General features: G+C 42.9%; 1 protein-coding gene and 1 long non-coding RNA gene across 2 annotated transcripts; both read right to left on the bottom strand.

Annotated features, from left to right (window-relative positions):
* Positions 1–24,285: 24,285 nt before the first annotated feature.
* Positions 24,286–77,777, bottom strand: TM9SF2 (transmembrane 9 superfamily member 2). Its single transcript, XM_055542937.1, has 17 exons — positions 77,470–77,777; positions 60,540–60,607; positions 58,730–58,823; positions 55,240–55,367; positions 50,018–50,147; positions 48,588–48,712; positions 47,592–47,703; positions 45,956–46,035; positions 45,070–45,178; positions 41,144–41,276; positions 38,722–38,841; positions 36,509–36,566; positions 35,783–35,942; positions 33,553–33,704; positions 31,055–31,166; positions 28,059–28,230; positions 24,286–24,985 (listed from the first exon to the last, which is right to left on the bottom strand). The coding sequence occupies exons 1-17, from the start codon at positions 77,632–77,634 to the stop codon at positions 24,918–24,920; spliced, it is 1,986 nt and encodes a 661-aa protein (XP_055398912.1). The 5' UTR covers positions 77,635–77,777; the 3' UTR covers positions 24,286–24,917.
* A 1,020-nt stretch (positions 77,778–78,797) lies between these two features.
* Positions 78,798–89,014, bottom strand: LOC129624712 (uncharacterized). The gene is made up of 4 exons (XR_008701111.1): positions 88,948–89,014; positions 81,980–82,024; positions 81,274–81,574; positions 78,798–79,389 (listed from the first exon to the last, which is right to left on the bottom strand). It is a non-coding gene; the product is annotated as an uncharacterized LOC129624712 (long non-coding RNA).
* Positions 89,015–144,179: the final 55,165 nt, after the last annotated feature.

The following is a 144,179-nucleotide window of genomic DNA, read 5'->3' as shown; positions in this document are numbered from 1 at the left end:
TTCACATTTTATTAATTTTTAAATTTGTTTTGTTTTTGGCTCTGCTGTGTCTTCGTTGCTATGTGAGGCCTTTCTCTTGTTGCAGCAGGTTGGGGCAACTCTGCAGCGTGCAGGCTTCTCATTGTGAGGGCTTCTCCTGGTGTAGAGCTTGAGCTGTATTTTTGTAAATGAAAAGCACTTGTAGACATTTAATCAATACTATACGTCTGTTTTGCAGAAATAAAATGCTGCTTAGAGATTCCCTTTAAATATTTCTTATTTTTGTGCTTAAACGTATTTTCTGTTGATCTATGGAATGTTCTGTACAGAGATGCATTGTTTTACTGTTGGGCTAGGCCGTTTTTTCAAAATCTGGAGTTATCCAAGTATCCTTGACCATGTTAAAAAAAAAATAGTATTTTTTGTTATTAAAATTTTGACTGCATGATTAAGAAAAAAAACTCTGAAAGGAAAAATGTGTGTGTGTGTGTTAGTTGCTCAGTTGTGTTTGACTCTCTGCAACCCCATGGACCGCAGCCTACCAGGCTCCTCTGTCCATGGGATTCTCCAGGCAAGAATACTGGAGTGGGTTGCCATGCCCTCCTCTAGGAGATCTTCCCAACCCAGGGATGGAACCTGGGTCTCCTGCATTGCAGACAGATTCTTTACCATCTGAGCCACCAGGGAAGCCCGAAAGGAAAAATAATGCTTCTAAATGATAGAGGTTACCTGTTGGAGGAAGCAGGGACAAGGCACAGGGAGATGAGGATAGGGAAGGTTTCCACTGTATCCCTTCGACAATTTTTAAACTTTTGAACCATTTACATGTATTATTTATTCAAAATGTTAAATTTAAATCATATGAACAATAAGTCTAAAAGAAGAGAAACCACAGTCTTACCCAACCGACCCAGGTCCCTAACTCAGCCTGACACAGAGACCCCTGTACCATAGTTGCATGTGGGCAGTGCAGTACCATATGCATGCTGGCGTCTCCGTGGCCACAGAGCTCTGGGTCTGTTTCGTATACCATACTGGAAACTGAAAACTGAAACTTTTATACCAAACTGAAAACTCCCGAAGTCCCAGCCTCTGATTCCCAGACTCAGGGCCCAGCGACTTGCACAGTTGAGAGAGTCTTCCCAGCCTCTGTGGACAGGAGACTTGATAAAATGTGTACCATTGAACCCTATGATGAAAGCTGGTTGGTTAAGACCCTCTGGCTTTTGTGGAATAATCTTTAATGCACCAGACAAGAAGACTGCTAACCAGCCTTATTACTGACAATTTCCTCACATCCCTGGTAGGGCAGGCAGACGATTTGAGGATTATCCAGGCTCTGACAAATCCCCTGGGCCCTGACAATCTCGTTTACAAAAGAATCAAATCTGTTTATTGCTGATAATAAATGGTATGCCCTAAGGTTTGCTTGTAAGTAACATGTGAGTCTCTTTTTTTTTTTCTTTTAGCAACAGGAACCAAACTTAGATTCATCCTGATAAACTGGGCATTTGGGACTTTATGTGATGTAATTTCTCTGAATGATTTCTTAATCCCCCTTTCCTAAACCTTTGCTCCCCAGCTCATGATGACATAAACAGCCTTCATCCAGAACAAAAATGGTCCATCTAACAAAAGAGCCTGTTCTTGTGGCTAACATTCACTGGTCATGGTTCTTCGTTTTTATTTGTTGCTCTAAGAATTATTTAAAACAAAAGGACAAAGCACATCTTGAACTTATATGTCTGATAAGCTGAGCCCTCTGAATGCAAAGACCATATCCTCATTTGTCTCTGTATTCCTTGCAATAGGTATAGTAGCTCACGCACTGTAGATTCTCAAAACCAGTTGTGAGATTGCCTTGTTCATAAACTACTATCATTTCTCCAGTGAAATGTTCTCTGACATCTAAATGTTAGCGAACGACATTTAGAAACCCAAATAATGAATAATTTACATTAGCTCTGTCCTTCCTCTTGATTTCTGAGAAGTAAAATGCCCTGCCAAATTCTAACCTATGCATATTATGAGTATTTAATCTTATTCATAACGTCTCATTGAACATGGCTATTTTTTCAAGTATTGCTGCATAAGGAAAATCTCCAAGCATAAGTTAATATCTCCCTTGGATATTAATTAATATCTAAGGGATATTAATATTAATATCCCTTAATACTGATCTGTGTGACTCTGGTCTTCTATTTTTTTCTAAGTTGTACCGGAAACCGATGCAGAAGCCTAGACTTGGAGGGAACTCTGGGCTCCCGTATTTCTTTTGTTGAGGGTGGGGGAAGGGGACACTTACTCTTTTGTATTTTGTACACTAGTCTAGGGATCAATGAGGACCTGTCTGGTGAAGAAACAATCACTGGTACCCAAATTCATCCTCTTCCATGTATAATATTCCTCATTCTAATTTTCTGCCTAATGAAGCAATACAGCTAGCCAGATGATTTCCAGCGTTCAAAACCAAGGCTTCTTCTGAAGGTTTTGTCATTAGTTTTCTCCAATTTAGAAGAGTTTTAGGATTCCAGAGGTTGAAAAGGCCCAATAGTTACATGTCTCTCTCTCTCTCTTAAAAATAATTTTATTTACCTATATTTGGCTGTGCTGGGTCTTCACTGCTGCATGGGCTTTTCTCTAGCTGTGATGAGCCGGGGCTGCTCTTCGCTGCAGTGCACAGGCTTCTCATTGCAGGGACTTCTCTTGTGGAGCAGGGCTCTGGGGCGTGCAGACTTCAGTGGTTCCAGCTCCCAGGCTCCAGGGCGCAGGCTCAACGCTTGTGGCACACGGGCTTAGCTGCTCCCTGGCACGTGGGATGGTCCCAGACCAGGGATCAAACCCATGTCTCCTGCATTGGCAGGCGGATTCTTTACCACTGAGCCACCAGGGAAGCCCATCTCTCTCTTTTAAAATCCCATTTAGTATTCAATATATGTTCATTATAGATTGATTGAAACATATGGAAATAAATCAACAGGGGCATGGGGAGAAAGTTAACATTCAAACCATTCTGATGGTTTCCTTATAGATAGATTCTTAAGCATTTTTCTATTGTGTGTGTGTATTTCTCTCTCTCTCTCTCCACAGATGGATAGATGATTCTCTCTCGCGCGCACACACACACACACACATATCCATGGGGTTGCCAAGGGTCGGACACGACTGAGCAACTGAACAGCAACACTCTTAACAAACACATCACATATACATAGTGCTTTAAAACTTGTTTTCTTTGCTCTCAATAAATTACTAAAACATATACTTAAGGTTATATTGTAACACTCCAACACACATGGAAATATTCATATATTTTCTTCTGTGGAAGTGAAAAGAAATAAAATGCATATATAAAAATACCGAAAACAAATCTAGTGAAGGGTCCTATGTAAGCTGTGAAAATGAGTTAGGGTTAGGGTTAGGGTCTGTAGCCTACCAGGCTCCTCTGTCCATGGGATTTTCCAGGCAATAGTACTGGAGTGGATTGCCATTTCCTTCTCCAGGGGATCTTCCCGACCCAGGGATCAAACCCTGGTCTCCCGCATTGTAGACAGATGCTTTACCGTCTGAGCCACCAGGGAAGTCAAACATATACTTAAGGTTATATTGTAACACTCCAACACACATGGAAATATTCATATATTTTCTTCTGTGGAAGTGAAAAGAAATAAAATACATATATAAAAATACTGAAAACAAATCTAGTGAAGGGTCCTATGTAAGCCATGAAAATGAGTTCAGAATATTAGGAAATTAGTTTCTACTAATTCAAATTTTTTTCTTTACTTTGGTTAACTTTGAAAAATATTTTTCGCAGCATAAACTTTTTGTAGGAACACAGGTAGGAGATTCTCAATTGTCATGTAATCCTAAGCTTAAAGTTTGCAAAGTCTAGTTTTTCTTCTTCTTTTTTTATTTTAAGCCTTTTAATTTAACTTATTGACCCCAGTATTTTTGCTACATCCATTGCTAGGATCAAATCGTTATACTTTTCAAAAGCATTCCTTTATCCTGAGGTCAAACAAATGTGAAATATGAGGAAGTTATAAATAGACTGAAATCTAGAACAACCATAACCCTGATATCTAAATTTTTATATCTTTGAAGTACACTGAATACAGAAAGAATGCAGACTTTTTCTTTTCCAACCAGAGAAACCACACACACAAAAAAAAGAATAAAAAAATGGTCTCTTTCTCATTTCTGTAGTCAATCTCTCAATCCAAAAAAAGAAAGTGGGGGAGGATTTAAGTCAAGCCAACAAAAATAAACTGTTGCCACTGTTTATTGAGAAAATAATTCCTTGAGATTTTGTTTTTCCCCAAAGAACTATCCCCCAAAAAAAATCATAAAGAAGATCTCTGGCTTAGTTTATTTCCTAGAGGAAAAAATTGTTAACATTTGTTTATTTTGTAAAGCCTACCAATAACGAGTGGACCCATAAAATTCCCCTCTTTTCTGTGTGTGGTGGGAAAGAAGCAGGGGGCAGGCTAGGCTTGGCCTGCAGTGTGAATATAGTTTGCTGTCTGGAATTGCCCAATCTTGTCTGGCTTCTATAAGATTCCCAAGGTCCATGAATCATGTCCCAGATGAAGAGCCCAAAGGGTATTGGATGGATGATTGGAGGGAGACCAGACGATGGAAGACTCTGAAATCCAGATGGTAGCGTCTAGAGTGGACTCTGCGGTAGATTGGGTTAATGACTCCAGGTCTCCCCTTTTCTCTGTGTCCACACCCTTCCATAGCTCAGCGGAGGTCGAGTATCTCTCCTGGTCCCTTGACTTTGAACTTGGTCAATGATGGTGTGTCAGTTTCCGACTCTAGGCCTTGGGAAGTCTCCCATGTTTCTGCATCACCATGAGAAGAGCACCCTCTGGCAAAGCCTACCCTCTGGACAGCAGGCGGTGGGGGGAGGAAGGTCCTGTGGAGCAGAGCTGCCCCCCCAGACCTGCAGGAGACATAAAGCTGCCCCAACGGGAAGCAGAGCCCCCAGCTCGGTCCAGACTGGCTGAGCCTCAGCAGACAGATAAACACTCGCCAGTAATAAATACCCATGTGGTAAGCCCCTGAGTTTTCGAGGGCTCTGCTGTGCTGCGTATGTATTACTATATTTGTATCACGGTTGTCATTGCAGTAATACAAACTGAGACACACTTTTAACCACCCTCCCCCCCCAAAAAAAAAAATCATTAAACATTTTTTTAAGAACCTAGGGACTTCCGTGGTGACCCAGAGTTAAGACTCCACGCTCCCAATGCAGGGGAACATGCAGGTTTGCTCCCTGGTCAGGGACCTAGGTACCACATGCTGAAACTAAGAACCTGCATGCCTCAACTAAGATCTGGTGCATCCAACTAAACATTTTAAAAGCATTTTTTAAAAAAAGAAACTATACTTTAGGGAGTTTAACATGTGGCTGTATGCAGGACGGACTGGGATGGGAAAGAGACAGGATGGTCATCTGGATGTCAGATGATGAGCCCAGAGCAAGCGTGGAGGTGGCAGGCACAGGGTGAGGGAAGAGACTGACGACTGGCCGTGAGGATGAAAGAAGAGTCTGACTCAAGGAAGGAGACAGCAGAATCTCACACCTGCAGACAGGAAACGGCAGTATCTATGGGGGACTTGGGATGTGATTTTGGGAAAAACAACGAGCTTACTTGGTGCCACGGTGGGTTTGAAGCAACAGCAGTATAATCACAAGGCCGTGTGGGGTAGAGGAGAGACGAACAGGGACAGACAGACCGGCTCGCTAGTCCTGGCTTGATTTCTTGCTGATCGTGGGGCTCTTCCAAGTGACACAAACTCTTTGAGCCTGAGTGTCCACCCCCGCGGCAGTCTTCAGTCTTCAGAGTTGTCAGGGTTGTGGAGACAGGGCAGGCTGAGAGGAGATGGGCATCCTGGTCTGCTCAGCTTCTCTGCTTTTGGGGACGCCCCTCCCTTGAAATCCAAGGGGCTGTCACGCATGTGACCACCTTCTCTGCCCCCATGATTCATCCAATCAGACAATGAGAGTCCACTTTGGTGGGGTGGATATGAATGTTTGATGAGAAAAGTGTCTCTTCTAATATTAGGAACAATAAAGACACTACAAGTCTCGAATATATTGAAGGTGGCTCAGATGGTAGAGAATCCGCCTGCAGTGCAGGAGACCTGGGCTGGGAAGATCCCCTGGAGAAGGGAGTGGCAACCCATTCCAGTATTCTTGCTTGGAGAATCCCATGGACAGGAGGGCATGATGGGCCCCAGTCCATGGTGTCCTGAACAGTTGGGCACAACTGAGTGAATGTTTAAGTTCAGTGAGGCTGCTTCAGGGAAAGAAATTGCCTGAGAATGCAGGCAATGTAGCCGAGATAAGAGGTGCAGATAGAAGGAGAGAGAGAGCCCCAGTGATACTGCTTGAACCCCTAGATCTAACAGAGCCATCTACTGGACTTTCCAGTTACATGAGCTGGTATTTGCATGTGTGTGTGTATAATACATTTATGTGTATAAATATATATATATATATATTTACTTTTTTTCTTTTGCTTGCACAGCTTACAGGATCTCAGTTTCCTGACCAGGAATTGAACCTGGGCCACAGCAGTGAAAGTGCCAAATTCTAACCACTAGACCAGGGAGGAGTAGGGGACGACAGAAGATGAGATGGTTGGATGGCATCACCAACGCGATGGACATGAGTTCGAGTAAGCTCTGGGAGTTGGTGATGGAGAAGCCTGGTGTGTTGCAGTCCATGGGGTCACAAGGAGTCGGACACGACTGAGTGACTGAACTGAACTGAACTGAGGCCAGGGAACTCCCTATATATATATATATTTTTTTTTTTTTTCCTGGTTAATGTATTTATTATGTAACAGTTAGTTCTGAGACGAAGTCAATTCCAAACATACTATTGAGGATTCTGTAACAGTTGACTTTAGAAATGGCTTATGCTTGTGCTCAGTTGCTTCAGTTGTGTCCGACTCTTTGCGACCCTACGAACTGTAGCCCACCAGGCTCCTCAGTCCATGGGATTCTGGCATAATCCAAACCTATTTTTCCAATGAATTTTAGTTCCCCAACCAGAGATCAAACCTGTGCTGTTAGCAGTGAAAGCATGGAATCCCAACCAATGGACCTCCAGGGAATCTCCTCCAATAAATTTTCTCATGTAACCTCCAAAGAATTTTTCACTGCCATCATTTGGCTCTGGAAAACCTTTACAGGCGATAGTATTTTTACATTAGAAAAAAAATTAAGTACTGGTGTTAGGCACAGGTTAAAAGGGTGATATGCGCAAAATATAATAATTACAGATCAATACTAATTTGAACACACATTTGTATTTAAACTGTTCAAATAATCATTGTTTTAGATAAATTTAAAGCATGCTTCAAGAATCGGTTTTAACATCTCTGTTCTAGTGCACTACAGAAAAAATTTTCTTTCTTATTTCTTCAGCAGTAAGAGCCTCAAAAGTGGTGTTAGAAATCCAGATTCTAACCTTGTCCTCTCAAGAAAGAAGTTGAAGAGGTTTTGGGTCTGATTAAAAACATTATTCTAAGGGAAATATCTGCAGAGAGAGAAACCCTGGGTCTACATTTTTAATTAATGTAGTTTGAGCTGGGATTGGGGCTCTTGAAACTGAGAGTCCTAAATCAGCAGGTATTCAAGAAATAGTAGCTGAACAGCATTCAATAGGGAATTGACTCTTAGAGCCTGCCTGACTTCATATTTCGTGCTTCTTCCTATAAAGGCCTTGAAGCCAAATGGCAGCAGAAAAGGCATAAAGTCTGCATTGTTGAAATAGACGTGGATTCACGGGCTTTTGAAAGGCAACACGACAAGAATCACACTGTGAGATATGAAGATCTACTACAAAGCCACAGTGAAAAAACAAAACAGGGCAAAGCCCGAAGAGCAGTGTGGTGTTGGCAGAGGAACAGATAAATAAGCTGGTGGGACAGAATGAAAGCAGATTCATTTACATATGGGAACTGAGGCATGATTCTCAACACCACAAATCCGTGGTGTTGGGAAACCAGTTTACTATATAGAGAAAAATAGACACCACACATGAGGGCCAATTTTGGATAGTCTAAAGTGTGAAAGATAAAAATATAAAGGGCTTCCATAGTGGCTCAGTGGTAAAGAATCCACATGCCAATGCAGGAGACGTGGGTTTGATCCCTGAGCTGGGAAGATCCCCTGGAGAATGAAACGGCAACCCACTCCCATATTCTTGCCTGGGAAATCTCACGGACAGAGGAGCCTGGCGGGCTACAGTCCATGGGATTGCAAAGAATCAGACATGATTTAGTGACTGAACGAATGAATGAAAAACAGAAAACCAAGAGAAAAAAAAAAATCAGATACATTTGTTATCTTGAGGTTGAGAAGAACTTCATAAATTCTAAACTGTGAGACAAAAACAGATGGATTTGAACCCATCAAAATGAAATAATCAACCAAGGACACCACAGACAGCAGGAGAAGAGAACTGTGATGTCAAAATCCAACAAGGAAGTCATATCTAGAACAGAGGTTGACAAAACAGTGGTTCAGAGGCCAAATTCAGCTTTGCCACCTGTTTTGTAGGTAACTCTTTACTGGAACACAGCCCCACTCATTCACCACGCACCATCTATGGCTGCTGCGTGCCACAGCGGCACAGCTGAACTGGTGCAGCAGAGAACAGATGGCCAGCAAAGCCTAAAATACTGTCTGGGCCTTTACAGTAAATTGTATTGACGTCTTATCTAGAATATACAAGGAAATGAACCAAAAAAGTCAGAAATCCAGTAGAACAATAGGCCAAGGATATAAAAGGGGAAATAAGAAGACAAGCTCAATCTCACTATTGTTTAGTCACTAAGTCATGTCCAACTCTTGCAACCCATGGGCTGTGGCCCAACAGGCTCCTACGTGCATGGGATTTCCCAGGCAAGAACATTGGAATGGGTTGCCATTTCCTACGCTAAGGGATCTTCCTGACCCAGGGATCGAACCTGTATCTCCTGCATTAGCGGGCAGGTTCTTTGCCACTGAGCCACCAGGGAAACCCAACCTCACTGTTAGAGAAATGCAAATTATGTAAAAGGAGATTTCTCCTGTACACCCACACCACAGGAAAAATTAGAAAGTCAGATGAAAGTAATTGTTGAGAAAGATCTAAGGAGGTGGAAATTAGCATGCAACGCAGATGGGCAGGTAGACTCCGCCATCTTCTGGAGAGCAGCTCAGCAAAGCTCAGCAAACCTCCTATGTGTATACCCCATGAGCCTGCAATCTCATGCCTGCACGCGACTCAGGAAGTTTACCCCGGTCTGTAAGAGAAGGTATACAAGGATGCATCCTAGCAGTTTGTGGGAGCAAGCTATTGGAGTCAGACCCAGTCATATCCAAGGGAAGGACAGAGCAACTGTGCTGGGTGCATGCCATAGGGGCTGCAAGAACGAGACGTTCATACAGCTGCATGAGTAGGTCATGCTGTGGAGGAGAGAAAAACCAAAACAGAAGGAGATCCAGAGCCCAAGACTGTATGTATGTACATATGTACGAATATGTATATATATGTATTGTTGTTTGTTGTTCACTTGCTAAGTCGACTCTTTGCCACCCTACGGCCGGTAGCACGCCAGGCTTCCCTGTCCTTCACTATCTCCTGGAGTTTGCTCAAACTCCTGTCCGTTGTTTTGATGATGCCATCCAACCATCTCATCCTCTGTCGCTCCCTTTTCCTCCTGCCCTCCATCTTTCCCATCATCAGGTTTTTTTCTCAGTGAGTCAATATGTACTGGGCTGGCCAAAAAATTCTTTGTGGCCTCTCTGTAAGATGTTACGGAAGTGAAGAAGCAGCTAGAAAGATTGGTAAGTCCCTTAAGACAAGGCTATAAGCAGATGGCAACAGATTCGACTCTGGTTTTCAGACAATCAGGGAGCTTCAGAGCCACCTCGATGGCTCATTTAACCTCAGCTTCCCGGGTGGCCCCCCACACCCTGCAGAGTTTCCAGCCCAGTGGGTCTGGGCCTGGGCCTGAAAGTGTGGGCTTCTAACAAGTTTTCAGATGCTGCTGCTGCTGGTGGTCTGAGGAACCACACAGAGCCATCAGAGCTTCAAGAAGAAGTGAGTGGCTAAGAAAATCAGCCACCACAGAGGCTTGGCAGGAAGTACTGGACAAACTGAGAAAACGTCTCTGCTGTCAGTCCAGACAGTAATTTCCAGAGAATAGTAGATTGGTGGCTTCCTGTCCCCTGAAAAAATACCCCCCAAAAGCTCTTCCTGTCCCCTGGGAATACCCCATGGTCAAAAGCTGCAGGCAGCACAGACAAGTCTTCTTCACTAAAACTGCCGTCAATCACGCTGGCCCAGCGCCCAGCCCTGACTAGGACGGTCGCAGTGGGTTAGCGGGTCAGTCAGCGTCTGTCGCCCTCAGAGTCCTGCCCTTTTAACCAAACACCTTGGGTCAAAAGCCTTCCATGCGATAAAGGCACTCGTGGTCTGAATCCATATTTCAATAGCAGAGAAACTGAAAATAAGCAAAATCATTTTGAAAGGTGATTAAGAGAGTCACCCCCAGAAAACAGCTATTATTCATCCCTCATCTAGGCTAGAGTCAAAATAGGAACGAGGGAGCAAAGGCTCTAGAGCTCCCTCAGGTGGAATATTAATTTCAATTCTGTCCCCACTTCATTTTTTTGTTTAATTTTTTAATAACTGAAAAAGAATCTTTTAGTGGATCTGCATGGCCTGTGGAATCTTAGTGCATTCTGCCTGGCCTGTGGAAGCTGAGTTCCCCAACCAGGGATTGAACCCACGCCTTCTGCCTTGGAAGCACAGAGTTGCATCCCCTGGAACACCAGAAAGCATGTTTCATTACCTGCTGAATATGGGAGATTACTGGTTGCCTGCTGTTTCAGTTTCCTAGAGCTGCAGGAGCAAGTCGCCACAAAATGGGCAGGGGGGTTGAAGGGAGGCTTAAAACAACAGAAACATGTTCTCTCAGAGTTTTGGAGGCTAGAAATCCAAACTCAGGGCGCCTCTGAAACCTGTGGAGATGGGTCCTTCCTCGCCTCTCCCAGCTTCTTGAGATTTACTGGCCGTCCTTGGCCAGCAGGGGCCTCACTCCAGATGCTCTTAGTCGTGACATGGCATCTCCCGTTTTGTCTCTGTCCTCACGTGGCTCTCTCCTCTTCTAATGAGGACACCAGTCATGTTGAAACAGGGTCCACCTAACACCAGTATGCCCTCAACTTAGCTAATTCCATCTGCAAGGACCCTATTTCCAAATAAGGTCACATTGTGAGGTGGGGCCAGGGAAGGGCGGGTGGCGGGGGTAGGATTTCAACACATCCTTTCTGGGAGGACACGATTAACCCATAATATCTCCCCAGGACCCTGTGCTCATTTTCTCTCCTAATCAAACCCAGGTTTCCCCCAAAGCACATTAACTGACACAACTATGACACCCAGAATTCCAGGCTGAGACTAGGGAGACCCTGCTCAGACAGCAATGGCCTGTCCCAACAAGTCATTACTGGGCACAGCACCAGGTACTTGGGTAACTCAGAGACTGTGCTCTTGCAGAGCTTCTAGCTAGGGGGCATCTGGGCCAAGGGACAAGCCTTTAAAAGACGGGGATATCAAAAGGCCATGTATGGCAGTTCAGTTCAGTTCAATTCAGTTGCTCAGTCGTGTCCGACTGTTTATGACCCTATGAATCGCAGCACGCCAGGCCTCTCTGTCCCTCACCAACTCCCAGAGTCCACCCAAACCCATGTCCATTGAGTCTGTGGTACCATCCAACTATCTCATCCTCTGTCATTCCCTTCTCCTCCAGCCTTCAATCTTTCCCAGCATCAGGGTCCTTTCAAGTGAGTCAGCGCTTCGCATCAGGTGGCCAAAGTATTGGAGTTTCAGCTTCAGCATCAGTCCTTCCAATGAATATTCAGGACTGATTTCCTTTAGGATGGACTGGTTGGATCTTCTTGCAGTCCAAGGGACTCACAAGAGTCTTCTCCAACACCACAGTTCAAAAGCATCAATTCTTTGGTGCTCAGCTTTCTTCACAGTCCAACTCTCACATCCATACATGACCACTGGAAAAAACATAGCCTTACTAGACGGACCTTTGTTGACAAAGTAATGTCTGCTTTTGAATATGCTATCTAGGTTGGTCATAACTTTCCTTCCAAGGAGTAAGTGTCTTTTAATTTCATGGCTGCAATCACCATCTGCAGTGATTTTGGAGCCCAGAAAAATAAAGTCTGACACTGTTTCCCATCTATTTGCCATGAAGTGATGGGACCGGATGCCATGATCTTTGTTTTCTGAATGTTGAGCTTTAAGCCAACTTTTTCACTCTCCTCTTTCACTTTCATCAAGAGGCTCTTTAGTTCTTCTTCACTTTCTGCCATAAGGATGGTGTCATCTGCATATCTGAGGTTATTGATATTTCTCCCGGAAATCTTGATTCCAGCTTGTGTTTCTTCCAGTCCAGAGTTTCTCATGATGTACTCTGCATAGAAGTTAAATAAGCAGGGTGATAATATACAGGCTTGACCTACTCCTTTTCCTATTTGGAACTAGTCTGTTGTTCCATGTCCAGTTCTAACTGTTGCTTCCTGACCTGTATACAGGTTTCTCAAGAGGCAGATCAGGTGGTCTGGTATTCCCATCTCTTTCAGAATTTTCCATAGTTTATTGTGATCCACACAGTCAAAGGCTTTGGCATAGTCGATAAAGCAGAAATAGATGTTTTTCTGGAACTCTCTTGCTTTTTCCATGATCCAGCGGATGTTGGCAATCTGATCTCTGGTTCCTCTGCCTTTTCTAAAACCAGCTTGAACATCAGGAAGTTCACGGTTCACGTATTGCTGAAGCCTGGCTTGGAGAATTTTAAGCATTACTTAACTAGCATGTGCTGCTGCTGCTAAGTCACTTCAGTCATGTCCAACTCTGTGCAACCCTATGGACTGCAGCCCACCAGGCTCCTCTGTCCTCTGTCCATGGGATTTTCCAGGCAAGAGTACTGGAGTGGGGTGCCATTGCCTTCTCCATACTAGCATATGAGATGAATGCCATTGTGCGGTAGTTTGAGCATTCTTTGGCATTGCCTTTCTTTGGGAATGTATGGCAGTGGCCCTTCTCAGATCATTAGTTTGCTAGTTGTCTGCTTTCCTGGCTATTATCCCCATTAGAATGGGAAGGTTGACCCTTTTAAAAAAATATATTTATTTGGCTATGCCGGGTCTTAGTTGCAGCATGAGGACTCTTAGTCATGCCATGTAGGATCTAGTTCCCTGGCCAGGGATTGAACCTGGGCCCCCTGCATTGGGAGTGCCGAGTCTTAGCCACTGGACCACCATGGAAGTCCCAGGTTGACTCTTAAAAAAAAGAAATCTATCTTAGCTCTTACTATAAAGCCGAACATATAAAAGGCACTCAAGTTGAATAAATGTTTCAAATATTATTAAATGCTTATTCTGCTAAATCCTCTTTCTGCCCCATTGTGAGCTGTTATCTGCCTATGTCATAGAATGAGGGAGGAAATATATTACTAAAGGAGCAGATATTAGTTTTCCCAGCTCAGAACCAAGGAAGCGGATGCAGAACTTGAGGGCTGGCTCTGGGTGATCAGTTACCACATTCAGCACTTTCACAAGTGCATTAAATAAGACAAAGTGGCGAACGCTGAGAAGGAGAATGCTGGAAAAATGGCAGAGGGTCTGTTCTTCCTCTCAGGCACCACGTAACTGTGGGTCTCCAGGGATATAGATGGCAGGCTTCCCAGGTGGAGCTAGTGGTAAAGAACCTGCCTGCCAGTGAAGGTAGACATGAGAGGTGTGGGTTCGATCCCTGGGTTGGGAAGATCCCCTGGAGGAGGGCATGGCAACCCACTCCAGTATTCTTGCCTGGAGAATCCCATGGGCAGAGGAGCCTGGCGGGCTCCAGTCCATGTGGTCGCACAGGGTTGGACACGACTGAAGCAACTTAGCGTGCACTTGGAACTCATGGAGGGACGTAGACGTGGCCCAAGTGGGGCTCAAGTGGCCTTGGAAGGAGGTCAACTGGTAGGATGACTTTAGCTTGGCCCATGACAGACAGGCTGGACCAGACCCCAGGTGAGGTCAGGACTGAGTGAGTTTCCTCCCCACCCACCCCCTGACCCACTGAGTTGGGTGTGAATCACTCTCAGGGACCCCCTTACACATTGCAAAATAAGTATGCTAGGAAAATCGCCAAAGGTTTGGAAATGGGCAAAAGAGATTATTAGTATCCTTCCAATAAAATTCCGGTCTGTTGTCCCCCAGATCGTTCAGGAGTACCAGATCCTATAAGGGTGTGTGCACCTCTGATTGCTTTTGATTGGACTAGTATTTAGTTATGTACAGATAGAAGTAAGCATGTAGAAAATGGATAGGCAGGCAACCATTCTCTGTCTCAAGCCATGCCAATGAATCCTGTTCATAGTAATGCAAAAGAATATTATCCAGTGGAGAATATAAATCCCTGCAAGTCTAAATCTCATTTGACCTGGTTTTAACCTCTTATTCATTCTCATTGATTAATAACTTAAATAAAATCATTAACAAGCAAGAAGTGTATGTCTGTCTGAGAGTCATGTTTTACCTTCCAGGATTTTATACTTTAACAGGTAAAGAAGTAAATAGAAGTGAAGTGGGGGACAGCGAGGATGCCTGGAGTCTCAAGGTTCAACACAGAGGTAGGTAACTATGGGGAAAATCAAGGCAGGGTTGGGACGGATGAGGAAGTAATCTGCTGCTGAAAGATGGCCGCCCTCCAGCACACCTGCCTGAAGGCTATGCCAAGGAATACTGCTACCTCCCCTCTCTCCCCTTCCTATTAGCCGGTACGTTAGTTTTTTTTTTTTTTTGTAGGGCTGCCATAACAGAGTATCATAAACTGGGTGGTTTACAAAACATAGATTAATTCCCTACGGTTTTGAGGCCATAAGCCCAAGCTCAAGGTATTGGCAGATTTGATCTCTCCAGAGTCCCCGCTCCTTGGCTTGTAAATGACCATCTTCCTCCTGTGTGTATCTGTGTTATCATCTCCTCTTCATAGGACACCAGTTATATTGGATTAGGGCCCACCCTAATGACCTCATTGAACTTGATTACCTCTTTAAAATACCTGTATCCAAATACAGTTGGACTCTGAGGCACTGGGCATTAGGGCTTCAACATATGAATTTGTGGGGCGGGAGTGGGGACAGGCACACAAGCCAGCCCTAAACACACCACTTTCACACACCCTGTAAGTTTGTAGCTTGCTATTTGATGAAATTCGGTTTATGGGATAGGTGCTCACTATGTATTGATATAGCCTGGAATCTGCTTTAGTGGACACGAAACCACTCAAGACCAGACCCAAGCTGCAGAAATCCCTGGGAGGAAACCAGTAACTCATTGACTCAAATGCATCCTAGGGCAGGGTTTTCTGGCCGCTTCCTGAGAAGAAGGTCATTCTCCCTGAGCAGGTGGTGGGGGGGCACAGGGGATGCTGCCACTGAAGGTGGCAATGGGACTGGGAAGAGAGCTGGTTGTGGACTTTGTGATTTGGGGTAAATTGTTTAACTTGCCTGGGCTTCGGTTTCCTCCTCTGTGAGAGGGAGGGGCTCTTTCGGCCCTTTCTGCTCAAACCTGTGCCAGGAACCAGGAGCATTGCACCTCCTGGAGCTAGCTGATGGGAAGGGCAGACTCTCCGGAACCCACCCCAGGCCAGGTGTGTCTGAATCTGATCTTATGATTTCCAGGTGACTGACAGGCACGTGGAAGTTTTGGAGGCACTGATCTAAGACTCGCTGGGCCTGGTGGTCACAGACGGAGATCATGGAGCCCATTATTATGAAACATGAAGCCCATCATTTCTCCCTTCCATCATTGCCCCTCCTCAGAGAGCAGGTTGGAGGAAAGATGCTCATCCCTGCTTTTAAGCTGCTGTGAATACACGTCCTGTCACCCCGCTGAGAGCAGAAAATAGGGATTCAAATGCAAATCCCTCACCCCACCCCCACCTTGCTAATAATCCTTGGCTAAGAGATCCTGGAATGTGAAGTCAAGTGGGCCTTAGAAAGCATCACTACGAACAAAGCTAGTGGAGGTGATGGAATTCCAGTTGAGCTCTTTCAAATCCTGAAAGATGATGCTGTGAAAGTGCTGCACTCAATATGCCAGCACATTTGGAAAACTCAGCAGTGGCCACAGGACTGGAAAAGGTCAGTTTTCATTCCAATCCCAAAGAAAGGCGATGCCAAAGAATGCTCAAACTACCGCAAATTGCACTCATCTCACACACTAGTAAAGTAATGCTCAAAATTCTCCAAGCCAGGCTTCAGCAATACGTGAACCGTGAACTTCCTGATGTTCAAGCTGGTTTTAGAAAAGGCAGAGGAACCAGAGATCAGATTGCCAACATCCGCTGGATCATGGAAAAAGCAAGCAGAAAAACATCTATTTCTGCTTTACTGACTATGCCAAAGCCTTTGATTGTCTGGATCACAATAAACTATGGAAAATTCTGAAAGAGATGGGAATACCAGACCACCTGATCTGCCTCTTGAGAAATCTGTATGCAGGTCAGGAAGCAACAGTTAGAACTGGACATGGAACAACAGACTAGTTCCAAATAGGAAAAGGAGTACGTCAAGGCTGTATATTGTCACCCTGCTTATTTAACTTATATGCAGAGCACATCATGAGAAACGCTGGACTGGAAGAAACACAAGCTGGAATCAAGATTGCCAGGAGAAATATCAATAACCTCAGATATGCAGATGACACCACCCTTATGGCAGAAAGTGAAGAGGAACTAAAAAGCCTCTTGATGAAAGTGAAAATGTAGAGTGAAAAAGTTGGCTTAAAGCTCAACATTCAGAAAACTAAGATTGTGGCATCCGGTCCCATCACTTCATGGGAAATAGATGGGGAAACAGTGGAAACTGTGTCAGACTTTATTTTTTGGGGCTCCAAAATCACTGCAGATGGTGATTACAGCCATGACATTAAAAGACACTTACTCCTTGGAAGGAAAGTTATGACCAACCTAGATAGCATATTCAAAAGCAGAGACATTACTTTGCCAACAAAAGTCCATCTAGTCAAGGCTGTGGTTTTTCCTGTGGTCATGTATAGATGTGAGAGTTGGACTGTGAAGAAGGCTGAGCGCCGAAGAATTGATGCTTTTGAACTGTGGTGTTGGAGAAGACTCTTGAGAGTCCCTTGGACTGCAAGGAGATCCAACCAGTCCATTCTGAAGGAGATCAGCCCTGGGATTTCTTTGGAAGGAATGATGCTGAAGCTGAAACTCCAGTACTTTGGCCACCTCATGCAAAGAGTTGACTCATTGGAAAAGACTCTGATGTTGGGAGGGATTGGGGGCAGGAGAAGAAGGGGACGACAGAGGATGAGATGGCTGGATGGCATCACTGACTCAATGGACGTGAGTCTGAGTGAACTCTGGGAGTTGGTGATGGACAGGGAGGCCTGGCATGCTGGGATTCATGGGGTTGCAAAGAGTCATACACGACTGAGCAACTGATATGAACTGAACTGAAGAGATCCAGGGGATGAGCAAAGACCCAACAGAATTACTGGGTTAATTTCAGAACTTCCCCCTATCTCCACCCTGCAATCTGTTTTAAAAAGGGAGAGCTGAACTCAACAATAAAAATCAGACAATCCAATCAGAAAATGGGCAACGGACATGAACAGACATTTTGCCAAAGATGTCAACTAAGCCCATGAAAAGATACCCAGTATCAGTAGCCATAAGGAAAATACCGATTAAAACCACAATGTCAGTACATACCTATGAGAACAGAAAAAACAGTGACGTCACCAAGGGCTGGTGAGAATGTGGAGAAGTGGATCTTTCCCATGTTCCCAGTGGGAATGTAAAATGGTACACAGCCACTCTGTGCGTGTTTGGCAGCTTCTTATAAAACTAATCGTGGAACTACCATTTGACCTTGTGATTTAATTCTTGGGCATTTATCCCAGAGAAATGAAAACTCGTGTTCTCGCAAAAAAAAATCTGTATAAAAATGTTCAGAGAGGCTTTATTCATATTTGCTCCAAACTGGGAACGATCCCAATGTCCTTCAATGTGGGAAACAAACTCTGAACATCCATACTCTGGAATGTTGTCATAGATAAGAGATAGTGAACTGATGCACAGTACAGCTGGGATGAGTCTCCAAAGACTGATAGTGAGTGGAGAAAGCCAGGCCTAACGATCACATACTGCTTGAGTCCATTTAAATGATATTCTTGAAGTGGTAGAATTCTAGAGACGGAGAGTGAATTAATGGTGGGAGGAGGCTAAGGGAGGTGGGGGTAGCTATGAAAGAGCAACCCAAGGGATCCTGGTGATAGAGATGTTCTGTATCTTCACAAATCAGTGTCAATGTCCTGATTTTGATATTGTGGGATGGCTTTGCAAGATGTCATTAGGGGACCTGGGCAAAAGGTAATCTGGGGCCATCTGTGTTGTTTCTTAAAATTGCATATAGATTGACAATTCTCTCAAAAGAAGAGACAGAGAAAAAAAGAAAAAAAAACAAAAAACGTATTCTTGTCAATAAAAAGCGAGCGAGCTGTGTCCCAGTCCTCCTTAGAGAAACATGCTGGATTCTTTGCCAGTTGAGGAATTCTGGTGCTTCTGCTGGATGTGAAGAGGGAAGGGAGGTCAGAGAAGGTAGAAAGATGTTTTATGTATTCCCTGCTGCTGCTGCTGCTGCTAAGTCGCTTCAGTCGTGTCTGACTCTGTGCGACCCCATGGACGGCAGCCCATCAGGCTCCCCCGTCCCTGGGATTCTCCAGGCAAGAACACTGGAGTGGGTTGCCATTTCCTTCTCCAATGAATGACAGTGAAAAGTGAAAGTGAAGTTGCTCTGTCGTGTCCAACTCTTAGAGACTCCATGGACTGTAGCCTACCAGGCTCCTCCGTCCATGGGATTTTCCAGGCAAGAGTACTGGAGTGGGGTGCCATTGCCTTCTCCGATGTATTCCCTAGAAAGGCCTATGTTTCTATGTGAAGTAGACAACTGCTCGGAAATAACTGGTTGCCAAAGCCCAGCCAAACCTCAGAACCTGCCAGAAATCCTAAGAAACTAGACAGTAGGTCTCCTGTGCCTTCGTGGGCACTGTGTGTCAAAAGCCCTGTCTGCCAGCAGGATGGGCCCTGGGGGACCCCGATCTGCAGCTTCCGGCTGTGGGAGAAGTCTGTCTGGGGTGTCGCCCCAGTCACACTCCATCAGGAGGCTCAGCCTGGCTCAGCCATTCTTGAATCAAGGCCCCGCGTGCATGTGTGCGTGCTCAATCGAGTCTGACTCTTTACAACTCCATGGACTGTAGCCCACCAGGCTCCTCTGTCCATGGGATTTTCCAGACAAGAATACTGGAGCGGGTAGCCACATCCTAGTCCATCAAGGTCCTGAGAAGGTTCTAGGACCTGGCTTTGACTGAAAAGTGAAAATGTTAGTCGCTTAGTCGTGTCTCTTTGCGGACCCATGGGCTGTAGCCAGCCAGGCTCCTCTGTCCATGGGATTCTCCAGGCAAGAATGCTGGAGCGGGTTGCCATTTTCTTCTCCAGGGGAATCTTCCCGATCCGGGGACGGAACCCAGCCAGGTCTTCCACATTGCAGGCAGGTTCTTTACCGTCTGAGCCACCAGGGGAGCCTGGCCTTTGACTGAGGAGCTCATTGAATCCCATTTGAAGATGAGGGAGTCTGTGGCATAGCTCCTCTCTCCGAGGGATGCTGGTTGCCTGGTCTCAGGGTTCCAGAACTTCCCTCCCCCTACATCCCTCGGCATCCTGCCCACCTAAGGCTTGCCCCTCCAAGTGCTTATGGGGTGCTCACAGACAGGTAGAACTTTGGCTTCCTGCCCTGCCCGATATAGACAAGGACAGGAAAGGCATGAACCAAGGACACCTTGAGCTGCCCTGCAGTTTACAGAGCAAGTGGCAGGAGGGTGGGAGTCAGACCAGAAACTGAAATCAAGTCACTGTCTTTAATCAAGTCACTGTCTTTCCAGCTCCCCACCTTTTGACTCAAGAACAGTTGCCGTTCAACTGTCACCTCCTACCCTGTATTTTGTTCATGTTTTCTGTTCAGGAGAAAGCCAGTGGATCCGGGCTTCTCAACCAGCAGTCAACAAACACTTCTTGGTCAACCTCCAGTGGTTTCCACCTGCGTCCCATGCCTTGACTGGAGGGGACCGGGGCTTGCTTCCACCACCCAGTCAGCAATGTAAACCCTCTGCCTGCACCACCAGTCAGCTGCTTCTTGCCAGAAGCCTCTCCCTCTCCCAACAATGCTCACATGCTCCAGCAATTCCTCTCCCTCCTGTATGGTCACACTAGGATTTTAAGAAAATGAATAACATATTAGTCTTCATAATGCACATATAGAATATCTAAATGCTGCAGAAAATCGGATAAAATTAGGATAAACATTGCAATGCCAAACCATTGGGTTTGTAACTAGAACATTGAGATCAGAGGTAACTGTGGTTTAATATACAATGACATCCGTATCCAACTCCCTTTTAGTCTTTTGTCACCTGCTGGGAGAACTTCACATACATTGACTCACACTTGTTCAGTCGTGAAGTCGTGTCCGACTCTTCGTGACCCCATGGACTGCAGTATGCCAGGTCTCTCTGGCCCTCACCATCTCCCGGAGTTCACCCAAGTTCATGTCCATTGATTCAGTGATGCCATCCAACCATCTCATCCTCTGCCGCTCTCTTGAAGAGTAAATATTTGAATCTAAGTGTCAGTCAGGTGGGATCGAAATAAGAGTTTATAGATTTTTCAGGGTTCTGAAAGTAGGCTACATCTTCCAGTGAAAGAGGGCAGCTCACGGGCACTCAGGTGTGAGGTCTCTCCTTGCTTTCCTTGGAGTCCATTTCCCCACCAGCACCTTGGGTTTCGGTTGGTGGGGGTCTCGTCCTGGGACTATCCTGGTGGCCAGGGCACTCACAGCAGGATGTGCCTGGGGGACCACCCAAACCCGGAGCCTGAGCCCCAGTGCCTGAGGCTCCGGTGCGCCTGGGCTCGCAGCCACAGCCAAGCTGACAGTGAGGGCGAACAAGCGGGGTCCCTCCACACCTGGAGGGGCTGCTCGGGAGCGTGCAGTCGGCCACCTCAGGGGAGCGACGATGAGGCTGCAGGGAAGGAACGGCTCCCCATTTGTTCACGCTGATCCTTGGACTTCTTGCCCCCAGGAATCAAAGCTCACTTCACTGTTCCCCATACGGTTCAAAATGCCACTGCTCTGACAGAGATGTGAAAAAAAACAAAGTTCACACCTGAGGCAGAAAGAAAACACATCATGGCTTCTTCTGAAATTAAGCTTTCACAAGACTGGGTTGGGAGGGCACCCAGCTCCTGAGGCAAACAGTGTGTGTGTGTGTGTGTCTGTGTGCACGCATGCGTGAGCATCAAGACAAATTGCCAAGTGCACATTTTAGCCAGGCACCAGGCTGTTTTTAAGTTGCTTTTCCAAAATCAGTAACAAGGGGCCACATGAGCTGAGGTCTTTTTTTTTTTTTTTTGATTCCTTTAAACATTGATAAAATCGTCTTGTTTCAGAAGTCATTTCCTCTTAGGTACAGATTCTGTGTCCAGGATGGGAGTTTTCTCCAAGGTACCCATGTGCTTCGGGGACCCACCTTGGTGCACTCCTGCCCGACACCTCAACTCTTGATGGAAGCACCCTTTGGAGCTGGGTTCTTTTCAGATCTCTCGTCATCCTGTCGAGTCTCTGGGCAGTGGAGCTGCGGCAACTACCTCGCTATGGAGTAAGAGAATTTTCTCAAGTTTCTCTCAAATTTCTTTTCCCAAACAGGTCCTAAGAGGTGGTTTATACCACCTTACAAATCTATTAAATATCAATGAGGTGACTTTGTAACAGCAATGCTTTGTACTATCAAACATACTCTGCCCAATAAAAATACAATCTCCACAGCTGCTTTCTTAAAACTCACAACCAACTCTGAACCGGAATACTCAGTACTGTCAGGAAATCAAAAATGAGGCTTCAAGTCGGTACATTAAGAACAAAGTTTCAAGTAAGTCGACTTACTTCTCTCTATATTCTCTTATACATTTTGAATTGTTAACCATGGGTGTGGATTACCTACTCCAAAGAAAAATCTTTATTCAAGTCAAAATTATTCAGAATCTAAATTGAAACTGTGAACACAGACTATCCCTGTTGAAGTGCTTTTTCTTAAATCTTCAAAATAAAAGCCCTCCCTGCTGCATCCCCCGCCACACGTCCTTTCGTAGCTGCATGTAATGCCTTCAAGGAGCAGAGTAAGCTTGTGTGGGAGTTAAAAACACACTCATCACCCCCACCCCCACCAGATTTGACAGAAGTGTGGTAAGGAGGGCCATCTGTTTTATTTGAATGAGAAATAACCCAGCATTCTGATTTCAATTAGCCTCTTTGTAGCTTTATGTTTGAGCTGGTTCCATGGGTAACAGTTCAAACTAAGTGTAGAGAGAAGCTGGCCAAGTTCTGCCAGTGCTGATTTGTTTTTAACAACTGTCAATGAACAGAGAGCAAGTGTACAAGACAATGTGGCTGGATGCACATTAAAATGCAAAATTTCACAAGATCAGAACAGCACATTCTGGCATCTGAGAGCTAAACAAAACACTGAAATGGTGTCTATCATTGTATCAATTTAAATATTTAAAATCAATATCACTTAAATTCCTAGTTTTGATTAACAAATATGTGCCTTATTCTTCAGTTGCTCAGTGTATCGACTCTGCAATCCCACGGACTGCAGCACACCAGGCTTCCCTGTCCTTCACTATCTCCCAGAGTTTGCTCAAACTCATGTCCATTGAGTTGACGATGCCATCCAACCATCTCATCCTGTTGCTTCCAAATACACACCTACTACATGCAAAGTCCTGTTACACTTGAGGCCTGAACCAAAGAAGGAGCAGCGGTTCCTGCCCTTGAAAGGCCTGTGATCTACTTGAAAGGATAAGCCTGCAAAGTTATACAATAATCTTGAGTAATATTAAGACAGTAACAGAACTGTCAGACATCAGTATTGAACAAAGTAGCGGGAGTTCTGAGGATGGAAAGGGAATACTTTCGTCAAAGGCTTTACGTTGGAAGGGATCTGCTCATTAGTGGCAGGACAGGGCTGAAACAATGCCATCTCACACCTGGGTCCCTTCCGCATCACCTCTGCTCCCCTTTTCACCCAAGCATGCACACACACACACACACTCAAAAGCCCAACGAGGCATCACGCAATGGTGACAGTTCAAAGCCTCGCCCGTGGCTGCACAGAAGCCACTGCCTCCCAAGGGTGTGTTTGTCAAGACACCAGATTCCTGAGGCCCCATCCCACACAGGTTGATGGCCCAGTTCTTTGACAGCTTCATGTAATGGATCTCAAGGAAGTCATATGAACCAGTGGGGGCAGGGGAAGAGTCATTTCTGATGGCAGCTGGTTTGCACAATCACACTTAGTGAGTCGCATTTTCCCACGGCACTCAGGGGTCCAATCCTTACTATGTTTCCTTCAAGTCCTGAAAGAAGAGTCTACGACCTTGGTTCTGCAGCTTCATCAGTTTCTCAACATGTCCCTCCTCAAGGGGTTGGCCAGTTCTCCAAAGCCACATCGTCCAGGGCAGAGGGGTCACAGTGGAGACAGCCAGCAAGAGGGGACCCTGTGGCTGGGTCCCAGCTCAGCGGCAGTATCACAGGACGGATGCTGAGCATCCAGCTCCTTCCACCCCAGCTCTGCTGACAGGTCAATGTCCACAACGCAGCTGACCCAGCCCCACCCGCTCAGCTTCCTGCTGTCCAGGAGACAGTCCCAGTCAACACACTGCAACACAGTGATTTCTTAATTCCAGGAAATTCAAATTAAGACAAACGTAATCATAATGAAGAAGAGCTGCTAGTCATTGTTAATGCATAATCATAAAAACTGATTTAAAAAAATAAAAAATACTGTATTTTGAAAAACAGGTTAAAAAAATATGAAATCTTTAACAGCAATGCAGTAGGCTCATATTAACTACTATACTTACATAATTCATCTGGCTAGATATGCATGACTAAAATTTCTGTTAACTAATAGTGAAAAGTTTAGATTTGTTACAAAGCCTGGGAAATTGGAATTTCATTTAGCTCAAAGCTCAGAAAGTACATTAGCAAAAATCAGTAGAATCTGATAAAACAGTATAAATCACTTAAAAACACCATTGGTAAATACAGAATCCCCATGAATATACAACAGGTAATGATGCAATGAAGATGTTTTTACAATATTTATTAAGATAACAAATTTATAAATTGAAAGACTCAGAGGCACATAGTTTTTAAAAGGCCAATACCATGGAATAATGAAGTCAACACAGAAAATAAGATATGAACAGTTACAACCAATACAAGATTTTTTTAAAAGCAGCATCCCTACCCCCCGCCCCAATACACATCATAGGAATCATCCTTCAAAATTACCATGATAAAAAGTTACTTCCTTCAAAGAAAAATAATTCTTTCCACCTACCGAGCCTAGAAAATCCTATTTACAATGAACTGTCCTGTATTTCATCAGTATTGTTTAATATGGCCTCTTCTATTCTGCCATTAGAAGTACTGAAAATTTTATAGCTATTATATTTACAAATGCACATAATATTTAAATTTGCTCTTCATTGAGAACAACTGAATATATACTTAATCAAATCACGATACAAATGTTTTAGTGCTGATAACACATTCTGCGGGGACGGGTATACGGGGAGAGGTGTATTTAGCATCATGTTGTTTCTTAAGGATTACTAGGCCAATAAGTCTGGTAAAACTCAAGGCAGTCACAAAAACAGGTGTTTGTTGATGAAGAATTTAATTTATTTCTGTTTTAACTGGACACACTGGGCTTCTTCAGTCAACCTTCACCACACTGTATATTTTGGTAACAAACCAAAAGCATGCAAAGAAGCCAATTGTTCCTATAAAAGAAAAAACAAAAGTCAACCTCCTTTCAAAGGCAGCTTCATGATTTACATAAAAGTACAGACTTAAAATGACTGGTTCCTTAAAAAAGCCATAAAACTATAAACCAAAACTATAAGCCATTACCAGGAATACACCAAAGACCCATAAACTTTTCTGAAAAATACTGCACTAATTCAAATCAAATTTCTTACAGAAATTGATTAAAAAAACTTTTTATGCTATAGGATTATCTAAAGTTTTCTATAATATATTCTTTTCCTTATTACACAGAAAAGGCTAAAATTGGAAGAGGAAAAGGATACCAATCTTACTTTTCTATTTAAAAATACTTTATCACAAAATGGAAAATGCTATTAATTCAACATATGATATGAACAGCTTAAAAATCAGAATATCAGATTCACAGAATTAAAAGGGAATCTTTTCTAAGTACAGTTATTGGGAATGATCAGTTTTCAAAGATTATTATAACAAAATAACTCAAAAAGACTTTACAAAGTGTTAAAGTGATATGATAAAAAATAATAATAAAGACACACTCCCTCTGAGATGAGAGGTGGCACAGAACTGGAGGACAGAGCAGCTCTGTCCTGAGCTGTGTGAATCATCTTTAGATGAGTCACCTGGAATCTCCACCCCATTTCTTTATCTCATTAAAGAGAGATAATTTTATCTGCCCTACCGGCCTCCACAGACTGTTAACAGAATAAATGAGGAGATTCATGAAAAAATACAGGCCTTGATTTTTAGGTATTTTTATCACTTTAGAGTCTAAAAGTTTTGAAGTATTTTTATCACTTTAGATTCTAAAAAATTTGAATGCCAGACAGTTGACAAAAATGAGGCTTTAAGGATTATGTAACTGTTTAGGGCCCGTGGATGATAACAAAGGCCAGGATTCAGATTTACTTCTGATTTCAAGTGTAGTATCCTTTTAAACTATACCATACTTACATGTACTAAACGTAAATTCAGAGACTGTTTTGCAAGAGAATATGTATGGCATCACCAACTCGATGGACGTGCATTTGAGTGAACTCCGGGAGTTGGTGATGGACAGGGAGGCCTGGTGTGCTGCAATTCATGGGGTAGCAAGGAGTCGAACACGACTGAGTGACTGAACTGAACTGATGTACTAAATTATGAAACTGCTAGAATTGATGCATAGCATTTTTTCCAAGATTATCCCCTAAGAAATATTCAGTAGGTAGGGCTACAGAAGAATATAGAAGGGGATACACATGCTCCTTGTGGAAGTTTTATATTTAAAGTTCCAATTGTTTTCACCCTTGTTTTAAGATTTTATAAGTCAAGAGACTATAATTGGGACATTACCATGGAAGTTATGAATGTTATTATACCCATTCTTACATCATATATGTAACCAAGTACCTGCTCTGCACATGCCATGCACTCTGTGTTTTTTTGAGGACACACATATATACCTTCTGGATATTCAAAGGGTCATTATTAAGGCTTGAGAAGAGGTTGGGGTTAATTCCAGAAAAGTAAAGGTGAAAACATAAATATACTGAAACAATCTTATGTGAAACAAGAGCTTCAAGGTAACAGAAGGCATTTTAAGATGAGAAAATACATTTTATCATTATACTAGCAACTCTAAGAAAGTTGTTCTTAATACTAAATGGGTATAGTGTACATACTAAAAGTGGCATCTTTCCTAATGTGGCAGAATAATAATTATTGTTTTGTAAAATAGATTGACTTAAAAAAATGGTGTCAGTGCAGAGTCCTGAAATAAATGTGGATGTTTCCTTCCCACAAACTGAAATACACTAACAGTCACTGGCTTCACTGGGTGATTTAAATTTGATGCAGCTCCAGAATTTAGACTAGAAAAGTTGTTTTATTCAAAATAAGTAAAAATATGACGCTTTAAAAATCAAGAACAATAAAGTTGAGGTAATGATTGAACTATCATGATAACATGTGCCTGGAAAAACAAGACATTCACCCAGACCATGATTTTTTGTGTATAACAAGGAATAAATTGTATATGTATTTACAGACATAGATACAGATGCCCCCAAACAGTAATCCTCGTTTCATAGGCTATGACTGTTTTACAGATCATTTATGGAGACTTATGGCTGTGGATCTAAATCTATTACACAGAGACCAAGATACGCATCCCCACAACACACACACCCCTACCCAACTGTGTCTGACCAATGAATGACCTGATGTACAGAATTGATCTAGGTGCCTGAATCTTGTTATATATACTGATATAGCAACAGGGGCACTTCAAAACTCTACCTAATTCTCTTAAATGCTAACAGATGAGTAGAAAGTAGAAAAGCTAATTTTTTAGCAAGTTTTTTTCTTTTTTGACTCCTGTACTTCCTCACATAGCATGCAACACAATCTTAAGATAAAATTTCAGATGTACGCTTTTTGTGACAAAGAAATGGTCCCTCAATTTGTTGTTGTTTAAGCATTCTACAATTGCTAAGCACCCAAGCACTGAGATACAGAGAAGTTTCCTAGGTGGACAGAGAAAATGTACATATATAAATACCAATGTAAAGCACACTTGATCCCATTAGGTAAATGGATTTTGAAGTAGAGATATAAACCTGCAGTTTAAAATTTCTAGAATAAGGGATGTCCTATGCTCATCTTTTCTTGGTATCATTTATTTTCAATCTCATCTCAAATTTCTAACCCCCAATTTCTACTTACTTCTAAATTAGGTAGCTAGAGCTTTTTACTCTATTTCTGAAATGAGCAAAAGCAAGACTGTTCCATTAAGAGATGGACAGGGGAAAGCCTTGAGATGTTCTGGCCAAGGTACCCCTGTACTTCCAGCACAACAATGCTCCCTGGTTAGTCTTCTTCCGCTGGGCCCTGTCTTCTCGCCTCTGCTTTGCTGGTACTCACCTCACCCTCACAGGGGACAGACCAAACCATGCTTAGCTGCACTGAGAACTAAATATAGGAGCACTAAGTAGTAGAAGCCTTCATGGGTTTTAAAAAGCAAAATAATTATAAATAATTTGCCTTAAAACGTATTAACTAAAAAGAAACCATTCTAATTCTTACCTGTAAAAAGAAAGAAGATCAAAACCATTATCATGGTATACCCGAAGTACAGGATCGTACTTGCGGTCCCTGTGATTTGCAGTTTTGAGAAGAAGTAGTGTATTGCATATATTAAGAAATACACTGCAGTAAAGCCACTGGTGAGGAATGAACGCCACTGCCAATGATAATCCTGGGTAGAAGAGAAAAAAATCCAAGATCAAGAATTATTTTCCAATTAATAGGTAACGCAGCTGAAGAAAGTTAATAAAGAGAACATAGCTAAATGGAATAGCCCCCCAAACCTAACTTTTGCTACTGATTCCAGTCTCTCTTCATACTGAAATTTGCCAATTTCGCTAAAGGTGTTCAGAAACACCTTCTATCTTTGATGCTGCTGCTGCCAAGTCGCATCAGTCGTGTCCGGCTCTGTGCGACCCCATAGACGGCAGCCCACCAGGCTCCCCCGTCCCCAGGATTCTCCAGGCAAGAACACTGGAGTGGGTTGCCATTTCCTTCTCCAGTGCATGAAAGTGAAAAGTGAAAGTGAAGTCGCTCAGTCATGTGCGACCCTCAGCAACCCCATGGACTGCAGCCTTCCAGGCTCCTCCGTCCATGGGATTTTCCAGGCAGGAGTACTAGAGTGGGGTGCCATTGCCTTCTCTATCTTTGATGGAGCTACTTAAAGATTGGCTAAAAACATATAGAAAAATTTTAAATGGCTGATGAATAATTAGGCATTAAGCTGTATTTTTAAATGTATGATTCCCTAAAAGAAAAGAAATAGACAAAAACTTTGGTGCCAAAGATATCATTAAGAAAGTGAGAAGACAAATTACAGAATGGGAGAAAATATTTACAAATCAAAATCTGATAAAGGTTAGTATCCAGAATATAGAAAGAACTCTTACAATTAAACAAAAAGATAAACCATCGAACTTATAAATGAGCAAAGGAATTCGACATTTCTCCAAACAAGATACACAAGAAAATATGCTCATCATCATTAGTCATTGGGAAAATGAAAATCAAAGCCACAGTGAGACACCACTTCACACCCACTAGGATGGCTATAACTTAAAAAACCAGAAATATCAGGTAACTGGCAAGGATGTGCAGAAACTGGAACCTTTGTGCATTGCTGCTGCTAAGTCACTTCAGTCGTGTCCGACCCTGTGCGACCCCATAGACGGCAGCCCACCAGGCTCCCCCATCCCTGGGATTCTCCAGGCAAGAACACTGGAGTGGGTTGCCATTTCCTTCTCCAATGCATGAAAGTGAAAGTGAAGTCGCTCAGTCATGTCCGACTCCTAGTGACCCCATGGACTGCAGCCTACCAGGCTCCTCTGTCCATGGGATTTTCCAGGCAAGAGTACTGGAGTGGGGTGCCATTGCCTTCTCCCTGTGCATTGCTAGTAGGAATATACTAGTAGGAATATAAAATGGTGAAGCCACTGTGGAAAAGTTTGATGGTTCCCCAAAAAGTTAAATAAAAAGTAATTAACTATATGACTCCGCAATACCACTCCTACATATATACCCCAAAGAACTGCAAACAGGTAAAATGAGAATTAGTACACGGATGTTCATAGCAGCACTATTCACAATAGCCAAAAGGTGGAAACAACCCTAATGTCCATCAATGAATGAAGGTATAGACAAACTGAGTGTAACTATATGATGGAATGTTACTCAGCTATAAAAAGGAAGAAACACTGACACACGCTATAGTGTGAGAGGAACCTTCAAACACTCTGCCCAGTGAAGGAAGCCAGACACAAAAGGGCACACATATTGTGCACTTCCATTTATATGAAATATCCAGAACAGACAAATCTGTAGAGACAGAAGCAGACTGGCGGCTGCCAGGGTCTGAGGGGAGAGAGTACACGAAGTAACTGCTTAGTGGGTATGGGATTTTCTTTAGGGGTGAGGAAATTATTCTGAGGCAGATACAGTGATTACCCAATACTGCATACGTAGTAAGTGCCCCTGAATTGTTCACTTTGTAATGGCTGATTTTATGTTATGTGACTGCTGCTGCTGCTAGGTCACTTCAGTCGTGTCCGACCCTGTGCGACCCCATAGACGGCAGCCCACCAGGCTCCCCCGTCCCTGGGATTCTCCAGGCAAGAACACTGGAGTGGGCTGCCATTTCCTTCTCCAGTGCATGAAAGTGAAAAGTGAAAGTGAAGTCGCTCAGTCGTGTCCAACCCTCAGCAACCCCATGGACTGCAGCACACCAGGCTCCTCTGTCCATGGGATTTTCCAGGCAAGAGTACTGGAGTGGGGTGCCATTGCCTTCTCCGCATGTTATGTGAACTTAACCTCAGTTTTCTAAAAAAGCATATCAAATTTAACAGTTAAGATTTTATCTCCTGTATAGAAAACAACTATAAAACAATGATTTAATACAATCTAAATCTTTTAAGTCACCCAAGGACATCATCATTTTGTCTTGCTGCCAACTATGTAACTCACTGCAACGAAATCTCCTAAAGGTTTTAATAAATTTTTCCATGTAAAATGTTTGCTTTCACTAAATTTTCAGTCTATAGGTATCTGTATCACAATAAGAACAGTAATTTTAAAGTCTAACAGTTTTTTTAAAAATTCAGCATAATGTGCTATTCTTAGGAAATTAACATTTTAAAAGTTAAGTTCTAAATAAATTATAAATATACTGCACTGGGAAACTGTCTTAACTCAGCTGCATTTGATTTAGGAATATAGGTCAATTTCTACCTATCACCGCAAATGTGCAGTTATACTTCCTCACTGAAAAAAAAAAATATTGACACACAAAAAAGACTGCAATCTTTTGATAATTCAGGTTTGGGAGGCTATTTTGTGACGTAAGAACTTGACATGGAAAAAAAAGTCAATAAAGAAAATTACTTCACAACTTGCCCCACATAACACATATTTACTTTAATTAATAGTATTCAAGGTTACCTTATGCCAAAATTATAAATGCTGTTAGCAAATCAACATAAGCGAATATTGCTATTACATACCTCTGCACACAGGTGGAAATAGCAAAGAAGTATAGTTGCTTCAGAACAGGTAATAACCAAAATGATAAACACCAGGAACAGGAAGCCGAACATGTAATACATCTGGTGTGACCTACAATCAAACAAGTCAAGATGAACCAATCAACAGTTTCTTTTTGACACAGTAAATGACACACTCCTTTCATTTTTTTTTTTAACTGGAAATGTTTGCTTTTTCTCCCATCTAATCGACGACAAATTCTCACTGGTTTAGACGTGATGCACGTAGCAGAGGCAGGGCAGGGCAGAAAGGATACAACAATGCACTGAACTGTCTTCCTGTTCAGGTAGGACTTGCAACTCTTCTTTATTCAAATATGCTTAGTCTGTCTGTCTACTAGTGAGTCAAAAATGTGACACTTCCTCCCTTCCCCCCCAAAATTAATGTAAAGACAGAGCCAAAATAAGAAAAGGTTATATTGGGTACAGATTGTTTCTTATCATATATGATAGCATTGGCTGAATTTGGAAAACACTTTCATTCCAATCCCAAAGAAAGGCAATGCCAAAGAATGCTCAAACTACCACACAATTGCACTCATCTCACATGCTAGTAAAGTAATGCTCAAAATTCTCCAAGCCAGGCTTCAGCAATACGTGAACCGTGAACTTCCTGATGTTCAAGCTGGGTTTAGAAAAGGCAGAGGAACCAGAGATCAAATTGCCAACATCCGCTGGATCACAGAAAAAGCAAGAGAGTTCCAGAAAAACATCTATTTCTGCTTTACTGACTATGCCAAAGCCTTTGACTGTGTGGATCACAAGAATCTGTGGAAAATTCTGAAAGAGATGGGAATACCAGACCACCTGACCTGCCTCCTGAGAAACCTGTATGCAGGTCAGAAAGCAACAGCTAGAATTGGACATGGAACAACAGACTGGTTCCAAATAGGAAAAGGAGTACGTCAAGGCTGTATATTGTCACCTTGCTTATTTAACTTATATGCAGAGTACATCATGAGAAACTCTGGACTGGAAGTAACACAAGCTGGAATCAAGATTGCCAGGAGAAATATCAATAACCTCAGATATGCAGATGACACCACCCTTATGGCAGAAAGTGAAGAGGAACTAAAAAGCCTCTTGATGAACGTGAAAATGTAGAGTGAAAAAGTTGGCTTAAAGCTCAACATTCAGAAAACGAAGATCATGGCATCCGGTCCCATCACTTCATGGGAAATAGATGGGGAAACAGTGTCAGACTTTATTTTTGGGGGCTCCAAAATCACTGCAAATGGTGACTGCAGCCACGAAATTAAAAGACACTTACCCCTTGGAAGGAAAGTTATGTCCAACCTAGATAGCATATTCAAAAGCAGAGACATTACTTTGCCAACAAAGGTCTGTCTAGTCAAGGCTATGGTTTTTCCAGTGGTCATGCATGGATGTGCGAGTTGGACTGTGAAGATGGCTGAGCGCCAAAGAATTGATGCTTTTTGACCTGTGGTGTTGGAGAAGACTCTTGAGAGTCCCTTGGACTGCAAGGAGAGCCAATCAGTCCATTCTGAAGGAGATCAGCCCTGGGATTTCTTTGGAGGGAATGATGCTGAAGCTGAAACTCCAGTACTTTGGCCACCTCATTCGAAGAGCCGACTCATTGGAAAAGACTCTGATGCTGGGAGGGACTGAGGGCAGGAGGAGAAGGGGACGCCAGAGGATGAGATGGCTGGATGGCATCACTGACTCGATGGATGTGAGTCTGAGTGAACTCCGGGAGCTGGTGATGGACAGGGAGGCCTTGCGTGCAGCGATTCATGGGGTCGCAGAGAGTTGGACACGACTGAGTGACTGAACTAACTATAACAAACAGGAAGGAAAGACAGGCTCTAATAATTAAAAAAGTTCAAATTTAGTTCTGACAATGCTACCTGGAACCCTGATACTTTCTATAGCATTTGTCAATGTGATCAAATAAATATCACAACATACTGTAGTGTATGAGTGGCTCAAAATTACCACGGTGCATTTTCCTACTCAAACAAGAAACCAGAGAATGAAGTGATCTTGAGATAAGAAACGACTTTGAAGGTTGTCTAGCTCAACAATGCTTGTTTGAATCCACTCCCATCAAGAGCTCAAAGACACTCCTCTGAAGCAGTACAGATTACTTATTAAAACACAGGACTGGAGAGACAGGTGAATTTTCTGTCACACAGTGGCCGGGTGACACAGGCAAATTACTTAACCTCCAAAATTTCATTTTCACCTCTGTAAAATGGGATAGTATCCACCTCATAGAGGTGTAAAAATTAAGTAATAAATAATAAGCCCTTGACTAATAACTGTTATCACAATTCTTCTAACACTGAAAAGATAAAACAACTTTTTATCTAAGATTTCTGATTATTTGATAACAGTTTACATTTAAAGGTATAAACAGTAAGCCCTATAAACAAAAAGAGAAAGCTAGTAGTACATACAATGGGAACGAGAATAAGAGGACTTAGTGCTCAGCTTACCAAATACTATTCAGGATGAAGAAAAGCTGTATAAAGATGCATCCAAAGGGTAAAATCCCTCCCATGATAATACCAGGTAATGGCTTTGTGTAGAAAGACTGTTCAGGAATCTGACGTGGAATCTGATTGGTTCGAACTGGGTGTTCAATGGCCTTCAGTAAAAAAAAAAAAAGAGAGAGAGAGAAAGGGTTAATAATTATATATCTATTTAAGAAATTCTTCTCTGCACTAGATTATTTGTCAGCTTTTTCTCAGCTTCCATGCTGACACTAATGGCAATACCAGTCGACCTAGGTCATCAGAGCCAAACTTGGATTTAGAAGCCCCAAACCAGACACCATCAGGTACAACAGTCAGTCTGTCTACTGAACAAGCCACCACGGTTTCCAGCAGGGATCCAATGACTAATGGCTTTAAACAAAATAAGAAACACACAGGAGGAAACAATATAGGACTCAGAAAATAGCAGTTAATACAAGGTAGAGTTAAGCTTCTCCTTTTAGTTATATATTTACTTTAAGAAATGGGCTAGTTCTGAAACTGCTGTCAATGTGTTTTTTGGAGATGGACAATGTCATTTCTATTAAAATTGCTCAATTTTTGCTAAGACTTAAGAACACAAGGAAGATAATGAATGGTTATATGAAGCTTTATGATCATAAATTACTGGTGATGTTCTCAATTATTCTCTAACACACTACATGGCAGTATAAAAACAACGGAGCCTCAAGTACCTGACACAGTAACATGAGGGGGCGGGAGGGGAGGACGGAGCCTCAAGTACCTGACACAGTAACATGAGGGGGCGGGCGGGGAGGACACACGTAGAAATTCACTTCCTTGCAAAAAAAGTTCAAAACCTACTTCTATAGTTTTTGTGATGATACAGCAAAAGTTAAAACCTGATATTCTCATTGAGATTATACTTCTGTGAACTTGATTATCTCATATGTCAGTGTATGTGTATAGAGGGAGAGAATCAGTATACCGTTCTGCAAATTTTATATTTTTAGAATTTTAAGTACTTATTTCATCTGTGTAATTTAAAAATTTCAAATCATGTCAGTTTACTATTTATGCTATACAGATTTCAAGTCATAAACAAAATGACAAAGAACTGAGAAATCTTTTAGTAGCCTGGCATGGTAGGTACAGTGGAAACTCTGAAGTCTCTTAAAAGTAGATAAGTTTCTTCCGGGGTATTCCAGGTCCCCTCACAAAGTGTACTGAACTACATAACTTCTTTTAACCTTGTGGAGACATTTTCAGAGAAAAGCCAAGATAGTGGAGTTAGCGAAGGATCCAAGAATGAATTCTCAGCTTCCTCTGAGCCTGTGGGTAGAAAGCGGGCAGCAGAGGTGGAGGCAGACAGGCTGGAGCAGGGGACTGAGCCGTGACTGCAACCCTTCCTAAAACCAAATGCCAGCAGGTAAGCACATAAAGTTTATTCCAAAACTACATATGAAAAACACTGCTATTCTTATTGTATGGTCACTAACTTTTTTTTTTACAGCTTTGCTTCCTAACCCGTACTCAGTTTTACCCAGTTTAGTTAAGTTTTATAAGATTAGAAACATTTATTGCTAAGAAAAAAAGATACATGTACTTTTTAAGTTAAAAAAAGGGAACAATTTATTTTTAATGTAATAAATTCATATTTTTCATTAGTTTAAATTAGCATTCATTTCCTGTAATCTATTTTAGTTTCCATTTACATTTACTTATCAAACTTTGAAATCTTAACTTTACATCCATAACCTCTCTCTAACCACATTCTTCTGAGTACTATTTTAAGAATGACTGCAGTCAAACTCGGAGAAGGCAATGGCACCCCACTCCAGTACTCTTGCCTGGAAAATCCTATGGACGGAGGAGCCTGGTAGGCTGCAGTCCATGGGGTTGCTGAGGGTCGGACATGACTGAGCGACTTCACTTTCACTTTTCACTTTCATGCATTGGAGAAGGAAATGGCAACCCACTCCAGTGTTCTTGCCTGGAGAATCCCAGGGACGGAGGAGCCTGTTGGGCTGCAGTCTATGGGGTCGCACAGAGTCGGACATGACTGAAGTGACTTAGCAGCAGCAGTCAAACTAAGAAGTTATCAATTTTCTATGAAATTCAGATCCCACAGGACTAGTTTCTATCTTCTAGACACTTGCATCTTTATGGTGGCATATGCTAATTTCCACGGCTGAGATTCATTCAAATAAGTTAACATCTATAAACTTACATTCTTCTTAAAACCAAAGTATGCACCAATAAATGTCAGAGGCACAGATATACAGAACCAAAGAGCCAATATGGCAACCAAGGTCCCGAAAGGAATAGCTGCTGAAGATCCTTCTCCCCACAGAATCAGGTTCATTATGAAGAAGTCAGCAAACACAATCCTGAAAGACACAACAGGCATCTGGGTAACATTTGAGGTAGAAGCAAAATGATACAGTGGCAATCATATGCAGCAAGTATCACAGTTTCTGTGCTATACACAGTAAAGTGGAATTGCTGGGTCATTAGGGTATGTGAATTTAAAACTTCAGTAGATGCTGATGTTTGATAGACACCAACATTATCCTTCAATTAAAAATAAATTAAAAAATAAAAAAACTTTAGTAGAAAACTGAATTGCTCTTCAAATTGGTTTTGCTTGACTTAAACTCCTATCAGTACCTTATGAAATTTACCCCTTAAAACATATTTTCATCATGCTTGGGACTGCCAGACTAAGAAACAGACTTTTAAGAAAAGGAATATAAAAAACTCTCCTGTCTAAAGGCAATTTTTTCTAGGTAAGACAGGTAGTAGTCATTCTGCAAATGTTCACTGAACGTTCACTTTTTAAAAATTAAATTCATTTTCTTGGATACACACAGAAAAGATTAGACATACAGGACAGAAATTCTGGGAACTAAAATATGATTATGTTAAGCAAGTTATTATTGAAAACTCCACTTACCCAGGACAAAGAAATGATGTTAATAAAACATTTGTTTTCCACTTCTCACCTCCAAAGGCTGCAGGAGAAAACAAAAGGGGCATTAACACAAAGACATACTTTCAAAGCAAACCAAATGTCCATACCTCAGTTCTGGCACTGGACAAATGAACACACAGCACTGGTGCCCATTCCTAGAAAAATGCCATGAGCAAAGGTCCTAATACCCCCTCATCAAATGATCCAAACCCAGAGACACACATCCCAGGACTGCCTGGATTAAGTCCCACTCTAAAGACTTTTGTTTCAGCATAAAATAAATCTAGTATCAAAAGAAAGTCATCCAAACAAGTTTTATTCTCTTCTACTTTTTTTTAACTTCAAAACAAAACAAACCCTTAAGTTCTAACCCAGTTTCAATCACTGGGACTGGATGAAGAAAGAGCACCCTGGAAACACTCATTTACCTTGAGGTCAGTTTCAGAATCTGTTATACAACTAGGAACCCTCAGGCCTGACAGGCAGCACTCCTGAATGCCCACAGGAGGTCTGAATCTCCAGGGTGCCTTCAGCAGGGCAGCTTCTCCAGGCCGTGGGGGTGGGAGGTGGGGGGTCAGCGTGTAGGATCAGGTGACTGCGAACAGAAGGGGTGCCGCCACCTGATAGAACAATTTACTTACCAACTGTTTACTCTTCTTTACTTCTAATGCCACCCCCCCACTTTAAAAACCTAAAGTATCTGGAGTAAAATAAATTAAAGTACTCCTCCACTCCTAGTTTAAAAGTTGGAAATAAAACTGGCTGAGATCACAATTTATAAGTTTAAGTACTTCTTGGTCTAAAAGAAAAAATAATATATATATATGATTTGAATTCACAGCATTACTGACAAGACTACTGTGAAATTATGAATTTGGGGGGTTTAATACAATTCCAATCAAAATTCAAATATTATTATTTGAAACATTAAAAATGAATCTATACAATGACGCATTGTGTGACAGTGCGTCTCCGAATGTTCTGCCTGATGAATACGCTACTTAATCAGCAGCAAGGAGGACTGAAGTACAGACAGGAGATGAAGGGGAGGTGTGTCCGTCGGGCAGGGAGTACGGACGGGAAGTCAAGTGGAGGGAACAGCAGGTGAGAAGGCCCCAGACAGGTGTGCAGGCGCAGAGCCTGACTGAGGAACGAAGGAAAGCGAGAGCACAGAAACCGAGAAAGGGGGAGCGGGCAGGGCTCCAACCATATCCTTTGTCTTAAAATACGTATGACCAGCCTAATCCTATGTCTGTCAGCAAAGAATGAAAGAAAAAACGAAGTCTGACAAAACTCACAGCATGTAAACACACTCACTCACTCACACATGCACACAGGCCTTCACATACTCTATACATCCAGCAAAATCTAATACTTCTACTTGGGGTTGAGTCTAGCCAACCACACCTTAAGGCTACCTAAGTAACCCTATGTGTTTTAGCTGAAACCTCAGTCCTATCAGAAGACCTTGGGGAACCCTAGCCCTGTGTCATCATCTCCCTGGCATTTTCAATCACAGATTACCGATAGGATCATCTCAACTGGACCAGAGGCTTCCTAAGCAGGGCAAACTTTGGCATTTGCTGACCCAGAAAAGCTACTTTGTAAGTCGTCTAATCCTATCTCACTCTTATTCTGTGGCTCTGAATTCTTTTTTTCACTGAACTTTATTTTACTTTTGGAAAGCAAGAACACAAGAGAATGCAACTAAACCTTGCTGCAAGAGTAACTTACTTGGGGGCTCTTTAAACAGTGAGATCTGAATTTACTTTAGGTACAGTGTACCTTCATAAATATTAAATCAATGCAAGGATGACCTCTCTCACATAAAGTATTCCTATATATATATGCTATTTGTTTTAATAAATGACTCAGTGATACTTTTTTCCCTTTACTAGACTAAATATATTTCTATGAATGTAGCCAATCTAAGTTGTGCTGCCAAAACTATTATGTCAAAACTTAAGAAGGAGACAGGGGACAATGGATAGGCAGCACCTAAATTTACTGAAGCCACTGTTTAACAAGCGTGTTTGAACAAGCAAATCTAGGGAGAGTCATCCATTTCACAAGCTTCTTTAAACATCTCTTAACACACTGCTTGAACAGCCTCAACTACCAGACACACAGGCTCAGACCCCGACGTGGCAGGTTAGACTCCTGGTCTGACACCTGGCAGGGCAGCTTCTACTTACACTTGTAGAACCTGGCGGCGACGTAGCCTGCAGGAGTGCCCAGCAGCACCCATAAGACCACAGCACACGTCATCAGAGCTCCGCGGTTGGCAGGTGACAAAAATCCCAGGCAAGCAAAAACTAAAAAAATAAGTAATTTAAAGTTATGAATTTTATTATTGTTTCCTTTCAAGTGATAGAAGACCCTGCTCATTTCTTAAACAATAAACTAAATACAACTTCATGAAAATATGCTCCCTTACCATGCAGCCACAATGAATCTTAGTAATATCTAAGGCACTGCATCAACAGGATCACACGTTAGGCAAGCTCCAATCTGGACATTTCCTGTCAGGGTCCACCTTTCTTGTTATCAGTGGAGGCTGACTGCAAGCTCAAGAGTGCTTTCAGCTCTTCTGAGATTCAAGTACAGCTTTTAAATTAACATCAATAAAAATACTCCCACTGTAAAATATTCTCACTTTCTGTTCCTTTTAAAAACAATACTGAGTCCTCTGGGGTGGAAAAAAAAAAAACCTGTAGCATCCAAACATAAGATGAGGCAGAATCTAGTCGAAGGACAAAAGAGAGGAAAAAAGATTTCACAGCACCACTAGCTTTGTGAACACTCGATACTGAAGGGCTTGGTTAGTAACTTGGGAAATTGTTTCCTCTCTTATTTAGCTAGTTAGCTCGTCTGTTCTTCACTATATAACCCTCCCAACTAATTAAGGAAAAAAACACCATCTTATATTTATAGCAATTCCAAGCTTTAAACTGGAAGTCAGATATGACTTTCTCAGAAAGAAATCCAAGAACAGATGCAGGTGGCTCTCTCACTGAAATTTCTGGTGTCTCCCCCAGGAGCACACAGCCAAGCAACCACAACTGCACACGTTCCCAGCAGCACCGACTGGAGAGGAGAAACTCACGATCACAGGAAACCAAACAGGGTAACTAGAGGACCTACTGGAGTTTTAGCTAAGACGTACCCTCCCCCAGTTCTCTCAGGCCTGAGATATGGATTGTTCTGAAGCAAAAAGTCCATGTTCAAGCACTAAAGAGAAACAATCGCTATCATTTTCTAACCGAGGCTCTCTGAAACTGTCCTTCATGACAAGGTCATTTTCTAGCTGACCCCAACAAAGATCAGAGAGGGACAGAAGGCCACTCTCGATCTAATTTGAAAGCAGAATTTCACCCTCACGCACCCACTCCACTGGAAATCCACCTTGGCTCTCTGGGGCTCTGCAATCAATCGTCTGGCTGCGTCCAAACATCTTTCATGACTCGTTTTCCCAACCTCCCCTCTCTGTGTAATATACTTACAACTGCCAGCTAGCCTCACCCATCACACCGACATCACCTTATCTAAGTTGTTAGTAGATAAATATGTTCTAGTTAGTCTTCAACGGAGCTGGGAGGTGCAAATCAGTCAACTCCAAACTTTGCAGGTGCCAGACATCTGGAATCGGTCATTCTCTTTCCAAACACTTATGTGTTTAATTGCATCATAAAAACTTGGGACAATTTTACTTGCAGAAAATGATTATAGTATTACGCATTTAATATGCAAACAAACATAAGAACAAGTGTTTGCTAAGAAAATTACTGAAAAGTCAGTGGTTTCTGAATTTTTCTAGTAACATTCATGTGTTACTTGTTCACCAGTAGCAGGCAACGAGAATATGAGAAAATAAACGCAAAATTCAGAAAACTCTTTTCATAAATATATTTTTCTCTGATAACTTGGAAAACTGAAAGACCACGGCAATAAAACATCTCCAGACAGGAGTCTCAGGGCCACTCCTGCAGCTGACGACTACCTCTAAGTCAGTTCTGTTTTTTAAAAAAGAAAAATTAAAAAATTGTCCTAATTGACAAAACCTTAAATAATAAAATTTCTGAAGGCTTTCAAGAGTCACAAGGAAGAGATTTTTTGTGTGTGTGTAGGAAGATCTTTCCTCAACGTTGCTGGGGAAAGAAAGAGGTCTTGCTTCCTAAATCTTGCCAAAGTGGCGAGGTCTCCAAAAGCTTCCTGTCTCGCCCCCTCTGGGTTCTGTCCCGTCTCCTCTCTGTTCTGTCCCTCTCAGTGGAAGCCAAGGATGTCCTGGGATTTTCATCATACGCTCCAGTGAGGCAGGACAGCCAAACTGCGTGGCCCTGCTTACAGGCTGCCCAGATGAGGATCCGGTCATCTACAGCGCCCATGCTCCCATGACAAGTGCTTGGTCTCTATGAAGCTGTGAGGGCGATCTGAAGAGTCAGCTTTTGGCATGGCTAACCCTGCCCCCAATCACTTATGGTCAAAGAACACAGATTCTGAGAACCAAAGGACTCTCAGAAACAACAATCTAGCCTAGCTACAACTTAGGAAAACTGGATTTCAAATAATTATTTTTAAAAAGCATTTTCTACTTTTTAGTTTTCACTTAACACTTACATAAAGTCACGAAAGTCATAATCAAAATCTGTGTCCCTGATCCCAGAAAGACGGATAGCAGCATCCCTTTCCTTGGAGGACGGAATATATCACCATGAACCAGCTTCCAGCCAAATTCTTCCTGGGCATCCTCCTGAAAAGGGAAGGAAATCGTTTCATTCATGGGATCGTCAAGAAAACTAGGCAGTTTGTTCATTGTTGAATATGCAGATACAGAAATTTAAAGAAAAACTTAGAGATATTAATATTTATTTCAGTTTTGAAGTATGAAAGCTTGACTCATGGAGCTTTATATAACTTTCTTGAATTGTTTATAAAGAAATGTTGTATGTGTTAAGATCTACAAATAGTTACTGAGATACTTTAAAAAGAAATACAAAGATAACGGGATACCATGTCCTAGTCAGTCAAGCTTTATGATCCAACTTGATGACAATTTTAAATCACACTCTATATCCTTTTTACCCCACACTAACTAATCTCCAAAACAAGCAAATGGCATCAGTTCTCAAAGCTGCTCTGCATGCACAGTAGGCTGTGAAAATTTTAATAAGCTTGTGTCACCAGCCCACACTGCTCCCCTGATCTCCAGACACACAGATACACCTGCCTAATTAATGGCTCCACCGGGCTGTTCAGTGGACACCTTGACCAGAATCATCCACAAGGGAACTGATTTTCTCCCCACCTCTACCTGCAGTTCCCTCAGCAGGTAAAACTCTAGCCTACCAGCTGCTCAGTCCCCAAAACCTTGGAGTCATCTTTTTTCTTCCCCACACTTCATACAATCCTTTAACAATTCCTACGGTTTAGCTTTAAAATCTACCCATAGGACAGATTAGTCCCTGGTTTAAGTCATCCCCTCTCACCTGGCTATTACAGTGTGCACTAAACTGGTCTCAGTTTCTACACTTCAGTTGAATCTCAATACAGAATCAAAAAGATCCTTTTAAGTAATTGGGTGGTTTGGGGTCATTCACTGGCTCCTCTCCTCTTCCACCCTCTCAACTGGCCAATCAGCATTCCATCCCACCTCCTGGACACCTTCTGTTTATCTGCCCACTGCCCTACTTCTTCCCTGCTACCATCCCCTGACTCTGGAAATTCCATACAGTCTTCTGACTGGTCTCAGTGCCTCCAATCTTGCCCGGCTCCAGACAACTGTCCACACAGTGTTAAAAGTGATTTTCCTAAAATATGAATCTGGCCAAGTCAACACTGTTCTGTATACTTCAACAGCTTCTCGGTGATCTTTAGACTGCACAGCTTAGAAAGTCCTTCAAAATGTGGCCCCTGCAATTTCTTTAGCCTCCTCTCTTAACATTTTGTCCAGGGTACTTCTGTAGCCCTCCCCCAAATTCCCACTCAGATTTCTATCTTTGCAGCAGTAGACAAGATTTAAAAATGACTTCCCATGTGGTCTAGTATTTTACAGATCCACATTTTCATTTAATCATTTGGATTAAATGAAGTTGGAATTTACTTTTTTTCCAGATGGCCACCTACCTCATCCACAATTATTCCTCAAAGCTACTTTTTCTTTGTTGATACACTTTTGTTAACCTCCATATTTAGACTCATTATTATTATACATAGAAAATATCATTTGGAATTTCTTTGTTCACTAATCCTTCTAAACTTCTCAGGATTATTATTTATTTTCTACTAAAGTATTTCTATAGAAATTCCTTTACAGAAGGTCTGTTTGTGTTCAACTGTCTTTGTTAGTCTGAAACAGGTATTTCACTTTCATTTTTGAAAGATCTCTGAGTACACAATTCTATGTAAATAGTTAATTTCTCTCACCATCGATTTAAAGATATTATTTTTTGAGTTTCCATCGCCAATTTCATTGTTTTTCCTTTGCAGAAAGCTCAGTCTTTTTCCCCTCTAGCTGATTCTAAGAAAAGATCTTCTGTTTTCTCTGGTGTTCTATGGTTAACTGATTGAGGTATGGATTTCATTTTATTTATTCCACTTTGGATACACTGCGTACTCTTTATCTATAGATTCTCATCTTTCATTTGTGCTGGAAAATCCTAGCTGTTACTTTTTCATGTATCTTTGCTCTGTAATTAATAATCCTAATATCTGAAATATTTGGGACCTGGTACAAATTTGTTGTTTAGTGTAAATTTTTGTGAATTTCTAGATCATATGTTATGGACCTCAGATGTGGAGAATCCAGCAAACCCAAATTTGGAAGACTTTCCTTCAATTTCTACTCAATTCTGCTGAGAACAGAAGGCATTGACTAACCTAGAATCATTCTGCCCACTTCAACAATCCAGGCTTAATAAACAGGAAGAGACTGAGGTTCACCACTGACTCAATTTAATTGCCCAATGGTTAAAAACTTGATATAAGCATATTCCTAAAGGAAAACGTTAACCTCTCATGCTGGCACTGCTTCCTGCTCTGGCCTCACTCAATCTGGGGGAGTCCTTGGATTCCTTTTTTTTTTTTTTTTTTAACAACCAGTCGTAAGTCCAGCAATGCATCAAGTCTGGTACATCAAGGGCTAATTCATTCATTCCAACAAATATTTGCTGATCACCAACTACATGCTTGGTACTGTTTAAAATACCAGAGATCCTACAGCGAGTATAACAGACAACTTCCTGTGAGCAGATCTTCTCAAATAACCAAAATACACAGTACATGAGATGGTGATGGGAATTATGGGTGTAGGGTGTGGGTGGAGAGGACGTAATCTTAATGGGACGGTGAGGAAGGGCTCCTTGGGAAGAGCACATCTCAGTAAAGACCAGGAGAATGTGAGGGACTCTCTGAGGGAGGACACTAGAGGAAGGCAGAAAAGTAACTATAAGGAGGAGCCTGGAACAGGAACATGACCGACGTGTCTGAGGAACAGCAAGGCGGCCAGCACGGCTGGAGCAGAGTGCCAGGGGCTACAACAGAGCCTCGCGGGCCACCGTGAGGGCCGACTCTGGCCACTCTGAGTGCAGTGGATGGAAGTCACTGGAGGGCTGTGATCCAGAGTGAAATGACCTGACACTCTGGAACAGACTTGCTCTGACAGCTACCCTGAGAGACTGGCAGGAGGCAGGGAATGGGAGGAAGACTGGAAATGGGGTTTTCTGTCCCGTACCCCAAAGCACCTCTAAACAATTAAGAAAAAAATTCCATTAACTCAGCAATTATTTGGAATTACCAATTATGAACAGAGTATTGTGAACTTATTTTAATAAAATACTTAATAAGGCATATAATTAATAATATCATGGGAAAGAAACTGTAGCATGTAAGTGCTAAAAAGCTTCTAAATGTTAACATGTTCTTTTTTCTAATTAGAACAGGACAGAAAGATGGGTGAGGAGGCTAAGAAGCTAGGGAAGAGAAAACAATGAAAACCTGAGTTTTATGTATTCATTACAAATCATTGTTGGGAAATGAAAAAGTATAAAATGCAAAATGTTACACAACTTAAAATGAAGCTGAGACATTAAATTACTTTGAATACACCAAAAGGTTGAAATGATATAAATTCAGTTAAAATTAATTATAAAAAAATCAAATATATACACATATAAAAATTGCTTGGGAGTTACTCTACTTAACTTTGCTGCTTCCCAAACTGAACATCTGCTGGAAACAGAGTTGACAGCACGTAAGTGAAAGAAGGGCAGAGCTGGACTCCTGCACCTGCACTGCTCCTCAGCCTCTACTGGTGCAGACGAGACTGTCAACAGTTCAGCTCTGAGAGCTGCAGTCACTAAGTCTCTACCAACAAAACCAACTCTTAAGGACCATTTTCTTATCCAAAAATGTCAATTCAGGATCACTTCTGAGAAGAAATGTTTTAAAAGTAGATTCTGACTAAAGATATTATTTAAAAATTTTCCAAAGAAAAAAATAAAGACTATGCACAGCAGACCAAGGAATAGTTCAGATGTTTCACTCACTGTAGAATCCATCTGATTATATCTGGCAATATCTTTATGCAGCGTCCGTAGCATAATCATAGCCACCATTCCAGACAAGAAGAGGACAATGACCAGGGAATTCATGATGCTGCAGAAATAAGCATGTCAGAATTAACCTAGAGCTTAATCATTGGATCAGCAGAACTCTTTAAAAACAATTTTTTGAGTAACATTAAAACAGCATTAATCAATTAAAAAACTGACCTAAAATCAAACAAATTCAATGAACTGTGCTCTGGCTTCATGGCCTATTGAGAACTAGAGTTTTTTGTCCATGGTCAACATTAATAACTACTGTGCCCAAATTAACACACCATAAGCTGCAAGGATCAATAATGGACTGGTCTCTACCCTCAAGAAATCTACTGAAAAACAAGTTATTCAGTAAATTAATGAGCGTCAAAAAGATTAGTCAGTGAAGTAGGAAAAGGAGAGTAATGGCACCTTGAACAATTCTCTAGATAAAAGTTCTGGGTCATGTTCTGAAGAAAGAAATTCAGTAACAATAACTCTAACCCTAATTATTAGTTATAAAAAACAGTCCTAATAGCTGTAGCAGCTTGTATACTGAGCCCTCTTCCATGCCAGATAAAGTGCTCAAATGCTCTGTTTCATTACCTCCCTTCAATCCTCAGAACAGCACAGTGAGACAGGTTAATTCTAGATGAAGAAATGGACTCTGAGCACTTGGGTGATCTGGCCTGACTCACAACCAGTGACCAAAATCCAGGACTGAATCTAAGTCTACCTAATTCAAAAGTCCAGCCTTCTGAGTAACTGGCGAGAGTTAGAGTGAAAGAGATGCTCAAAGCGACAGAGAACAGAATAAGGACAGAGCATGAAGGAGATTACGCTGTAGTCTTACCTAAACCACTGAATGTGGGTATGAGGCATGGACTCCAGAATGTAGTCCCATCGAGATGCCCATCTGATATTCTTCTCTTCCTAGACAGATTATAAAAAACAAACAACTCTTTGAATAAGAATCTGCCAACAAAGTATACCAGAAATCCAAAGATTTCCATTCAGAGCTTAACCTTCCAATCAACAAATACAGTTTCTCATTACCATAACTAAAGTCAGTCATAAGATTCACTGAGCAAGATTTACTCGAGACTCAGGAAAATCAAGATGAAATTAAGCAGTAAATAAAAAATAACAAAAGAGATATTACTTTGCCAACAAAGGTCCGTCTGTCAAGGCTATGGTTTTTCCTGTGGTCATGTATGGATGTGAGAGTTGGACTGTGAAGAAAGCTGAGCGCCGAAGAATTGATGCTTTTGAACTGTGGTGTTGGAGAAGACTCTTGAGAGTCCCTTGGACTGCAAGGAGATCCAACCAGTCCACTCTAAAGGAGATCAGGCCTGGGTGTTCTTTGGAGGGAATGATGCTAAAGCTGAAACTCCAGTACTTTGGCCACCTCATGCGAAGAGCTGACTCATTGGAAAAGACTCTAATGCTGGGAGGGATTGGGGGCAAGAGGAGAAGGGGACGACAGAGGATGGGATGGCTGGATGGCATCACTGACTCGATGGACGTGAGTCTGAGTGAACTCCGGGAGTTTGTAAGGGACAGGGAGGGCTGGCGTGCTGCGATTCATGGGGTGGCAAAGAGTCGGACACGACTGAGCGTCTGAACTGAACAGTATCTAGTTACTTGTATTTTTTAAAGTCTTGTTTTAAATCTTAATTGGCAAAGGCTTATTTTAAATGTTATGATTTAGGAGCTGTATTTAATTTTTTCAGAAAATTGAGTGGAATAGCTTACTCTTGATTCTCTTTGATGCTATCTATCTACATTTGGGACATTTAACCAGACCAAAGTCATAACCTAGGCACCCTTAGCCTCTAGCAGGTGTCACCCACAAGGAGCTCTTAATATCCAGAAGGAAAGGCATATTATTTACTGCACCAGGCTTGCAAAATTACACATTATATGGGGGCAGTAAACGTTACAACTAGATTGGATTGCCAAAATAGTTTATTAAAAATAGAGGTGGAATATTGCCCAAGATTCTCATGCAATAAACTTTACTTTCCTCCTAATAAAACCCTCAAGTGAATGTATAATAAATCATCTATTATCAGGAAATTCTTCATTTACAATCACACTCAAATCCTGGTTTCAAAAGTGGTGTCGTTTTCCCAAATGCTTGTTGCAGTGCTCACTTTGGCAGCACACATACCAATGCTTGCTGTGTATCTTGGATATCTTCATACCATCCTTTATGCCTCTTTTCTACCTTTTGCCTTGTTTGTATCTCTTATGGCTTAACATTTTTAATGAGGTTCAGTTCTCCAATTCCCTGTACTTTTTATTTAAATGAAGACTTAGTTTTGAGCATGATTATGTTGCCTGGTGCACTGACAAACTATTCCAAAAATCAGCTCATTAAAAGCTTATCTACTTGACAAGCCTGATCATTAATATTTTTAATTAGTTTAAGTAATATGAATTTAAAATCAATTTCTGAGTTATACTAAAGATAAAATCACACTCACCTCAAAGTTAATAGAGTAAGTATAGGCAACTTTGATCTCCCCAGAAGCCTTGTTACTTATATCCATGGGGGGTCCAGAGCAGTCTGGTTTATCTATATGGGTGTGCTTGAAGCTGTGAGAAGAAACATTTCGGCAAGATGCTGATGAAGTAGTTTTTTAAAATGGAGTAAAGGTTAGAGATCCTGTACATATTTCACAACGCTGCTGACAGTCAAAAGTGATTCAAATCACACTGAACTGTACAAATCTTTACTTCATATAAAGGGCTTAGTTATACATAACCGTTACTCAAGCAATTACTCAAATAAGAACCAAACTTTTGAAAACAATACTTGAAGAGCACTTAAAGAATCTTCAAAGAAATCAAAACAAACACTGAGGAAGTGTAAATTAACTGCCATCTTATTATGGTATGCATTTCTTTACCATTAGTGGCATGGGAAAATGGCTATATCAGTTGGTGTTGGGGGCAGGGGGAGTCACGGGGGGGGGAGAATACTCAATTAAAAAAGCACCTCCCAAATAAATGATAGGTACGGTCACACTAAAAAAACTGGTAATTTGAAGAGATGCCCTTGCAATGACCTGTCACATACTGGCATCTAACACTTCACGAAGGCTTGCGATACGACACACTAAGCAGCTCATCTGGCCTCTGCTTTTCCACTGTAAAAGGGAACACGGTCCTGAGCACTCATGTTCTCCATGCCAGGCTGACACAGAAAAGGTGTCAGAAAGTGACTGGAAAACAAAACAAGAGGGCACCTTGGTTTGCCTACCACCTACTATGTCAGGAAACCAAATATTCATATGGTTTCTCTGGACAACCCATTACTCAACAAATCATGCTGAAGGGAGTTTTAGTAAAAACAATTAAAATACCAAATTATATGTCAGAACACTGATTAAAGAAAGCTAACTAGGCCCAAAATATTTATTCTTTGGGTCTAAATTTCGCTTACAGTTAATTATGTTTTTTATCTATTTCACAGTTACCTTTTTGGTTCAAGTTTAGCAGCCACTAATCTTGCTCCCATGGATCCAGTCTCAACTACATGGTAATATATTTTGATGTCAACATGGTTGAAGATGTAAAACGTATCTCTTTCATGGAATTCTGACTGTGGAACAGAACTTAAAGTTAGTGTTAGAACACTGGCTATAAAAGAATCAAAACATAAAACTTTAAAATGAGCCACACCATGCAGGAAAATCTGAACCTAGACAGAGTTTTCATCTTTTCCATAAAAATGAGTAAGTTTTAAGCTTAAACTCCCCTCCCTTTTTTTTAAAAAAATTGAAGTATAGTTTAACTAAAGTACAATGTTGTGCTAGCTTCTGGTATACAGCAGTGATTCAGTTACATATATATCTCCTTTCCCATTATAGTTTACTACAAAATACAGAATACAGCTCCCTGTGCTGTACAGGAAGACCTTGTTGCTTAGCTAGTAGTTTGTATCAAATAATCCAAAATTTCTAATTTATCCTCCTCTTCCCTTCCCCTTTGGTAACCATAAGTTTGTTTTGTTTTCTGTCTGTGAATCTGTGTGTGCTTTGTAAATAAGTTCATTTGCATTATTTTTTAAGATTCCACATATAAGTGATATTATATATGTCTTTCCTGTCTTACACTACTTACTCTGATAATCTCTAAGGTCCATCCACGATGCCGTAAATGGCACTATTTCATTCCTTTTCATGGCCAAGTATTATAATATCCCACTATATGTGTGTGTATGTTTGAATATCATTAAGAGGTTGATATTCAGGTTATATTCATTAAGAGATTAAACCAGGTTGACCTCATTATACAAAATTTGATATATATTCCCCAATAATTTTGACTACTTTCTCAATTAATGCCTTTACTTGTTTTTTTTTTTAATCATAAAAGAATGGCCTCAAAGATTGATACCTTTTTAAAAAGGTGTATGTAATACCCAAACTTTTGCAATACAATATTCTATGGACTCAACTTTGCAATACAAATTTCATGGACTTACAATGAGGTCTTTCTGGTAGTCCACTAAGAACATTTTTTTAATAGAGTCAGAACATACAAAGTCTAAGCCTGTAGCATAGTATTTAGCATGTAATAGACAATGCCAGTAAATGTTGAACCACATCTGAATTATTTAGTTTCAGAGTTATAAACTGCAACTCAAGTATGGGAGTTCCTTGGCAGCCCAGTGGTTAGGACCTGGCGTTTTCCCTGTGGTGGCCCAGGTTCAATCCCTGGATGGGAAGCCACAGCCTTGTGTTGCAGCCACCCCCACCCCCCAAAAAGACTGAGCAGTTGTCCTTCAGAACATGAGAATAGTACTCATTTGATGAATGTAACAATTTGTGTCCAGATAAGGACTGAAGCCTTCTACCAAAAAGCTTATTTTAAAAGTAGCCGAGTTAGTTTATCAGAAACTTACGTTAATAACACAGGCATCTTTTGCATGCCCTTTATCTGTAATGTAACAGCCAATAGGAAATCCAGGATTACAGAATCTCTGACTATCTTCAACTTCATAACACCACGTTACAGGCATATTATCCACAATCCTGTGCACAGAAATGAAAGTCAAGTTACAAACCACCAAACATGACTAGGAATTACTCACCTAATCTGTCATCACTCTGTAAAATTTAAATGTCTAGAAATGCCTTAAGGTGTCAAAACAACACACAAAAAATTACATAGAATGTGGTATTTTTTAAGTGATAGTATTATGCCAATATATGACACAGTATAGTGAGAAAAAAATCTTTATAGCTTTCTTGAAAGGGAGTTTTGTAAGTTAATTTACTGCAATCACTAACTTAATAATGTCATTATCTAGATACCTAAGTATAATTTATCTTCAGTAGAACACTCAAAAGCTCTAAATAGGTATGAAACAGTATGTTTAGTTTCTTGGGAACAGCTTATGGAACAGTATAGAAATAAATCTTTTATTAGTCAGATAGTTCAATAAAAAAGGAGAAGAATATAATTGCAAGATATGGGGAAATATTTAACTTAAGGGCCAGGTGAAAAAGTGAAAATTACAGTATCTATTAAAACTGTGTAAATCCAACTTATGTCTAAATGAAAGGCTGCTATAAAGCTAAAGAAATAAATCTTTCAAGTTCTATAGTGAAAAGAAACTTTTTTAAGAATAAAATTCTGTAGTACTGTATAACCACATTAAAGTCTGAGCATGGGGCTCCCAATGCCCAGAACACACCACAGGATACAAATAAAAATAATTACTAAAAATATACTAGCTCTATTACAGTCATAAGACAACACTCCAGGGCATGTTTTATTTGTTAATTAACGTTCACCTTAGGAAGTAAAATTATGATTCTATATTCACTCAAGGTATACATTCATGACTTAATAAAACACATCTCGTCACATTTAAATGTTATTTAATAGTACCCAATGTACTACATTTAAGAATCACCTACACTATTAAGTTGCTTATTATTATAACCAGCAGGCTTGCAGTTCCCATGAAAAGACTATAAACTATTAGAAGCATGAAAACTATGTTATATAATATAAATAATTCAGATTTTCAGGAGGCCTCAAGAATCAGTTAATTGCTTCAATTTTTTAGACAATGAAGTTCAATCAATGAATGTATACTGCTGCTGCTGCTAAGTCGCTTCAGTCATGTCCGACTCTGTGCGACCCCATGGACGGCAGCCCACCAGGCTCCCCAGTCCCTGGGATGCTCCAGGCAAGAACACTGGAGTGGGTTACCATTTCCTTCTCCAATGCATGAAAGTGAACAATGAAAGTGAAGTCGCTCAGTTGTGTCCGACTCTTCGCAACCCCATGGACTGCAGCCTACCAGGCTCCTCCGTCCATGGGATTTTCCAGGCAAGAGTACTGGAGTGGGGTGCCATCACCTTCTCTGGAATATATACTAGCAATATATTAATTGTAATATCTTTATGCTATCATATCAGAGAAAGTACTGTATAACTATTATAGTGCTAGTTAGAAAATGAGAAACTAAGGTGAATATCCTAAATTTACCATTTATATAATGCCTTGATATACTGGTTGGAAACAAAACAAAAAAACAAACCCCAAAATCCTTGGATATAAATGTATAAGTTCAAATAATATAATTTTCAATTACTGCCTTGCTAAGTTAGAAAGTTGTAGCTACTGAAATTTGTAACACCAAAAATATTAAAAATACTATTTTCAACTAGTGAAAAAGAATATGTAAGACAACTCAGAAAATTAAAGCTTGAATAACTGGTCCCAATTTTTCATCATTAAGGGATGCCTTCTATGATTCTCTACCTTTATGGGCTCCATCTGAAACACTTCTATCAGTCAAGCTTCATTTATTAATAACTGCTATTCCCAATAAATTAATGTCTAGAGTTTCCTTTTTTAAAAACTTCTAGAGCTTCTGATCAAAATGAAATAACCCATGTTGCCACAATACACCCAAAAAATTGCAGCAAAAAGCAAAGAAACCCGGCATTTACGTTACTTTTGGGGCTTCCCTGGTGACTTAGATGGTAAAGAATCTGCCTGCACTGCAGGAGACCCAGGTTCAATCCCTGGGTCAGGAAGATCCCCTGGAGAAAGCAATGGCTACCCACTCTAATATTCCTCTTTGCCAGCCAACTGAGATCCAGGATTGGTACTCACTAGACTAAAGTATCTTCAAAGACCCCTTTCTGTCCAATAAGCCAGAGTCTAGCAATTCTATGATATTAATAAAAAATGTAAGTACTTTGATAACTAGTTAAATAAATTATGCTTTTATAAATAAAATATCACAAAGACCCAAGTATTTGGCAAAACTTAGGGAAAATGCATAATCACAGGCCATGAAAAGAACAGGGATTTAAGTGTCTACTGCTGGTATCAAAATATTTACTGTTCAGTCTCAAGAATCAAGAAGTAGCTTAGGTTATTGACAGAGCAAGCCAAGAAATCCTCAAATTATGTTCTAAAATCCCAAATAAGAATTAAAAGTATCCATCAATTTAGATATGAATATTAACTACTGTTAATTAACTGTTCTCTATAACAAGAATAATGAGTTGGTGCACTAACAAATAATCAGGCATTTTAATCATTCAAAAGGTAGTATGGCTAAAATATTATAAAGGAAGAACTACAGATCAGTCCTATGATGGAATGCTATACAATTACAAAAGGAATGAGGTAGACATAGATCTACAGTTGTGCTTTACATGGAAAAATGCCTGTGTTTTCTTAAAATGACCAATTTGCAAAATTGTGTGCAATACTGTGTACAATATTTCAGCTGTTATTTTAAAAGGCACACATTTTTTTATATACCTACATATGCACAGAAATCTGGAGACATACATGAGGAATAAACAGTGCTGCTCCTAGGGAGCAGGATAAACGAAGCTGAGAGTAGTAGAGAACACTTTATCATCCATCTTTCATATTTCTAAACGCTCATGATATTTTCTGTCAACTCTGTTACCTGTGCTTAAAATCAAATTACACAGTAAAAAAACTCTGAAGGACAGAAATATACTCAACTAATGGTTCACATGAATTCATCAATATGAATCAATATTTTCCAAATGTGTGTGTAATGAACTGATTTAAGGACTAAACCCCATTGCCTAGATTTACCAGACTGTATATCTGTGATATGGCATAGATTTTTTTGAAATCATGAACTTCTCTGACTCAACAACAAAAATCACTGTTCACCAGTACTTTTCCAGTTTTTTTTTTAAGAAGAATAGCTTAAGTTTGCAACTATTTTACATTATTTATTCTTGTTATTAAGCATACTGGGATCAAAACAATACCTACGTTAATTGCATCATAAGTAAGTTGAAAGTATTTCTAAGTACTTTATTATTGGGAAGCGACAAAGGAAGAACTGCTTCTGTTATCTTTAGGAGCAAGACTCTAACAGTATTTTAAGAACCGAGGGTAAAGGAGACAGCTAAAAATTCACCCATATGCCATTAAGAGTCATTCTTTCATTCATTCAACAAATGATCAACTGTCAGAGAAAATGGAGATGACAGGGGCAAATCTGAGCCTTAAATGTGATTCTGTAGGCTGGAAAGAACAATTTGAAGCAAAAACACCAAGGGAAACTTTTCAATTACTTATGAGTCAGAAATGTATCCCAAGTTACATTAGTCAGAAATGTGTCCCAAGTTACATTAACTCAGCAATTAAGCAGTAATCTAACAGTAGCCTGGAGAAGGCAATGGCACCCCACTCAAGTACTCTTGCCTGGAAAGTCCCATGGATGGAGGAGTCTGGTGGGCTGCAGTCCATGGGGTTGCGAAGAGTCGGACACGACTGAGCGACTTCACTTTCATTTTTCACTTTCATGCATTGGAGAAGGAAATGGCAACCCACTCCAGTGTTCTTGCCTGGAGCATCCCAGGGACTGGGGAGCCTGGTGGGCTGCCGTCTATGGGGTCGCACAGAGTTGGACACGACTGAAGGAACTTAGCAGCAGCAGCAGCAACAGTAGCTTAGAGGAAAAATGCTCTTGGCTTACCAGAAACCAAAGAAATGAGGAGGAGATGGAGGGGACTTTTAAGTTGCCGTTTGTACTGAGGGTCAGATAAGAAAGAAGCTGACATGGTGTAATGGGCAAGTTTCCTTCCTTCTAACGAAGCTCTGCTATGGGAAACTCATTTCTACGTGGTTCAGGTGTATTCTACCCAGGTCTGGCCAATCAGAGTGAATCCCCTAATCACAGACTAGCTGGTAAATAGCATGGGGCCCTGGGCTGCTCCTCTCCAGGACTTCTTTGCTGTATGTGTATGGAAGGGAGGATGGGGAGGAACCCAGGAGGCAGGAGGGAATCAGAGGTCCCAACCATCCTACTGAGTCATGGGATTGGGTCATGTCCTAACTGAGATCAACGAGAGAGGGCAAAGGGGTCAATCTGAGATAGCGACAGGACCAACGTTCAAGACAGTATCCTGTTCACCACCTCTAGCACCGTATACTTTTTGGAAAAGGTAAAACATATGTAAACCATGTAGACCACAGAATACAGGCATTTGCTGAAAATTTATCTGGAAGAATAACAATTGGTTATCCTTGAAAAGCTGCATTTTTGAAACTCTTTTTTAATACTGTTTGAATATTGTATGGTAGGTAAATAGTACGTGGGAAGGAAAAACGTTTTAAATGCTTTTTTATTATGATGCAAACTGCTAAAACACCTTGTTAATGTTACATCATGCTTATAAAATAAAAAACATTACACAGAATACAAGGATTTTTATTTGAAATAGATGCTATTTCTCAAAAATCAAATTAAAGTTAATTTTTTTCCCCTTATGGTCTTTTTCATGGTCCACAAGTATAAAATAATGGTATTTTTCTAAAAGTTTGATTCAGGTCCCTTCCCCAGGCATAAATACACTTCTTTAAACTACACATCATTAACAGAAGTACTCAAGGCACCAGGTCTATGTGCCAAAACAAGTAGCAGACAGCACAATAATCTAAGCAGAGTTCAACAATGACACTTCAAGCTGTCAACCTTAGTAATCCTCTGGCAAATAAATGTGCTACATTTTATTTAGTCCATGAAGTAATTCACACCTCAATGAAACAGAAGCTTCTTCTGTGAAAGAAAAAAGCCCCAAATCCCAAATTTCCATGACTTACCAGTGATGCTGATAATTCAGTAACATGCTTTTTTTCAAGAATTCTAACTTTTGTTTGTCTTCAGCTTTCTCTGTATGGTACGTTTTTGTACAAACAAGCTTACACGTCTCCTCCTTCTTAAATGTAAACTGTATTAAAAATAAAGTGGAAAGCAAATTAAAATAATCAGGTCCTTCACACCTATAACATAGAGTAAAAGCAAAACATTCTCATTAAATTAAGAGCATTAATATTGATAATAAACATAAAACCTCCTCATAGCTCAATCACATTTAAATTTCAATCTTACTGTTTCTCTAAAAACCTGTCATCAATATTTCTTTTGATAATAAGTTTTTATCTTTGATAATTCCAACTTACCGATTTTTAAATGTAAATGAGTCCTCAGAGAGGAAAAAACCCACATGGAGAACAAAACACCACCTGTCTCTCCATAGTAATGTCTCCTACAGCTTTCAAGTAATAAACAGACAAGTTTTTATGTCTGTATATTCATTCAGTGTATATTTGTTAAGTGCCTCCTACGCACCAGGTGATGGGAGGTTCAGCAGTGAATAACAGACTGTGATGACATGAGAAAAAGCCAAATCTGGCTATCCAGAATCAGTATAAATGTGATTCTTTTTACTCACAACTGAAAAGACTGTCCATTTTCAAGATGTCATGAATAATGAAGTTCAAACAAAAATTGACAATTTTTTAAAACAAAGTTTAAAAACTAAGTAAGGAGTCCTCCAACTCTGGGGTTGAGGACTTATTTGAGAGCATGAACACATACACACGTATTATTCACAACATATTATATCATATAGGCTTACTTTACCAGGGGCTACTTAGGTCTTAATTTAACAAATCTATTTCCAAGTTTTTAGGACTCTGCTTTTGCTGCTTTTTTCACCCCACCCCCGGGTAGTCACAGAGTTCACTCCCTTAACTTGCTTCAAGTCTTTTGCTCAAATGTCACATTCTCAGGTGAGACTTTCTCTGGCCTATTTAAAATTGCAAATTCTAAAAAAAAATAAATAAATAAAATTGCAAATTCTCCATCCACCTTCTTCCTTGATTCATCTTCAACAGTTCTTTCATCAGCAACAGACATGCTATGTATTTCAGCAATTCGTTTCTTTCTCCCCATCAGAACACAAGATCTACAAGGACAGAGATTTCTCTCTTGTTCACACCTAACTCAGTGCCCAGCATGTGAAAGGCATCAGCGGCTGTGTTAACTGAGTGAATGCGAGTGGTTAGATGTGAGACTTTCTGATCCTATGATAGGTAGCTCCAGCTTCACCTAATGCATAAGATGTCCTGCACTGTTTCTTCCTGACCTCAACAGAAGTCATAGATAAAAGACGGCAAAGCAAGTTTGGGGTTTGTTCTGTTGCTGGCTGTTAACCACTGCTCTTACTACAGATCTAAAATAAGGCAAAATTCTTTGAAAATAATGGATAAAGAATCAATACTGAAATCAATACTGAAAAATATGTCAATACATTTATGGCTGGCTTGGGGGGAAAATACCTGATATTTTAGTCTATGTTTCTGTTAACCTATGCCTTGATCTTAAGAAATGTCTGCTCTGTCTCTTTAAGAAAAAATTTGTTTTAGCACAAATCTTGATCCTAAAAAATTCTAGAAAACTCACAGAAAATGTTAGGTGCATATTCTTTCTCCATTTTAGAATGCTCCTTCTGTTCTTCTATTTTACCTCAACTCCTACGACAAAATTAAACCTGAAAAGCATTAGGCCTAAAAGAAGGATTTTTTGCATAAGCCAAGGAACAGTCTTTATATACCAAGAACCCTGAGTAGAATCCTACTAAAGAAGTAATCTGCCTTTAAAGTCTGCACCAAAGGGAACAAAACTTCTCTATGGACCTGAATATTCTACCGTTTACTGTCAGAGACTCTGGCTGCCCTTCAAGTTCACTGACAGTGTTACTTACTGATGCTCTTCCCACCTTCCATCATTTCCCAAGGTCAAGGCATATAAACAGAAAGATGGGGCTGAGAGACTAAGGGAGGATTTTCAGGCAGTTATACAATTTATATAAAACCACTCTCTGCTATAAAAAGAATGTGACAATTCCCAAAGTAATCTCAACATACTCACAGCAGGGAAATGTCACACAGTTAGTATGCTTGCCCCATTCACTACTGCTCATGTCCATATATTCTGAGTTCCTTATTTCCTAGTGACTTCATCTTATCAGGCATTCAAATCTATCTGAAAAAATTTTTAATTTCTGGCATCTTTGCAGTAGAAAATCTCAAAATATTTTAAGATGACATACTCATGGTTGAAAACTATCAACCTGCAGTGAATTCAACTTGTACAATTATATGTGTTCCTCTCAGTGCTGCATGGTGGACACACAGTGTTAGGGTAAGGGGTTAGTGGGACTAATCTAGGCATGAGGATTTGCTGGACAGATGCTCAATGTAGTAAGTGCCAAGGGAGATGGATGGTGGTGCTCAGTGAGCAAACAAGGAAGGAAGTTAATCATGGAAAGAAGGGACACCAAGAGAGGAAGCTGTGAGGCTGGGGGATTAAAACCCGGGGTCAAGTTACAGCCAGTAACATGCGTGTGCTCAGCACACACCGACGCCCAAGCAGAAAGTTAAAGAAAAATGCACAGTGCAGAACAGTATTTTAAAACATAAATATACACATTTAATTCTATTTATATGTGCTCGCAAAAATGGAAAATTTCAGGAAAGGTTAACATGAAACTGGAACAGGGCAGAAGAGAGGACAGAAACTTACTTTTCATTTTATATTCTTTGTACCATTTAGCTTTGTATATGGTGATATATTATTATTATAAATGAGTTTAATTTTTCTAAAAGAGCTCCATTGTACTTTGTGCAGCAGGAGAGCATATATATATATATATATAAACTGAACAGGGGACTGTGAATTCAGAATGATAATAGGCTTAAAAGATAATAGATGTAAAAGGCAGACTAATTCTGGATGATGATGAAGTACATACACTGAAGAGAATATCTTATGTTGTCCTTACAGCTTGGTTTAACTGAAGTCCTAAAAATGCATCAAAAATGTACCTCAAATATACTTTCACTGGTCAAAATAGAATGGTTCACTTCCCCACAAGCCAATGGGAAAGCTGAAGCAGTGCTCTAAGCACTAACAGGGAAAATCTAGGAATACTGTTCCCAAAGAGGAGGAGGGTAGTATGGAGAATCGTGACTGAAGCGGGGTTCTGGATCCCTCTGCAAAGTGAGCCAGGGGGTCTGAGCACTCTTATCATTGACAATACAGACTGGAGGAATGTTCCTTAGGACAAACTTACTCATGACATATTGTGAAAGGGGAAGGATCTTTTTAAACTGTGACTTTAGAAATTATTTCTGGATGCAAAAGAGAAATGAATTCCTTCTTAGTAAATTACCACAGGCTTTTCTGTAAGGGAGGGGAGGGGGAAAGATGCAACTAAATGACATTTATATAACACTGTATACAAACCTTATATGGTGATGGTTCAATTCTTTCCCCAAATAATACCTGACCCAGATTTTCAGATGGCCGTTTTCCTTCTGATGCTTGGCAAAAATCAAACCTGCAGACAAGAATATTTAAGCTTTTAAGCAAAAAAGGAAGCAATGAGATACCAAACCCCTAGCAAGCCTAGAGGACAGATTAGGTACTATCACTCCAGCAGCTCTAGTAGATGAATAAGAAATATATTCCTACTCCAAGTTCCATGTACCACATCTCCTCAAAACAAAACAAAAATCGGAAAATTATCCCTTATAACACTTTGATTTTCAAATAATACTTTTATTAAGATATAAATGATAGAATTTAAAAAATTGACACAATACAATTTATTATTATTCATTCCAATGATAAAATTATTTACATCCTATTATTCTTCAAGGGAATTCTGCATAACTTACCTCTCCTTGTTATCTTTCTAATCCAGATATTCACTTAATGACCTTTCAAGATGTGTCAAATTTACATTTACATGTGTCAAATTTATCTGTCTCATCCTGATACGACGGCCAACATGAAAAGCATGGCCAGACAGACCCTCTGAGAAAACAAGAGTCGTGCAGAAGCCATGACCAGTCAGCTAAAAACTTTTCTCTACAATTTCCTGATATTACTAATCAGATTTGTTTGAACATTACAGCCAAATTTCAGCCCGGCTACAGTAAAGGGCAGTACTGTGTTCACTATGGTTGAGACCAGCACAATGACTACAGACTAGTTAGAGCCGTAAAAGGAAGATGAATCTGGAGTGATAAAAACTAGAGCTAGGAAGTCTCCTAATGAAGATTTTTCATCTACTGGATGTAAGAGATCCACTGAGTTTTCCCAAGAATATTCACAAAGATTTAAGGAGAGAGATTTGTTTACTTAACAAAAACTAGGAAAAAAGTCTCCAACAGTTACATAAATTGTGGTCCATTAGCTCATGAATTCTGTATCCTCCTCTTATACATGTTTAAGATTATGAATTCCCATAGGATTATCTTAAATTTTTGTGTATTTTTCTACAGTAAACATTTTTTTTTCAAAACTTAGATAATGCAGAAATTTAGAAGCCAACGAAAATTCAGAAACTGTATTTTACACCCAATATGGTACACAGTGCTCAAATTTTAAAAAAAGTATATTTATGCAGAATTTTTTATAATATCCCAAAAATGGAAATAATGAAATGTTCATAAACAGAGAATTAGTGAAACAAAGCATAAATAGACTTCACACGATCTCTAAAAAGGGATAATAAACAGCTACTAAAAAGACTGAGGCAGCTGTGTATTAACATAGAAAAGTTGTCCACAATAGATTCAGTGAGAAAAACAAGGTGCAAATAAAATATATAAACCTACTTTTATTTAAAACAAAAATGTGTCAGGTACATTAGAATATGCAGAGAAAAAAATGCAGGGGGCAGACAACAAAGCAGTTTTTCCTGGGGACTGATTATGTGGGACACAAGGATTTTGATTAAAACTATGTGGGTTTTTTAATAATCAAAAAAATTAAAGAAAGCAAGATAGCTATTTGTCCATCAGGTAAAAAAGGAAGTCCACAGTCCATAGTTTCAGTTGGTGTTGCAAAGCAACATCAAGAGATCACATCCCACGTTGTAAACCTACTTTAGAAATAAAGAATACCCCCTTTAAAAATGTTTTCAGGCCCTGTACATTTTTAAAATGCATGTGAACTTACCACTAACTGTGGAGAAAGTAAAGTTCTAAATGCACAAAATCCTGATGAGACATAAAATTTCGTATGAAAACCAAGTCGAGAAACTTACGCTGTATATTCATAAGGAAGAACAGATTCCACTGAGTCAAGCCTGTTCACGAATAGTTCTATTTCAGCCTGAAAATGAGAAAATACAGAATGAGAATATAAGCAACTGGAGACCAAAACTTAAGTCATGCCTAGAACCGAAAAGGAATTTGACTTTTGAAATGTGAAATTTTATGATATCCAACTCACTTTAAAGAGTTCTCTTATAAATCCATGCACTGAGTAGATTTATATGCATTTAAATTACAACAAAATAATTCTGAGTGCCAAAGAATTGATGCTTTTGAACTGTGGTGTTGGAGAAGACTCTTGAGAGTCCCTTGGACTGCAAAGGGATCAAACCAGTCAATCCTAAAGAAAATCAGTCCTGAATATTCATTGGACAGACTGATGCTGAAGCTCCAATACTTTGGCCACCTGATGCGAAGGACTGCCCCATTGAAAAAGACCCTGATGCTGGGAAAGAATGAAGGCAGGAGGAGAAGGGGACGACAGAGGATGAGATGGTTGGATGGCATCACCAACTCGACGGACATGAGTTTAAGCAAGCTCTGGGAGTTGGTGATAGACAGGGAAGCCTGGCGTGCTGTAGCCCATGGGGTCGCAAAGAGTTGGACATGACTGAGTGACTGAACTGACTGACTAGTTTTCAGCTGCAAATGTCTCCAATATTTTCTAAATGTTTTCAATATGTTCTAAAAATTTCTAACAAATGTAATAAGACATTTAAAATAAATCATTCACCACATCTATATAGATTGTTTTTTTTTAAAATCTGGTTTTCATGTCCAGTATTTCATTCTGTAACAAAGATAATTTTTAAACAATTAAAAAAAAAAAAACATTCTCACAGCATTCAAGCATTGAAAAAATGTTGTCAGCAAGAAGAAAAAGAGAAATGGATGCAGCCAAGAAATATTTTGAAAATAAATTTTGACAGGACTTTGATTGTTTTGTGTGTGTGAGAGAGAAAGAGAGAGAGAGTAAAGATAAGAGTTTAAAAATGTCTTAAGTTTAAAGACCAGAGACAAATTACTTGTCCAAGTTTCTGATTTGGACAAGTTAAAAAAAAAGGACACCAGAAGAGGATTAGGTCTGGGGGAAGAGATCATGAGTTTGCCTTTAGATATGTTTTGTTTGAAGTGCCTTTGAGATATCTAAGTGTAGGAGGATAAACAGTCATGGCATTTATTTTTAAAAATCTGAAGATATGAATTTGAGACACATTTTTAACTAAGCTGAGATACTACTAAACTTGGGCCAAAAAATTGCAAAAGCTATATATAACATCTGTGGATCTTTGAAATGTGAAGTGGTTATAGCCTTTTGAAAAGCAAAATATTAATACATAAAATCTTCCACCCAGCACTCCTACTTATGAGAACTTACCCCCTAGAAATAAAATCAACCATGCACAAGAGACCATATATAAGAATGTATATTGCAGACTTGTCCACTAAAAAACTAGACACATATCGCAGTATGCCTATTGATAGAAAATTAGCTATTAAACATCATCAGACTACTAAAGAAATAAAAAGAAATGCCAGGTAGGTTAAGAAATTTTCAGATCAACTGTCCTAGAAATACAATCTCATGCTCTTAAGCAGACAGCAGATGGACAACGACAGCATGGTTTAGCTTTGGAGGACAGCTTTAAAGGATCAACTTGAGAATGCTAACTACAAAGGCAGTAACAGAGAAGAAATTCATGAAGACCAAATCAAGTTTAACAACAGGGCAGAGAGAGCAAAGCTGAATGAACTTCCTAGGAAACCTGGGCTAACTTAAAGCCACGCCTGCCTACTGAAGCTCCCTGAATTTCTCCAAGGCATATCTGAAGTTCCACAGAACCCCATGTACCCCTCTCCCAATAGTGTGGCTCACTGCTACTCAGGACAGAATTCTTCAGTTGAAAATATCAGTAAGTAATTTGTGCCCTGAAGTACTTTTGGTGCTAATCAAAAACAAACAAACAGGAGCTGTTTACCTGTATTTTATAGGCTTAGATCACTATGGCTGCCTCTGGACTCTGACCATGAGGCTACCTGCAAGTGCATAAAGCCACATCTCCCATTTTTATCTCATTTACTAACGCTGTCAGCAGTCCTCTATACCTGTCAAAACCCCAAAAGTGAGACAAGATGTTCAATGTTCAAAAACTAATACACTATCATTGGAAAAATACCAAAACAGTTGGCAAGAGTAGACCTCTGGGGCCTCTTTGCCTGGGTTCAAATTCCAGGCTCCACTATTTATCCTTGATTAAATTATTTAACATCTCAGTTTCCTCATGGGTGCTTCAGTTTCTTTATCTGCAAAATGGGGATAATAGTTATTTATCTCACAGAGGTATAAGAATTTAACATTTATAAAGTACATCAAACAGTGCCTAATACATGAAGTGCCATGAATCTGTTATACTAAAAAAACCAAATAAATGTAATGATACTCAGAATACGGAATGCCCAAACTACACTGCTCACCCACTAAAATGTTCTTCCAGTATTCATGATCAGCAATGGAAGACATCAGCCTCTGTACACAGTACTGGAACAGTAGCACATAAACCCCCTAAAACTGTACTCAAATAAAATGACAACTCAACGGCAACACTGTCTCAAACACAAAAAAAGTTTAACTGTCTCCTTGTGTAAAATATTCAAGAATGTATCACTGGTCATTTTGGCTAAGAAGACAATTAGGGCCTGATATTTTAACCTTACAGATTGAGTAATTATCACAAATATTTGTAACTGTTCTGAAGGCAAAATTTCCAGGTGACAGCTTACTCTGCCAAAATAATTTTCACTAATTATAAGGGGGTCAACACTGCTTCATAGCAGATACACCAGAATACTTCACAGATACACCAGAATACTTCACAGATACACCAGAGTACTTCACAGATACACCAGGGTACTTCACAGATATACCAGAGTACTTCACCGATACACCAGAATACTTCACAGATACACCAGAATACTTCATAGATACACCAGAATCCAAGCACTCTACTTAATATTATCTTATGAAAAATAAAAGCTTCTAAAAAGTTAGTCCAGTTCACATCTTTACATTTCTTTCCAGGAAGGAATATAGCTACTATATTCTATACAACTTTTTATGTTTTGAGTCTCAAAATCCCCAGAGCCACATTTTCACCACAGAAGCTAACTTCCTTGTGCTACGATTAAGTACACTCCTTACTCTCGACCTTGTTCAGTACAAAGTGATTAAAAACACAGACTCTGAAGCCAGGCTGCCTGGGTTTAAATCCTGACTCTGACATTTACTAGCTGTGGATCCTGGACAACTAGTTTCACTTCCCAGGGCCCTGGTTTTTTCATTTGTAGAATGAAGGTAATAATAATCTCTGCTGCAAGTGGTTTCTGAGAAGATTCAAGAACAGAGCCTGTCACAGAGTACTATGTAAGTATTATCAAGCAGCAATGTCCAAGAGACTTTAAGCAATGATGAAAACAGCCTTATTTGCACTGTCAAATTCAGTAGGTACCAGTCACACGAGACCATCGGTCGGTCACTTGAAATGTGGTCAGTGCAGCTGAAGATCTGAATTTAAATTTTTATTTAAAATTTTACATTTAAGAGGTCACAGGAGACTAATGGCTTATACATAGGACAGCATGGTAATGGAAAAAAAAAAAAATAAAATGTTGCTTAGTACCCTTTATATAGCCTTTAGTCATGACAAACTTTTCTTTACCTGAAAAAATAACTCAAATGTTAGTCTATCCCAGACGTTGGCAAATTTTTTCCCCCAAAGAGCCAGAGAGTAAATATTTTAGGCTTTTCTGGACAGTCTCTGCGATCGTAGTGCAAAAGCAGGCACAAACATTACAGAAGTGAATTAGCCTGGCTGCAGTCCAGTAAAACCATTTACGGGCACTGAAATGTGATTTTCATGTAATTTTCACTCATCTCTAAATATTATTTTTTTTTTTAATTTTTTTCTGATCACTTAAAAATGTAAACATAATTCTTAGATCAGGACCCTACAAAACAGAAAGCAAGCTGACTGGACTCCTAGAGTTCAGCCCCGAGCTCTGTTTTCCAAGTAGTTTTCAATGTTCTTTCAATGCCCATCTTTGGAAACCCAAAACAGGGCAAAAGGTTCAGAGATCTGATGCCATTAAAAAAAAAAAAATTAGGACACTGTTGAAGAGCATATAAATTTAGAGTAAAAGTTTTTTCCATTTCTACTTAATGGATGAGGCAAGATATTTTCCTAGCCTATGATGTTCTCTCTGAAGTTTCATGGTACATCTCTTGGCTGTAGGATTATAAGACCCAAGGAAAACCCTATTCTCATTTTCTGACTTCTCTCATCTCTCCTTTGAGTCTTAATCTTTCAAAACGGAAAGGTCTTAATCTTCTGAATTGTCATATTTCCTTGATCATGCCAACTGCTTTTCACAGGACCTTGCCCTACTCTCATATCTTTCTTAAAAGGTGTACCATTGAGAATTATAGGCAGAATTCAAGATACAGACATCAAAGTTTCATATACGTATAGGATGACATTGTTACTTTTCATTAGCCTTTCTGGCCAAAAGCATCAATTCTTCAATGGCACTCTTCATCTCTTTTTTAAGTTTTATAACTGATAGTTTAGAGCTCATCACCTCAAAGATATACTTTTTAACTCTTTTCCTTCAAATATACTTTCTTAACTTACCTATGACCAAATTTACTACTCTTTGTTTCATATCACTTTAAGAGAGCTTCTGGAAGTATATTCCCAGTGGCTTTTTATTACTACAAGAGCTTAATATTACTAGTAAATTAAAACATTTCACATCTTTCTTTTTGCAAATTTAAGATCCAAATTAGCCTAAGATACTTCTGGAAGTCTGTCTCCCCTTTTACCATTCCCCATGGTTTATTCTCCAAGTCAGGCTTCAACAATACGTGAACCGTGAACTTCCAGATGTTCAAGCTGGATTTAGAAAAGGAACCAGAGATCAAATTGCCAACACCTGTTGGATCATCGAAAAAGCAAGAGTTCCAGAAAAACATCTATTTCTGCTTTACTTACTATGCCAAAGCCTTTGACTGTGTGGATCACATCAAACTGTAGAAAATTCTTAAAGAGATGGGAATACCAGACCACCTGACCTGCCTCTTGAGAAATCTGTATGTAGGTCAGGAAGCAACAGTTAGAACTAGACATGGAACAACAGACTGCTTTCCAAATAGGAAAAGGTATATGTCAAGGCTGTATGTTGTCATCCTGCTTATTTAACTTATATGCAGAGTACATAAAGAGAAACGCTGAGCTGGATGAAGCACAAGCTGGAATCAAGACTGCTGGGAGAAATATCAATAACCTCAGATATGCAGATGACACCACCCTTATGGCAGAAAGTGAAGAACTAGAGTCTCTTGATGAAAGTGAAAGAGGAGAGTGAAAAAGTTGGCTTAAAGCTCAACATTCAGAAAACGAAGATCATGGTATCTGGTCTCATCACTTCATGGCAGACAGACGGGTAAACAGTGGAAACAGTGACAGGCTTTCTTTTCTTAGGCTCCAAAATCACTGCAGATGGTGATTGCAGCCATCAAATTAAAAGATGTTTATTCCCTGAAAGGAAAGTTATGACCAACCTAGACAGCATATTAAAAAGCAGAGACATTACTTTGCCAACAAAGGTCCGTCTAGTCAAGGCTATGGTTTTTCCAGTAGTCATGTACGGATGTGAGAGTTGGACTATAAAGAAAGCTGAGCGCCAAAGAATTGATGCTTTTGAACTGTGCTGCTGAAGAAGACTCTTGAGTCCCTTGGACTGCAAGGAGATCCAACCAGTCTATCCTAAAGGAAATCAGTCCTGAATTTTCATTGGAAGGACTGATGCTGAGGCTGAAACTCCAATACTTTGGCCACCTGATTCGAAGAACTGACTCATTTGATAAGACTGATACTGGGAAAGATCGAAGGTGGGAGGAGAAGGGGACGACAGAGGATGAGATGGTTGGATGGTATCACAGACTCAATGGACATGAGTTTGAGTAAGCTCCGGGAGTTGGTGATGGACAGAGAGGCCTGGCGTGCTGCAGTCCATGGGGTTGCAAAGAATCGGACACAACTGAGTGAATGAACTGAACTGAACTGTTTACTCCCTACTTCACTCCCCTTTAGGAAACCCACAACACTTTAAATTCCAGTTTAACCTTTTAAAAAAACTATCTTGTCACAACTTTAGAAATCAAATTCACTGGCTTCCTCTAAGTCTACTTTAAGTCTCTGAATCAAGCTCTAGAAGCCAGGAAAATTTCTCTTCTAGACATCCTGCCAGTCTTCTGTTTATAAAATTTAGCATCATTTAAACTGATTATTACCACACTTACTCCATCTCAGGCTAGAGCCCAAAGACTCACACACTCTCCCTCGCTATTTTCTTAGTTGTACATTACTAGTTTTTATCCATCTCACACTCAGCATTTTGTCTAGTATCAACATCCCATTAAATTTACCTATCAACTTTTCCTGATCTGGTAAAGTAGCTTCGAATTCTACTCCTAATAACAAAAATGTTAACATCACCTAAGAAACATATTTCATTCTTGGTTTATGATTTATAAGGATGTCTACAATTTGTGGAGGGCTGTCCACAAAATTTTCCAAAACAGCAAAAAAAAAAAAAAAAAATCCTTCCCACACATCTTTCATCTAAAAACAAAAACTAACACACAACATACAAATAGAGAACAAAACTTCAGTATGGAGGGAGAATAGAGTTAGACTTCTGGATTCATTTCAAATCCTAGGTCTGTTGTTAATAAACATGTGCTTACAGGCAAGTAATTTTGAATGTGAAGAATGAATGATGTAATAATAAAAAAGAAAACAATACAGGTTCATAGTTGTCACACAATAACTAATAAATTAAATGTCTAACTGGGAGCCCTGGTGGCTCAGGAGCAAAGAACTTGCCTGCCAATTCAGGAGATAGGGGTTCAATCCCTGGGTGAGGAAGATCCCCTGGAGAATGGAATGGCAACCCATTCCAGTATTCTTGCCTGGGAAATCCCATGGACAGTAGGCTAGAGTCCGTGGGGTCACAAAAGAGTTGGACATGACTTAGTGACTAAACTATAACAATAAATGCTTAACTGTAAGCTAAAGATCGCTATTACTGTCTATTATTTAAGAGGAACTGGACCTTCTTCAATCTGAATACCTATCAGTGTAAGGATAACCTTGAGGGTTTCTGCGAGGGGCTGTCCCATCTCCCTCTCATTAAAGATACTAAGGACAGTGGCTTCTCATTTACTGTTTATGCCTATTCATTACTCCCTTCTTGGCTATTAGTCTAGGGAAGGGGAAGGTAATAATTATCAAGCACAAGTCTCATAATAACCTTATGACCTAGGGATTACTTGCTCTACTTTAAGACAAAGAAAAAAGTTCAAAAACTGGACTGCTGGCTCAGAAAAGCAAGTAAAGAACTGCTGCTACCACTTTTAATTTCTGCTGCTCTCAGTCCTCCATTTTTCTCCTTCTGACACTTTTCCAATTACTTTTATAGGAAAGTTGGTCCATCATTGATATTACCACTAAATTATGGACCTTTCCCTGTCATTTGGTGAACTAATCAAACACATCTTGGATATTCAGTTCATCTTGGCTATTTTTGTAGCACTTTCATTCATTCTACCTTTTTTACATTGTGAGATTTTGAAAATTTAAGACATCTCATTTAAAACATTCTAAGGGAACTTCCCTTATAGTCCAGTGGTTAAGACCATGGCAGGGGGTGAGAGTTCGATGCCTGGTGGAGGAATTAAGATCCCACATGCTCTGGGCATGACAAAAGAATGTTTTTAATTTAAAAAATTAAAAAATAAAGCACGATAAGAATTGTAAATTAAAATTAATGATACCTTTTCACACAATATAGCAACTTACAATATATTTGTAAATATGCTACATTTATAACACTCTATTTTAAACATTGACTGTTACAATCAAACAATGAATCTCAAAAGTATTATAAGTATCATAAAAATAGTATTACTAGATCTTCATAATACGACAGTAGGATAAATGTTAAAAATCGCAAGAAAGGAGAAAGGAATTAAGATTGCCAGTGAGTGTATGTGGTTTCATGAAGGGCAAAAGTACGCTACAAACATGACATTTGTCTCTAAAAAATGTTAAGTGCACACACAGATAAAACAAATAGAAGAAAATTTAAACAAATGTTGGTTCTAGAGGGCTAAGCGGTGGATATACTGATCATTATTCTTTCAACTCTTCTGAATTTTGAAAATTGCTGCAGTTAAAAGTTGGAAAAAGAAAAGGCTTTAAAGATAAGAGTGGACTTGTCATATTATGAAGTGACAGAAGCCAAATGAAAGCAATAAGAAATAAAGATGAAAGAGTAAAATTTAGTGCGGAAACATGTCAGAAGCAGGAAGGATGACTTCAAAAGAAGTAATAAATTGGTGGAAATACTAAAATTTGCAATGTATGTGAAAACCAAAGAACATTTATAACAACAAATCCTGAAAAGCCATGAGAAATTCATTCAATCAACACATTTATTCAAAGCCCATAATGTCCTGTATTAGACACTGTGAATGCTGTAATAAAATAAAACGCATGAATGCTTTGTCTTTTAAAGAATTTATAATCCAGGTGGGGGAGAGAGGGCATTCACTGAAGGAAGTAAAAGAAAAAAGTGACAAAGCTATTTATGTGTTCTGGGGGTAGCTACTGGGAGTTAGTTTTCTAAATCTATGGGATTTAGTTTGCTTTTTTATTAAAATGGCAATCGCTATAAGAGAGCAGTATTTGATTAACGTTAGGGTCATTTTTCATTCTAAACATCTTTATTTCGCATCCCTACATTAATTAAATGCATTTCCATCTGGAAATCTGCCTTAGAGATTGCCAACTCCAAAATCTGACATGACTCTGAAGAGTCTTAAGGTTACTTTCAACATCCCCACTTTCAGACTGTCCCAAGATGAGTTATTACAAGCATATGAAAAGTTGTGACAACATAAGAAAGGTACAGAGTAATCCTAAGCAAGACTGTAAATCCTAAAGCAAGACACAGACAAAACAAGACTGATTACAACATCACCCTAAGAAATCTTTTATGAAAATATTTTTATAGAGAGTTCTATCATCTCCCTTCTAAATCCTTCTCCTCCCAAACGTACAATTTTATCTCTAGTCCCCATCTGCCCATTCCACTTCTGACCCCAACTTTGGTCACAACTGCTGTTGCTAAGTTGGTTCAGTCGTGTCTGACTCTATGCGACCCTATGGACGGCAGCCCACCTAGAGAATCCCATGGCTCCTCTGTCCACGGGATTCTCTAGGCAAGACTACTGGAGTGGGCTGCTATTTCCTTCTCCTTGGTCACAACTACACCCTACTTTATGGCTTCAAGGTACATCTTGCTACAGGACCGCATTTCCCATTTCCTTGTTCCTTTGTTTTGATTCTGCTTTTACAATTGCCATCACGTGTGTCCCATCTTACACCTACTATTGTTTTTCAAGGTAGAGGGAAATCTCAGGGAAGAAATTTGACTTTGGGGACTTCCCTGGTGGTCCAGTGGTTAAGAATCTGCCTGCCAACGCAGGGGATGTAGGTTCAATCCCTGGTCCGGGAAGATTCCACATGCCATGGAGCAACGAAGCCTGTGTGCTACAACTACTGAGCCCGCTTTGCCCTAGAGCCTGTGCTCTGCAAGAGAAGCCATGGCAATGAGAAGCCCATGCACCGCAATTTATACAGAGTAGGTCCTGCTCCCCACACTAGAGAAAGCCTGAACACAGCAATGAAGGCTCAGCATGGCCAAAAAAAGAAAAAAAAGGCACTTCGTACAATGATCAATGCAAGTGACTAGTCACAAAAAGATTTGAGATACCAAGGTATGTGTGCACGCCCACTAAGTCGTGTCTGACTGTTGTGACCCCATGGACTATAGCCTGCCAGGCTCCTCTGTCCATGGGATTTCCCAGGCAAGAATACTGGAGTGGGTTGCCATTTCCTTCGCCAGGGGATCTTCCTGACCTAGGGATCGAACTCCTGTCTCTTGCATCTCCTGCATCGGCAGGTGGGTTCTTTACCAGCTGAGCCAGTGGGGAAAGCCAAGGTATAGCCATAGGAAAGGAAAACTATGGAAGCTTCAACTACTTAAATATTGGAGAAGTCCATAGTAGGAAAATGTCTAAAGAAGGAAAACCTTAACTCTGATGTAATTTAAAAATCCCAACAGACGTGCTGGAATTCATAAATTCTGAGTTACCTCACCAACAGGGCCCAGAAGCTGCTCTCCTAGATCCTAAGGTTCTTCCTCCACTCCCCCATCAAAAAATAAAATTTCAACTTTAGACTGTATCAACGGAAGGAGCAGACATATAAAATGTGACTGGTTAAAAACTGATTACGTAGATAAAGAGCTTTTTGTTGTAAGTGCAGCAACCGTGCAAGTCCAGGATTACAAGCTGGGCATCTGCAGGTGGGGCAGCAGAAGAGGTACCTGCTCGGCCCGCAGACCCAGCAGGATTCCAACGTGAACAGCCCAGGCTGTGGACTCACACACTCCTGGAGCTGCAGCTTCAATTCGTCCTGACTAGAGGGCACTGCATCCTACCCAGGCTTCAGGGTCCCCATCTAAAAACCACAGGACTGTTCTGAGGATCAACTAAGGTTAATACATACCTGGCACACACAAAGTATACAAACTGCAGTCTCTATCACTGTTATTAATAAAGGGTACTAAATAGGAATCAAAGGTCAGAGTAAGAAAAACTCTCTTAGAGAAAAATACATTCACCAATTTCTCACAAAGCTTTTCATAGATACTTAGTTAATTTTCATGGCAACAAAGAATGGCCTCACAGAGCGCAGACAGGCAGGAGCTACAATTAACTACAGTACAACACTGACTAAGAAGGCGTGGTGATAGTACACTGCAAGTCAGAGTCAAAGCAGGGGTTTCCGGAACTGGGCTCTGAGGCCGAAAGAGCACAGACCAGTTTCTAGAACTTATGTGTGTCTGCATGTGCAGCACATGGCTGCGGTCTTGTTCAAAAACACATCTCTTGCAGGGCTTCCTTCTATGGAGAGCCAGAGACAGTAGGACCGTATTTTATCTATATCAATCATGCCTGCTTTCCTAATTCTAGCTTTCACATCCACTATAATAAATAACCACAGCTTTAAAAAAATTTCATGCAAAAAAAAAAAAAAAAAAGGAGTTTCCTTAATGGCTTAGACAGTAAAAAATCTGCCTGCAATGGAGATGCGTGTTTGATCCCTGGGTTGGAAAGATCCCCTGGAGAAGAGAATGGCTACCCACTCCAGTATTCTTGCCTGGAGGATTCCATGGACAAAATAGCCTGGCGGGCTACAGTCCACAGGGTCGAAAAGAGTTGGACTCGACTGAAATGACCGAACATGCACACACACGTGTAAATAATATTTTTTCTTTAAATATTTCAAAAATTCCAAACTGTCTCTATGGTCAAGTTAAAACACGTAAATGAATGTTCATTCTTGTATCTGTTCAGAACGTTTAGAACTGTTTTCTTAAATTTGACTAATTCCACAATAAAATGCAACTGCTCCCAAAATAACAGACACAGAATTTATTAAAAGCTTCTAAAAATAACTACCAAGAAAGGAAATTTAAAAGTGAGATTCTGATTTTTTAATTAAAAAAGTTGTTAAACTAATTCAAACTTTTTTTCTTAACCACTAGGGGGTACATTTGGTCATTTCCCCTTACTAGACAGGAAAGAAAATCTTAAATCTTTCATCTAAGACAGGAAAGAAAATGTTAATCTTTCATCTAAGAACATCACAAGCCATTAAATAATTGCTTGAAAGTTAAAAGCAGCAAGGGTGAACTGCTCACTAATCTTCAGCTATTAGTCATTAGAATGCCACTCAGTACACTTAAGTGAAGTCGCTCAGTCGTGTCCGACTCTTTGCGACCCCATGGACTGTAGCCTACCAGGCTCCTCTGTCCATGGGATTTTCCAGGCAATAGTACTGGAGTGGATTGCCATTTCCTTCTCCAGGGGATCTTCCCAAGCCAGGGATTGAACCCGGGTCTCCCGCATTGTAGACAAACGCTTTACCATCTGAGCCACCAGGGAAGTCTTAAGACTCAGTCTAAAGCTAACTGCACATTTTACCCTGTGAAGATCTATTCACTCTTGACCAGGGATTATTCTACTTATTGTAGTCAACACATTATCCCCTGAGTTTAAGAAAGTAAAATGCTAGAGGAAAGGAATCAGATCAGATCAGATCAGTCGCTCAGTCGCGTCCGACTCTTTTCGACCCCATGAATCGCAGCACGCCAGGCCTCCCTGTGCATCACCAACTCCCAGAGTTCACTCAGACTCACATCCATTGAATTAGTGATGCCATCCAGCCATTTCATCCTCTGTCATCCCCTTCTCCTCCTGCCCCCAATCCCTCCCAGTATTAGAGTCTTTTCCAATGAGTCAACTCTTCGTATGAGGTGGCCCAAGTACTGGAGTTTCAGCTTCAGCATCATTCCTTCCAAAGAAATCCCAGGGCTGATCTCCTTCAGAATGGACTGGTTGGATCTCCTTGCAGTCTAAGGGACTCTCAAGAGTCTTCTCCAACACCACAGTTCAAAAGCATCAATTCTTCGTGGCTCAGCCTTCTTCACAGTCCAACTCTCACATCCATACATGACCACAGGAAAAACCATAGCCTTGACTAGACGAACCTTTATACCATGGTTTAATTCTTTAATACTGTGGCTTCAAAAACTAACAAAATAAGAGAAAAAAATTAAAAGAGAAACCTCAATAGCAGCAAAAGTAATGCAGCACTAAAAACCTGTTTTGGGTACTGTGACAAAGCTATTAAATTTATAAATAAAAATTATAAAATATTGAGGAGATGGAGGGAGTCATTTAGCTCTTGACAGTCTTCCCAGGTGGTGCTGGTGGTAAACTACCCACCTACCAATGCAGGAGACAGAGACGCAGGTCTGAATCCTGGGTCAGGAAGATCCCCTGGAGGAGGGCGTGGCAACTGCTGCAGTATGACTGCCTGTGAGAATCCCAAGGACAGAGCCCGTGGGGGGTCAGAGTAGGACACAGCTGAAGCAACTTAGCATACATACAGGCACTGTAAATCAAATCTTTCTTGGAAAAAGCCTGGTGATATTAAATAGGGCTATAAAATTGTTTCTTGCCTTTGAACAAGTAATTTGTGAATATGCAAGTAATTCCTGCTAAATACATCCTAGCAATGTTACTTGTAGGAGAGAAAAATCGGGACCAATCTAAATGCCCTGTAAGCAAGAAATAAACCATAGTATACTAACACAATGAAATACTATATATTCAATAAAAACCTCATGAAAACGTGCACTACGTTGATGCTCAAATGTATATGTAATGATACCAAGCTTAAAAAAAAATCATACACGCACACAAAAAGCCACAGAACACAGCCACACTATTTATAAAGGTAAATGAAGATCATAAATCAGAAGCTAGAAGAATATGAATAGGATTTGATGTTCACTGGATTCCTGATTCTATGATAGTAAATTGAACATAAAATAATTCTGAGAGGAGAAAATAACTGAATCCTCAGGGTTCTTTTGACTGTCTCTCAGTATACATAGTGAGCCAGATACAGGACATGAACTTCACAGGATATGTAAAGACTATAGTCCATAAATTACAGTTACCCTGAAGATAAACTTGATTCATCTCTATACCTATGAATATTGCATAATACTGCAACAATGATAAGTACTGTACTTTCTCTCTAGTGAAGGCAAAATATCCTTCAAGGGGAATATATAATAAGCAGTGTGTATTGGCTCAGCCAGTAAAGAATCTGTCTGCAACGCAGGAGACCCAGGTTCAATCCCTGGGTCAGTAAGATCCCCTGGAGAAGAAAATGACAATCAATTCCGGGATTCTTGCCTGGGAAATCCCATGGGCAGAGAGTTGGGACACAACTTAGGTGGGACTAAACCACCACCACCATATAACAAGCAAATATGATAATCTCTATTTTACAGATGGAAAAAAAAATTGATGGAAATGGTTATCAATGACCTGCCCAGTTCATCCAACTCCTGATTTCCTAACATAAAATCACTGCAGATGGTGATTGCAGCCATCAAATTAAAAGATGCTTACTCCTTGGAAGGAAAGTTATGACCAACCTAGATAGCATATTAAAAAGCAGAGACATTACTTTGTCAACAAAGGTCCATCTAGTCAAGGCTATGGTTTTTCCTGTGGTCGTGTATGGATGTGAGAGTTGGACTTAAAGAAAGCTGAGCACCAAAGAATTGATGCTTTTGAACTGTGGTGTTGGAGAAGACTCTTGAGAGTCCCTTGGACTGCAAGGAGATCCAACCAGTCCATCCTAAAGGAGATCAGTCGTGGGTGTTCATCGGTAGGATTGATTTTGAAGCTGAAACTCCAATACTTTGGCCACCTGATGCGAAGAGCTGACTCATTTGAAAAGACCCTGATGCTGGGAAAGATTGAGGGCAAGAGGAGAAGGGGACGACAGAGGATGAGATAGCTGGATGGCATCACCGACTCAATGGACACGGGTTTGGGTGAACTCCAGGAGTTGGTGACGGACAGAGAGGCCTGGCATGCTGCGGGTTGCAAAGAGTCAGACACGACTGCGCGACTGAACTGAAAAGCATCTTCTGGAAATAATCATTTATAATAATTATTATATTTATAACTTTAATATATTTCAATATATTTATAATTATAAATAATTATTTATAATTATTCCCACATCACAATTCCAGTTCCAATTTTAAAAATAAGTTTTTTCCATTTTTCTAACAGTGTACAGAAGACTGTCTTCCTTAACAAACATGGAATGATGAGAAAAAATTATTAATTCCCTGATTGATGTAATGAAAGTTTAGACTGTTTAGTTTTTCTCCTTTGAGAGGCAAAGAGAAGAAATGTTAAAGTATACTTTAAATTCCCTAAACCAATTAGTCAAATTCTAGGGGAAAAGTGCTAAAAGTACATCTTTGTACTGGTCTGAGATTTGCTACCACTGACCAAGATGTGAATGCAGCTGGCCACACAGAAGAAATCCAAATATCTCAGAAATCAAACATGATCTGTCTTGCCTGTTTTATTCCTACATCTGTGAGAATGAAAAGGCCAAAAGGACTCCCTGAAATTATTCAAGAGTTTACTATTTTAAAAGTTTTAAAAGTAGCTACCTAAAAGGACCTGTCGAGGAAACAAAATTACCTAACCATTACCTAACCGGAAGAACACCTGTAAATTTCACTCATACTCATGTTTGAAGTCCATCTCAAATATCACTTCCTCTCTGCAGCTTTCCCTGAAGACTCCAATCCACAGATGTTTCCTCATTTGTGTTTCAGAGCACTTTGGACATACATCTTTTATAACATCACATTCTGATAATCTGTCATAAGCTTATGACCTTTGAGTTTCCTAGGAGACAGGAATATTTTTGTCTCTATAGGCACTAGTTATACAATACACAATTGCTGTTAAGTTTAAAGACCAAACACTAAGTTTTAAAGGCTGGTTACTACACCATTTACTGGAAAAACCAGTGTGCTTGTGGGACTAGCTCTCTCTTCCATTTGGAAGCACTGTTTGTTTTTTTTTTCAGTCAGAACTCTGAGAGTGAAAGCGCCTTGCACTGCAAGGTACCAGAGTCACCGTACTGAAGCGCTGTTAACCTGCGTGGAATTTAAAGATCTTCAAATATTTTTAGGGATCCAATTTTTTAAACAGAAACTGTAAAATGCCATGAAAAATTTAACAGCTTTAGTGCCCTAAAACAAGCTCAAAATTCACAACTATAGTAAAGCTAGTAGTAATAAAATTAACACCAGCTTAAAAAATTCAAACTTAGTAAATAAACCTATTTATAGATTGTAAAAGTCTGCTGAACGACTATTTGAATTGTCAAAATTATTAATGGTTTCAAAGATTTTTCTCGCGCCCCAAAGGGTAAGTTTTAGCCATCTAAAATACTTGCGTAGGTATACTGTCCTGCCCTATGCCGAATAACCCCAAAGCAGGTTACTTATGTCTCTTTTACAAAGTAGCTAAACTGAAAGCCTTGGGTTTAAGGTCGTTAAGAGATCACAAAGTTTTCAAGGTCTGCCCTAGGAAGAAGAAAACGTCGCCTTCTCCTGTCGCCTGCTCAAGTGTTCAAAATCGTCTTAGAGAAACTGAACAGGGGGATCTTATATATATATTTTTGCATACTAAAAACTTTTTTTTTTTTACACACTTAAAAGGTTAAGACATGAACGGTCTCAGCCATCACAACAACTCTTTATTAAACGCAATTCACACGGTTCTGGGTGTAAAAACTCCACAAATAAGGAAGCGACTCCTAATCTTGAGGTTAAAAATACACCCCCCCACCCCCAAGTCCTAGAAAGCACAAGACCTCATAACCGACCAGGGTTCCAGAAAAGTAGAAAATTTAGGGAGCCAGGAGATCAAAGAGTTCCTGCAAGACCTGGCGGGGGCCCCTTCCTTGGCGCGAACACACCCTCTTTTCCGTGGAGCGCTCACCGACCCCGCACACAGCTCACTGTCCCCGGTTCACTCACTCACACACACATAGACACACACACAAACACACACACACACCTGCTCGCTCGACCTGGCCACGCCAGACCTGAGGCGCGCCGAGGCCCGCCGAGGCCCACCGAGTCCTCCACAACCTACCCCCTCCGCTCACCGAGGCCGTTCCGGAGCCGCCTCCGACCCACGGTCCCGCACTTCTGAGGGGCGACATCGACCGCAACCCCCGCCCCACGGCGGCTACGCCCCCTTCCCCTCGGACCCCGGCTCCCCCCAGGGCAGGGTGAGGGGGGTGTTGTCCGCCGGGCCGCACCCACCTTGCACTCGTCGGTCTTCTTCTCTTCCTCGCAGAAGTTGACGGGCGCCAGGCCGGGCAGGTAGAAAGCGGCGCCCCGACGCGGGCCCGGGGCCGCCCCCAGCAGGAGCAGCGACAGCAGCAACCACCACCGAGAGGGACACGGCGCCGGTAGCCTCGCGCTCATGACGGCTGTCTCGGGGAAAGGGCGGCCGAGCCGCGAGGGGGAAGAGAGAGAAGGAGGGACGGGGGCGAGGCTCGGAGACGACGAGCAGGCCGCCCGAGCTAAGGGAGGCCGGCCCCGCGACGGAGAGTTCCGGTGGCGCTAGGAGACGCCGCGGGTTCCGCAACAGAAACCGACCCGGACCTCTACGGCGCATGCGCGAGGCCGCCCGCACATGCTCCGTGCGAGCGGCCGCGAGCGCTCCGGGGAGTTTCCGGGAGGGAGCGGCGAGGAAATCCACTTTCCGTGTTTTCGGCGGGCCAGCTAGGGCTGTTGCTACGAGAGAGGTTCCAGCGCCCGCATTCCGATTCCAAATTCCGATCTGGAGCCCCCTTGGGGCGTCGGGGAGCGTGTCTCTCTTGCCCAGCGCCCCAGGCTTGCTGCCATGCCTCATTTTCCCAGTTTTCCTCGCCTCAGTGCCTTAGGCACACCAACCCCCATTACGGACTTGTAATATTACACAAAGTACTTGCTGATGAAGGATGAGTTGGCGGAGGGAAGAAGTTTGGGAGACGGTTAGGTGCAGGATCGGAGAAGGCAATGGCACCCCACTCCAGCACTCTTGCCTGGAAAATCCCATGGACGGAGGAGCCTGGTGGGCCGCAGTCCATGGGGTCGCTAAGAGTCGGACAAGACTCAGCGACTTCACTTTCACTTTTCACTTTAATGCATTGGAGAAGGAAATGGCAACCCACTCCAGTGTTCTTGCCTGGAGAATCCCAGGGACGGGGGAGCCTCGTGGGCTGCCGTCTATGGGGTCGCACAGAGTCGGACACGACTGAAGCGACTTAGCAGTAGCAGTAGGTACAGGATAAGGAAAAAAAGAGGGGAGAAACCAGCCCCCCATCTTCAAGTAGCTACTCAGAGGTGTTTGCAGGGTCGGGTTCCCAGCACTGGATGCAGTGGCTCCTTGCGTGGGACAGTTTGTTTTTTGCATCGTGTTTGCATAGACTAAATAAGACTCCCTTTAAGGGTGAGTGGAAATGAGGTGGGGAGGAAAATGGGACTAGACAAGTAGGGCAAGATAAGGTTGACATTTCTTTACGAAGGAAGACATGGGCATACTCTAGAGCCCAGTGAGAAATGTAGTTCATGCAAAATAGAAATCTGGTACGATCATACTTGAGCAAATTTCTGTCACTTTTCCTATTGAAGCGATGCGCTGCCTGTGCTAGTGTGTGCACGACGTACTTGTGTGTGTTTGTGTGGTACACTGTTCCAGGAGAAATTTGCTTTTGGTGACGAAGGAAAACACACAACATGGAAGTTTTAAGTTTTATTCAGGGAACTTACTGAGGAACATAGCATAGAAAACCCCCTCTCAGATATCTCTGAAGAACCGGTCTCAAGAGGTAAGGGAGGAGACAGGATGTATATGAGTTTTTTGGCTGGAACAAAATAGCTAGGCCAGTATCAAAAGGTTACTGCTAATCACAAAGAATAGACATCTCAAGTTAAAGATTTTAGTGCTTTTGTATGTATGAGCGGATGCAAGCATCTGAGTTCAGTGAAATTATTCCTTAGATGTGCATCTTAACTATCCAGAGCCAGGCTCCAAAGCACAGAATATTGATTTTTCTCCATCCTGAGTTCCCCTCAGGGTGCACTGTTGTTGGGTGACTGCGGTAGCAAATGGCTTGATCCTTGCAGAACTGGAAGTATGGGCCACAGTTTTTGTTCACAAAGTCCATTCCTCTGATGTTTAACTTTCAATCAAATCTGCAGAAGAAGCCATCTATTTAGACCACATAGCAAGGAATTATAACCCAGATGTACCCCCAGCTCAGAATTCAAGAATGGGCAAGTTTGCTAAGAGGGATAATTCAGAAAAGTGTGGAGCCCTGTGCAACCCTATCTAAATTCTTGTGAGTAGCTGCACGTTCCCCCCCGCCCTGGAAATTTTATAACATTTATTAAATTTTCAAAGCAATCTATGACCAAGCCAAAGGCTAAGAACTACTGATCTATATTCTGTGGGGATAACCAGAATAATGAAGAATTCTTGCTTGCAGAGATGCACACTAAGAACTGCAGCTTGGGGACACTACTATCCATTTACGTGCGCACCTTGAGCAAATTAATTTATCAAGTTCCAGGTAATAGGGAGAATTGGGAAGTAGAAAAGGTTGTCCATCTTCTTTAGATGGTTGAGAAAATTAAGGGAGGATGGGAGAGAGGGCGGGAATATACGTTAAGCGCAGGGCAGAGGAAAGAGAAAAGGGAGCCATTTTTATAACGAAAGCTGAGGTTCGGGGAGGAGGTGAGTAGGAGGCTGAGGGGCACTGAGCGGTGGGATCCTGTCTAGGTCGCTTCTCCCTGGAGCAAATCAGTTAACATATTTGTTGAACTTATTTGGGCTGGTGAAAACACTTCCATACTTAAAGTCATAGAGATTTCCAATATAATAAGAGGACGCAAATGTTCTCTACATGTAGAAAGGGGCAGAAAAATGAACATTTCTTGTCCACTATCTTCTGTTTATGCGGTGCCACTAAATACTTGATCTTCACTATCTCACTGGCCCTATCCCAACCTTTTCCTCCTGTTTTGCATATCACCTGCTTCTCAAGCCCCAAACCTATAAGATAACCTACATTTCTTCTTCCGTCACTCACCACATACATCCTTCAACAAGTTGTGTTCGCTGGGCTGCTGAAGTACACTAAATCCTTTCAATACTTTCCAAATCCACAGCTACACTCTAGTCCGAGCCAAAATCTGTTCTCTCGTACTAATACTTCCTGCAATAGCCTCTCAGCGTCCACTCTTGACAATAGCAACCTCATAAAATCTTTAAATCACTCAATTCCACTCTTCTGCTTAACCCTGACACTCCAAAACACTTATTGCTACCTGGCATTAACGTGGTTATTTGTGGACTGCCTCACCCCCGCCTCCACCCCTCACCCCCATTAGCTCTACACCCCGGAAGCCTACAGTAGCATCTAGAACATGAAGGAGCAGCTAGTAACGGGAGAACACTACTGGAATTGGTACTGGAATTGGTACTGGAATTGGCCAGACCACATCAATTCTAGATCTGAATTGACAGTCACAGACTTTCAACCACCTGATGCGATCAGCCAACTCATTGGAAAAGACCCTGCTGCTGGGAAAGATTGAAGGCAGGAGAAGGGGACGACAGAGGATGAGATGGTTGGATAGCATCACCGATTCAATGGACATGAGTTTGAGCAAGCTCGGGGAGATGGTGAAGGACAGGGAAAACTGGCGTGCTGCCGGCAATGGGATAGCAAAAAGTCGGACACGACTTGAGCGACTGAAAAACAACAGACTTTCAGCGCTGACAGAAACCTGACGTTTTCCACACGCGTTTATCCTCCTCCATTCACAGAGGAAAGAAAGGGGACGGGCTGACGGCTCGCCGTCAAATGGCTACTGGAGACCCAGTCCGCAGAAGTGTCTAAGGCGTGTCTTCTCGCTTCCCTACCCACATCACCACCTCTATCCGCCGAGCTCAGCATTAGCGAAAACCCGGAAAAGGGAAGCCTGTATCTATAACAATGGTCTCCGGGCTCCAGACGCAATCTGGCCCGCCCATTGCGCGGATTGCGCGTGCGCACGCCCAGCAGCCAGCCGCACCTCGCCAACTCCTACTCCGGCGACCTCGTTCCCGCTCCGCCTTCACAGTTCAGACACGTCACCCCGCGAGGCCTGGCCTGGTGGGCACGGCCGGAGCGTTGCTCAGCCGCGGGGCGGGGCTTAGCTAACTCCTCACTTCCGCATCCGGTCTGGGCGGGCTTCTCTCGTTTACCTAGCGCAGGTGCGCCTGCCAGGTGCCTTGGGACTGGAGTGGGGAAATCGCCCCGTTCGTCATCCAGGCCGCAAAGTGGAGTCCCTTCCTTGTAGGCGCTTGCTCTCTGGCCGCTGCCACGCAGAAGGGCTGAGTGGGGAATTCTTGATCAGAAATTCTTGATAAGAAATGAAGTTTTCCTTCCATCCTTCCCTGGACTGTGACCCTCCCCTTCCTCCCAAGACAACTAATATTTCTGATTCAGCTCTAACACTTAGGATTTTTCTCCTTTACTCTGCTACAGGTAGCTTTTGCCAACTCCGATGCAAGGCTGTTTGACAGCCTGGAGTTTGGTTCTTTCACTCTTTTTTTGCCAAAGTTATTTGGACAGTATGTTTTTCGGCAATTCCCAGGGCTTCTATGTCTACCCGCAAATGAAATACAGGATCTTAGTTAAATTTTAGTTTCAGATGAACCATGAGTAATTTTTAAGTCTGTGTACATCCCAAATATTTTATGGGACTTGTGTATGTTTTACCTGGCAGCCTTACTTACGTGTCACGTTGCAGGAGAGGCAGTTGTGCCCTGCTCGTTGTGTGCCTGTAGAAATTTTTCATAAGATAAAAATCACCTCATTGCCATTCCGTTTCTGATATAAAATTGTGATAGGGACAAAAAGTCACCCATTGTCCTCTTCCCTCCCAGTCTGAATACTGCAACTTGGAAATAAAATTGACTTGGAGGCTGTAAACACAACTCATGGTAGTTCAGAGCCAAGATATCTGAAGTTTTAAGATGAAAAGTGGTTCCCAGGACAACATAACTTGATCTGTAGGCTAAAAGTAGGCATTGTACCAGAAGAAGGATTATTTAGCCAGCAGAACCTGGAAGAATGAAAGCCACAGAGACAAACACTAAAGTATAAAGACTCCACATCTGAAGTGGTTGTATGTCTGTGATGTAAATGGAGGTATTCTAATCACATATAGCCAGTTTGACTTGCTCTGAATTTACGTCCCAACCAAATTTCTGCTTACAACGTAGCTTGTCGTGTAGTTTGCTTACAGAGAGAGAATGTTTGCTGCATTCAGGTAGCTGGTCTTCTCTGGAATTACTCTTGTTAACTTTACTGAGGCATAATTTTTTACATGCAATTCACTCACTTTAAGTATACAAATTAATGAGTTTTAGCAAATCTATTGGCCATCATCACCATAATATAGGTTTAGAACATCATCCCAAACAAGAAGACCTTTAACATTTAATCCCTCTTTCCACATACAGCTTCAGGGACCACTAATCTACTTTTAGTCTATAATTGTGCCTTTTCTGACTCCTCTGGGTTTTTTTTTAAATTATTAATTAATCATTTCATTTACCCATCAGTTTCAGTGTCTGTGGCTAATGTAATTTCACCCTAGAGATAAGTCTGTTTTTAGTGTCCCGACAAGTAAATAGTCTCAGGCTGTTGGATTATTCCACTTGGGGAATCCAGTGTCAATGCCCTCCAACCGAAGACCACCAGGAGGAACACACCAGGGCTTATGTCTGTCACTATTGAGTTTCAGTTCAGTTCAGTCGTTCAGTCGTGTCCGACTCTTTGCGACCCCATGAATCACAGCACGCCAGGTCTCCCTGTTCATCGCCAACTCCTGGAGTTCACCCAAACCCATGTCCATCGAGTTGGTGATGCCATCCAGCTATCTCATCCTCTGTCGTCCCCTTTTCCTCCTGCCCCCAATCCCTCTCAGCATTCGAGTCTTTTCCAATGAGTTACTGCTTGATAAAATGAAGGATATACAACATGGGGTTTCTCAGTAAGAGGGTGTTAGAAAGGGACTAATTTTAGGATTCGGGGCTTGTGCTGGGTGGTTTGGGAGTGTTTAAAGAAGTGGAGCTTTGCTCTGGATTGGAAGCTGCCAGGAAGCAGGAGAGATTCTTAAGACTGGTTATCTTAAGTCTTATCTAGAAGGAGGGCAGACTAGACTGAGGCTAAAGCTATATAGTTGGTAAAGAAAAAGCAAGCACTATTCTCAGCCTGAGCAGGGGGATGTCTGGTCCTTTTGTGGTTAATGTTCAGAGTTTTACTGTTGTTTAAACATAATTACAACATGCCCCTGTTTTGGCTTGATCATGGTCAGAGTGGCCTAGCTGAGGTCCATGTTCTCTGAAATCATTTATACTCAACAGAGCCTAGCTGTGATTACCAGCCCAAACTGTCAGGGGCTGTTTTTCACTTTTTCACCAAGATAATGCCATCTTGCCTGGATAAACTACTGCTCATTCACTCCTTTGTGTCACTAAATATATTTGCCTTTTTCCTGAAACTTCTGCAAAAAATATTGGGTCACTTGGGTATACTTCAACCCTCAAATTCAGATTGTGGTAATTTTTATGGATTTTTAAATAGTTTACCTTTGTCTTGTAAGTGAGGTAGTGAACAATGTTAGTATTCTATTTGTTTGCTTTATTTCATGACCCTATATCTTTTATTTATTTATTTGGTTTTGCCAAGTCTTAGTTGCAGCATGCGCGATCTTGTTCCCTAACCAGGGATTGAACCCAAGCCCCCTGCAGTGGGAGAGCAGAGCCTTAGCCACCAGACCACCAGGGAAGTCCCATCTGGACTTTTAAATGCAGTTTAGCAATATTTGCTGTGCATATAACCAACAGAATGTTCATATCCAGGATACAAGGACTTTTATTTATTTATTTTATTTTATTTTTAAACTTTACATAATTGTATTAGTTTTGCCAAATATCAAAATACAAGGACTTTTATTAACTGTTACAAAAGATAACTAAGTAGAAAAAGGGGCAAGAGATAGAACAGATACACCAGAAGAGTAGCCAGTGGTTAACAAAAATGAAAAGATGTGTAACTTCCTTCATCATGAGGAAATTGCATATTAAAACCTCAATGAGACACAGTTACATACACAGCAGAAGAGCTTAAATTTAAAAACTGACAATACCAAGTATTGACAGGGCCGCGGAACAACTGAGAGGCCCATCCATTGCCAGTGGCTATGTAAACTGGTGGAAAATAATTTTGCACACATATTTTTATAACCCAGAAATTTCACTCCTAGATCTAAATGCCTATTTACATTCACCAAAAGATATGTTCACCAAGATAGAATTCTACTGTCCAGCTACAGCAGAATGGAATAACACCTTGTAGTATATCGTTCTACTATACAGCAACGAAGACAAATCACTGTCAAAGACAACAATGTGTATTCATCCCACAAACATACTAACTGAAAGAAACACAATGAAAACACTTGTATGATTCCATTTATCTAAAGTTCAAAAACAGACAAAACTAATCTATGATGTTCGAAATCAGGGTAGTGAATACCTTTCAGATCAGATCAGATCAGATCAGTTGCTCAGTCATGTCCGACTCTTTGAGACCCCATGAATCACAGCACGCCAGGCCTCCCTGTCCATCACCAACTCCCGGAGTTCACTCAGACTCACATCGATCGAGTCAGTGATGCCATCCAGCCATTTCATCCTCTGTCGTCCCCTTCTCCTCCTGCCCCCAATCCCTCCCAGCATCAGAGTCTTTTCCAATGAGTCAACTCTTCGCATGAGGTGGCCAAAGTACTGGAGTTTCAGCTTTAGCATCAGTCCTTCCAAAGAAATCCCAGGGCTGATCTCCTTCAGAATGGACTGGTTGGATCTCCTTCCAGTCCAAGGGACTCTCAAGAGTCTTCTCCAACACCACAGTTCAAAAGCATCAACTTTCAGTGCTCAGCCTTCTTCACAGTCCAACTCTCACATCCATACATGACCACAGGAAAAACCATAGCCTTGACTAGACAGACCTTTGTTGGTAAAGTAATGTCTCTGCTTTTGAATATGCTATCTAGGTTGGTCATAACTTTCCTTCCAAGGAGTAAGCGTCTTTTAATTTCATGGCTGCAGTCACCATCTGCAGTGATTTTGGAGCCCAAAAATATAAAGTCTGACACTGTTTCCACTGTTTCCCCATCTATCTGCCATGAAGTGATGGGACTGGATGCCATGATCTTCGTTTTCTGAATGTTGAGCTTTAAGCCAACTTTTTCACTCTCCACTTTCACGTTCATCAAGAGGCTTTTTAGTTCCTCTTCACTTTCTGCCATAAGGGTGGTGTCATCCGCATATCTGAGGTTATTGATATTTCTCCCGGAAATCTTGATTCCAGCTTGTGTTTCTTCCAGCCCAGCGTTTCTCATGATGTGCTCTGCATAGAAGTTAAATAAACAGGGTGACAATATACAGCCTTGACGTACTCCTTTTCCTATTTGGAACCAGTCTGTTGTTCCATGTCCAGTTCTAACTGTTGCTTCCTGACCTGCATACAAATTTCTCACGAGGCAGATCAGGTGGTGTGGTATTCCCATCTCTTTCAGAATTTTCCACAGTTTATTGTGATCCACACAGTCAAAGGCTTTGGCATAGTCAATAAAGCAGAAATAGATGTTTTTCTGGAACTCTCTGACTTTTTCCATGATCCAGAGGATGTTGGCAATTTGATCTCTGGTTCCTCTGCCTTTTCTAAAACCAGCTTAAACATCAGGAAGTTCACGGTTCACATAGTGCTGAAGCCTGGCTTGGAGAATTTTGAGCATTACTTTACTAGCGTGTGAGATGAGTGCAATTGTGCGGTAGTTTGATTCTTTAGCATTGCCTTTCTTTGGGATTGGAATGAAAACTGACCTTTTCCAGTCCTGTGGCCACTGCTGAGTTTTCCAAATTTGCTGGCATATTGAGTGCAGCACTTTCACAGCATCATCTTTCAGGATTTGAAATAGCTCAACTGGAATTCCATCACCTCCACTAGCTTTGTTGTAGTGATGCTTTCTAAGGCCCACTTGACTTTACATTCCAGAATGTCTGGCTCTAGGTCAGTGATCACACCATCGTGATTATCTTGGTCGTGAAGATCTTTTTTGTACAGTTCTTCTGTGTATTCTTGCCATCTCTTCTTAATATCTTCTGCTTCTGTTAGGTCCATACGATTTCTGTCCTTTATCGAGCCCATCTTTGCATGAAATGTTCCTTTTGTATCTCTGATTTTCTTGAAGAGATCCCTAGTCTTTCCCATTCTGTTGTTTTCCTCTATTTCTTTGCATTGATCGCTGAGGAAGGCTTTCTTATCTCTTCTTGCTATTCTTTGGAACTCTGCATTCAGATGTTTATATCTTTCCTTTTCTCCTCTGCTTTTCACTTCTCTTCTTTTCACAGCTATTTGTAAGGCCTCCCAAGACAGCCATTTTGCTTTTTTGCATTTCTTTTCCATGGGGATGGTCTTGATCCCTGTCTCCTGTACAATGTCACGAACCTCATTCCATAGCTCATCAGGCACTCTATCTATCAGATCTAGGCCCTTAAATCTATTTCTCACTTCCACTGTATAATCATAAGGGATTTGATTTAGGTCATACCTGAATGGTCTAGTGGTTTTCCCTACTTTCTTCAATTTAAGTCTGAATTTGGCAATAAGGAGTTCATGGTCTGAGCCACAGTCAGCTCCTGGTCTTGTTTTTGCTGACTGTATAGAGCTTCTCCATCTTTGGCTGCAAAGAATACAATCAATCTGATTTCGGTGTTGACCATCTGGTGATGTCCATGTATAGAGTCTTCTCTTGTGTTGTTGGAAGAGGGTGTTTGCTATGACCAGTGCGTTCTCTTGGCGAAATTCTATTAGCCTTTGCCCTGCTTCATTCCATATTCCAAGGCCAAATTTGCCTGTTACTCCAGGTGTTTCTTGACTTCCTACTTTTGCATTCCAGTCCCCTATAATGAGAAGGACATCTTTTTTGGGTGTTAGTTCTAAAAGGTCTTGTAGGTCTTCATAAAACCGTTCAACTTCAGCTTCTTCAGCATTACTGGTTAGGGCATAGACTTGGATTACTGTGATACTGAATGGTTTGCCTTGGAAACGAGCAGAGATCATTCTGTCGTTTTTGAGATTGCATCCAAGTACTGCATTTCGGACTCTTTTGTTGACCATGATGGCTACTCCATTTCTTCTGAGGGATTCCTGCCCGCAGTAGTAGATATAATGGTCATCTGAGTTAAAATCACCCATTCCAGTCCATTTCAGTTCACTGATTGCTAGAATGTCAACATTCACTCTTGCCATCTCTTGTTTGACCACTTCCAATTTGCCTTGATTCATGGACCTGACACTCCAGGTTCCTATGCAATATTGCTCTTTACAGCATCGGACCTTGCTTCTATCACCAGTCACATCCACAGCTGGGTATTCTTTTTGCTTTGGCTCCATCCCTTCATTCTTTCTGGAGTTATTTCTCCACTGATCTCCAGTAGCATATTGGGCACCTACTGACCTGGGGAGTTTCTCTTTAAGTATCCTATCATTTTGCCTTTTCATACTGTTCATGGGGTTCTCAAGGCAAGAATACTGAAGTGGTTTGCCATTCCCTTCTCCAGTGGACCACATTCTGTCAGATCTCTCCACCATCACCCGCCCATCTTGGGTTGCCCCACGGGCATGGCTTAGTTTCATTGACATGGCTTAGTTTCATTGAGTTAGACAAGGCTGTGGTCCTAGGAAGAAACACAAGCTGGAATCAAGATTGCCGGGAGAAATATCAATAACGTCAGATATGCAGATGACACCACCCTTATGGCAGAAAGTGAAGACGAACTCAAAAGCCTCTTGATGAACGTGAAAGTGGAGAGTGAAAAAGTTGGCTTAAAGCTCAACATTCAGAAAACGAAGATCATGGCATCTGGTCCCACCACTTCATGGCAGATAAATGGGGAAACAGTGGAAACAGTGTCAGACTTTATTTTTGGGGGCTCCAAAATCACTGCAGATGGTAACTGCAGCCATGAAATTAAAAGACGCTTACTCCTTGAAAGGACAGTTATGACCAACCTAGATAGCATATTCAAAAGCAGAGACATTACTTTGCTAACAAAGGTCTGTCTAGTCAAGCTACGGTTTTTCCTGTGGTCATGTTGGATGTGAGAGTTGGACTGTAAAGAAGGCTGAGGGCCGAAGAATTGATGCTTTTGAACTGTGGTGTTGGAGAAGACTCTTGAGAGTCCCTTGGACTGGAAGGAGATCCAACCAGTCCATTCTGAAGGAGGTCAGTCCTGGGATTTCTTTGGAGGGAATGATGCTGAAGCTGAAACTCCAATACTTTGGCCACCTCATGCAAAGAGTTGACTCATTGGAAAAGACTCTGATGCTGGCTGGGATTGGGGGCCAGAGGAGAAGGGGACGACAGAGGATGAGATGGCTGGATGGCATCACTGACTTGATGGACATGAGTCTGACTGAACTCTGGGAGTTGGTGATGGACAGGGAGGCCTGGCGTGCTGCAATTCATGGTGTCGCAAGAGTCGGACACTACTGAGCAACTGATCTGATGTGATCTGATCTGTGGTCCTAGTGTGATTAGATTGACTAGTTTTCTGTGACTATGGTTTCAGTGTGTCTGCCCTCTGATGCCCTCTTGCAACACCTACCGTCTTACTTGGATTTCTCTTACCTTGGGCATGGGGTATCTCTTCACGGCTGCTCCAGCAAAGCGCAGCCATTGCTCCTCACTTTGGACGAGGGCTATCTCCTCACCGCCGCCCTTCTTGACCTTCAACGTAGGATAGCTCCTCTAAGCCCTCCTGCGCCTGCGCAGCCACAGCTCCTTGGACGTGGGGTTGGTCCTCCCGGCCACCGCCCCTGGCCTCCAGCGTGGGGTTGCTCCTCCCAGCAGCGCCCCTGGCCTCGGGCTTAGGGGCGTGGGGTATCTCCTCCCGGCCGCGGCCCCTGACCTCGGACGCGGGGTAGCTCCTCTCGGCCGCGCTTAGCGCGCCAGTCGTACCTTTAGGGAGCTATAAAAAGGTAGTGATTGGGACTTCCCTGGTGGTCCAGTGGTTAAGACTTGGCACGGCTTCCACTGCAGGGGATGAAGGTTCAATCCCTGGTGGGGGAGCTAAGATCCAGCATGCAGGGCAAGTGGTGGGGCTGCTGCAGTGCTGGTAACATTCTATAGCTTAATCCGGGTGTTGGCTACCTGGGTGCAGTCATTTTGTAATAGTTCATCAAGCTGTAACCTTATGATCTGTGCACTTTCCTATATGTACGTATGTTATACAGTACTTGTATTCTTGTGACTAATGTCGCTGCTGTGAAAATTACTGTGAAAAGTTGGTAATCATTGAAGTTGGGTGTCAGACACAGGAGATACCCGAGGGTACCTTTTATGCATACCTTTTTTTTTTAATCTGGGATTTTAAATATCCATGAGAGAGAAACATGGATAAGTCACAGTCGTGGGGGCAGGGTGGCTCGTGTTCTTGAGTTGCCCTTTAAAGGTTCCCAAGGGCTACGGGGGCTTCAGAAAGGTTTTGAGGTCCGTCCTCCTGTCTTGAGGCTGACCTGCCCAAAACAGCCCAGACAGGGCATGTGACCCTTTCTGATGCTGGACAGCTTGCTAAGGGGAAATGCTTTCATGGATCTAATTTAAATTTCTTCTGTTGCAGGTCAAACGTTTACTCTGCTTGATTTTGTTCTTGGTGGCATTAAATATTCACTGAGCACCTACTGTGTGCCCGGGGTACGCAGTAAGAGGAGACATGCCCTGGTTCTCTGAACGCTTGCAGGCTCACAGTCTGTATTGGCCAGAAGCTCATGAAAACAAGTCCAGACGCTGGGACTCAAATGCAACATGGGGACCCGTGGGGGGTGGAGTTGTCAGGGGTTTGTCAAGGAGATGGGACTGTGAGAGGCAGAGAGAGTCTAGATCAGTGCAGAAGAATGAGGAGGGCATTCTTGGGAGGGGAGTAATGTAAAAACATGAGGTCCATTGAGGAACACACTGAGGAAGAGTCTGCACAAATCAGATGCCTGAGGCTTGTGACATCATGTCACAAGGTACCCTCGGGTATCTTTTATGCATTTTCCATAATAAAGTTATTGGGTTGGCCAAAAAGTTTGTTTGGGTTTTTCTGTAAGATATTACAGAAAATATATATGTATACAAATGTTTGTGTATATGTGTGTACCTACATATTTATGTATCTGTATATATGTATGTATATTTATTTGTAAGTATTTGAGTCACTCCTTGATTGCCAATCTCTTCAAAAGTGAACAAGATTTTCCAGAAACCACAGCAATATGAAAAGAGCCAGTAATTCTTTTATACCATATTGGATTTAGAAGTTTGGCATTAAAGAAGGTCAGCATATCTAGACAGTATTAACCAGTGAAAGTAATACATCTAATATGTGAAACAATGTGAGTGAACATTTTTATACATGTACTAATGCAATCATTTTGAATGTATATTATATTTATATTATAGATATACATGTATTGAAGAGAGAAGAAGAGAGTATGACAGTGTCATTCACTACAGGTCAGATTCTGTGAAAATGAACTTTGGCATGGATTACAAATTTTTATTTGATTGAAATGTTTTAAATATGCTAGAAATAAATGAGATTGGAATGTCATTCATGAATTATGTTTGCTGATATGAACATCATTCTTTCTGTTCATTTTGCTTTGGACTCCTGACTAATGATTGAGTTGAAACTTCTGAGTATCACTAGGTATATTTCCCAATAAAATGTTGGGCAAAGTTGTTAGAAAAATGTCCAGAAAGAGAAATAAAGAGAAAGGGTGCATGAAACAGGATGTGATTGCCCAAAAAGCCATAGGAAGCCTGTCACCATGATTACTCTTAAGTAGCTGCTAAGTGATCCAAAATATACAAGTTCCCCCAGAAGAAAAATATTTGAGTAACTTGGGCTTAGAATGTTTACTGAAGATAAAATGTGGACAGAGGGAGTTGGAGAGCGTGAATTGAAGGGTAACTGTGTAAAAACAATTCGACGGAGTCACAGTGTGGTCATGTTTTTCTTGAGTACTAACTTTAGAGCTTAATAGCCATGTGGGATGAACTTCACCATTAAATCTTGTTAAACCACCACAACTACCAATAACCACTTGTTTAAACATTTTAAAGCCTGATACAAAACAGAAAAGCCTGTAGGCAGACAGGAATCCTTGAAAATCCTCCTCTTTTTCCTTCCCGTACCTACTGACACAAGAGGAAAATGTTTTGAATGACCAGCCATCTGCCTAGGGACTTTTCTCCTATTCCTGAGAAGTTCTCAATGTCATGGTGCTTAAGAATTACCATATAAGGTAGAAGGCAGTACTCATGCATACTAACTTTGAAAGCTACTTAAAAGGACTTTTAAAGATACTTTCAGCCTTCTACAATTTTTGCCCATTGTGCTGACTTTAGAACCCAACACCCAATTCAGCCGTGATTTGACTCCTAGTTTTCTGGGCTCCAAAATCACTACAGATGGTGACTGCAGCCATGAAATTAAAAGACGCTTACTCCTTGGAAGGACAGTTATGACCAACCTAGATAGCATATTCAAAAGCAGAGACATTACTTTGCCAACAAAGGTTCGTCTAGTCAAAGCTGTGGTTTTTCCTGTGGTCATGTATGGATGTGAGAGTTGGACTGCGAAGAAGGCTGAGCGCCGAAAGTTGATGCTTTTGAACTGTGGTGTTGGAGAAGACTCTTGAGAGTCCCTTGGACTGGAAGGAGATCCAACCAGTCCATTCTGAAGGAGATCAGCCCTGGGATTTCTTTGGAAGGAATGATGCTGAAGCTGAAACTCCAGTACTTTGGCCACCTCATGCAAAGAGTTGACTCATTGGAAAAGACTCTGATGCTGGGAGGGATTGGGGGCCAGAGGAGAAGGGGATGACAGAGGATGAGATGGCTGGATGGCATCACTGACTCGATGGACATGAGTCTGAGTGAACTCCGGGAGTTGGTGATGGACAGGGAGGCCTGGCGTGCTGCGATCATGGGGTCTCAAAGAGTCGGACATGACTGAGCGAATGATCTGATCTGATCTGATCTGATCTAGGGGTGAAGATCAGATATAGGGTGGCCAGTTACCTTTACACTGCAGATAGTTTTTAGTATAAGAATATATGTCCCATGTCTACCTGGAGCATACTTATTGAAAAAATATTTGTTGTTTGTTTTTATTTGCTAAATCCTGTGACCCTAACACTGATGGATCTTTGATTTGCAAAGATTTGAATAAGGACTCAAAAAAGGCCTGCACAATTAAGGTACGCCAAAATAAAGCTGGGGGAAAACATTTGCAATAAAATATAGTTATTATAGGACTTCCCAGGTGGCGCTAGTGGTGAAGACTCTGCGTGCCAATGCAAGAGACAATAAGAGACACGGGTTTAATCCCCGGGTTGGGAAGATTCCCTGAAGGGAGGCATGGTAACCAGCTCCAGCATTCTTGCCTGAGAAATCCCATGGACAGAGGAGCCTGGCAGGCTACAGTCTACAGGGTCCCAAAGAGTCAAGACACTACTGAAGCGACTTAACACAGCGCAACACAGCATAGCTATTATAAGGCTTCCTGGTGGCTCCATGGTAAAGAATTCACCTGCAATGCAGGAGACGTGGGTTCAATCCCTGGGTTGGGACTTGATTTCAGTATATAAAGAACTCTCCAAACTCAACAGGAAGAAAACAAATGAGTTAAAACATGATGGAATACTTGAATAGACATTTTGTCAAAGAGGGTGTGTGGCTTGCAAATCAGCACATGTGTTCAGCATCTATTAGCCAATAGGCAAATGAAAATTAAAACCATCATGAGTACCACTACGCACCTATTAGAATGGCTTAAAATGCAAAAGAAGAATGGAAGGACGCACATGAAAATTCTTATACTGGTTTATTTCTATGCAGTCAAATGCAGATGATTTCCTCCCTCTTGATTCTGTAGTTTTTATGCTTCTTTAATGAACATAAGATTCATTTTTAAAGAGATTTTTGTATAGATAGCTTATCTATATTTAAACTTATAAATATATATCTTATATATATTTACATATATATATATTATATATATTTACATATATATATATTATATATATTTACATATATATATAGATAGATTTTTTTAATAGGAAAACTTGAATGATACCGTTACCAAGTCCAAGCTCGCTCTGCTTGCCACAAGATAAGCCAATGAATCTGAGAGACGAGGTGTTGAGGCAAGGAAGAGACTTTAATCCAGGAGCCGGCAGACCAAGGAGATGGCAGTCTACTGCGTCAAAATAAACATCTTACTGGGGTCTGGCTGCCAGGTTCTTTTATAGATCAGAGAGAGAGAAGCAATGAGGAACCAAAGTCAAAAGGCAGAACAGGGAGGGACAGGCAGTGGGAAAGTAAAGCGAGAGGGTCTTCAGTCTTGCAAAACATCTCCAGGGAATGGCCAGCCTTTGAAAGAAGGGGTGTGTTAATCTCTTCTATTCACAGGTGGGCAGGGACAAACTATCTCTCTAGGAGCTGAACAAAAGCACTTTAGTTTACAGTCTAGCAGAGAGTCAGGGTCCTCCAGGCAAGCCACTAAGTACGATAACAAGAGCAACGGAAAGCAAGTCAAGATAAGAGTTTCCAACATGGCGTCAGAATTGGCTTCCTCCCTGCAACAATATCTGCCATGATTTCATATTGGTTCAGCCTTTTAGGGGCAAAGAAGCTTCACCATGCTATTGGAGAAATAGCTTTTAGATAAAATGTTTCTTTTAGTCACAAAAGAACTGGCAATGATATCATCATGCCATAAATCTTGAGCTTTGCCCTGGGCGGTGCAGTGTCCTGGCCTCCCCTGCACCATTAGCATCCATTAGCCCACAATTTCCACTTTGTGGAATGCAGCCAGAATTCCTTCTGAAAGGAGAAAATGTTGGCACTATGATGCAATCAGAAACCAAGTACTGTATTTGTTTCCCTTTCTCATCATCCTAGCGCATCTTTCAAGTGGACCAGAACTCTCATCAAGAATTAAGCATCAGGAAGCTGCCAGGCATTTCAGTAGCACTTGGCTTATTTGATTTTGCTCTACAAAAGTAACCAAAGTTATGCTAGGTGGAGTTTTCAAATGGTTTTATCCAAAAATCTAGAGAGAAGAACTGAAATTGTTGCAGGAAGGGGGACCCCTCCAGGGCCCGAAGCTGGGCTCTTGTCTAACACTTGGAAATGAATTGTCCAAGGAGACACATGTTCTGACAAAGCAAGAGATTTTACTGGGAAAGGACACCCGGGCAGAGAGCAGGAGGGTAAGGGAACCCAGGAGGACTGCTCTGCCACATGGCTTGCAGTGTTGGGTTTTATGGTGATGGGATTAGTTTCCGGTTTGTCTTCAGCCAATCATTTTGACTCAGAGTCCTTCCTGGTGGTCCACGCCTTGTTCAGCCAAGATGGATGCCAATGAGGATTCTGGGAGGTGGTCGGACATGTGGTGTCTCCTTTTGACCTTTCCCGAACTCTTCCGGTTGCTGGTGGTTTATTACTTCCATGTTCCTTATCAGGACCTCCTGTCATAAAACAACTCATGCAAATGGTTACTATGGTGTCTGGCCAGGATGGGCGGTTTCAGTCAGTGTGCTTCCACCAACAAAATTAACAGGGAAGAACAAAATCTGACTCCGTGTTGGGTCTGTTTCTTTTACTTTAACCTTTGCCTCCCATTGCTTTCATTACTATAATCACTAAAAAGATGCTGTCTGTAGCTTTCATTAGGGCTTCCCAAGAGACACTAGTGGTAAAGAACTCACCTGCCAACGCATGAGATGCAAGAGACCTGGGTTCAATCCCTGAGTCGGGAAGATCCCCTGAAGAAGGAAATGGCAACCCGCTCCAGGATTCTTGCCTGGAGAGTCCCATGGACAGAGGAGCCTGGTGGACTACAGTCCATAGGTTTGCAAAGAGTTGGACACAACTGAAGCGACTTAGCATGCATGCATAGCTATTGTTGTTCAGTCACTAAGTAGTGTCTGACTCTGAGACCCAATGAACTGCAGCGCACCAGGCTATACCTATAGCTATAAGCATTCATAATAATGGCCTGCCTTGGGAAGCCTGCCCCTCTGCCTGAATGTTAAACTAAAGTGTCTTTGCTCATGACCCTTCCCCCCGTGAATGGCTGCAGGAAAGGAGAAATTAACTCATCCCCTGTCCGAGGTTGGCCAAACCAGGGGATATTTTGCAAGACTTATGTACAACCTTTTAACTTTACTTTCTCACCTACTCTCCCTCTCTGTTCTATAAAAGAAACTAACATCCAGACCCCATACTCCACGAGCAGATGAGCTTGGACTTGGTGACAATCCAAGTACACGAGGCCTCCTAGATCATTATTTGCTGCATCCAGGACAGAAGGGAGATTCTAACGGCAGACTGAGAAGCAGATCCCTCCTGGGCTCTGACAATCAACCCTCTAACCACCCCTTGAGGGATCTCAGCCTCCCTCAGCTATTCCTGCCCAGGGCCGCCAGCAGGAAGTGAGGCCCCAGGCACCACACAGGCCAAGCTGTTTCTCAAAAATCCACAGCTGTTATCAGGTATTAGGCCTCCGTTTGACAGTTTGACTGTGAGCTGCCTTGAGAGCTCTACCACACAGGGCGAGGGTATTACAAAAGCCCAAGACAGGCAGGTTATTGTCATGATCTGTGCGCGAGTTGGAAAAGAATTTCCAGTCATGAGGCAGAAAAAGAGGAGAATAGAGTTTATTAGAGTGAGAGATGCTGTTAGAATAGCAGGCCTACTCAAGGGAGAGTCAACTCCTTTCTCGGGCTAGTAGCCAATTTTTATAGCTACAAGACAGAAGGGCTTCCCTGGTGGCTCAGATGGCAACGAATCTGCCCGAAACGCGGAAGACCCGGGTTTGATCCCTAGGTTGGGAAGATCCCCTGGAGAAGGGAATAATAACCCACCCCAGTATTCGTGCCTGGAGAATTCCATGGACAGAGGAGCCTGGCAGTGCCAATAGTAAAGATTGGGGGGCGGGGGGAGGACTTTAAATTTGTCTATAACTATCAAAGTTTTTACGGCTCATATAATCTATGTAATTTAAAGTAGCTTAAGTCCTAGAATCCTTTTAGGGGGAGTGGGATGGATAAAGATGGATAAATTCCACAGTTTTATCATTTTATAAGAGCAGTTATTCTGAAGGAGTTAAGGACAGGAGAATTTGAGAGAAGTGAGAGTCTTTCATTTTCTCCTTAACTATGGAAGTCTGGAGGCAGTCAAGACACCTGGAGAAGGCTTTAGGACTGGGGCAGCTCTGAACAGGGGAGGTTGTTTCATAGCTGGAGGAAGAACCGTGGAGAAATGATACCGTGTTGTCTGATGGTCTAGTGATCCAGCGGTTCTCAGCTGGATCGTTTCTGTTCTAACCATTGAGAAAATGTGAAGTAGTTAGAAGAAGACGATCCAGGACCAAGAGTGACCACATGACCGAAGGAAAGCGATAAGATCTGTAAGGGTGGACACATGGTGGACAGTTTGTGGAGGCAGGAAGAGCAGCTGAGGACAAGAGGTAGGAGACAAGTTCAGAACTGTGCTTGACCATATAGTCTTGCTAGTTGTACTGGCATCAGTATTGTTCATTTTGCGGATTCAAGATCTTGCAGGATGCAAGGAACAGGCGCACGTTCACAGTAGTTCCGGTCATAGGGAATGCACCATCTAGATTCCTGCAAAAACACGAGAGCCAGGTGAGACCTCTGAGAAAGAACCTCACTGAATCTGTGTGTTAGCCTGAGAGGAAGATGGCAACATTTCACAGGTAGTAAAGGAGAAGAACGGCACCGTTGGGCTTTCCCTGACTCCCCACCGAGGGGAGATTTCAAAGGTTCCTGTCGGAAGTCAGTGACAGTAATTCAGTGTGACAGATTCCAGAAAGAAGTGCAAAGTGAGGCAGGAAAGGGGGGAGGTTGCGATCAAATTATCCCGGCAAGTTTTTTAGAGGACTTGCTAGCTGGATTGATGTGTATGGAGTAAGTGTGACCTTGGGCCACCAAGGATTCAGCCCGAGCAGGACAAAAATCAGAACCACCAGGATCAGAGATTCAGACCTGGTAACAGAGAGGGTGTTAGAGGTTCCGAATAACAAAGAATAGACTGAGGTCTGCTTAGAGGAACACGGTAAGAGGTATTGTGTGTGACGTTAATTCCTCCCATAGAAAAGAAGAGATTGAATTAGAGAATCAATCTCATGAAAAAGCTGAAGAGTTGAGTCACTGTTTAGCATTTTGAGAAATTCTCTTTTGAACTCGTTCAAAGATGCTAACAGAAGAAAAGCAGAAAGAGGCTTCTTTCTTTTCTCCTTCCTTCTCTCCCTTCCTCTACCTCTCTCTTCTTTCCTTTCTCTCTCTCTTTTTTTGTTTGGCCTGCATGGCGTGTGGGATCTTAGTTCCCAGGGATTGAACCTGAGCCCCCTGCCTCGGAAGCGTGGAGTCTTAACCACTAGACCATCAGGGAAGTCCCTCCTTCCCCTTTTCTTTCCCTCCTTCCTTCCATCATTAAGGAATTCTTTTTCAGGAGAATCAAGAAGGAGACTATTTCAAAGGGACCATGACAGATAACACAATGAACTTTTATTAGGAAATTACAGTCAGTGGTTCAGTGCAGGAGAATGAGGTACTATCTTAAGCTAATAGCAACGGAAATTCACAACGTAACAGGAGCAGAGGTTCTACCAAGGAGAGAACAAGTCACTAAAATAAGATACCATAGCTATTAGATACATCCCACTTATAATTAGTCAGAATTTCCAAGTAAAAAAATTGACTCCTTGATGATTACCTTAAATTCTATTATTTTTATTCTGAGTACAATCTGACATGTTTAACCAGAAAAAAAGTAATAGAATGGTTAGTGTGATCCTATTTTTATACACATTGTATTTTTCCATTTATTAAATTTTAAGATGCTATTGTTAAAGACATTACTAAAATTACATGTATATACTCGGTGTCTTTCAGAAAATAGGATTCCAAAAATAGTGGTAGGTCACTCTATAGTTGAAGAAAAACACTTATTTTTAGAGCAAACATTCTTCTCTGATGCATTAATTCATTTAGCTCATTTGTTTTTTCAAGTTCTTTGCATTCTCTTTAGTAGTAAGGTAAGGAAATTTACCCAGTGGTGAATATTCTTGCTAGTTGCACTGCATAAATGTGGTTCATTTTACAGATTCAAGGTTTTTCAGGCTACAAGGAACAGGGGCACATTCCGAGTGGCTCAGATACTGCTGCTGCTGCTAAGTCACTTCAGTCGTGTCCGACTCTGTGCGACCCCATAGACGGCAGCCCACCAGGCTCCCCCGTCCCTGGGGTTCTCCAGGCAAGAACACTGGAGTGGGTTTCCATTTCCTTCTTCAGTGCATGAAAGTGAAAAGTGAAAGTGAAGTCGCTTAGTTGTGTCCGACTCTTTGCGACCCTATGGACTGTAGCCTACCAGGCTCCTCCGTCCATGGGATTTCCCAGGCAAGAGTACTGGAGTGGGTTGCCATTGCCTTCTCCGGCTCAGATACTAGGGAATGCATAATTAGGGTGAGGAAAATGTCTCAACAGTGAGGCTAATAGGCTTCAAAAGAAATTAAAACCGTACGAAAATCATCTGATGGGAACTCAGAAGACACGGAAGTTGAGAGTCTGCTGTCCCCGAGGTTAGGGCCCTGACCCTGTGGATACTCAACCATCAGCATGTCCTCCTCACCCAGTGTTTCTGTCACTGTTGATCGGTCAGCTCCTTGAGTGCCTGCTCAGTCGCCACAGTCATGTCTGACTCTTTGTGACCCCATGGACTGCAGCGCACCAGGCTCCCCTCTCCATGGGATTCTCCAGGAAGAATATTGGAGTCGGTTGCCTTGCCCTCCTCCAAGGGATCTTCCTGACCCAGGGATCGAACTTGCATCTCCTGCATTGCAGGTGGATTCTTTCCCCCTGAGCCATAGGGGAAACCCCAGTCAACTCCTTGAGGACAACCTTCTAACTCCTGAGAAGACTGAACTGATGTAGCGGTCACTGTCCAGTAGAGGGCGCCTGTGGTAGTCAGAGTTCTTGGTTGTATGTAATAAGCCGTATTTTTCTAGGGCTGCAATTCTAAGACATTGTGGAAAAGGCCAAACCGTGGAGGTGGTAAGATCAGTGATGGGAAAGGTGGGCTTCTCCATTGGCTCAGCGGTAAAGAATCCTCCTTCAACGCAGGAGACTAGGGCTCAGTCCTTGGGTCAAGAAGATCCCGTGAAGGGCATGGCAACCCACTCCAGTATTCTTGCCTGGAGAATCCCATGGACAGAGGAGCCTGACCAGCTACAGTCCAGAGCATTTCAAAGAGTCATCCATGACTGAATGACCGAACATGATGTGAAAGGTAGATGAAACCTGATGCTAGTTCAAGTGATGAGGACAGATTTTGGTCAGTTGCCATCAGGAAAAGAATCCGTTGTGGACTGAATTCAATCTTGATCCGTGTAGAGGTGATGACAGATGAGGGTGGGGTGGGGTGGGGAAAACAGTGGCTTGAGGAGAGTATGGGAAGTGAAAAATTATAAAAAGTGGGTCCATGTGAAACCATCTGGGTTTGCTAAGTTGGGCTTGTTCTTTCTCACAGAGGCTGAGAGCAGGCCCCTCATCTTCAGATGTGGCTGGAACAGGCAATTTTGGGGAAGCCTTGAGTTTTCTCAGGCAGGCACTTTATGGGGAGGTACAGTCACCCTAGGGACACGACCTGGGGAGGTTAGATACTATGCTAATATTTATTCAAGTTTTTATGGGCCAAAGTTGAGGCCTGGTGAAGCCTGGGCTCTGAAGAGCCTGAGTAGACTTTGGAGAGAATTACTGTCTGTGATTACTAGAAGGATGGCGGATCCCAGGGGGTTTCAGGGCCGTGAAATTCTTCTGTGTAATACTGTCATGGTGGATACATGTCATTATGCTCTGTCAAAACCCATGGAATGTACAACAGCAAGAGAGAACTCGAATGCAAGCTATAGGCTTTAGTTAATGTATCTACATTGGCTCATCCATTGTACCAAGTGTACCACATGAATAATATGGGAAAATATTAATAATATTTTGTTAATATTATTAGCATTAATAATAATGTGAGTAATAGGGAAAAGATGCACAGTGAAGAGGGTGGGAATAGGGAGTCTTTTTATTTTCTGCTATTTTTTTCTGTGAACCTAACCTGAAATTGCTCTAGAATAGTCTATTTATTTTAAAATCGAATTTTCAGATTCTTCTTTCCATTTTTTCATTCTGTTTGAACAGAATCATTACATTTGAAGTATATACTACTAAAGTTATATTTAATATAACGTGTTACAGACACGAAGATACCTTTAGCAGGCTATGTAAGGAAAACTTACAATTAAAAAGCTAATAGCTTCAAAGGTATTGCGTAATGTTAAAAATGTCTAAAATAAAAGGTGGCTCCCTGCCCCACACAGGTGACTTCTCTTAGGAGTTTGAAATCCTCCCCACCCCCCAGCTACCCTCATTTATTTGGTCCTCACAAAATTTTTTGTGTGACACAAGCAAGGAAGCTATTATAGATCCTGCTCAGTGTCAGTGAGACAGTTTTCAGAATACAGTTTCCATGAGAAAACACCAAAAGATACCTACTCAGTGCCTGGCGCAGAGGTCCTAAAGAAATTATGTTTTTTTCCTCTGTCCCCTATAAAATACTGGACAATGTACTTCTATTTGAGGTTGGGCTTCCCTGGTGGCTCAAACAGAAAAGAATCTGCCCGCAATGCAGGAGACCTGGGTTCAACTCTGGGTAGGGAAGGGAATGGCAACCCACTCCAGTATTCTTGCCTGGAGAATTCCTTGGACAGAGGAGCCTGGTGGGCTACAGTCCATGCGGTGGCAAAGAGCCGGACAGGACCGAATGACTAACACTTTCCCTTTCTTTCTTATTTGATGTAAAGCATTTTAAAATGTGCTTAAACAAAAAGATCGAGACTCTAAAAGAAAAAAGTTTTTCCAAAAACGAGAGGATGCTGCAGAGCTGACCAACTGCTTTATTTCCAGGGACTGACTTTATTAAGGCGTTAGCACACCCAGTCCCAGGGTTAGTTACCAAAAGATGGGGTCTGGCTGCTCGCTGCTCAAAAGCCAATAAACAATCCAGGTTAGTGGAAAGGTAAGTTTGCTTTCTTTCGGATGCTGGCATCTAGTGGGGAGGGCTTCCCTGGTGGCTCAGTTGGTCAAGAATCTGCCTGGAGTGCAGAAGACCTGGATTTAATCCCTAGATCAGGAAGATCCCCTGGAGAAGGAAATGGCAACCCACTCCAGTATTCTTGCCTGGAGAATCCCATGGACAGAGGAGCCTGGCAGGCTATGGGGTCACAAAGAGCTGGACACGACCTTGTGACTAAACCACAGAGAGGAGGGCGGATGTCTGTCCAAAGGCCAATTCCCCCTTACTGGAGACCAGTAAGGCAAGAGCTTGTATAGACATAAGGAGGGGGCTCCAAGAAGAAACAGTCAGCTCTGATAGTCATCTTGAAATAGGTCATCAGTTGTCTGACTAGCGTCATCTTGGTTGTTCTAGGTACAGTTAATCTTCAGTTCCAGGGTTATTTTGTTTCTATTTCTCTGAGGCCGGTTCTCAGAATTGTGGCAGCTTCTGTCGTAGGTACAGTCTGGTCATCAAGTTCACTTCTTCCACCTGGCGGGGCTTTCGGTTCCTATAAGACAGCCCACAGGATATGGCTCAGAATACTATCTATAGCCCTTGAGAAGGAACTAAAGGCCCTTGACTCTGCTTAATGGCTACATTATTATTATTTGGTCTCCTCTGACTGTTGGCCTTTGTTTTTGCATGTTCCCATTTCTCTGATTAAAGTTACGCTTTGACTTAAGTTTTCCGTAGACAAAAGGCAGCCAGAGGACATGGCAGGAAGTGCCACAGGGTTCTACTGTTTTACCAGGAAGGCATGGCGTTGTTTTTTGTTTTTTTTTTTTTAAATTTATTTATTTTAATTGGAGGCTAATTACTTTACAATAAAATAACAGGTATTTGGTGAATGTTGGAGAAGGCAATCTATTTGGATAATGACTCAGAATAAGATATCCAGTTGTCAGTAATTTTAGCATTTGATTGGTTTTATGAAATCTTTTGGGCTTTGCTGGTGGTGGCTCAGTGGCAAAGAATCTGCTGGCAATACAGGAGTCACAGGAGAGTCGGGTTTGATCCCTGGGTCAGGAAGATTCCTTTGTGAAGGAAATGGCAACCCGCTGCCATATTCTTGCCTGGAGAATCCCATGGACAGAGGAACCTGGCGGGCTACAGTCCATGGGGTTGCAAGTCTCGGACATGACTGAAGCGACTTAGCATGCATGCATGCATGCATGAAATCTTTTATTGACTTGGGTGTTCTGGTTTAGGTTTTGTTTTTTCATTCTCCACCTGTTTATGGGTAGATTTTTATGACTGGTGTGGAATTCCTCAATTTACCCATTTAATTTACATTTCATGCTTGATATTTGATGAAGGAAATTGAGCTGTTCTTTCGAGTGCCTTATGGGCAGGTTATCCCAGGGTAAATATTGCTATGTGGGAAACCAGGGCCAGTAGAAGCACTAGGAACACAAGCTTTGAAAAGAGAAGTAATTACCCAAAATTAGATCAAGCAAAAGGACAAGCAAAAACTGTTCTATTCGGTAAATCCCGTTGCTAAATTACCTACAGCAAGCAAAGCACAGGATAATACCATGTTCAACACACAGAAAAAACATTTTTAAGCCTTAGCAACAAGAAAATGTGTCGATATCTAGTGTTATCAAGTCTCTACTATTTTTCTTTATTACTTTTCCAATTTTAAAAAAGACATAGAGAATCATAGAAACAATTGATTCAGGGCATGGGGGAGAATGGCCCCACTTTTTCAAGTGTTCATAAATAAAGAAGTTAGTCACTTTGTGATCAAGCAATGTTTCTGAGAGATGAGTGACCTTTTTCTAGATCTTACTGGACAGACTGTTTTCAAAAGCAACCATTGGTTCTAGTTGCCCTACTTCCGTTGTGGTCATAAGCACGTCTATGAAAGGCTGTGAGGCATCGGGGGATTGAACTTCCTCAAGAAAAGAGCCATGAAACGAGTAACGTTGAACCGAAGAACTGGGTATCTTGGCCAAGTTGCGATTATGACTGTGAAGTTCTTCAGAAATTCCTTCTCCAGGGCTATGAATTCAGCTCAGTAGGAGCACTCTGAGCCACACACTTTGTCTAACTATCTCACACCTGTTGAGGGAAATCTACAGGATGTAGGAGCGAGGACATTCATTGTTTTTCATTTCTCTCTTCCTCCCACACCCACCGCGCATAATTTTTATAGCCTAGTCATCTGGCTTCAATCCAAGTAAGAGCTGGTAAATCATTAAAATAATAATAATCAAAACTATGTAGAAATTTGAGAAAATGCCTATGGCATCATGTCACCCAAGAGGGGCAAGACCCAAAAATGAACTTTGCTGTGATTACAACTGTGTAAGAGTGATGGATACATATGAACATGGTCTCTAAGACAGCAGGGCAAAATGAAAAACATCTGATGTCTGGGGAGATTTTTAAAAGATCTTTGAATCTTTTAATGAACTAATGTAATCTTGCTGCAGTTGGTGCAAAAAAAGAAAAGAAAGGCAGAGTGAGATTAAAAATGCTGAATAACTGGCTTCCCTGGTGGCTTAGTGGCGAAGAATCCACCTGTCAATGCAGGAGACACAGGTTTGATCCCCGGTCCAGGAAGATTCCACATACAACTGAGCCTGTGTGCCTCAACTACTGAGCCTGTGCTCTAGAGCCGGGGAGATTCAGCTACGGAGCCCACAAGCCGCAACTACTTAAGCTTGTGAACTCTAGAGCCTGTGCTCTGCTACAAGAGAAGCCCGTGCAGTGAGAAGCCTGCTCACCCCAACTGGAGAGTAGCCCCTGCTCTCGACAACTAGAGATAAAGCCCACACAGCTGCGAAGACCCAGCACCACCTCAGATCAGATCAGTCGCTCAGTCGTGTCTGACTCTTTGCGACCCCATGAATCGCAGCACGCCAGGCCTCCCTAAACATTATTAAAAACAAACATAAACAAAATTATTCAAAAAATGCTGAACAGCCGGTATTATATACCACGGAGCCTGCTCCAACAAGCAGCTGCTGTAACGACAGCGTGAGTCAGATGGTGGTGGGTAAACACAGCCTTGAAAAGCCAGGTTGCACTGGGCATCCCCACGGTCTGGGGGTTGGAAGTTGTTGCTGCCCTAGCAGGAAGCTGCTGGCCAGACGTCCCCCACGATGCCTTACCTGCAGCCAGAGCGGTGGGTGGGGTGGGTGGGAAGGACTTAGTGGACTCCAGTGTCACCTATCAACCAACCAGCACGATAGTGTACCCACACTTTAACAACTGGTACAGATGTAATAGTGCCCACGAGCTGATAAAGTGTTCTGATTAAGAACCATCCTGAAAGAGGGTCTCCTGCGTTGCAGGTAGACTCTTTACTGTCGGAGTCATCCGGGAAGCCCTGAGAGAATGAGAGGCTCTTGTGAAGCCCTTGCTGACTCGATGCCCAGTACCTGGTACATACTCCATGTGCATCAACTGTTGTAACAGCGCTGCCTTCCCGATTTCTGATTGTATTCTGATTAAGAAGCCAAAAAAAGCACACAGCCTAGAAGTTTCTCCAGGAGACCATGGAAGTAAGGTGTAACCATCACTTGTTTTCTTTTTAGGTACTGAAGTAAAGTGAAGCTCACTCAGTCATGTCCGACTCTTCGTGACCCCATGGACTATGCTGTCCCTGGAATTCTTCAGGCCGGAATACTGGAGTGGGTAGTTTTTCCCTTCTCCACGGGATCTTCCCAACCCAGGGATTGAGCCCAGGTTTCCCACATTGCAGGCGGATTCTTTACCAGCTAAGCCACCAGGGAAGCCCAAGAATACTGGAATGGGTAGCCTATCCCTTCTCCAGCGGTTCTTCCTGACCCAGGAATTGAACTGGGGTCTCCTGCATTATAGGCAGATTCTTTACCAACTGAGCTATTAGGGAAGCCTCTTGGGTCCTGAAAGAGGCTTATTATCACTTAGTTTCCCTGTCTCTTTTCCCCAGATCTGCCAGCCAGGTATTGCCTGGCAGCCCTCTGGTTTTTGGTGTGGAGATGAGGACAAAGAAGAAGGAAAAGCAAGGCACTTGAACATGGGAGATGGTTCCCATTCGCCATTCCACATTAGCATGATCCTTCCAAATGATATTCACGAAAATAGATCTGCTTACACAGACCAGGAGTTAGGGAACCCAAGCAAGGATGCCATGGACACCCCAGAAAAGCAGACAAGAGTGCTACAGCTGATCTTCTAAACTCCTTATTTTATACACGAAACAACTTAAGCTCCAAGAGAATAAGTACCTTCCTCAACTTGATAAGTTACCTTTTTTTGATAAGTGCATTTTTTGCGTGTCTAGTTCATCTAGCAAACTCTGGGAGATGGTGAAGGACAGGGAAGCCTGGCGTGCTGCAATCTATGGGGTTGCAGAGAGTCAGACACGACTGAATGACTGAACAACAAACGAGTTCATCTTACTTTATAAAACAGATACCTGCTTCTGGGTACCGAGAATGTGTTAAGAAACACAGTTAAAAAGCACAAAAAAAGATGAACAAGACTGTCATACATAGTGCACAAAATGATTAGTGTTCAAACAAGTTCTTAAGGGAAATAGGCAGCCTAGGGACCCTCTCCAGCTACGACAAGCCCAGTCCCTCCTGGTGGAGGAAGCCAACACTTGTTAGCCTTGAGCATCCATCTCACCCATCACGCGGAGAGAGTTTTCCATTACCAACCCAGCACGGCCCATCTTACCCTTCTTCCCAGGAAAAGGAGCCTAGTGAAGATGCCTATGGAGTCATAGCACTGTAACCTCAACCTCACTCACATCTGTGTTTTCTCCCTACGTGCAAGCGTGTGAAGTCACTTGTGTCGTGTCTGACTCTTTCAACCCTGTGGACTAGAGCCTGCCAGGCTCCTCTGTCCATGGGATTCTCCAGGCACGAATACTGGAGTGGGTTGCCGTGCCCTCCTCCAGGGATTGAACCCACGTCTCTTGTGTCTCCTGCGTTGGCAAGTGGGTTCTTTACCACTAGCTCCCCCTAGGAAGCCGAAGCACCGTCATTTCCCACAGAAGGCTGTGCCGTTTCTAGCGGCTGACATTTAGTGTGTGTTTTCTACGTGCAGACACTGCACTAAGCAGGTTACATGGATTACTTCATCCGATCTGGTTAGGAAGATGTTTTTCCTATGTCCAGTTGCAGGTGGGGAAAGTGAGGCCATGGATGGATGGATGGATGGATGGACAGACGGTGGGTAAACATGAGGTTCAAACCCATTCTTAACCACTAAAATTGCCTTTATAAATGACGGTAAGATAAATTCTAACTTCTCCAAATCTAGGAACCAATAAATGATAAAGTAAAATAATGGTACCTGATACCTAACAATCTTATGAGATGGGTGCTATCATTGGCCCTGATTTATAGAAATGCCTAAAGTATTTCTGGCTCTTTTGATAAAACCACATTCAGAAGAAGAAGAAACACATAGATACAAGCGCAAGACGAAAGCAAACACAAATGCATTTAGACTTAGATGAAGACGTATGCTCATAGGCAGAGGCTGTCTTTGTCAGCTCGGGTTGCCATAAAGAAATATCTGAGACTGGGAGGCTCAAACAACAGCCATTTATGTGACACGATTCTGGAGGCTGAAAAGTCCGAGATCAAGGTGGTGGCAGATGCGGTTCTTTGTGACATCTCTTTCCTGTCTACAGACAACTGGATTTTCCCTGTGTGCTCACAAGGCCTTTCTTCATTACCTGCATGTGGAGAGAGAGATAACTCCAGCATCTCTTCCTTTTCTTACAAGGGCGATAACCCCATCAACAGGGTCCTACCTTTTCCAGCAACCAGACAGTTGAGGGGTGCTGGGGGGACGGGGGAAATTCTCATTATAAACAGGTATTTATTTTGCATGCAAAAAAGTAACTTCCTTGGAACCCCTTACTAAGACACAATACCATGAGTGAGGCATTATTAATCCCATATTACAGACAAAGGGCTTCCCAGGTGGCGCTAATGGTAAAAAATCCACCCATCAATGCAGGAGATGCAAGGGACGTGAGTTCGATCCCTGGGTTGGGAAGATCCCCTGGAGTAGGAAGTGGCAACCCACTCCAAAATTCTTGCCTGGAGAATCCCATGGACAGAGAAGCCTGGTGGGCTACAGTCCATATGGTCGCAAAGAATCAGACGTGACTGAGAGGACATTACAGATGAAGAAACTGAAAATCAGAAAGTTAAGGAACTTACTCAACTGTTCTAAACACTTGCTAAGTTCAGATGACTCCCTGCTATGGAATAGGCATACTTTGATTCCCTCTGTCTCTCCTAAACTTTTTCTTATGGAAAAATTCAAATTACACATAAATTGGGAGAAAGTAGAAGAAACCTCCAGGTACCCATCACCCAGGGACAACAGTTAACCACTGATGATATCGCTTGTTTCAACTATGATTCTTTCTAACACTTGTAGGAACTTGAGGAAATTTCTGCTTAACAGTAAGTAGCGACCAGACAGATGGGTGTGTATTATGCCTTTTGTTTTCTATCTCAAACAGTTTGTTCAACAAAAAAATATAAATATGTAATATTTATATAATTCTCCAGCCCCTTGTCATGAGATGAATTTTTCAAATGTCTAAGCACTGAGAATTCCCTGGCAGTCTGGTGGTTAGGACTCCTTGCTTCCATTGCAGAGGGTGTGGTTCCATCCCTGGTCAGGGAATGAAGATCCCATATGCTTTGTAGCGCTGCCAAAAAGAAAAAGGTCTAAGCACTTCAGGGACTCTGCTTGCTTACTTGATCTTAGGGGCAGGCACAGAAATGCTGCTTGTGACCCACAGCCAAGTTCTGCGGGGAGGGCGAGGTGCCAACTTCAAAAAGGGGAAGATCTCAGTCCCCTCTGCTGACCTCTCTCATGACCATGCCATCACATGGCAGTAATGATGGACCATGTGACAGCTGGGTGTAATTCTCACTGAGTATTTCAAGCACTTTGGGTGGACCCTTCCTTATTTATTCTTTAACAGAACCACCAAATGGTAAGAAAGTAATTTTAAAACATAACTTGGCGTAGGAATTTGGTGAGTATTATCCAATCTCTTTTCTTACTGCAATATGCATAATTTATCTTCTGAAAAAGATGTATTACTGTGACTTAATACCAACACGCAACAATTTGTTCATCCTATTTGTTCTTCACAAGAAGGAAAAAAATCATTAGCTATATTTAATTTATAAAGGAGCCTATAAAGGAGCATTTGACCAAAGGTCTTCTAGAACATAAGCTTCACTCAGCAAGTAAGTGGCAGAGACACAATTGGAAATGAAGGCCCATCTCTCTCTGTATCATTCAGCTTTGCTATAGTAACAAATGGCTCTTATAGAGGAAGAAAAGCTCAAATTTTTCTACCCTCTTAAGTTCTGTCTCTGTGACATGTGAATTAAACTATCAAAAGATAGATTTGTATGAGGGAAAAAATAGTTCACTTACATATGTAATGTACATGTACATGGGAGAACATAGTGATGAGTAACACAAAGGACTGGTCAGAATTCGGGGCTTATATACCATCTGAATCAGAGAAGGCAATGGCAACCCACTCCAGTGTTCTTGCCTGGAGAATCCCAGGGATGGGGGAGCCTGGTGGGCTGCTGTCTATGGGGTCGCACAGAGTCGGACACGACTGAAGCGACTTAGCAGCAGCAGCAGCAGCATACCATCTGAATAGGTGAAAGAGAGGGGAAGCAATGTACTTATGGGAAAACTGATGACTTTTTAAAGATAAAGCATTTTCAGGAGAACACATGAGGGATAAAATATTTGTGATAATGTTCCTCTATACAGGTATGGGTGATCTTTCCATCTCCTTCAGGGCCATAAAACTCCCTTGGTAAAGGGATTTGGGGAACTTTTTTTTGTTTTATTCACTACTTTTTATTGGAGTATAGTTGCTTCACAATGCTGTATTGGTTTCTGCTGTGCAGCAAAGTGAATCAGCTCTGTGTATACATATTCTTTTTCAGACTTCCTTCCCATTTAGGTCAGCACAGAGCATTGAGGAGAGTTCCCTGTGCTCTTCAGGAGGTTCTCAGTAGTTATTATTTGTTAGTTTTGACAATGAAGTATAATTGACCTCTAACACTGTGTTAGTTCCAAGGGCACAACACAGTGATCAGAAATTTCTGTACATCACAAAGTGGTCACCATGGTAAGTCTAGTTACCACCATGAGAGGTCCTTTACAATAAGTCCTTTAAAATAATAGCTAAAGAGTTTATATGGGGAGAGATACATATATTATAACAACATTATTGACTATATTTCCCACACTATGCATTTCACCCCTGTGACTCATTTATTGTATTTGGGGAAGGTTTTATTCATGTTCTCGCTTCTAGGAGTAGATCTACGCTAAAGAGGAAATAAAGCAGCCTTATTTCCCAGAAGCTACTGCGTTTAGTCAGAGAAGAGGCTTTTTCCTTTCTCCCTCATCCGGTGACTATCAAATATCTTCAGCTTAAAATACCTTTATACCAACCCAGGGGTTCTGAGTTGGTTCCCACAGATCCAAATCTCGGCAGCTTATAACAACCAAGAGGCACTGGGTGAGCCAAAAAGTTCGTCCGGGTGTTTCCATAAGATGTAACGGAAAAACCCGAATGAACTTCTTGGCCAGTCCAGTACTTCTCAGTCACATTACACGACAGCTCTCCTCCACATGTTTTCCTCACCCCAGGAAGAAAATGGGAACTTGTTGTTCTCTTACGGCAGAAGGAAAACAGAAGTGGCTGAGGCTTGCGATGCCTCTGAGAGCTCCCATTTGGATGTGGCGTTTGTCACCACGGCTCACGCTCCATTGGCTAAAGCGAGCCACGCAGCCAAGACGGCCGACGGGGAGAGGGAAGAGCAGCTCCTCCTGAGGGAGGCCACCGCAAGGCTCAGGGCCCCCGGAGAGGGACTCTTCATGGTCAGGGGACTGAATAAGGGGGGGCAGTACCATTCATGCGGTTTATCAGAGTCTCCAGTGATACACCTTTTCCACTCCATTCTGCTTTGGAAAGTTTCAAAGAGGAAGTAAGACTTGAGTTGGCTTTTCAAGGATAGTTCTAGGCAGGGATGTGGTAGACATCAGGTCAGGTGTATCTGGAAACAATAAATGTATGGAAAAATGCCTAACCCCAACATCACTGTCTCTCAGGACAGAAGATACCTTTTGCATGTCAGATTGGCAAAAAATTTTTAAGTTGATTATATTCAGGAAAGTGCTATTCACTCCTAAACTGCTGGTGGGGAGTATATACACTTTAACTTGTGCGAGCAGCAATATCGCAGTATCTACTGAAACTACACAGGCAAATACCTTTTGACCCATTCATTCCACTCCTAGGAATCTCTCCTACAAAGATGTTTGTTCGTGTGCACAAACATGAATGTATGAAGGATGCCCCATGAACCGGAAAGCCAAATGGATGTCCATCAAGATGAGAACTGTAAAATAAGTTATAGCTCTGGAATATTATATATATATATGATTGTATACATAAATGTGTGTGTTAGTTGCTAAGTCATGTCTGACTCTGCGACCCCATGGACTGTAGCCCTCCAGACTCCTCTGTCCATGAGATTTCCTAGGCAAGAAAACTAGAATGGGTTGTCATTTCCTTCTCCAGGGGTCTTCCTGACTCAGGGATTGAACCCAGGTCTCCTGCTTGGCAGGCAGATTCTTTTCCACTGAGCCACCTGGGAAGCCCATGTATACATAGATATGCACACACACACACATATATATATATATATACATATACACATTTAAAGATCATCCATACCTATTTTAAGCACAAAAGGCAAGTCACAACATATATAACCATAACGCATAATACCATGAAAACTACATCTAAGTGTAAATAAAGTGTTAGCAGGATGCACATTACTTTGTCACAGCTGTTTTAGCTGTAGCAAAATTAGTTGAGATTAATGATGACAGTAAGTATTTAAGTACTTCTGGGTTGTTTGAATCTTTTACAAATAGAATATATTCCTGTATTGTTTAGCATAATTAAAATGTCTAAAATTAAAATAAAATAGTGCCACTTTGTTTTATAATATTCATAAAGTTCAGAAAAAAATTAAAAAGATAATGAAAATCACCCCTAGAGTCATTTGAAAATGACTCTAAAAGCAAACTCATTTGAAAGATGGATCACATACAGAATTCTCGTTTGGATAGGCCTGATTCTGAAAATCAGACACCCATAAGATAATAGTTCATGAAACCTACCTCCAAATAGCTTTAATCAGTTGACTTACTTTTGTTAGCAGCTAACAAAGTCCCATCTCAAAACACTTCTAGTAACCACAGCTGACTGCAAAAGTATCAGGGGAACATTGTGATAGAAAACTGAGTTAAGAGGTGCCTAATGCAGGAGAAATTTCTCGACTGGTGTTTAAAAGAGAGTTTGACTAAAACTGACGACTGTTTGGCCTGATTCGACCAATGATATGCAGCATTCCAGCCAAGTTTATTACCTGCTCAAGTCAAATCAATAATCTTGGTCAGATAAAGCATGGTTCAATGGTTTCAATTTTCTTCTGTCATCAGAAGGACTGAATAGGAGCTGGAGTAACTAATGGAAATTTCTTTCATTCTTCATCAAGCTGAGTTAGAGGTTTCCTGAAGCCAGATTTTCTACCAACTGTATATATTGCTAAAAGCCTCGCACCCAGAAGGCTCTTCACTGACATTTCTTCCCTGATGCATTTTCCTTAGCCTTACCCTGTGCTGTTCTTTGTTAGCACTGTTACATTATTCATGTTAAAAGTCCCGTTCATTTTGTATGTGTCCTGGAGCTAGGATGTTTCTCCAAATCACTTTTGTTTGGACAGCTATCCCATTACCGAATTTATGCCTTAAAATGCCAAGAAGTCATCCCTAATGGCCCCAGGTAACAAATCCAATATTATCAGCTTTTAAGGTGCTAAGTGGAGAAGGCAATGCAACCCACTCCAGTACTCTTGCCTGGAAAATCCCATGGACAGAGGGGCCTGGTGGGCTGCAGTCCATGGGGTCGCTAGAGTCGGACACGACTGAGCGACTTCACTTTATTTTTTCACTTTCATGCATTGGAGAAGGAAATGGCAACCCACTCCAGTGTTCTTGCCTGGAGAATCCCAGGGATGGGGGAGCCTGGTGGGCTGCCGTCTATGGGGTTGCACAGAGTCAGACATGACTGAAGTGACTTAGCAGCAGCAGCGGCAAGGTGCTAAGTATTCCTGTGATCTTTAGAAAACACCCAGCACAGTCTACACGGTGAAGAAGAAACCCAGGGAGACTGAGTAACTTGCTCAACTCACGATGGTCAGTGTCTGATGGATCTCCAACTTCAAAGTCATTTTGGCTCAGCACTACCTGGATCCTGGCTCACAGCAACACGATGTCTGCTGTGTACTGACAAAGGATGGAGGCTGGCCCTGAGTCCCAGTGCCTACAGGCAGTTTTAAGTCTCCTTGCACCACTTATTAAAGACAGGTTCTGTTAAGATATAATTTATGCACCAGCATCAGTTGTGTCTGACTCTTTGCAACCCTATGAACTGTAGCCTGCCAGGCTCCTCTGTCCATGGGATTCTCCAGGCAAGAATACTGGCGTGGGTTGCCATTCCCTTCTCCAGGGGAATCTTCCCATCCCAGGGATCAAACCCGTCTCTTAGGTCTAACCTGCACTGGCAGGTAGGTTCTTTACCACTACTGCTACTGGGAAGCCCGGGCCTCCTGCATCGCAGGTGAATTCTTTACAGGCTGAGCCACCAGGGAAGCCCCTGCACACCATAAAGCTCATTAATTTCTAGTGTAGGGATTCAATGATTTTTAAAACTTTTACAGAGCTGTGTAGACGTCACCATAATCCAATCTGAAGACATCTCCATCAAAAAAAAAAAAGCCCTCTGGCTCATTTATAGTCACTCCCTGCTTTCCCCACCCCAACCCCCTCCTGCCCGCCAATACCAGCTTCATGTTACCACATATTTGCCTTTCCTGGACATCTCATGTAAATAGATTCTTAAAAATATGTGGTCATCACTTTTGTCTTTCTGACTGCACAATGTTCAGATCATCATTTTGACATGGCAGTGTATTCCGCTGACTGCTCTCTTTCTGCCATATGGTCATATCTTGCCATCTTGAGATTTAAGCTCCGTGTGGGTAGGTAGGTACAATTTCATACCCCTGCAGTGTACTCTCTCAATGGCCTGCATCTTTCTCCTTGTCCAAACCACCTCACTGCCTCCCGGCCCAACTTCAAAGTGCCAGAAAGTTCCTTTTCATCCTTTTTAGGTGGAGGGCTATCTCTGGCTATGTTCACGGCAGGGGCAGGGAATTAATTTCCCTGGAAGCAGCCACAACCAATAGCTGACTGGACACGGTATATAAATACCCCCACTGTCTCACCTCTCAGGAGCCCTCGGAGGTGTGGGCACTGCACTGATCCTAAAAGGGTTTCCTAAGAGAGACCAAGCTCTCCTCGTCCACAGTAGCTCCCGGCTGGACTGCTGACCCCACACTGGCTGCTCTGCTTCCAAGTCTCACTCTCCTACTCCTCTCGCGGTGGTTTCTTTTCCTCCAAAACAAACTTCTTGCACCAGGGTCTTTGTCTCAGTGTCTGATTCTGAGGGAACCCCAATTCAGACACTCCCTGCCATGTGCTCAGTACACACTGAGCCCAGCGTAGATGTCTGTTCCACTCCGAGCTTCTTAGTTTGCCGCTTTCGTCAACTCATCGGTGTTACATGAAATGCAGTTTCTATGGTGCTAGCGGCTTACCAGGACTTCCCTGGTAGCTCAGACGGTAATGAATCTGCCTGCACTGCAGGAGACCTGGGTTCCATCTCTGGGTCAGGAAGATCCCCTGGAGAAGGGAATGGCAACCCACTCCAGTATTCTTGCCTGGAGAGTTCCATGGACAGAGGGGCCTGGCGGGTACAGTTCATGGGGTTGCAAAGAGTTGGACACGACTGAGCAACCCTTTCCCTTTCACGTGCTAGTGCAGGACCTGCCAGTGCAGAAGATGCAAACCTGCCTACCAATGCAGGAGACGCAAGAGACACGGGTTCAGTCCCTGGGTCGGGAAGATCCCCTGGAGAAGTGTATGGCAACCCACTCCAGTATTCTTGCCTGGAAAATCCCATGGCCAGAGGAGCCTGGCGGGAGGATGAGATGGTTGGGTGGAGGAGGATGAGATGGTCGGATGGCATCACTGACTCAACGGACATGAGTTTGAGTAAACTCCGGGAGTTGGTGATGGACAGGGAGGCCTGGCATGCTGCAGTTCATGGGGTCGCAAAGAGTTGGACATGACTGAGCGACTGAACTGAACTGAAGTGCATTATATCCATACAATGGAATATCACTCAGCTATTTAAAAAAATGAAGTACTGATTCATGCTACAACATTAATGAACCCTGAAAATAGTATGCTAAGTCAAAGAAGCTAGTCACAAAAACATCATATTTTATATGGTTTCATTTATATGAAATATCCAGAACAGGCAAATCTATAGAGACAGAGAGGAGATTAGTGGGACGTCCCTCCCTTGGGACGATCCCCTCCACACCCGGCAGCCCACCTGCTCAGGAGCTGGAGATGAGCTCTGGGGGCCCTGAGGGGTTGGGCGCTGCCTGCCGGGGCTTGCTTTGTCTCTGCGACACGCATTGATTCTTAGCAAAGGGCTTTGTTTGCCTGTGGAGCCTGTAGCTTTGTTCCAGGACCGGGGAACCCTGATTCCTCGTGATTTCAAAACCTAGGGTCACTGCCGGGTAGTTTCTGTATGATCTAATTCTAGGAAGTAGGAAATAAAAACGGCACCTGTTATTGCTGCACACACTTTCAGCAGTAAGGTGGAAAAAAAAGTGTTCTAATGGAAAACTGTGTGTTATCTATAACAGGCAATCTCTGCCTTCTTGGATTCTGATTTTTTTTCTTTCTGACTCTAAGCTGTAGGAGCTGCAGATAAATGGTAATTATGTACATTCCATCCTGTTTGGGAGAGGTCCAGCTTACCTCCCCCTTCCCCAACTGCTGGGAGAAAAAATAGCTTTGTTTCCTTTATGATTCATTTCAACATTTCCTTTATTCCTTGTACATGTGTGCTTTCTGATGTCTTCACTGAAACAGTTATAAAATCTGCCTGATTCCCTCACTGTGCATGCGTTTCTGTGTGCTCAGTCACTTTGGTTGTGTCTGACTCTTTGCAACCCCATGGACTGTAGCCCACCAGGCTCCTCTGTCCATGGAATCCTCCAGGCAAGAATACTGGAGTGAGCAGCCATTCCCTCCTCCAGGGGATCTTCCCAACCCAGGGATTGAACCCACATCTCCTGCATTGCAGGCGGGTTCTTTACCACTGAGCCACCAGGGAAACCCGCGTTCACTGTATGAGCAGCAAAATAGTATCTTCGACATGTGTCATTTTTCTTGTATTTGAATAAGAGTCATGAGTTTATCCTTTTCTGAAATTTATCTTTTAATAGCCCACTTTCTAAGTCTCCCTAGGATCATAAAGTAACACTCAGAGTTGGTCTGTGCATCTCTTCCAAGGGGAAAGCATGTGTTTTTGAGGGGAGCTGGAAGGGTTGGGGGCTCACGTTGACCGAATATGTTCTGCGCACCTGCTACTTTCCAAACAAAATTGTATTGAATCTGCACAACCCCAAGGAACAGCAACTGCTACTCCATTTTATGGAGGAGACAACATGTGTTCAGAGGTAATTCCAGAGATACATATTATTCAGATATAAGTATTACTGGAGGTAACTACGATTCGGAGATAATGTTCAAAAATAAGTCCCTTGACCCACATGTGCATGCTCAGTCGCTGTCGTGTCTGACTCTTTTCGACCCCATGGACTGTCACCCACCAGGCTCCTCTGTCCATTGGATTCTCCCCCAGGCAAGAATACTGGTGTGGATTGCCATGCCCTCCTCCAGGGACTCTTCCCCAGGGGACTGAAACTGCGTTTGCCTGCGTCTCCTGCATTGCAGGTGGATTCTTTAACCACTGAGCCATTTGGGAAGCCAACTTGACTAATATCACTTAAGAGTTGCAGTTAAGATTTGAAGTCGCATCCATCTGAGCCCCAAATCACGCCAATGGTTGCCATACAGTGTAAGAAGGTGGCCCTGCCTTATGAAGAGTTTTTAGGTTTGGGGGAAGGAATATTTCTCTGCATGTCCTGGGTCATAGGCATACACAGGATGCAGGGCAGGCATGCTGAGAAACTGTTGTTAATTTATTCATCAGAGGCCTTACCAGCCTCTGGTAAGGAGAAATAGGTGGGGCTCATCTGTTATTGCATTTCCCCCCTCTGATCCTGCTCCCCCAGGAAAAACAGGGAGAAGGCAGTCTGTGAAGTTTGCTGTTTGTGAAACCCCTGAATCGCTGGTGAGACAATGGCAGAAAGAGGAGGACAAACAGGTCTTGCCTTCAAACTGACCTCCCCGTTCAAAACTGTTGTGTAAAATAGGCATTGAATACCCGACACTCAGTTCATTGGGATAATTTAACAAATATCAGGCGGATAATTTGGGTGATCAGACTCTCTGAGAAAACACAATAGGAAAGGGTTTTTTTGCTCAGAAAAAAAGGACTACATTATGTACACTAGGAAGCCTTTAGATAGTGTTCTGGGTGAGCTGGCCAAAGACCTAGAAGGCTCTTCCACAGTCATTGCTATATCTCACGTTACTTGGTAATTTTGTTTACATTTGTGTGTATTTATAATGTGGTCAGGCTAGTCTTTATCTTAACTTCCACTTTATACTGATTGCATGCTTTCATATAGGACATAGAAATTACAAGGTAGCTCCAGCTATAAGACACAGTTTAAAAATAATTTCAGTACCAACTGTTCAGTTAAGCATTTTAAAAATGGTATGGAAATTTTAAGAGTCGACAAAGAAATAGGAAAGCAGGTCTGTAAGTATTTTCATATTCTGATCATTGTGCACACATTATTACTATTCTAAAAGGAATATGAATTTAAAGGACATTTCTGCTTCTGCAATGGTGGGAAATAACAGGAAAACAGGCAGGAGTGTGTATGCAGGTTTGCATAGGAGCTCTAGTGCCCTCTGCCGGACACATTGGAGTATTGCAAGTGAGGCTGACCTCTCCTGGGTCAGGGACTCCCTAGGCATTCTGGTGATGCCTATGACCCTTATGGCAGAAAGTGAAGAGGAACTAAAAAGCCTTTTGATGAAAGTGAAAGAGGAGAGTCAAAAAGTTGGCTTAAAGTTCAACATTCAGAAAACTAAGATCATGGCATCCGGTCCCATCACTTCATGGCAGATAGATGGGGAAACAGTGGAAACAGTGTTAGACTTTATTTTTTGGGCTCCAAAATCACTGCAGATCGTGATTGCAGCCATGAAATTAAAAGACACTTACTCTTTGGAAGGACAGTTATGATCAACCTAGATAGCACATTGAAAAGCAGAGATATTACTTTGCCAACAAAGGTCCGTCTAGTCAAGGCTATGGTTTTTCCTGTGGTCATGTATGGATGTGAGAGTTGGACTGTGAAGAAAGCTGAGCGCCGAAGAATTGATGCTTTTGAACTGTGGTGTTGGAGAAGACTCTTGAGAGTCCCTTGGACTGCAAGGAGATCCAACCAGTCCATTCTGAAGGAGATCAGTCCTGAGTGTTCACTGGAGGGACTGATGCTGAAGCTGAAACTCCAATATTTTGGCCACCTCATGCGAAGAGCTGACTCATTGGAAAAGACTCTGACGCTAGGAGGGATTGGGGGCAGGAGGAGAAGGGGACGACAGAGGATGAGATGGCTGGATGGCATCCCCGACTCGATGGACGTGAGTCTGAGTGAACTCCGGGAGTTGGTGATGGACAGGGAGGCCTGGCGTGCTGTGATTCATGGGGTCGCAAGGAGTCAGACATGACTGAGCGACTGAAATGAACTGAACTGATGATCCTTTCTTAGGATAATGTTTTCAAACGCATAAAATAAACTAAGGAGAATAACAAAGGAAAAATTATGTTGAGTAAATCAACTGCTGCTGCTGCTAAGTCACTTCAGTCATGTCCGCCTCTGTGTGACCCCATAAATGGCAGCCCACCAGGCTCCCCCGTCCCTGGGATTCTCCAGGCAAGAACACTGGAGTGGGTTGCCATTTCCTTCTTCAATGCATGAAAGTGGAAAGTGAAAGTGAAGTCGCTCAGTTGTGTCCGACTCTTCTCCACCCCATGGACTGCAGCCCACCAGGCTCCTCTGTCCATGGGATTTTCCAGGCAAGAGTACTGGAGTGGGGTGCCATTGCCTTACTATACTTCAAGTAAAATTAAGTTAAAAAATGATTAGATTGAAATATTGTTCAGTTGCTCAGTCGTGTTTGACTCTTTGCAACCCCATGGACGGCAGCACACCAGGCTTCCCAGTCCTTCACCATCTCCTGGTTGTTGTTCAGTCCCCTTCCCATAAGCGGGGGATTAATACAAGCAGAGGATGTGGTGCAACGTGCCATCCCGGCGCCGTTCCACTGCTGTCTCACAGCACCGTGAACCACTGAAGGGCGTGACCAGGGTGGGGTGTGGGCAGGCTTGCCTTTTGGAGATGAAATTCTCTAGGATGGAGCACGTGAAGGCAGGGAGACCAGGCAGGTACCTACTGCATCTGTTCCAGGAACGTTCAGGACAGTGAAAAGCGAGCACCTGTAGAAAAAGATGACCGAGGTGTTATCCTAGATTCTTTTCGTGATGCAGCCCCAAGAGGGACTTGGGAAACCACTGTCCTGCAGAAATAAATCAAGCAGATGCCACAACACCTGGGACACATTTGCCAGAAAGGAAGTGTAATTGCAGAATTCCCCAGGAATTCCTGCAGAGGTTTGCTGCCTCCGTCACCCTTGAACGGCCTGGTCTGTGGGTCAGAGGCGTCCACTTGGTTACCAGACACCTCCTGCCCTGGGTTGTCATCCTCACCTCTGCCTGCAGCCCCGGGGAGGGCCACAAGCTCAGAGAAGCCTCCCTCTGCTCGGCCCCAACGGGTTTCACCTGCAGCGAGTGAGGCTTGTGGTCGTGGAGCCTGTGAAGGTTCCCTTTCTTGGGAAAAGAGTCTCGGCAGATATAACTAAAGGGGCTTCTCTGGTGGTTCAGCAGGTAAAGAATCTGCCTGTAATGCAGGAGACCCGGGTTCGATCCCTGGGTGGGGAAGATCCCCCGGAGGAGGGGATGGCAACTCACTCCAGTATTCTGGCCTGGAGAATCCCATGGACAGAGGAGCCTGGTGGGCTACAGTCCATGGGGTTGCAACTGAGTGACTAAACCACCCAGTGAGACTAAGGATCTTGAGACCAGGAGACTCATCCTGGGTGACCAGGATGGTCCTAAGTGCCCTCATGCGTCCTTATAAGAAAGAGGCCGAGGGAGGTTTGACACACAGAGGCGACAGAACGTGAAGATGGAGCCAGAGGTTGGAGAGAGAAGCTGGGGGCAAGGAGTGAGCTTCTCCCTGGAGCCTCCAGAGGGAGCAAGTCTCCAAGATAACCTTGATTTGGGCCCGGCAGAACTGATGTTGGACTTCTGGCCTCCAGAGATGGGAGGAGAAAAAAGGTGTCTGTGGTTTCAAGGCACCCTGTTTGTGGTATTTTTGCTATAGCCACTTCAGGAAATGAATGAACCAGCCCCTGGGGGCGCCTCTGGAGCTTGGCGCTCGTTAGACAGCCTAGAAGAGCACAGGTTACTGGCCTCAGGGGAGCCCTTGATCAGTGGTGCTGGTTTAGTTGCTAAGTCGTGTCCAACTCTTGCAACCCTACAGACTGCAGCCCCGCCAGGCTCCTCTGTCCGTGAGATTCTTCAGGCAAAAATACTGGAGTGGGTAGCTTATCCCTCCTCTAGGGGATCTTCCTGACCCAGGGATTGAATCCAGGTCTCCGGGATTACAGGCAGACTCTTTACCAATTGAGCCACCAGGGAAGCCTAGGTTGGGGGGACAGATAATGAGCCAGGCAAGGGCAGCTGCTCTTCCTCTCCTTCCTGGGCAGGTGGGAAGCTCTGAGATAGGTCCACACCCTCTGCAGAGGATTCTGGTGGGCAACTCGCAAGCACATTTCATATGGTTTTCCCTTTTCTTATTTCCCTTCCCCCATCCTACTGGGCATACCTGCACACACACGCATCCTTCACTCCTGCCCCCTGGGACCGTGTGCCTTCAACCAAATTAACCGCTGCACACAGCTTGTGTCTCAACTCTGGCATTGGGGCACTCTGCCTCAGGCAAGACTCACCTCCAAGATTCGGATTCAAATGACATTCAAGAAAAGCCTTATGGGATTGTTAAAAGTATGAGATTAAAGGGCCAGCCCATCAGGAACAGTCTTCCGAGCACTATGGAAAGAGCGGTGTGACACCAACCGCTTTCTTCTGTACCCGCATTCTAAACGGGTGTTTCTCAGACTGGGGTTTATTAAAAATAGTTGGCAGGGTTGAGGCAGGAGGGCAGTGCCTTGCCCACATGCTCCCTTAAGAATAAAACTTAGCTTTGTTTTCATTTCAGTGATCATTAAAAAAAAAAATGGACAGGATCAACTGAATGAGGCCACGCAGGGAAGCCCCGTGCCGGGCACTCTTTAGGCGCTTGTGACTCTTGGATGGCCGTGATGGTGCCCAGGATCACCTGTGGTTACAGGGTTTTAACTCAGTTTCTCGGAGGAGTCTGTTTTCTTTCATTCATAAGAAAGTCTTCTCATTTAAAGGGGTCCACATGTAACTCAGGTTTGAGAAACACCACTCTAATTGGCTATGGTGTGACAGTGGGTAAGTGGTTAAGTGCAGGGGTTAGGCCTTGGGTTAAGTTCTAGACCCATTTCCTATAAGTTGTATGACTCTGAACAAGTTACTCAAACCCTCTGAGCTGTAGCTTCCTGCTCTATAAACGGCAATGCTAACAATAGTTACAACATTGATTGTTTAGTCTGACACGTTTGTGACTGCACGGACTGGGAGCCCTCCAGGCTCCTCTGTCCACGGGATTCTCCGGGCAAGAAAACTGGAGTGGGTTGCTGTTTTCTTCTCCAGGGGATCTTCCCGACCCAGGGATCAAATCCGGGTCTCCTGCATTGGCAGGTGAATTCGCTGTGGCTGAGCCACCTGGGAAGGCCCTAGTTACAGCATAGGGTTGTTCTAAATCTGACATGAAATAAAGTACATGAAGTGCTTGCTTAGCACAATGCCAGGTTCAATAGCGTCCTTATGAATAATAACAATCAACCAGCAGAAGGTGTAGTGGTCACAGCAACAATAATAGTGACATAGTAGGGAATAATAGTGACATAGTAGGGATAACTGACATTCACACAAAGGAAGCCTTTTCTGCGCTAGGGACCAATCCCTTGGCCTTACTCCTTTTTCACCACAAGGGGGCGTAGTCAAGCGCTCAAACTGTTCGTGCGAAAGGCGACCCTACTTTCCCTCGGGTAGCAATTTTGTTAAGGAATGCACTGATCTCCCAGGCGTCCTTGGTCTGTACTCCTGGGGTCTCCATTTTATTCACAGGGTTCTAAAGGTCAGACTAAAATCAAAAAAAACCCCAATAATAATAATAGCTAAGGTATGTAACTTATTGCATACCTACAGGGCCCTGAGTGAAGCCCTGGGTGTATGTGTGTGTGTGTGTGTGTATACACACATGTACATGCACACATGTAAATAAATTATAGGAATTTAGTATGATTTCAGGGTGAAGGGTAGGGTTTAAATACTATGAGGAAAAATTGTATGGAGGAGCAGATATTTTCGTGATCAAAATATTTTAAAAAGTTAGACAGCCAAGAAGAAACTGTGCAAGGCTGACCTTGGAGTGTTTCCCTCTATGGACTCACGCACACTCACAGAATCACACACATACACACATAAATGTATCTGAAGTGTAGTTGGGTTCATCACCACAGTGGTGGGACGGTCACAGCTACAAAGGGCGGATTGCAGGACTCAGAAGTCACCAGCAGAATGTAAATTGCTGCAGCCGCCATGGAAAAACAGGACGCAGGGTCCTTAAGAAACTGAAAATAGAGCCCTGCATATTCATTGGAAGGACTGATACTGAAGCTGAAGCTCCAATACTTTGCCCACCTGATACAAAGAGTCGACTCATTGAAAAAGACCCTGATGCTGGGAAAGATTGAGGGCAGGAGGAGAAGGGGACAACGACAGAGGATGAGATGGCTGGATGGCATCACCGACTCAATGGACATGAATTTGAGTGAGCTCCGAGAGTTGGTGACAGACAGGGAGGCCTGGTGTGCTGCAGCCCACGGGGTCACAAAGAGTCTGACACGACTGAGTGACTGAACAACAAGAGCTGCAGTTCCAGTCCTAGGTGTATATCCAGAAAAAAACAAAAACTCTAATATGAAAAGACATATGCGACCCAGTGTTCATAGCGGCACTATTTACAATAGCCAAGACATGGAAGCAACCCCAGTGTGCAAAAACAGGCCATTGCACAAGAAGATGCAGTATGTATATATATACGTATATATATATACACACACATGCGCATATATACAATGGAATATTAGCTATAAAAAGAATGAAATACTGCCATTTGCAGCAACATGGATGGACCTGCTGCTGCTGCTGAGTCGCTTCAGTTGTGTCCGACTCTGTGTGACCCCATAGATGGCAGCCCACCAGGCTCCCCCATCCCTGGGATTCTCCAGGCAAGAATTCTGGAGTGGGTTGCCATTTCCTCCTCCAATGCGTGAAAGTGAAGTCGCTCAGTCATGTCCGACTTGTACCGACCCCATGGACTGCAGCCCACCAGGCTCCTCCGTCCATGGGATTTTCCAGGCAAGAGTACTGGAGTGGGGTGCCATTGCCTTCTCCATGGATGGACCTAGAGAATATCATATTTAGCGAGGTAAGTCAGGCCGAGACAAATATTTTATCACTTATATGTGGAATCTTAACAAAAATAATACAAATGAATCTGTACACAAAATAGAAATACACTTTCAGATGTAGAAAACAAGCTTCTGGTTACCAAAGAGGAGAGGGAGGGGTTGAGAGGCAAATTAGGAATATGGGTTTAACAGATATAAACCACCATATATAAAACAGATAAGCAACCAGGATTTACTGTATAGCACAGGGAAGAGAAACGCTGGACTGGAAGAAACACAAGCTGGAATCAAGATTGCTGGGAGAAGTATCAATAACCTCAGATATGCAGATGACACCACCCTTATGGCAGAAAGTGAAGACGAACTAAAAAGCCTCTTGATGAAAGTGAAAGAGGAGACTCAAAAAGTTGGCTTAAAGCTCAAGATTCAGAAAACGAAGATCATGGCATCTGGTCCCATCACTTCATGGGAAATAGATGGGGAAACAGTGTCAGACTTTATATTTTGGGGCTCCAAAATCACTGCAGATGGTGACTGCAGCCATAAAATTAAAAGACCAACCTAGATAGCATATTCAGAAGCAGAGACATTACATTGTCAACAAAGGTCCGTCTAGTCAAGGCTATGGTTTTTCCTGTGGTCATGTATGGATGTGAGAGTTGGACTGTGAAGAAGGCTGAGCACCAAAGAATTGATGCTTTTGAACTGTGGTATTGGAGAAGACTCTTGAGAGTCCCCTGGACTGCAACGAGATCTAACCAGTCCATTCTGAAGGAGATCAGCCCTGGGATTTCTTTGGAAGGAATGATGCTGAAGCTGAAACTCCAATACTTTGGCCACCTCATGTGAAGAGCTGACTCATTGGAAAAGACTCTGATGTTGGGAGGGATTGGGGGCAGGAGGAGAAGGGGACGACAGAGGATGAGATGGCTGGATGGCATCACTGACTCGATGGACGTGAGTCTGACTGAACTCCAGGAGTTGGTGATGGACAGGGAGGCCTGGTGTGCTGCGATTCATGGGGTCGCAAAGAGTCGGACACGACTGAGCGACTGAACTGAACTGAACTGAATAACGTATAATGGAAACACCCTAAAATATATGTGTATATATAATGAATCACGTTGCTGTACATCTGAAACTAACACTGTATTGTAAATCACCTATACTTCAACTGAATAAAAAAGTCACCCACCAAGCTCAGCTTTGATTATGCGAGAATCACAGCTGTTTCTACATCTGGTGTCAAATATGTGGACCCTACACCAAATCAGAAGAGGTGCGTGAGAGGCCTCCTGGACTCCATAAATGGTCTTACACCTGAGCAAAATGCTCTTTGCCTTGTTATTTCCTTCTTTAACAAAATTATTTATTTATTTGGCTGTACTGAGTCTTAGTTGTGGCATGTGGGATCTGGTTCCCCGACCAGGATTCCCCGGGTCCCCTGCACTGGGGGCAAGGAGTCTTAGCCACTGGACCCCTGGGGAGTCCCCGCTGTTATTTCCTAAAAATGCTTGGATCAGATGAGTTTGCCCAGCCTTGCAGACCCACATCCCCTCCCGGCTGGGTGCCCAGGTTGACCTGCCCAGTTGAGTGGTGCAGGGCTGCCCAGCACAACAGCCTGCCCTCTGGTTTCCTTTGTGAAACCTTGATCTGGGGAAAGGACCCAACGTGAGGGCCCCGCAGCTAGTTCCTCCATAACCAGAAATAAAACCGAGATGACTGTATTTCTTCATCTAAATAACAAACACGGAGCAAGATGTCCAGAAACCTAGAGACATTCTTTTCTCTAAATTATTTGCCTAACTTAAGAAGTATTCATCACTACAAGCTGCCAGCCTGGAAATATCCCGGCAGCTTTCTCGGTTGTGTTTTTGATACGAGAGTGATCTTACTTCCGCAAGAAGCATGAGATAAGCCCTGGAGTGTACAGGGACTTCAACTACTCAGAGAGACAGGGCTGTCAGACATAGCTCTGTTGTAAGGAAGGTCTTGTCTTTGAGGCTTTAGATGCTGACAGGTTTCTCTAAGATGTTCAGGGCAAACGTCCAGGCACTGGAGTAAAAGGGACTTGAGTACACATATGCATAGAAAAAAAGACTGGAAGGAAAGACTGCAAAATATTGTTCAGTTGCTAAGTCGCACCCAACTCTTTGGTGACCCCGTGGACTGCAGCATGCCAGGCTCCCCTTGTTCTTCAGTGTCTCCCAGAGTTTGCTCAAATTCTTGTCCATTAGGTCAGTAATACTACCTAACCATCTCATCCTCTGCCTTCCCCTTCTTTTGCCTTTTATCTTTCCCAGCATCAGGGTCTTTCCCAATGAGTTGGCTCTTCGCATCTGGTGGCCAACGTACTGAAACTTCAGTATCGAGGGTTAGCTATAATATTTATTTTCTTCTTTGTGCTCAAGTACATATTCCAAACTGAATACAAGGAGCATCAGTTATTTTTAGCAGAAAGACAGTTTTAAAGTTCACCTTCTTCAAAGATAGTCCCAGCTGAGGCGGACACCGTTGAGTGAAACGTGCAAAGGATTTGAGACCAGGACATCAATTCATCAACACTCCCTGTCCCAATCTCAGCGTGTGCCCAGCGTGGTGCTGGGCAAGGTGGGGGGTGCCCCGGAGAAGCCATAGTTCTGCCTCCAAGGGGCAAGACAGGGATGAAAGGGAACAGACACAGTCCATTCACAGGTGACTCCCTTCAGCCTGCGAAGGTCCTCTGGGTGGGCTGTTATTATTTTTCTCATTTTACAATGAGGAAACGGAAGCTCAGAAAGTGAAGGCCCTGGGCCAGGTAGCAGCAAACCCTGCCTCTCCTGTCCTGGGACCTCCAGCCCTGAGAGCTTACTCACCTCGGGGAGAGGGGACAGCGGAAGACGGTTTAACCCATCGTGGCTTTCCTGCACGCACGTGCCTGTCAGTCACTTATCAACCAAAACCAACAAAACCGCCTGGACTTTCTCCAGAGGCAGAGGGAGGGTCCATCTTATTAAAGCAGAGAACAGCTGGAAGCTATTACCTGCCTGGCAATTGAAGGCACAGCGAGCTGGAAATGGGGGTGGGGCAGCGAGAGGGGGGGCGCCTACGTGTCCCCAAAGCCCTCGGAGGCATCGCCAGGTAATCAGTGAAATGCGTGAAAACTGAGAGACTGGCTGCCAAGTATAATACCTCAGGACACTTCCAAGCTGGACTTTACTCTTGTCTCTGAGGCGGCAAGTCAGGCACATGGCTAATAAACCCTGTAAAAGACTAAGGCATGCATCAGATTTTTTTTTTCTAAGACTAAAACCCACTAACCTTCCTGCAGACATCTGCTGTGTAACGGGATTCAGGGTTCCGTGGTTCTCCTTCTCTGCGTGTAAAAATCTGTGTGAGCCAACATCAGCTTACCGCCAAGCGTGGATTCTCTGACATCAGCAAGAAGCAGCTGGTGCTTCTGGGAAATTCAAGCTCTGAAACCCTGTTTTGCTTGCGGAGACGCAATAAGGTCAGCAAATAACCAAATAACCCACCCCTGGGTCCCGAGGTCTTTCTGACCTATGAGTCTTTGAAGGCACTTCTCTTTATTTCTCCCTTGTGGTGACAGAAGCTTGTGGGTGTTATCTCTGGGAGCCCATTGAAAACCTTCACGGAGTGAGGTCAGTTGTAGGAGTCAGCCAGGGTTGTCGTAACACAGTACCACAGTCTGGGGAGTTTAAGCAACAGAGAATTATTTCCTCATGAATCTGGAGGCTGGAGGTCTGAGATTAAGATGTCAGTGGGGTTGATTTTGAGTCACTTCCTAAGCAGGTTGGTAAGAAGGCCGGCGTCCCCAAGGAGGATAAAGGGGTCTGGGGCTCTCGAAGCGGAGATAGGGGTCTCGAATTCTCAAGGAGGAGGAGAGGACAAACATCCTTTTTTCTCTGTACGTTCCTTAGTCTTGGTCACATAAAAGGTTTTTTTCTTTGATGATTACACAACAACTCAGTTTACACTCTGTACTAAGGGTTATATAACAACAATGTGTCCTTCTTGAGGACAGTTTCTCCTTCCTGAAGACCTTCTGACTAATCCTAATATCTTAGAATGTATATTACGGGAGTGGGTCTGGTAGGATCTTTCTATTGTTAAGTTCTAATCCTGTTATCCTAAAATGTAAATTGTGGGAGTGGGTCTAGTAAGATCTTTACAACCTTGAGACATTCTTTTGATTTATTGTAATAACCAATTTAAAAGTATATAACTCTCTTGCTACCACTAGCGAGGGGGGCACTCTCATCCCCCTCCTGATGTCTATGTCAGAAGCATTCTCTGTTCCACTTTATACTTTAATAAAACTCTGCTGTACAAAAGCTCTTGAGTGATCAAGCCTTGGTCCCTGGTCCAAAGTTAAATCTTTGGAAATCACAAAGTTGACACCGTTCACCGTTAAGCTATTAGTTTCCTCTGAGGTCTCTCTCCTTGGCTTGTAGACAAGACGTCTTCTGTCTGTGTCTTTGCATGGTAGTCCCTCTGTATGAGTCTGAGTCCTAATCTCCTCTTCTAATAAAGACACTAGTCAGATTAGATTGGGCTTCCCTGGTGGCTCAGTGGTAAAGAATCCACCTGCCATGCAGGGGAAAGAAAGAAAGAAAGTGAGGTCACTCAGTCGTGTCCAACTCTTTGTGACCCCGTGGACTGTAGCCTACCAGGCTCCTCTGTCCATGGGATTCTCCAGGCAAGAATTCTGGAGTAGGTTGCCATTTCCTTCTCCAGGGATCGAACCTGGGTCTCCCACATTGCAGGCAAATGCTTTACCCCTCTGAGCCACCAGGGAAGCCATGCAGGGGACCTGGGTTCCATCCCTGGGTCGGGCAGATCCCTAGAGAAGGAAAGGGCACCCCACTTCAGTATTCTTGCCTGGAGAACCCCTTGGACAGAGGAGCCTGGTGGGCTCCAGTCTACGGGATCCCAAAAGAATTGGGCACGATTTAGCAACTCCTCAGCAACGTATTAGAACAGGGCCCTCCTGGGTGACTTCGTTTTAACTTAGTCACCTCTTTAAAAATCCCATCTCCAGAAGCAGTCACATTCTGGGGTGCTGAGGGTTAGCGCTTCAGCGGATGAATTTGGTGGAAGGGACACAGTTCTGCCCATAACATTGTTGGGGGCAACAGAGACGCAGTAGAAACATTCTACTGTATTCTTTGTGGATCAGGGACCAGTTCAAAGGAGGCCGTGCGAGGAGGTGAACTTCTGCACCCACTGTGACCTCAGGATGGAGGCTCCGGTGAAGATGCTTCCAGCCCTCTGCTCCCACCAGCTGGGACTCATCCTTCCAGCCCAGACCACACCCTGAGGAAAGGGGTCCCTCGTCTAGGAAGCTCAGACACCCGCTAGGACCCTGCAGATCCCCGTGATGACACCTTGCCCACCTGGACTAGAGCAGAGACAATTCACACCTGAGCAGCCCAGGGGGTGGTGCTCCACCTGCTCACTGGCCTGAAGCCATTCTGTATCCCTGGGAGTTTGGGGGCAGGGGTCTTCCCAGGTCGTCCAGAGGGGCAGGACACCTTGGTGATCTGGGGACAGGAATGGCCCTCAGAGGGATGGAGGCAGGGCCACCCTATGTGGCCGCCCCCCTTCAGCTCTGGAAGGCTGCGGCTGGATTTATTCGCTCATTCAACAGGGATCTGCAGGGGCCAGGTCTGCGTCAGGCACAGGTGCCTGTGATTCATTAACATATGCTACAGACGGCAGCCCGTGAGCTCATGGAGGCTCCATGCCAAGGCAGAGGGGTGGCCACAGATGCCTGCTGCGCCCAGCGGTGCTTCCTGTGAAATGTCCATTCGGGCCCAGGGAACCGGGGACTCCCAGCCTCCTCTGGCTGAGGGTTTCTGGGTGGTTTCCTGTTTCAGCCCCACGGCCAGGGGAAATTTCTGCTTTTTGCTCTTTTGAACTCTAAGCAGGGACACGCACGCGCTTGGTGAGGGATTTTTCTGGTTAGAGGAAAGTTTTTATGTCCTGTGTGCACTTCTTAACATATCCTGAAAAACTCAGTTCAAATGTCACTTCCCGTGAGAAACCTCGTCTGACCCCCACCAACCCCTCTTCTGTGCTCATGTGGCATGAATCATCGGCGCGGAGGTGCAGGTCTGGTTGAGCTGTGTCCCTGCCCCAGCCCCTAGGTTCCTCCAGACTGCCTCCAGGCAGGCTTTCTGCCTTGTATCTGTGTATCTGCCCTCGGGCCACCAGTATCCGGCACAGGGGAAGTGCTGGGTGAAATGAAAAACAAAGAGCCAGGTGGAGCCCCCTCCAGCCTGCCTTTGGTGTGGTCCTTACTGCCACCCCATCACCCTCTGTAGGATCACGTGGTTCATGACCACATGATTTCAAAGCAGCAACGGGTATGGACAATATTTTGAGATACTCAGTTCAGTTCAGTTCAGTTCAGTTGCTCAGTCGTGTCCGACTCTTTGCGACCCCATGAATCGCAGCACGCCAGGCCTCCTTATCCATCATCAACTCCTGGAGTTCACTCAGACTCACGTCCATCGAGTCAGTGATGCCATCCAGCCATCTCATCCTCTGGCGTCCCCTTCTCCTCCTGCCCCCAATCCCTCCCAGCATCAGAGTCTTTTCCAATGAGTCAGCTCTTCACATGAGGTGGCCAAAGTACTGGAGTTTCAGCTTCAGCATCATTCCTTCCAAAGAAAATCCAGGACTGATCTCCTTTAGAATCGACTGGTTGGATCTCCTTGCAGTCCAAGGGACTCAAAAGAGTCTTCTCCAACACCACAGTTCAAAAGTATCAATTCTTTGGTGCTCAGCTTTCTTCACAGTCCAACTTTCGAATCCATACATGACCACAGGAAAAACCATAGCCTTGACTAGATGGACCTTTGTTGGCAAAGTAATGTCTCTGCTTTTGAATACGCTATCTAGGTTGGTCATAACTTTCCTTCCAAGGAGTAAGCGTCTTTTAATTTCATGGCTGCAGTCACCATCTGCAGTGATTGTGGAACCCCAAAAAATAAAGTCTGACGCTGTTTCCACTGTTTCCCCGTCTATTTCCCATGGAGTGATGGGACCAGATGCCATGATCTTAGTTTTCTGAATCTTGAGCTTTAAGCCAAATTTTTCATTCTCCTCGTTCACTTTTATCAAGAGGCTTTGTAGTTCCTCTTCACTTTCTGCCATAAGGGTGGTGTCATCTGCATAGCTGAGGTTATTGATAGTTCTCCCGGCAATCTTGATTCCAGCTTGTGCTTCTTCCAGCCCAGCGTTTCTCATGATGTACTCTGCATAGAAGTTAAATAAGCAGGGTGACAATATACAGCCTTGATGTACTCCTTTTCCTATTTGGAACCAGTCTGTTGTTCCATGTCCAGTTCTAACTGTTGCTTCCTGACCTGCATATAGGTTTCTCAAGAGGCAGGTCAGGTGGTCTGGTATGCCCATCTCTTGAAGAATTTTCCACAGTTTATTGTGGTCCACACAGTCAAAGGCTTTGGCATAGTCAATAAAACAGAAATAGACGTTTTTCTGGAACTCTCTTGCTTTTTCGATGATCCAGCAGATGTTGGCAATTTGGTCTCTGGTTCCTCCGCCTTTTCTAAAACCAGCTGGAACATCTGGAAGTTCATGGTTCACATATTGCTGAAGCCTGGCTTGGAGAATTTTGAGCATTACTTTACTAGCATGTGAGATGAGTGCAGTTGTGCGGTAGTTTGAGCATTCTTTGGCATTGGCTTTCTTTGGGATTGGAATGAAAACTGACCTTTTCCAGTCCTGTGGCCATGGCTGAGTTTTCCAAATTTGCTGGCATATTGAGTGCAGCACTTTCACAGCATCATCTTTCAGGATTTGAAATAGCTCAACTGGAATTCCATCACCTCCACTAGCTTTGTTCTTAGTGATGCTTTCTAAGGCTGACTTGACTTCACATTCCAGGATGTCTGGCTCTAGGTCAGTGATCATACCATCATGATTATCTTGGTCGTGAAGATCTCTTTTGTACAGTTCTTCTGTGTATTCTTGCCACCTCTTCTTAATATCTTCTGCCTCTGTTAGGTCCATACCATTTCTGTCCTTTATCGAGCCCATCTTTGCATGAAATGTTCCCTTGGTATCTCTAATTTTCTTGAAGAGATCTCTAGTCTTCCCCATTCTGTTGTTTTCCTCTATTTCTTTGCACTGATCACTGAGGAAGGCTTTCTTATCTCTTCTTGCTATTTTTTGGAACTCTGCATTCAGATGCTTATATCTTTCCTTTTCTCCTTTGCTTTTGGCTTCTCTTCTTTTCACAGCTATTTGTAAGGCCTCCCAAGACATCCATTTTGCTTTTTTGCATTTCTTTTCCATGGGAATGTTCTTGATTCCTGTCTCCTGTACAATGTCACGAACCTCCTTCCATAGTTCATCAGGCAATCTATCTATCAGATCTAGTCCCTTAAATCTATTTCTCACTTCCACTGTATAATCATAAGGGGCTTGATTTAGGTCATACCTGAATGGTCTAGTGGTTTTCCCTACTTTCTTCAATTTCAGTCTGAATTTGGCAATAAGGAGCTCATGATCTGAGCCATAGTCAGCTCCCGGCCTTTTTTTTGCTGACTGTATAGAGCTTCTCCATTTTTGGCTGCAAAGAATATAATCAATCTGATTTCGGTGTTGACCATCTGATGATGTCCATGTGTAGAGTCTTCTCTTGTGTTGTTGGAAGAGGGTGTTTGCTATGACCAGTGCGTTCTCTTGGCAAAATTCTATTAGCCTTTGCCCTGCTTCATTCCGTATTCCAAGGCCAAATTTGCCTGTTACTCCAGGTGTTTCTTGACTTCTTACTTTTGCATTCCAGTCCCCTATAATGAGAAGGACATCTTTTTTGGGTGTTAGTTCTAAAAGGTCTTGTAGGTCTTCATAGAACCATTCAACTTCAGCTTCTTCAGCGTTACTGGTTGGGGCATAGACTTGGATTACTGTGATATTGAATGATTTGCCTTGGAAATGAACAGAGATCATTCTATCCTTTTTTAGATTGCATCCAAGTACTGCATTTGAGATACTGGCAACCCCTAAAGTGTGGAATGAGACTCTGTCTTGTTATTTCTCTTGGCACAGCTAAAAGTTAGGATTTGTTACCTGTGTTGAAAACAGAAGGGAATGCTCCATTTCAGTTAGAGGTTAGGGAAAATAAAGATGTAAATTTTTCCTATTTAAGTTCGTGGACCCTCTGGGTTCTATTCACAGACCCTTTGAGGGAGCCACATCCATGTGATTAAGATCCTCCAGACTAGAACTTTTCATCTCCCAAGTCGTACTTTACCCTTTCCCTTGGTAAACTCCACCCCCAGCCAGCTCAGGTGCAAGGTTTTGCTGCCTCCCAAGCCTCGGGGTGACCTTGAAGTCAGGCGCCCTGAGCTCCTTCGCTCCACCTGCATGGTGTCTCCAGCTGCCGACAGATCTTGGCCCTTTGCTTGCTCCCCCACTGGACCTCAGCTGGGTAAAAGCATCAGCCTGCAGTGAGGGAGACCTGGGTTCGATCCCTGGGTTGGAAAGATCCCCTGGAGAAGGGAAAGGCTACCCACTCTAGTATTGTGGCCTGGAGAATTCCGTGGACTGTATAGCCCATGGGGTTGCAAAAGAGTTGGACACGGTTGAGCAAATTTCACTTTCAGTTTTTTCACAAGTAACGAGAGCAAACCAGCCTGCAGCCTGGTAGACAGTCTATTCTCCCCATGGGCCCTCCATTGGCTGCCCTGATGGCAAGGTTTTCTTCCTTTTCTTTTTCTCCTTTCTCCCCAGGACTGCCCAGTCTCTCTAGCTTTCTGCTTCCAGGTTTTCTTCCTGTCCTTTTCAAGCCACGGGCAAGTCAGCTCTGCCCCAGCTCTGCCTACCCCAGCAGCTCAGATGCTCAGCACAACATGAGGCTCTTCTTGGGTAGACATTTCACCAATAGAAATCTATTTATCACAATGTTTCTTCTAAGGGCACCCAGAACCCTCCTCAATATTAACTTGGATAAATGTGGTTCTCTCCATCTTATTACAACAGGGTCAGAAGTTCTTTGAAGACTCTTGCTCCTTTGGGATTTTCCTTCACTGATGTGCCCTTCTGGGAGCAAGGATATGATCCTTATCCATCATTATCGCTTGTGTTTCCTTAGCCTTTGGACACCTGTTCATCTGTGGTGATCGAGTGTAGCCTGGACTTTACATTAAATACAAATACTTCATGACAAGTAGGTTCACTCAACAAAGGCAGGGGTGGGTTATTATCAGGGAACCTATCAGTGTTTCATTGCATTGAGCCATAATAATTTCAACAGACACCCCAAAAACATTTGAAAAGCTGCATACTATTGATAAACTCTTAGCAATCCAGAAACATGCTGAGTCCTAACCAGGGTTCACCAGAAGCTTACACAAATCATGATGTAAGAGAAGACTCTTGAGAGTCCCTTAGCAAGGAGATCAAACCAGTCAATCCAAAAGGAAATCAACCCTAAATGTTCATTGGAAGGACTGATGCTGAAGCTGAAGCTCCAACACTTTGGCTGCGTGATGCGACAAGTCAACTCAGTGGAAAAGACTCTGATGCTGGGAAAGATTGAGCACAGGAAGAGAAGGAGGTAACAGAGGATGAGATGGCTGGATGGCATCACCAACTCAATGGACATGAGTTTGAGTAAGCTCCGGGAGATGGTAGACAGGGAAGTCTGGTGTGGTGCAGTTCATGGGGTTGCAAGGAGTTGGACACGACTGAGCGACTGAACAACAAGGGTGAAACACTGGAAAGAAGGGGTGGCTGCCATCCAACGCTGCTTCTCTTCAACCTTGTAAAGCGGGGCTTTGACAGCATAGAAGGATAAGACTAAGGGGCCTGAGTCTAAAATGAGAAGGAAAGACATTGTCACTCTTGCAGGTGATGTGATGAACTACCTAGAGAATCCAAGACACCAAATGAAAAACTAATGTGAGATTTTGGGGAGGTGGTTGGACGCAAGATCAACATACACAAATCAATGGCTTTAATTTCCATTAGTGTGGGTATTTTTAATTGAAGAGTTCATTATTTTACTTTTTTGCAGGGGGACATGCTAGACAGCTTGCAGAATCCTAGTTCCCCAACCAGAGATTGAACCTGTGCCCTCAGCAATGGAAGCTCAGAGTTCTAACCCCTGGACTGCCAAGGAATTCCCTGCTGCTACTGCTGCTAAGTCGCTTCAGTCGTGTCCGACTCTGTGTGACCCCATAGACGGCAGCCCACCAGGCTCCCCCGTCCCTGGGATTCTCCAGGCAAGAACACTGGAGTGGGTTGCCATTTCCTTCTCCAATGCATGAAAGTGAAAAGGGAAAGTGAAGTCGCTCAGTCGTGTCCGACTAGTGTGAGTATTTTTAAAAAGCAATAGAGTATAACAACTGTTGGTGAGAACTGGAGAAACCGGATCTCTGTGCGTTGCTGGTGGGACTGTAAAGTGGTGCAGACACTGTGGAAAATGGTGTGATGATTCCTCAAAAAAATTAAACAAAGAATTACCATATGATCCAGAAATTCCAGTGCTGGATATGTATCCAAAGAAGTGGAAGAAGAGACTCAAACAGATGTTTTTACAGTGGGTATTCCTAGTCATCACAGCAGTATTCATGATAGCCAAAAGGGTAAAGCCACCCAAGTGTCCACTGACAGAGGAATGGATAAAAAAATGTGACACATACATGCGGTGGATTATCATTCAGCCGTAAAAAGCAGTGAAGAGCTGGTACAGGCTATAGTGTGCATGAATTGTGGACACATTATGTTAAATGAAAGAATCCAGACACAGAAGGACAAATATTGTATGGGCTTCCCAGAGCAGTCAAGTCCATAATGACAAAAGGAAGAACAGTGGGGTTGGGGGCTGGAAGTAGCGGGTGCTGGGGGCTTAGTGTCTAATGACTACAGGGTTTCTGTTCGGGAAGTTGAGAAAGTTCTGGAACTGGATGGTGAGGGTGGATGCACAATGGTGTGAATGTACTCAGTGCCACAGAACTGTTCACTCAAAACTGATTAAAGTGGGCTTCCCTGGTGGCTCAGTCGGTAAAGAATCTGCTGCAGTGCAGGAGATCGCCTGCCATGCTGGAGACCTGAGTTTGATCCCTGGGTCGGGAAGATCCCCTGGCGGAGGAAATGGCAACCCATTCCAGTATCCTTGCCTGGAGCATCCCATGAACAGAGGAAGCCTGGCAGGTGAGAGTCCATAGGGTCGCAAAGAGTTGGATATGATTTAGCGACTAAACCACCACCACCACCACCACAATAAAATATTAATGGTTTTTGTAATCGCTAACTGTAACTAATTAGGAAAGGTAAGGAGAAAGAGGGGCTTCCCTGGTGGCGCAGCAGTAAAGAATCCACTTGCAATGCAGGAGACACAGGAGACCCAGGTTCAATCCCTGGGTCGGGAAGATCCCCTACAGTTCATAGGGTTGCAAAGAGTCAGACTTGACTGAAGTGACTTAGCAGAGACTCACATACACACAAGGGGAAAGGGAACCTACTTGAAAATCAACAGAGTCCATGGTACAACCAAGAATGAAACCACCAACTCTCCTGCTATAGTCATTGTAACACTAAAGGCAAATAAATAAACAAAGCTGAATGCCCAGAGCCCAGAAATCCCAGACATTTCACTGCTTAGAATCTACCCTAATAACAAAATAAGTGCACGTGTGCATGGGCATATATGTACAAGAAGGCTCACCGAAATGATGTTGGTAGAAGTGAGCAAAGTTGAGAGCAATGTGCACTTTCAACTATGTGGTTGTGTATTTACCTAGAGAGTTAAATGCAGGGAAAAGTGTCTAGAAATCTATATAGCCGACTGCTGTGATCAGTCCTAGGGGAACTTTCCTTCAGGGAGTTTCTAGGAGGATGTATTCAATAGTATTGGTGAATTCCTTTTTCTTTACTAAAGTAGGAAGAACCAGCCATCTCCGCCCATGATAATCTGGCCTTGTCTATGCGCCTGTCAGGGCCTCTCTGTGGAGTCAGCTTTAGGGCATCGGTGGGCGTGAGGGCACCAGCTACACCTCCGGGTGGCCTTCCAGGAGAGGGCGGTCTGTGTGAGGGTGTTACAGGAAGATCAGGATTCCACCCGAGAGCCTCCCTTCTGATACAGCAGTCGGTTACTCTGGGTGCCCCATAACCTTCAGCACAGTCATCCTTGACTTTGGCTTTGGCTGTACATTGGGAGCACGTGGGAGGGCTTCTGATCCTAATCTTTGCCTGGGGATTCCCATTTCTTGGGTCTGGGGGTGGCCCTGACTTTGGGTCCTGTTGATGCAGAGCGCATCTCTCCAAACTCAGGGCTCCTCTGTTTTTCTCAAAGTGTTAGTTATTCTGGCACTTCCCACTTACGAAAGTGATATGTGAAACCAAAGGAAAGGTTTTTTTTTTTTGACATTTGACCTCACTGGTTTCTGCTTGTCACTCTATCCCATTGAGATGTCTTTTAAGTTTTTCCATCTTAGTGATTCTTTCCAGTCTCCATCACCATCATGGGCTGTTCTCTCTGTCTCCCAGGCATAGGAGACTTACCTGGGCCAACCTCCCTTTCAGTGGGGTCCTTGGAAGAAGGCATGGTTTCTCTATGACTGCACCACAGATATCTTTCTCCTTCACTAATAGGGCTTCCCTGGTGGCTCAGATGGTAAAGAATCCACTTGCAATGAAGGAGACTTGGGTTTGATCCCTGGGTTGGGAAGACCCCTGGAGGAGGGTATGGCAACCCACTCCTGTATTCTTGCCTGGGAAATCCCATGGACAGAGGAGCCTGGCGGACTACAGTCCATGGGGTCGCAAAGACTCAGACATGACTGAGCGACTAAGCACAGCACAGCTTCACTAATGAGAAACCAAGGCTCAGGGCTACTGTTCAGCAACAAAAAGAAACAAACTGCTGATAAACACGCATGCCACAACAGGAACCCCCAAATCACTAAGCTCAGTGAAAGAAACCAGATGCCAAAGGTTATACACTGGATGTTTCCATTTACACAAAACATCCAGAAAAGGCAAATCTATATGCAGAGAGAGAGCGAGCAGATTAGATGTTGGCTGGGTCTGGGGTGAACTGGGAGGTTGTCGTTGTTGCCATGCCCCTCAGTCACATCTGACTCTTTGCAACCCCATGGACTGGGCACGCCTGGCATGCCAGGCTTCCCTGTCCTTCACCATCTCCTGTAGTTTGTTCAGGCTCATGTCCATTGAGTCGATGATGCCATCCAACCATCTCATCCTCTGTTGCCCCTTCTCCTCCTGCCCTCAGTCTTTCCCAGTGACCTTAAATAGACACAGGGATCTTCTGGCAATGTGATTCGAAACAAATAACCACCAGATATTTCTCCAGCATCTCCAGATGTGTTTATTCGGGATGGGCAGAGAATTAGCATTCAGCACCTGCCACTGTAGTGTGCCACGTGTAAGGCCCCACACAGAAAGGGAAGGAGAACTCTTTTCTAGAGTGGAAAGGAAGTTGGGAGGGCTGTTGTAGTAAACAGAGTCCCTGGTTTCTCACTGGCTGAGTCCTTGCCAGGAAAGGAGTCTGTCATCTTCCTGAGGGGCCCAGCCATGGTCATAAGACCTCTTCTTGTCTCCTGACTATTTAATTGAGACCCTGAGTGCATTCCTGCTAAGTCATTTCAGTCTTGTCCCGCTCTCTTGGACCCCATGGACTGGAGCCTGCCGGGCTCCTCTGTCCATGGGATTTTCCAGGCAAGCGTACTGGAGTGGGTTGCATGCCCTCCTCCAGGGGATCTTCCAGATGCAGGGATCCAACATACATCTGCTATATTTAACCTGGATTGGCAGGTGGATTCTTTACCACTAGCGCCACCTGGGAAGCCCTAGACTGGTTAGAACAGGGGAATCGAAGCGCATTTTCAGGGAGTGTTGGAGAGAGCCTGCATTGTTCTTGGTGATAACTGGTCCCATCCCCTCCCCTCTCCTGTCCACCACTCTCCCCTATTCCCTGCAGGACCCCTTCTCTCCTCTCCTTCCTCCTCCCTCCTCCCCTTCCTCCTCCTACCTGTATTGTATCTGGTACCCTTTCCCCTGCAGACCCTGAGCCGGAAGGTGGGCATACAGCGGTCAGCAAAACCAACTCGTGCTTGTCTTCAGAGTTCACAGTTTGTTGTGGGAGAGAAACATCTGCCTAATGGCCATGCCAATCAAACGCTGGCTCACACACATTAGGTGTTGGAAGGAAGGGCCCACGGGGCCAAATAAGAGGTTCTAATTTTAGAGGGTCCTTGAAGAGCCCTTGGCCAAGCAAGGCGAGGCTGAGGTGGAGGCTTGATGGCCAAGGGAAGGTCCAGGTTAGGAGCAAAGAGGAGGTCCTGGGAGAGGGAGGTGCAGCTGGGAGGAGGGAAAGGTGCTCAGTGAGTAGGGGCAGGGGGGGAGCGGGGGGGAGTCTGGCCCCCTCCCCCAACTCTCTCCACGGCCTTTCGGCTTCTTCCCACCAAAGCCCGCCCCTCCCAAGGAAACGTACACTCCCAGGAAAAACCGGGGATGCGGTACAAATACAGCCTTGCACCACCTGCCCTCAATTCACTTCTCTCTTGTTACATCTACCTGGTTGAAGATGATGGATCTGCTATCGGTGGGCTGCAGGCGGGGCTTATCCCAAGATCTCAGGAAGGCATTGCTGAGGTTTGACTAGGGCAGGACACATCTAGGTGATGTTAAGACATCCCTGGTGGGTTGGGGGTGAATGCAGTGTGGGGAGGGGGGCTTTTTAAGCCAAATGACCCCCTGGAACTTAGGTCCAAGTTGAGATGTCTCCTTTTCCTCCCAGGAGGCCGACTTGGGTGGACATGGGGTTGGGGATGGGCTGGAGCTGGAACCTGGGGGCCCAGGCCAGCAGACTTGGTGCCAGCCCTGGTTTTGATGGTGAGGAAGGGCCTCCCGAAAAGCCCCTCCAGGGCCCTTGATTTGGAGACAAGCAGATGTTCTGAGAGCACTTCGTCTTCCCCAGCTGCACCCCCACCCCACCACCACCGTGGGGCCCCTTCTATTTATAGAGCTTCCTCTCCAGCTCTCTGCACTTGAAAAGTGTCCTTGAAACACAGACACAAGAGAAAAAAAAAATTCTGAAAAATGTCAAACCACAGGTCCTTTCCCCACTCTTTTTTTTAAGTTTCTAGGTTTGTACTATTCCTGGTTGACCCTAAAGTAGATAGGGTCAAATGGGTGCCCCGAGTTTTAATGGCTCAGAAGGTGCTGGGCGTTGGGTCCTGGCTTCCACAGGCTACTTGGGGATCGGCTCCAGGGGCAGGGGATACGTGGCCCCATCTAGCCTGTAACTCTGGCGGAATCAGCGGCACTGATCTCAGATGGTGAGAAGGGAGTTAGAAAGTATGCTGAATTGGAAGTCAGGATTTCATGGTCTAGTTGAGACTCTGTTTAGAAACATCCCTTTAGCCTCTGAGTGTACCTGCCACTCTGCAAATTTAAAAAGCTGGACCAGACCTGTGTTTTACAAACTTTTTTGATCCAGAGCACATCCCCACCCTGCAATAAAAAAAAGTCCCACAGAATAGTATTTAGGTCTACTGTGATGCATTTTCTTCTGTATTCTGTTCCATTTTATTAAAAAATTCTGATCATGACCCACTAAAATAATTTCAAAACCTACTGTAAGTGGTTAAAATAGGACATTTTTTAAAAGATCTTTTTTTTTTTTATATGGACCATTTTTTAAAGTCTTCATTGAATTTCTCACAATATTGCTTCTGCTTTATGTTTTGGTTGTTTGACCATGAGGCATGTGGGATCTTATCTCACTGACAAGGAATCAAACCCACACCCCCTGCTTTGGAAGGCAAAGTCCTAACCACTGGATGGGCAGGGAACGCCCCTGATAGTGGATTTTATGTTACATATATTTTGGGGCCCTAGTGATAAAGAACCCGACTGCCAATGAAGGAGACATGAGAGACCCGGGTTTGATGCCTGGGTCGGGAAGATCCTGGAAAAGGGAGGGTAGCCCACTCCAGTATTCTTGCCTGGAGAATCCCATGGACAGAGGAGCTTGGTGGGTTACAGTCCATGGGTTTGCAAAGAGTCAGACACTGCTGAAGCGACTTAGCATGCACACATGTTTTATAATAAGAAGAAAAACCCATTTTTTATTTTAACCCATTGTAAATTTTACAATGGCTGAAAAATCCTGAACTACACAATCCCTGAGTTCTCCTCCAATTATTATTTTTAAAATTTGTGCAATCATGGAGTAAAAGTTCTCTTGATAAAATGTTTACTGAGCTTAAATTTTTTCAGGTAATTGAAAAAGTCTTCTCCCTGGCTCTCTTATTCTCTTTTGTGTGCGAGTGTGCTAAGTGGCTTCAGTCATGTCCGACTCTTTGTGACCCCATGAACTGTAGCCCGCCAGGCTCCTCTGTTCATAGGATTCTCCAGACAAGAATGGTGGAGTGGGTTGCCATGCTGTGGTATCAGCTAAAACTTCAGGCAAGCATACTCTGTGGCCCAGCAGCTCCACCCTGGGCGAATCCCAAGGGAAGTGAGTGCATAGGTTTGTCCAAAAGTATGCTTGGGATCCACACAGATCCAATGTGTGGATCACAACAAACTGTGGAAAATTCTGAAAGAGATGGGAATACCAGACCACCTGACCTGCCTCCTGAGAAATCTGTATGCAGGTCAAGAAGCAACAGAACTGGACATGGAACAACAGACTGGTTCCAAATAGGGAAAGGAATACATCAAGGCTATATATCGTCACCCTGCTTATTTAACTTATATGCAGAATACATCATGAGAAACCCTGGGCTGGATGAAGCACAAGCTGGAATCAAGATTGCTGGGAGAAATATCAATAATCTCAGATATGAAGCTGACACCACCCTTATGGCAGAAAGTGAAGAGGAACTAAAGAGCCTCTTAATGAAAGTGAAAGAGGAGAGTGAAAAAGTTGGCTTAAAGCTCAACATTCAGAAAACGAAGATCATGGCATCTGGTCCCATCACTTCATGGCAAATAGGTGGGGAAACAGTGAGAGACTTTATTTTTGGGGGCTCCAAAATCACTGCAGATGGTGACTGCAGTCATGAAATTAAAAGATGCTTGCTCCTTGGAAGAAAACTGTGACCAACCTAGACAGCAGATTGCAAAGCAGAGACATTACTTTGCCCCCAAAGGTCCGTTTAATCAAAGCTATGGTTTTTCCAGTAGTCATATATGGATGTGAGAACTGGACTATAAAGAAAGCTGAATGCCAAAGAATTGATGCTTTTGAACTGTAGTGTTGGAGAAGACTCTTGAGAGTCCCCTGGACTGCAAGGAGATCCAATGAGTCTATCCTAGAGGAAATCAGTCCTGAATATCCATTGGAAGGGCTGATGCTGAAGCTGAAACTCCAATACTTTGGCCACCTGATGTGAAAAACTGATTCATCTGAAAAGACCCTGATGCTGGGAAAGATTGATGGCAAGAGGAGAAGGGGATGACAGAGAATGAGATGGTTGGATGGCATCACCGACTTGATGGACATGAGTTTGGGTAAGTTCTGGGAGTTGGTGATGGACAGGGAGGCCTGGCGTGCTGCAGTCCATGGGGTTGCAAAGAGTCGGACACGACTGAGCAACTGAACTGAACTGATGCTCAGGAACGTTAACAGCAGTGCTGTCTGTAACAGCCTCAGCTGGATAGCACTCAGGTGTTCATCATCAGGGAAAGGGATAAATCAGTACTGATCTATCCCCACAAAGGAATAAAAACAGCAATGGGAGTGAATGAACTACACAACTGTTAACAATACACATGAATTGTACCAAAATGATGTTGAGTAAAAGAAGCCAGCGCTGGAAGAACACACACCAGGTGACTCCATTTATCTCAAGTTCAAAACTAGGCAAAAAAAAAAAAAAAAAAGAATCTAGAGTTGGGACTGCCCCAGCGGTCCATTGGTTAAGACTTCGCCTTCCAATGCAGGACGTTTGAGTTTGATCCCTGGGCCCTGGGCAGGGAGCCAAGATCCCACATGCATTGCAGTGAAAAGCTAAAACATAAAACAGAAACAGTACTGTGACAAATTCAATAAGACTTAAAAAAAAATCTAGTAACCTAGGAGATAGTGATGGGAAGGGGATGCTGGGGTGCGTGGACTGGTCTGGATTTTTATCTAGTTGCTAGTACATAAGTGTGATTTTTAGGAGTTCAGAATGAGGGCCCCCCCAAAATGTGCCACTTTTGCATGAGGATTATTTTGAGCTAAAGGCCATCAGCACTCTGTGGGTTCTAGAGAAGCGACTGCCTCTCCCCTCTCTACCTACAAGAATTTCATGTGGGGATTTTTCCCAGAAAAAGAGCTGTTACGGGAGAGGTATTTTACCTAAGTGGCCCCATCTGTATGTCAGGAAAAGACATCTAAGTGGCCAACATCTGCTCCTCTTCCAGGGCTTCCCAGGTGGCACCAGTGTGAAGAACCCGCCTGCCAGTGCAAGAGGCGTAAGAGATGTGGGTTCAATCCCTGGATCAGGAAGATCCCCTGGAGGAGAGCACGGCAATCCACTCTAGTATTCTTGCCTGGAGACGCCCATGGACAGGGGAGCCTGGTGGGCTGTCAGACGTAGGGTCGCTAAGAGTCGGACACGACCGAAGCGACTCAGTACACACGCACACTCCTCTTACCATCACATGAGTGGCCCTGCCGCCCATGGAAACCCAGGCCCTCACTGCATTCCTCGGCTCGGGTGGCATATAGACCTCGTTTCACTTTGCTGTCTCTGACCTTCTTGTGTATGTGGGATTCCCATACATACAAAGCTAAATTGGATTTTCTCCTGTTAGTCTGATGCCAATTTAATTCTTAGACCTGCCAGAAGGACCTAGAAAGATAGAGGAAAGTTTTCTTCCTCCCCGATAGTTTAATGAAAATTGAGTGAGTGTACGACTTATAGCCTTTTTTGTTAGATGTACATATAACATAAATGTTCCAGAAGTTTCCTGTAAGAACAATGAAAGGTTAAGGAAACACTCCTTTTGAGGTCAACCTCTGCAATGGAAAAACTTTAGGAAGAAGGTGTGCATTCATCCCCCACACGAACACACACCCCAACACACACACTGATTCTGGGTGACTGAGATAGGTGCCACGCACGGCCCGGGGAAGGATAGCACCTTTTATTAACATGTATTTTTAATTGGAGGATAATTTCTTTACAATGTTGTGATGGTTTCTGCCGTACACCAACATGAATTGGCCATAAGTGTGTACACGTCTGCTCCCTCCTGACCCCGCCCCCCCGCCTCCCATCCCATCTCATGCCTCTAGGCTGTCACAGAGCATTGGGCTGAGCTCCGTGTGCTCAGCCACTTCCCATTAGCTCTCTACTCACACATGGTAATGTCTGTATTTCAATGCCATTCTCTCTATCCATCCCGCCCTTTCCTTCCCCTGCTGTGCCCACAAGTCTGTTGTCTGTGTCTGAGTCTCTATTCCTGCTCTGCAAATAGGTTCATTGGTATCATTTTTCTAGATTCCATATATATGTGTTAACATAGGCTATTTATTTTTCTCTTTCTGATTTCACTCTGTATAACAGGCTCTAGGTTCATCCACCTCACGAGAACTGACTCAATTGTGTTCTTTTTTATGGCTGAGTGGAATGTGAAATCAAGTGGGCCTTAGAAAGCATCACTACAAACAAAGCTAGTGGAGGTGATGGAATTCCAGTTTAGCTATTTCAAATCCTGAAAGATGATGCTGTGAAAGTGCTGCACTCAATATGACAGCAAATTTGGAAAACTCAGCAGTGACCACAGGACTGGAAAAGGTCAGTTTTCATATCAATCCCAAAGAAAGGCAATGCCAAAGAATG

Source organism: Bubalus kerabau, chromosome 12 (assembly GCF_029407905.1).
Source record: "Bubalus kerabau isolate K-KA32 ecotype Philippines breed swamp buffalo chromosome 12, PCC_UOA_SB_1v2, whole genome shotgun sequence".
In the NCBI taxonomy this organism is placed as follows: Eukaryota; Metazoa; Chordata; class Mammalia; order Artiodactyla; family Bovidae; genus Bubalus; species Bubalus kerabau.
This window is presented reverse-complemented; position numbering and strand designations above follow the sequence as displayed.

What these genes read in the sequence shown, in the direction of transcription:
- TM9SF2 (XM_055542937.1), bottom strand. Translation starts at nt 77,634, where the DNA reads ATGAGCGCGAGGCTACCGGCGCCGTGTCCCTCTCGGTGGTGGTTGCTG. An exon ending in ACCCACATTCAGTGGTTTAG is followed by an intron (nt 45,179 to 45,955) that starts GTAAGACTACAG and finishes TTATTTCTGCAG; the next exon opens with CATCATGAATTCCCTGGTCA. An exon ending in GATCTTCTTTCTTTTTACAG is followed by an intron (nt 24,986 to 28,058) that starts GTAAGAATTAGA and finishes TTTCTTTTATAG; the next exon opens with GAACAATTGGCTTCTTTGCA.